The sequence below is a fragment of the Amblyomma americanum genome, chromosome 1 (assembly GCF_052857255.1).
Source record: "Amblyomma americanum isolate KBUSLIRL-KWMA chromosome 1, ASM5285725v1, whole genome shotgun sequence".
Classification (NCBI taxonomy): Eukaryota; Metazoa; Arthropoda; class Arachnida; order Ixodida; family Ixodidae; genus Amblyomma; species Amblyomma americanum.
In genome coordinates, this window is record NC_135497.1 from 265,893,067 (window position 1) to 266,037,245 (window position 144,179).

General features: G+C 46.3%; 1 protein-coding gene, 3 long non-coding RNA genes and 1 pseudogene across 4 annotated transcripts; all 5 read left to right on the top strand.

The window, feature by feature from the left end:
• Positions 1–35,275: 35,275 nt before the first annotated feature.
• Positions 35,276–36,368, top strand: LOC144096896 (innexin shaking-B pseudogene; annotated as a pseudogene).
• Positions 36,369–50,697: 14,329 nt separating this feature from the next.
• Positions 50,698–58,476, top strand: LOC144096906 (uncharacterized). Its single transcript, XR_013306863.1, has 3 exons — positions 50,698–51,109; positions 51,967–52,071; positions 58,378–58,476. It is a non-coding gene; the product is annotated as an uncharacterized LOC144096906 (long non-coding RNA).
• Positions 58,477–63,420: 4,944 nt separating this feature from the next.
• Positions 63,421–75,381, top strand: LOC144096915 (uncharacterized). Its single transcript, XM_077629730.1, has 10 exons — positions 63,421–63,521; positions 66,577–66,710; positions 66,967–67,040; positions 70,241–70,290; positions 70,871–70,930; positions 71,176–71,250; positions 71,740–71,836; positions 72,363–72,457; positions 73,559–73,713; positions 75,335–75,381. The coding sequence occupies exons 1-6, from the start codon at positions 63,504–63,506 to the stop codon at positions 71,179–71,181; spliced, it is 342 nt and encodes a 113-aa protein (XP_077485856.1). The 5' UTR covers positions 63,421–63,503; the 3' UTR covers positions 71,182–71,250; positions 71,740–71,836; positions 72,363–72,457; positions 73,559–73,713; positions 75,335–75,381.
• A 4,703-nt stretch (positions 75,382–80,084) lies between these two features.
• On the top strand, positions 80,085–87,640 carry LOC144096924 (uncharacterized). The gene is made up of 5 exons (XR_013306872.1): positions 80,085–80,200; positions 80,472–80,575; positions 80,934–81,037; positions 84,428–84,500; positions 87,578–87,640. It is a non-coding gene; the product is annotated as an uncharacterized LOC144096924 (long non-coding RNA).
• A 4,853-nt stretch (positions 87,641–92,493) lies between these two features.
• LOC144096935 (uncharacterized) lies at positions 92,494–114,279 on the top strand. Its single transcript, XR_013306875.1, has 4 exons — positions 92,494–92,584; positions 102,598–102,639; positions 109,332–109,434; positions 112,892–114,279. It is a non-coding gene; the product is annotated as an uncharacterized LOC144096935 (long non-coding RNA).
• The last annotated feature ends 29,900 nt before the right edge of the window (positions 114,280–144,179 follow it).

A 144,179-nucleotide genomic window follows, 5' to 3' on the forward strand; every position in this document is an offset into this window, starting at 1 on the left:
AAAAGAGTGCTGACACAGATGATTCGTGTCACGGTGGTTTTGATAAGGCAGCGCGGCAAGCGAAACGCGCAGTGTTTGATACAGGGCCGGCGCCGGTGAGACGCCAGCTTTCGACGGCCCTCTTTTTCCCTTGGTCGCAAAACGCACCCTTCCAAATTATTCAAAAGGAAGTGGTCTGGGGCTAAATGGTGGTGTTGACAGAGCGAAAAATGCTCGACAAAACCATGTATACATTACCAAAGACCGGCCTAAGGTGCGCAATCATCAAAGCAGTACAGACATCATTCCTCGCTGCGCCTGGACAACCCCCAATGACCTCTTCGTTGTTAGAAGCTCTCACAAGTTCGCCGAAGAACTGAAGCAAGTGCTCAGCATGACTTCACCAGCCACTTTCGAGTTCTCCATTGACATAGAAGATCTGTACTACTCCATACCCCACAAAGAACTGTTTAAGGCAGTTAGATTGGTAATTGAGGATTCGGGAGAAGTGCCTTTTCAAAACAGGGCGGGTGTGAACAGTGACCGTTTCTTAGACCTTTTTGAGTTTTATCTACAGTCAACTGCCATTAATTTTAACAACCGGTTTTACACACAAAAAGCAGGAATATGCATCGGGTCGTGCGTTGCTCCCGTTCTTTCTGACATTTTTCTTTCCTGCATTGACAAAAGCTTGCATAGCTTACTACCTAACCTACGCATTTTTAGATATGTTGACGATTATTTGGGGGTAATGGACAAGCCGCATGTTTTATCTATTGACGAAGCTGTTGATGATGTTCCCGCATCGTTCAAAACGGTTTGTTTGAACTCCCTAGTGGAAACTGTATACAGTTCCTTGACCTGAGAATTCATTTCTTGGACGGGCATATATGCTGGATGTACAATCCTAAGTCACAAAAGGCACTCCTCCCTTACAGTAGTGCTCATTCAAAAATAATCAAAAGAGCAATAGCCATGAATTGCCTCAATTCCGCTTTAGAAAAATAATGTCTGCGTCAAATGTTTGAAAGTGTCTAAATGAAAACTGAGCGATTGCGCATGTCCGGCTTTCCTCCAGATTTATTGTCAGCTGTTGCAGAGACGCTGCTATAAAAGAAAAAAGTGCATCAAAAAGACGAATAAGCAAGACCAGAGGCTGCCAACTCAAGTAATTCCATATCTTCACAGATTTTCTCATAATCTTAAGAGAGTTGGAAGCAGATACGGTGTTAACGTGCTCTTCTCCGCCCCAAGCAAGCTATCAAAAGTTTGCCCAATGATGATTAGTAAGAAAAGGCCGATTTGCACTATAAACCACCAACTCGTTTTCACCCCTTGCACTACTAAGGTGCTGTGCAGCATTCCGCTCACTTGCAATAGAGTGTACATTGGTCAAACGGGACGCTGTTTTAATGAGAGAGCTAGGGAGCATTACAATCTGGTGAAAGAAGGGAAGAGTGGTCATCTTGCTATCCACTGCCGGGATTGTAAGTATAAACCCATATTCGGAAAGCTAAAATTCTTGGGCGTGGAAGAGATCGTATGGAAAGAGAGATTACTGAAGCATATCACATCAGAAAAGCAGGTGGTCAGTGTGTGAGCACCGCTTCCTTGTATCTTCTTGATAATGAAATTGCGTTTTTGAATCATTGCGGTTGATTGCCACGAGACGATAGTAGCGCTGTACTTAGGCTTTGGTATTCTCAATGAAAATCAGTTGGAAGTGGAGCATTCGTCCTGTCGTATGTGTGTCTTTTTCATCCCCGTTTTTTCGTTGCTGCTTCGTTTCGTGCTGCTTCGTTTTCTCAAGATGTATACAACTTCAACGTTTTTGAACTTAATTTAAAAAAGAACGCCAAATAAACAGTGAAATAACATGTCGTTTCGGAACCCACTCGGTTCCTTCATCAGGTGTGACTGCGGGCGAGTTTCAGCTGGCCTTTTGGTGTGAAAGCACTCCTTCAATAACAAAAGTTAAAAACCAGATGTATGTGCGGAGATTCAACATTTGCCCTTTGGCGGAGCGCCAGTTGCGGAGGCCTTGCGCAGCTGCTCCCTCAAGGCGCGGAACTGGCATTCCTCCCGATCTTGCTTGCGGTTGTGTTTGAGGTGTTGCTGCCTCAAGTGCTTCCGCACTTCCTAGTCGGTTTAACGACGTTAAAGTCCTACCATTTTTTCTCTAACAGCATTTCTCGGGGGCTCAAATTTTACATCTACTGAATTGACAGGACTTTAATCGTCCATCTTTTCCCAAGAGGAAGACACAGTTTCGCAGCTTTGCTCGTTTTAACTTACGCTGCTCTCGAAATGCTGCTATGATTACTTCCTCTTTCCAAGCATCATAAAAGACCTTGAAGGGTTAAAAACAAAGCGGTGGCTGGCATGGCAGCAATTTTCGCTGACTTGCAGAAAACTGTGTGTTGCAGGGTTAAACAAAACTGCAGATGCGGTGTGCAAAGGGTGTGGAATGTCGTGCTAAATATGTTCAATAAAGAAAATATTCATTAGTTTTCGGCTTGGGATGATCGATAACTTTTCATCATCCTCTCGCAATTACAATCTGACTGCCTTCTTCCTAAAGCAGGTTGCAGGCTACACTATACTACTCGCAGCAACCATGCTAGTGCAGCGGTGTGGTCGGCTAACCTTGCTTTTTAGAGCTGTCCGGCAGAGCTTCCTCCCTCATGTACTGGCCCCTCAGGTCTAGGAGGAACTCTTCGATCAAAATTTCGTAACTTCCTATATCGTCCAGCTGGTCTGCTTCAGAACACGCTCCATTCCCAGACGCAGTGGCGGCCTCATGAGATCCAGGAGGGGACATCTGCGCATGGAAACGCAAGAGGATAGGCTCACGATGAGTGCAGGTAATGACACCAAGGATCAAGGTAGAGAACAGTTTCCACCAGCGCCTCTCCTGTCATGCCTGTGTATGTGCTCGTCTCAAATAAATAGCGCTGAATTACTTCTCTAGAAACAATCCATCACTAACTAGCTACGCGACGTGTTATATTGAATAATAATATTTCCATAACAGGTTATTTTATATAAAAGTAGCAGAGCTGGTGACGTTGATTTCGATGATATCGCTTTGGCAGCTCGGCCAAAGAGACAGAGATACCAAGCTTATTGGCCTGCACGAAGTGCGACCAACGACCGATTGTTCTATGCGCTTCACCGGAAAAAGTTTTTATGATCATCACAAGCTTGACTGCACCCACTGCGGGGAAAGGGCCGCTCCCATATATGCGGTCACCATATCCCAGCAAACCTTTAAAACTCATCCGCCACCTAACTTTATGCCAACGCCTAGCTTCTACGCTTGCATTCTCTTGCAATCCAGTCCGTTACGCTTAGGGCGTTAAGGCCACCTAGAATGACGGCATAGAGGTAGAGGATCCACATCACGTGCAAGAGGACCGGGATTCGAATCTCAGTGCCACGCAGTTTTTGACCGGATTAAAAAAGTTTGTACACTGGAAAACGCTGCATACACGTGGAATGCCGATCGTGTCCCGCATCTCGCACATACGAGGCGGATGATCAAATCGATATAGGCCACCGCCGGGGCAAATGAAAATTGACACTGAAAACCGGTTTTGGGGAAAGGAAATAGTGCAGTAATTGTCCTGGACATGAACCCCGTCGTCGTAAGGGAAGGTGGGAGTGGAAGAAGAATGAGAGATAGAGGTGCTGTAGTGGAGGGCCCTAGAATAATTTCGACCATCTGGTGTTCTTAACGTGCACTGACATCGCACAGCACATGGGCGCCTTTGAGCTTCGCCTCCATCGAAATGCGGCCACCGAAGTGCATTTCAAGATTAATGTCGCTTTAGTTTTGCATGTTTCTGAATGGTGACCACTGACAAGGCTGGCAGAGCGGAACCTTCTTCATCCCCGCCTGCGTGCATTCCAAACAAACGTGTATATATAGCTCAATAATGCGGTTTAGTTTCAGATCTAATACCTATCTATTTATCATCTGTAATACCTCGTCACTACGCACAACTTGCGTAATGACTTGGCCGGCTTCTGTGGCCACCTGGCTCATGGTACAGGAGTCGGTAGCAGCATGATCCCCACATCCGATCCGATTTCCTGCAAAGTTGAGCGACCAAATCGCTCTGCGGCGAAGACTCCGGCCGCCAGGTAACAGCAAGGCAAGGCATCGAGATATTTAACAGGCATAAAGGATGCTTGGGTTTGTCAGATTCCTTGTCCAAAGAACTTGTTGCTAGGCACCACCATGTGCATCCCATGCAGCTATCCTCCTAGCCAGGAAGGTTCCTTCCTCCCTCCTCTATTTTGTTTTCCTCTCCTCCCGATTCAACCAGACCACACCAAACATTCCGATTACACAGTGGCTAATTTATTCACATCTATTCACAATTTCGGTGACACCACTCGGCCGTCAGGATACGGCCTCTCGTCTCGGCATTCACCACCCGTCTATCCCGTTCTTCTCGGTAGTCTCTCCTCTCCTCCCGGTCCTCCTTTCCAGCTTGCTCTCTCTCGTCCTTGCTTCCCCGCTGCTCCCTTTAGTCGGCTCCTTCTGCAGGCATCTTCACTGGTTCCCGTAATCCGATGGCCATTACGGAGGCGGCGCCACCCCCAGGAGCAGACCTTCCTCTTATTGGACAAGACCCTTCTCCGGCGTATTTCGCAGGGGCCAGCATCTCGCCCCAGCCGTCAGCCGTCAGCCGCGTAACCGGCGCCAACTGCCGCATCCACGGCCAGTGCACGCGGCCGTTTCTTAGGCGCGCCGGATCGCCCGCGCGTACACGCACGTAACCGCGGCGTCCTTGTGGCTGCCGATCATCTTGGGGCCTTCGCCGTCCTCCCGGCGCCGCAGCCGGCCCCCCTTTACACCACTCGGGAGAGGGAGGGGGCGGTGTCTCCCATCCATTGTCGCCTGAGCCGCGCGAACGTCCACACAAACACACCGCTCGTTTCACTCGTCCGGAGCGAGCCAACGGACGCGCCCGACACTCCTCTTGAGACAAATTCACTGCTACTTGCAAAAAGCCCGAGACTTTCGTGGCATTTTTATCACTGGCCACTCGCACTCGAACTAAGGATATTCAATTTTTTTTTAATCACCACGATGGACCAGTGTCCACGGTGACGTCATAAGGACAGGCCGGACGAAAATTTTTTATTCCCTTTTGCTCCCTTTATCCTCCTCTTAAAGTGCAGGGGAACATATTGGGCACTATATCCATACATTCCCTATATTCACGCTGTCTTCCCCTTCCTTCGGAAACAGACTTTAGCTGCAGGTACCGTTGGCTCCAAAATTCGGCTAATTCCTCTAACTGCACTAGGGAAAATCTGAGGACGCCACACATGTGTTGTGTTCGGTGCTTAATGACCCCCGTAGGTTCCAGCCTTGAGAAGCATGGTAAACGAAATATTTGTTGCATAAAAGCTGGCGCTGTATTTAGGAAACTAAGGTCCATGCTTGCCGGCGTGTCCGAGAGCAAAATAAATGGGAGTACGTCATAAAAGTCGGGTTTTAACGTTGTTAAACCGAGCAAGACTAGCGAAAGCAGTTGAGGCAACACTGCCTCAAAGGCAACCACATGAAAGGTCAAGGTTAATGCTCAAGGTCAAGGCCAAAGGTTGAGGCTTCACAAATAGCCCGAGTTGTTCAGCTTTGCTAGCAGTGTTTTCGCACCGAAAGGCGACTTGCTGGAAACTAGAATGAGCTTGCCTGCTGAGCGGTATCGCACGGGAGATGCACTTGTGGGATGTCATTTCGGCCGAAGGACGAATCCCAACATAAAAACAAAACAAGGGTTTATTCAATTGCCGATGGCAGCGGACGATCATACCGACGCTAACAAAGAGAATTTATTTGTACACCAGACAATATTTAGACACGAATAGTACATAAAGTAATCTCGAAACCACAGGAGCAAACCGCTCGTCTCGGCAGCGGAAGGTAGACTGGCGCTCTTCCCAGCTGGGCAGCCTGTTTTTGTAGCCGCCGTCGGTGACGCATGCCTCGGGTGACGCAGCGGTGGTGCTGGGTTTTATCGGGAATGCGGTCCAGCTTGTGGCCGTGTTACTCTGGGCCGGATGATAACAAGGTAAAGGCTAAGCGGAAATGTGCGCAGAGAATGTCGCCACATCACCCGCCCCCGCGGAGAGGAGAGCCCTTAGGTCTTGTAAAAATCTGTGCAGCGTACCCGAATCCATAGCTTGTAGCGACAGAAGCAGGCTGCGATGTCGTGGGTCGTCGGTGACGCATGCCTTGGGTGGCGCAGTGTTTTATCGGGAACGCGCTCCAGCGTGTGGCCGCGTTACGCTGGGCCGGATGATAACAAGGTAAAGGCTGCGAGGAAATGTGCGCAGAGTGTGTAGCCAGACACTCATTGATAAGAATTCTCCGAAATTTCCAAAATCTCAGGCAAAGCTATCCTTAACCCACACAACCGGTCCATCACAGCTCTTGCAGACATCAATCAATGCTGGTAATCGGAACCATATCCCAGGAATCGAAAGCAGTGCTTCATTCCGAAACCAAGGAAGCCCCCCATCTCAAATCTTAGACCGACCTCCCTCACATGCGTCGGGAAAACCATAGAGCATGTAGTCCACAGCCGGCTACAGATGTACCTGGACAAAGAAGACCCCTACCCACGATCATGTACGGTTTTATCTCTCACCTATCCGCCAAAAAGGCCCTACTTGAACTCAAAGATGACATTCGAGAACAAATCAACCGAACAAGCACCAAGGCCATACACGCCTTTGACCACAAAGGTGCATTCGACTACTTACACCACACTGCCATTCTAAAAACCCGCAAGACGTCAAATGCGAAATGCGGACTCCGGCAGTAGAACTACCTTCGAGGCTTCCTCAGCGGAAACATAGCTGCCCTCGAGATAGGCTCGTTCACGATAGGGCACTGTAAGGCCGCTGCGGCTAGCGCCGAGCGCTTTCGGCGCGCCCGCCGCCGAAAGAGGAAGTGTGGAACTCTCTGGAAGGCCCTCGTGTGCTCGCGCGCTCCCGATCGCATTCCAGCGCACGGCCCAGGTCCTCCTCTCTCGAGACCTTGACCTAGGGGCGCGCGGATGGGGGATTCTAGAAGCCGCGAGCAGCGTCCCGAAGGTGGGCGGAGAGGGGAACAACAGTGTCAGTGCCGCGGCGCCTATTTCCTCTCCCAGTGCCCTCGCTCATCTCTCGAACATTCGGATGACGCTATAAGAGTGCGCGCTGCATGTTTTCACTCGGTATTTGCGTTGGGCTTCGAACGAGCGAAGTGGAAAGTCCCGGCTTCGATAAGCCGTGAGAAGAGAGCTTGGAGCTCATGTGTTTGTAGTGTCAAGCGTGCTGCTTCAGTTTTATTCTGTGTGTGTTCAAACGTTTGATAAAGCTGAACCTCCCTGTACCTTCCTCGTCTTCCGTGTGCCCATCATCTGCACTTCGCGCTACACGTCACCCGTCAAATCACCTGCACCTCGGAGAAGAGAGGTGTAGGATAAGAACCTTTGAACACCTTACTGGCACAGTCGACAAGGATTTGGCAACCACCGGCACTCCGCAAGAACCAGCCCGTATCGTGAGTCAGGTGCAACGTCTTCCTGCGCTCATCTAGACCACCGGTCATTCAACGAGGGAGCGGAGTGTCGGACGTGTGCAGGGGACCTAGGGACCACAAGCGACGGCGGTCCGAGGCACCGATGTCAAGTAGTGGCCCCTACAGAGAGGAGCGACGCGGCGGGGAGGAGCTACGGTTGCTTAGGTGAGCGAGATTTCTTTCGTCCGTTGGCGTGCGTAGCTCAGGCATTAGAGCTGGGAGGTGCGTGGTGTTGGCTGGAGAAGAGTGGGTAAGAAGAAAGCAGGGGGAAGTAGTCAGATTGACATTCCAGGGACAGGCACTAGTCAGACTGACACTCCAGGGACAGGCGCTAGTCAGATTGACGCTTCAGGGACAGGCGCAACAGACGCCACAGTCACAATGAACCAGTCGCAGCTCGAGTACGAACTGAAGCTACGAGGGGCAGAGGCTCGAATAGCGGAATCCTAAGCCCAGGCTAAAATAGCGGAAGCGCGAATAGTGGAAGCCCGAATAGCGGAAGCGGGAATTTGGAGACAGCAGATGGAGATAGAAGCGGCCCAGCGCACTGCGCTGCAAGATTCCCAGCAGGGACTGGCGAGTGGAAGGCAAACCGCGACGGGCTCAGACCCCGACGAGCATCCCTCGATCACGCTCAGACTCGGTCACTGAGTGCGCCAAAATCTTGAAGGGGTTCAAACTGCCGAATGATGCGGAGGTGCCTTTATGGTTCGACGAGGTAGAAAAAATGTTTGCTTCGTACGGTGTGCCGGAGGAGAGTAGCGTGCACCTCATCTTTGCCAGCACTGACAGAACGGGTACGGTACCTCCTGCATGGGCTAGAGGCAGACGAATGCAAGAGCTATGACGCGGTGAAGGCCGCAGTGCTCAACGAACTAAAGCTAACCCCGTCACAATACTTGGAGCGTTTCGAGAAGGCACTTAAGGGGAAGGCCGAGACTTGGATGCAGTTCGCCTCCCGTACGAGTACCTACTTTGATTATTAAATACAAGCCAGAAAGGCGGAAACAAAAGAAGAAATAGTTTCTCTAATGATAGCAGACCGCATAAAATGCGGCCTTAGCGCTGAAGGATTAGAGTATATCCGTCTGCGCGAGGACGAAAAGTAGCTTACACCTAAGGAGCTGGCGCGCGAGCTTGACACGTTCGAGGACGCTAAGGGCAAAGGAAGAGCGGTGCGGCCAACGTCGGCAGTGCCTGAGAGCCCCAAGGGGGAGCGAAGTAAGCACCAGAAAGCGGACGGGCTGCTTCGTATGTCACAAAGAGGGGCATATTGGTAGAAATTGTCCGGTCTCTGGGCAGATCGCCAATCGCAAGAAGGACGTCACCGCAAAGGGGGCGCGAACCAACAGGGTGGCAGTAGCAACCGAGGAAAGCAGAGAGGCTTGTGAGATAGTTCAAGGTGACGACGTATTGGTCGCCGAGATAAAAAACACAAGCAGAGAATGACGGCGTGCGGACTTCTAAGTTACAAGAAGTCGAGATAGAATGCGCCGGTGTGCCAACCACTGCCGTCGTCGACACGAGCGCGGAGATTACTGTGGTTAGGGATGACATTGTGCCGAACGAATATCGCAAGCCTGTACGCAGGATCAAACTGGTCTGCGCCTTTGACAAGAAGGTTGATGCAGCGCTAGTCACTATACCTATGAACTTGAGACGTCAAACACTAACTGTGAAGACCCCTCAGAGAGCACACATTGTGTGCGCCCTTACCAACGAGCTCTCGAAGCACCTGAATTACTTCATCACGCGGGAGGACTGGGAGCTATACAGCAACTTGACCACGGCAGTGAGACACGGGCCATAAACCAGCTGACTGCAACTGGGCCCACAAACAATACTCCGGAGACTACCCGCCGTATTCAAGAACGACACTTAAGCTGTAAGTACGACTTAAGTGACTCTACATCTAAAAGCGCTACTTTCATAAGTGCTGCTTAAGTGCCGTTTTTGAAACTTCCTTCGCCACTCATACTTTACTCAGAACTTAAGTCACGAACTTAAGTCACACCTTAAGTGTCGTTCTTGAATACGGCGGGTACGTCTCATGAGCACTCTGAGGCGACAGCGTGCGAGGAGAGCCCTGATATGACCTCCGATACGCTGATCGAACAAGACGCCGACGCACACGACGCGGCGAGCCAACGTGTAAAATTACGCGAGGCTCAAATTGGCGACGACAGCTTGAAAAAAGCGTGGGCCTCTGCCAAAGAAGGGAAGGGGGAATGTTAGTGTCTGACGGGCTACTCTTCCATCAGGACACAATCGCAGGCAAAAAGGTGAAGCAGCTGGTTTTGCCAACTGAAAGGCGGAAAGAAGTCCTGACGCTGGCACACGAGTCACTGTGGGGCGGCCACTTGGGCACGAAGAAGACCAAAGCCAGCATAAAATACAGCTTCTTCTGGGCTGGACTGGAAGCAGACGTGGCCGCGAGCATTGTAAAACGTGTCACGCGTGCCAGATTCGCTCGGATAGACGCGAAGCTGACAGAATTCCCATTACACCGCTCACCAGACCTGAACACCTCTTCCAGATCGTAAACGTCGACCTGATTGGACCTCTTGAGGTACTGACGGCCCGAGGACACCAGTATGCCCTTTGCTTAATTGACATCTGTACCCGCTGGCCAGAAGTTGTGTGCTTGCGATCGTTAACAGCGAAGTCAATGTGCAGTGCCTTGCTAGAGATCTTTAGCCGTACCGGAGTACCGGAAGTGATATGTTCGGACCAAGGGACGAACTTCAAATCACAACTGACACAGGAAATGGTGGCTAGGCTAGGCTGTTCACCTCGCTTTTCCATGCCAGAGCATCCAGAGAGCAATGGGACGGTGGAGAGAGGGAATCGCGTATTAAAAAAATATGCTGTACCACGTCATACAAAAGGACCTAAGAAACTGGGACAGGTTGGTCCCTTATGCTCTTTGGGCGTATAAAAAAGCCCCTCCCCCCCCCCCCCTCACGACACAACGGGTGTCGCACCATTCAGGTTGCTTTACGGTAGAAACCCGACAGGACCGCTCGCGATTCTACAACGAACCTGCACCGGTGAATTGCCATTCCCGGGGACCTTACGGGAGGAACCAGCGCGATATCTGAAGCAGTTACGCGAACAACTCGAGATCGCCACGGACGTGGCCGGGCTCACAGCGAGCGCTTGGCAGGGTAGCTACGTACAGGCTTACAACCAGGCGACACGACACAAAACGTTTTATGTCGGGGACCGTGTACTGCTCTTCTACACCGACCGTCCCACAAAACTAGCGCCAAAGTGGCGGGGCCCCTTTACAGCTATTGCGCGCGAAAGGGAGCGCTTACAAGCGCTCCCTTTCGAGCGCTTACGAGCGCTTACCGGAGGGCTTACAAGCTCCAGTGTACATGCAAATCGCCTTTGACCGTATTGCGCTAGAACCGGACATGTGGGTGTCGTTTTTGATGAAGACGCAGAGCTCGGGGAAGTTGAATACACACCCCGCGTCCCACATGGTAAAAGTATTGCTCCGCTGACTCAGGAACTAGCTCACTTAAGCGAGAAGCAGCGCGTGGAGGAATGAACTGTCTTCGCCAAATACTCGGACCTGTTTCGCGAGATGCCGGCTATTGTAAAGGTCGGACAGCATCGCATCGAGCTAGAAGATGGGCCCCAACCTAAACGGTCATTCCCTTATAGAGTCCCAGAGCTCCTAAAGACCGAAGTCAGCCGCCAAGTAAACGAACTCTTGGAAATGGGACTGATTTACCCAATCGAGAGAGAGTACGTAAACCCCGTCGTATTCGTCGGGAAGAAAGACGGATCAGTGCGCCTCTGCATAGATTATAGCAACTTTGAATGCGGCTGCACGCGCCGATGCATTTCCTATGGCGCACCCACAAGAGCTTGTACTGAAAGTCGGACATGCTAAGTTCATCACGCTAGTATACTTACGTCGTGGGTACTGGCAAGTACCTATGGCCCCAGAGAGTCAGCATATCTGCTTTTGTCATGCATGGCGGTCAATGTGCCTGGCACGTCGTGCCATTCGGCTTGAAGAATGCGGCGGCATCGTTTCAAAGGATCATGAACACCGTGCTGGCAAAACACCAAGATTACGCCACGGCATAGCTAGACGATATAGCCGTATTCTCCGCGACATGGCACGACCATTTGAAACACCTAGGTGCAGTTCTCCGCCTATTACGCGAGGCAGGGTTCCGGGTGAGTGCGGAGAAATGCCAAATTGCGCGAAGTCACACTAAATACCTCGGCCATGTTGTAGGTGGTGGAACGAGTTCGCCGGACCCGGAAAAGTTAGCGGCGATTAGAGATATCATGCCACCAAAAAACAGCTTCGCAGTTTCCTTGGGCTCTGCGGCTACTAGCGCGAGTACGTAAATAACTACGCACAGGTGCCACGAGTACGGCATGTGGCGCCAAACTCGCCAGGTGGGCACTGGCGTTGCAGCGGTATAATTTCACAGTCAGCCACAGAAAAGGGTCGTCTAATGGGAATGCCGACGCGCTTTCCCGGCTTCCGAATTCTACTTGGCAAGATTAGTCCATTATGTAAGCCTGAGTCGCGCACGCTGGTGGGCGTTCCCGCTCACCTGTATGCATATGTTTGCGATTGTGTGCGTGGATGATTTGCGAACCGCCCTGAGACATTGTTCGTCAGACTGTGAAAACTGCAAGATATTGGACTTGCCGCAAAAGCAGTGCACGTCGGAAATTGACAGTACATTAGAACTGTGCATGTGAACTTAAGATGTATAGCCGACGAGTCGCGGCCTTGAGTTTTTGTTCAGATTGGCTGGACAAAAAAGCCCAGCAATCTTCTTATGGTGGGGCGTGTAAAGCCGCTGCGGCTACCACTGAGCCACCGTGGCGGGTCAAGCAAAAAACCTGTGATGATCTCGCATTTTAAATTTAAACAGCTGTACTCTTCAATGTGCTTATGGCTTTTAGTGTGAAAGCACTACTTCACGGGGTCAAACCGAACCAAAAATCATGTGGCGGCTCTGAATTTGAGGGCGCAAAATAAAATAAATTTGCCACGACTGGGTTTCGAACTCGCGGCAGCGCGAACAGATCAGCTTCACTGGCCACTGCGCGACAGCACTATGGTATCGCCGCAGCCGATCATGCCTCGTGTTGAACTACAGCACACTTCCACTCTGAGCATTGCATATCGTAGTCTTCATCAACTTCTACCTGCGGAACGAACAGATCAGATCAGCTGAACCTGAGTCTAATACCATCGCCAGACGTGTCAACAACCCAGCAAAGCAAAACCATAAACAAACCAGACAAAACACATGCTTTCGCATGTCTACACGGTTTAGCTGCATTAAAAGCTTACTGCTTTTTATTTTGTACATGTTGCTCCGTCCTTCCTATCATTGCTTATTTTTTGTTTATTGCATGGCCGCTCAAAGCTTGTCTCTTATTTTGGTAGCGCGAAGCTAGCACATGAGCACTGAAGTAAAATTTCAAAATTTTCTTTGCACCCGCCACCGCCTCTGTCGTTAAATGGTGGCAAAATGCAAATAAACGGCTTGCGTAGAAAGAGTCTTCAGCAGCTGGCTATGCCACCTCCGAAAGTGTCAGCAAAAAAGAAAAAAAATGCAGGTAGCACCATCAAGCTGCGGGTGCATTCGTCATGTGATTGGTTCTGTAGCGCTCACTCCAGTTCTTAAAATTCTGGCATAACATCTTGTTTTCACCATTAGTGAGATTTCAGTATTTCTCCTAAGGTAAGCGCCAGCTGTAAGCAGTCTTATGAACATCGATGAAAGCAAGGACTCGGTAGACAGCCTCAACCCGAACACGTATGGTACTGACCGCTACGCTATATCTTCCAGAGTGAAAATGCTGGCAAGTTGCAGTGAAAATGAATGCGCAGGCTGGACCCATGCTGAAAAATCAGTTTCAAGAAAAGCAACGAGAGAAAGTAAACGTGTTAACTGTTGGTCAGAAAGCAGCCGTTAACATGGTTTACTAGCGGCCGCCATTGATTGCACAGGGTTTCTAGTGTCTCTATGCTTCAGGAAAGCTTTCAGGTGATAACCAGTAAAGTAGCATCGATGCTAAGCCTAAATACCAATCCCAGGAAGCACAAATGCCAAGCGAATATGAGCCTCATGGCCGGAAAACTTCCGCTGCGAACAGGACTCACGCATCCATTCGTGCACCCTCTCCGACAGCTGCACCACTAGCGGTGCACACTGTTCCTATGTGATACTCTGGTTGGTGTTTCGTGACCAGAAAAAAATATTGAAGGACTATGCCACCACTCTTAAGATTCCTGGAAAAGTGAGCTTTCATCCTGACAGACAGACAGAAAAACTTTATTGAGCAAGTGAGTTTTAGACCCAGCTGGGTCCCTGGGCCACTGCGCAGTCCCGCACTGCATCAAGTAGGTCATGCCGGGACATGACGTCGGCAGCCCGAGTCACCGCAGCAAGCTGCGATGTCGGGTCTGCAGACATAAGCAGGACCTCCCAGTCCTCCCAGCTCGAGATGGCGTGCTGTCCCCGCGGGGGAGGGTCGGCAGGGCAGCCGAAAAGGATATGGGAGAGTGTGGCGTGGGGGTCACCGCATAGGGAGCATGCAGGGGATGTGCCGCAATAGTAGGATAAAAGCTGAGGGGATGATAGAGAGCGGGTCTGGAGGCGTCTGAAGGGGATCTGTTGGGAGTGCGTAAGAGAGGGGTGGGGAGGAGGGTAAGTCCGACGGTCCAAACTGGGTATTTGCGTGAGCTCCGCAAAGGTGTGCGCCCGCTCCCTCGAGAATCCTGGATCGAGACTGCCCTGAGCCCGGCAAATCAGACCTCGGGCCAATTTATCGGCAGCCTTGTTTCCAGGGTTCCCAGAGTGAGCCGGCACCCACTGAAGCTCTACCCTGCGCGGTAAATTTTGGGTAGGAGTGTTCAACAATTGCCAGGCAGGGGCGTGAATCCTGCCCCTGGCAAAGTTGGACAGAGCCGTTTTGGAGTCGCTGAAGATGTATTGGGCGTCCGAATGTGCAAAGGCTAGGGCGATGGCGGTCTCCTCTGCCTCCTCAGGCGTAGAGCCCGAGGGAAGACGGTGAGTTAGGGGGTGAGGTAGGGTTGGATTGTAGGCAACTGCTACAGCTTCATGCGCTGTACATGCGGCGTCTACCCAAACGGCATCGTGGGCTTGCCCATAATACTTATGGAGGGCATTAGCGCGAGCTACGCGGCGAGGGATGTGATATTGGGGATGGACGTTTCGAGAAAGGGGTTTCACAACGAGAGGTGTATGGATGTGTCGAGGGATGGCTATAAGGGTTGGCTGGTTAGCGGGTACGTTGATGCGAAGGGAGGAGAGTATATGGCGGCCAGTGGCGCTCGTGGCAAGTCTAAGGTACTGTGTCTGAAGGTGCGCGTCAACTAGTTCCTGAATGGTGTTATGCATGCCTAGTGCAAGAAGTTTGGCTGTGCTAGTGCTACGAGGTAGGTTTAGGGCCGCCTTAGTCGCAAGGCGGATCATTGCGTTCACGAGTTCGGTTTCCGTGCGGTTCAATTTGAGATATGGGGCTGCGTATAGAATGCGGCTAAGCTTAAATGCGTGCACTACTTTCATGTTGTCCGCTTCGTTTAAATCCTTGTTAAGGGAGGACACTCTTCGTAGAAGGTGCAACACGGATTGCGTGGAGGCCTTGAGCCTTTTAAGGGTATGTTCATTTCGTCCAGAATCCTGCAAGTGGAGGCCAATGATGCGGAGGGCGGGTGTGATGGGGATAGGGGATCCTTTAAATTGATTTGGATGGGCGAGTTAGCGCTAGATTTTGGCCTAATTAGGAAGAGCGCGGACTTAGATGGGGAACATTCGAGCCCGATGGATGCCGCGTGAGAGGAGATGGTGTCTGCTGCTAACTGAAGAGTTTCCTCAATTTCCCCGTCAGAGCCATGAGTGGTCCATGTGGTAATATCATCAGCATACAGGGTATGCTTTAGGTGTGGGATTAGAGCCAGTTTGTGAGCTAGGGGGATGAGAGCAACGTTAAAGAAAAGGGGAGAAAGGACCGCCCCTTGAGGGGCTCCGAGCTCTCCGAGAGTATAAGGGGATGTGGTCATCTGATCTATGTGCAGGGAGGCAGTGCGGCCCGAGAGAAACGCGCGAGCGTAATTGTAGGTTTTAGGGCCTACCTGTAGAGCCTGCAGTTCCCGTAAGATGGCATCGTGTCGAATTCTGTCAAATGCCTTGGTGAGGTCAACTGCCAGGATAGCTTTAGTGTGGTGGGGGATGGTATCATCAAGCACGTCATGCGTAATTTGAAGTAGGGCGTCCTGCGCAGATAGATGCGAACGAAAGCCGAGCATACTGTGGGGGAAAAGGTGGTTGTCTTCCATGTACGTTGTTAGCCGAGCAAGAATTATGTGCTCGAAGACCTTACCTAGACAGGATGTAAGAGAAATGGGGCGGATGTTGTCTAGGGTGATAGGCTTGTGGGGTTTTGGAATAAAAATAATTTTTCCATGCTTCCACGAGGCAGGGAGAGTACCTGCCTCCCAACATTCGTTAAAGTAGTTGACTAAGTCATAGATGGAAGCATCGTCAAGATTTCTGATAGCTGCATTGGTAATTTGATCATCTCCGGGAGCGGTATTCCGTAATTTGAATAGGGTGGCGCGAAATTTTGATTCTGTAATAAGGGCGTCAAGCTCGGGCTGGGGTGGGCCTGCATAATCAGGATACTTGCAAGGGAGACCGGGGGTTGTATAGGTGCATTTCACCTGGGGAGGAAGGCGTCGGTGTCCTTTCGATGGTTGTGAGCGAGGCGGCGAATGCTAAGGCGCGTCTGAGATTTGGACTGCGAGGGGTCTAGCATGTGCCGTAACAGATGCCAACCGCGGGTTGTGGAGAGATTGCCGCGGAGACCGTCACAAACCTGAGCCCAGTTAGCTTTGCAAAGAGTGGCACTACATTCTACTATTTTGGATTGAATCTGGGCAAGTTTGAGTTTTAGTCTCCTATTGTGCTTCTGAGTCTTCCACCTTTGCGTTATGTTGTCCTGTGCTTGAAGGAGGTGGCCGAGCTTGCTGTCAATAACAGGGGTGTCTGGCGTAGAGTCGAGCGTTTGAGTGTGTTGTCGAATATCTTTTTGCAACTGAATAATCCAGGTGTCTAGGTCGAAGGGGGCCTGTGTTGGCTGCGCTTGTCTAAATTTGCGAAGCGCGTCCCAACTAGTGTGCTTAACGGTAAATTTGCGCTGAGATCGGCGATAGTTTCGCGTTATTCGAATTAGGTGATGATCGCTGCCAAGTGTGGAAAGCATTCTTTACCACTGCAGGTGGTCCAAGTTTCTACCAAGCGTGAGGTCTGGGCTAGTATCGGCAGCAACACTGTTACCAATCCGCGTAGGTAAGCTGAAATCATTAAAGGTGGTCAGGTGGAGCGCCAGCGTCTCATTGTATAAAACTGTGCCTCTATGGTTGGTGCGCCGATAGCCCCAGTCCACGTGAGCGCAATTAAAATCTCCGGCAATAAGTAGGGGGTTTGATCCGGCCAACTGGGTTGCGGATTTGAGAAGTGAGGGGAGTAAATTAATTGGCTGACGTGGGAGAAGGTAGCAGTTAAGAAAGAACAGGCTTGATTTTGAAGGGGTGGGCGGTAAGACTTCAATAAGGCTGTTAGCGATAGGGGAGGTAATTACGTGCTCCACGTAATGCAAGGATTTACTGACATATGTGACCACCCGAGGAAGATCAGTGGGGCATCTTGAGTATCACATGGCTTGACGTGGTTTCCTTTAGTTGTTCCACTTCCCAAAAGTAGGTGACTGTCGAGAGAAAGTTCTTTCCTTTATGTTCGAATATGTCACATATGACTTATTCTCTCGAATGGGACCAGGTTCAGGTTAACAGAATATTTCTTGCTGCTGCACATGTGCATGCTTTTGGCATGCTTCATATCTTGCAACATAGTCTTTCAGTTCTGCATTCCTCCTCGGCCAGAAAGCACTCTTGCGAGCATGTGGAAGACACTTCTCGATTCTCATATGCGATGAGTGAAGCTTGGCTTTGATTTCATGACGCGGAGACATTGGAATGAGAAGTCATAATTCCTTGTAGATGAGGTCATCCATCCTCTACTGTGAGTTCATCTCTAAATCAATGGGTGGTGGACGCTTGATGCTTGGGCACTTGCTGCTTTTCTTGGGGCCATCCTGACAAGATGATTGCCATTAGCTTTTGCAGGGAGTCATCTTTCTTCGCAGCATCACGAATTTTCTCCACAGCTTCCTTGCACACTGGAAGGTAGTTCACAACATTGGTGCTTTCGAGTTCATTTTCACTTCCTTGGCTGGGAAGGAATGCCTTTGACACAGTGACGGTTAGAGGATGTTCTTTCCCTGGTCTCTTTAAATGCTGATGTTGTACCTTTGAATTTGAAGTATCATCCCTTGCAGCCGCCTTAGCATTTCATCTGATATTTCATTCATGATCGGCTGTAGCAGTGTGTGGTCACAGATGATGTTGCTGTTTCAAAACTGCTCGTGAAATTTGTGTAGTGCAAAGAAAATCGCTAGAATTTCTTTTTCGAGTTTGGCGTAGCAGATCTTTGTCATAAGTGCTGTGCCAGCAAACAATGGTTTTCGGTTCTGAAGGAGAGCCGCTCCTTATCAGAGCTCACTAGCAGCACACTATATTTCAACTGGCTTTCGCATGCCAGGTTATGTGAGAAAAGGCATTCTTGTTACTGCACCTTTTTCACTTTGGAATACCTGCTCTTGCTCGTATCAACACTTTCTGCTTGATACCTTTCTGCTTTCGCACACTGCCACAAAGTGGTTCTGCTTTCTGCACTTCATGCTCATTTTCTGTCTAGCTGGGAAGGCTGTTCTTTTACATTGCTGGCTTCCTCTGCAGTACTTGCATTTTCGTGACATCTCCATCAAAGGAGTTTTCTCATTTGCTTTCGTGTTTTTGCTGTTAAATGTGTGACAGTTATACTTCTTTGCAGCGTGGACTTCGGTGACATTTTGTACTCTCGGCAGCAAGACACACTCTGAAGACTTCAGATCATTGACCTTTAGGATGTTCTCTTGCGGCGCCATGGAAGAGCAGCACACGACAAAACAGCATGCGACAATACAGCGCTCAACAAACAGCGCAGCGACAAAATAGCGCAGAGAAAAAACAGCGCAGCTACAAAATAGCGCAGGGAAAAACAGCATGGCGACAAAACAGCGGAGGGAAAAAACAGCACGCGTCAAAACGGAACGCCGGACAAAATGGCACAGCGACAAAGCACGACGACAGAAGAGCGCAGGGAAAAAACAGCACGACGACAGAACAGCACAGCGGCGTACGGTGCAGAGCTGCGGGACGGCTGAACTATATATCATAGCCATATCCGCAAACGGCAAATCACAACACATACGGCAATGACCTTTTGAGTTATCCATTGCTCGTATGACAGACTCAACTAGGAACAGGGTAGGGTAATACCTGCGATATGAAATATTTGGTGGGTGACAACGCTGAAGAAGTTGTGCTGGAAGAATCCATTCTGCGGGTTGACCAACGGGGCTCTGAATTCTGGCAAATACGGCTGACGTAGGGCTCTGGGTGTACAACGAGTTCTTGTTCTTCAAAACTCTCGCTGTCGGCAATTGAATCGTCAGCAAATATGTTTGGAGCAAGCTGCAGGGTTTTCATGCACTGAAAATATCCAATATGCGATGCTTGTAATGGTTGCAGGATTGCCCGAGCCGACATTTTCAGGTGGCTGGGTGTTTACCAGGACGCTGCACAATGGTTATCTGAGGCTGGCCGGTGGCTTCTTTACTTTGCGAAATGGGCTACCCCGCTGACCGGCGTTTGATGCGAGTAATGTTATACTGAAGCTCTTTTTTCTCTTCGAAGCAAATTATCTGGAAACGTCAATTTCGCAGCACTTCAACAAAGCTACTTTTTGTCGCTTGGAAGCCAATGCTATTACGAGATTCAATTTTCGGAAATTTGACCACTTTGCTCAGAAACCACAAGAAACGTTTACCTAACAAACACACATCTAATCTAACATGCACTAGCGGGTGTCTAATGCAATGGAGTTGTATACAGAAATGAATGCAGGGATTTCGTTTCACAGGATGTTTATTGCCAATTAGGGCTTGAAGTCTGGGAAAATCCAGTAAAAAAAATTAACACAAATAACGAATTGGTGATATACTATGTTTTGCTTCAGCAGAGACAGCAAGAAAAGCTGGACAAAATTATGCCAGTGGGATGGCTCTAGACCTGGTAGTTGTACTAGGCCGAGCATATCCTGCTTAGGTAGTCGTAAAATTGGCCGCCAACAGCAGCGCTTCCGTTCAAGGTGTTTGAAAACTGCCAATAAAAAAAGGGCCGCCCGAACTGAAACACTGACCTGAGGCGTTACGGACATCAGCGTATACACTACTTAGAAACGCAACGAGCGACGCGCACCGTCGCGGTGGCTCAGTGGTTATGGCGCTTAGCTGCTGACCCGGAAGACACGGGTTCGATCCTGGTTGTGGCAGTCGAATTTTGATAGTGGCGAAATTCTAGCGGCCCGTGTACTGGTTTGGTTTAGGCTTGGTTTATGGGGTGTAACGTCCCAAAGCTACTAAGGCTATGAGGGACGCTGTAGTGAAGGTCTCCGGAAATCTCGACCGCCTGGGGTTACTTAACGTGCACTGACATCGCACAATACACGGGCCTCTAGGATTTCGCCTCCATCGCAATTCGACCACTGCGGCCGGGTGAGGCCCGCGTACTGTGCGATGCCAGTGCACGTTAAGAACCCAAGGTGGTCGAAATGTCTACAGCCCTTCATTAAGGCGTCCCTTATAGCCCTAATCGTTCTGGGACGTTAAACACCCATGAACCATAAACGGTCGACGCCTTGCTGTAATGTTGCTGAGTGTTTAAATGGCAGCTACAATGTTGAATGTTCTTTCACCGAATGTGTGCGAACTTCTCCAAGCACATTGTGAGCGTTTTTGCTCACAGCGCAACAAGCACGGGACACGAGACGAAAGAGTACCAGAAACAAGAGCCTTGCTGAACATTGTCAGCAAGTGATGTGATGAATGAAAAAAAAAATTAAAACAAAGCAAAAAATAAAAACCAGCAGAAAAACGAGCACATCACCACATACCATTCCGTTTTCCTTAAGCTCATTTGTTTCCTTTATGTGCTTCTTTGAACTTCTTAATATCTGAAGATGATAAATATAAATATTATACCTTACTTTTGTTTGCGGCCACTGTTAAGGTGCGCGAAAAGTTAGACATCTCAGTTTAAGCATGAGTACGGCATCGGCATAAGGTAAAAAAAATTAAACGCCCACTCGAAAGTAGCCATCGACAAACTCAGAGTTTTTTCGAGTTTGTTCTCTAATTTATAGTTAGCATCAAATTTACATTTTGAACAGCATGTGCCTTTTCATGGCACTAATTGTCCACGCTAGGCACTCACGCACTTTGTTTTTTCTGATAACCATATTATTCGTTTTAATTTATGCAAGTGCCGCGGGATTGTGGGCATGGGGTCATATCTAGGCCTGAGCTGAAGCGTCCAAAACACGTTTACTTGAAAACTGGCCCCCGTGTAGGGTGGTTGCTCGCTTTTTGCCATCTGTGTTCGGTCGGAGCACTTTTCATGATGCATGCCAAAGCACTTACAGGTATATGAAAATCCTTTTGTGCCTTTTAGGTACTGGCTTTTCTTCAATCGGAGTTTTATGGGCATTTTTCTAACCTGCAAGTATGACAACAAACGATATGGAAGTGACGAACGCCAGACGTCAAAGGCAGTTTTCCAAGTCGAAAGCCGGGTGTACACAGGAACATTCGAGCACGAGCGCAATGGCAAGAGCAATTGCCGTCACCCCTCCGAAGATTCCAGGAATGCTACTAAAGAGTCCCACATGGGTCGGAATCGAACGTCGTAGGCTGTGCACAGCTTAAATCTGGGTAGCCACTTTCGTGGGAGCTAACACTGCAGATAAATAGGCGGAATTGCTGGCTATTCCTTGAAGAGGAGATTTCTGGAAGTGCCTTGAACCATGAACATCTGTTCTTTTTTTGTAAACTCACCTCTAGCACGCAAAAGGAGTGAGTAGACATAAGCCACAAGGCAGTCGCCATTTTGTTTTCTGCGGAGCATTGCGAAGACCACTGGCATGTCTAAAGGTATCACGCAGTGTTAGAAAATTGTTCTTTCGCACTGATTAAACTACAGTGCTGCATTGTTGGAGCTAAGCATTGGGCCAGAAAATGGCGCTCATGACGAATTGAGTTGTTTCTAAAAGGACGCGCATTCCCTTCTAGAAGTGTTCCTATCCACGTGGGAGCAGTCGGTCATACTTTCGTTTTCTATAGTTGCAGATTAAAAACTGTGCGGAATTTTTTTACATTTTTTTCTAAATTACTATTAGCATACTGTTCAATACGTCCTTAGGCTGACTCCGTAACTGCTATTAGCGCAAAATAAAAAAAATGTGTCAGCGGGGAGCTCTAGACAACGACAGCGACGAGCTCAAGCTGTTTTTCTAATGTATACGACACACTTTCAGCGACATCGAAACCAGATTGCTGTTGATTAGTTTTCTGTATGCAATTAATTGACGCCTCGTTAAAATGCTGCTGAGAATAGCCTCCCGCTTTCTGAAATCGGGAAACTTCGCAATGGTGATAATTAAAAACGCGTTTTCAACAGTTTGCACATTTTTCGCTGCAATAATTTTACGCCTAAATTAGACTTGTGACAGCGCCTATCGGTCAGTCAGTCTACTTGTAGCAGGGACGGAAAGTGTCCGCTCTCCGAAGACGACGCTAAAGACATATGCCATTATTTTTTCATTATTGACGCTATTGTTGTTGTTGTCCTCAAGAGGATAATGCTCCTCGAACGTTCTCGTCCAGACGACCCTGTAAACATAAAAAAGAAAACAAAAGACTGTAAGCGCAAAATTAATATGCGCGAAAGGTGATACTGCAACGGAAAAATGCATGCGTGCCACTAAACTGTCTGCCGTACGTGGTACTCGGCGGCTAAAAACTTAAATACGGCAGCGAGCTTTAATCCTGCAGACTAAAATCAATTCGCAACATGCCGGTGTGCTTGTTCTCAGACTGTAGAGGTAAAAAAGAATGTGCACGAAAGAGTTGAAGCAGCTAATATAGCAACAGAAAAACACATTTGTAAACCATTACGCCAGCCGTCTTAATGACGGCGAAGAACCCAACGACAGCGACGAATTTTAATTCATAAAATAAAGCGCTAAGAGCCGACATCGTCAGATTATAAACACACCATGTAAACAGACCTACCGCGTCCGATGCTGTAGCAAATCTCTCAACCGCACGATTCTCACCTGCGTCAATCACTGCTAGGAATCACACGTCTACGAAGACTGCATAATTTATCCCCAGGATTCTGGCCCATGCGCCTCTAAAAACCGGTCGCGCCATCTCGCGACAGCCGGCGGCGGGACGGCGCGTAACTCAAAGGCGACGAAAAATAAAAATTAGTACCTAGTCGTGCATGAAAGTTAGCGATTAGCTCTCTCGCCTATATGTTAAATGCTTCTTAAAGTTTCTTTTAAAAGAGTTTCATCAATGTAGCTTACATATTGCGCTTACCATGCGCAATGAGCTACGATAGCATGAAGCCTATGGCGATGTCCCGAAATATACCCCACTTGACTTCACTTTATCGCTCCCCAAAGCCCTAATTTAAAATACATCGACAAGCTCTCGGAGCTTAAGGTAGCGTAATTAACTACATTTAAAGAAATATGAAGTATATTACATTTAAGTGGAGCAAAAGATTTCCTGCGCTGTTTTTCTATTGATTATGAATCCCCCGCACCGGCAAGAAACGCGTGGAGCCCTCTCTCGGTGTGTTGGCAAGGCGCACGTCCCTGATACAGTGGCCCTGCTACAGTGTCCCTGCTAAAATGCCCCAGTTTTGGTAGGTTCCTCTGGGAGGTTGAGCCGTGCCGTACGAATGCGCACTTTTATCAAAAGTTCCCCCATCGGTGTGAGGCTACGACCATGGGCTGCTACATAAAGTTCTACAAAAAAGCGCGTGCCTACTATGAGATGTATACAAGAAATTATAAGGAGGCTCTTTTGCTTGAGAGTTAAATTTATTTAGGCGCATACAGTGACCCCACTACACGGGCATAGGTGATAGTGGAATTGCGTGCTCATTAACAGTGCAAAGCAATGAAACTTCCAGGCACTTTCGTTCAAGCAGTGAAATGCGCAATTCCAGGACGCTCACACTTAGAGTTCACTCACCCATACTTGTATATGGTTCTTGCCCTGTGCATTGAAAATTTTAAAATCGTGTATTAATGACTACATTTTAACACTCCAGTTTTTAGCCTCAATAGCAGACAGCTCTTCGAAAGTTTTGTCGATGTGGTGAAAGTGCAGCACGTACGCGTTGAAGTGACTGAGTACTGCACTATAAGAGGCAGCAAACCTCACGCTGTGTTTTATGGGAGTAGGTGATTTGTCCAATGTAAAAATTAGTGTGTGGTAGTTCACAACATTTTTTCTAGGTTGGTATAGTGCCTCTCACGATTCGATCGTTCACCGTCGATAAGGACTTTATCATCGCTGTAATCGATGCTAGTTTCGGCATTTATGTCAACGGTGTACGTAAACTATGAACCGCTAACGAAGAATTCATAGAATGGCATGCTGGGAACTATTCTGAAGAGTGGGTCATCAGTACGGCAATCTATTAACTACGCCGTTACCCAGAGCAGCAATCAAGAATCAAACCCCGTTAAATATTATGATTTAAATTTGCTGAGAAATGAACAGATGTTATTGTCCGATAACACGACGTTTCAAAGCTTATTGGTTATCTCCAGCGTGGCGGCTGGGCGCTCCGTCCAGCGCGCTTGTTCAATGTGCCGCTCGCACGAGCGATTAGCGACAGGACGCTACGTGCGCGCGGCCCTGAATATGCAGTGAATTTACCGTGTTGCGAATATGTGCAACAGTACTTATAAGCACTGTCGCAAGAGTGGCGCGAACATATTAGTTCCTACCCCCGTTTTTGATTATTTTTTTCTGTCACTCTTCTATGTACTTCTCGCTATCCTTTCTATTTGCCTTTATTTCCGCCGGTTGCAGTTCCGGTGCTTGAGAGATTAGATAGCAATCGCCGGGCCAGCCACAATTTTAGTTTCCTTTTTTTATTTTCGTCACTTGTTGCCTCTGAAGCGATTAGTAAACTACTACTTCTTCAAGGTGTGGCTCCGGGGAGTTGCAGGGGCTTTATAAGCACACAAACCGAGGGAGTAAGAGCAGGGAGCTGTTTCCAGGCAACGATTAACACTATCCGGCGACTTTTAAATGTGTCATAACTTGTTTCCACGGCCTACGACACCAAGCACTCGAAGAAAGGTATATATTGCATCATGACCACGCCTTAGGCATTTTCTTTAGGATGACTGCCTTTGAAGGGCCAGAGGAGGCGTCCCATAATTGTGGCCGGCTTGTGTGTAGTTTGGATCACACTCTTCCAGAGAATACTGACCAAGGTTTCGCTGACACCTAGCTTCTACTACGAGCTGCATACGCGATTTTGCCACCGGCATGTCCTCAGCGTTTAAGCATACACAGTTGTTTTCGTTGCATCCTCGGTTTTGGATGATACATAGAGTGAAGAATCTTGAGTGTCCATTTTTTACAAATGTTTTCTTTTGCTCCTGATGAGTTTTAATAGTGCAATGGCAACCTCGCACCAAGCGCAATGGGATGAAGTGTTTTCTTCAACACAAGGTTAGGTGAAAGACCATTTTCCGAGCGCTTCAGCTCAAAGAAACCAAGCGCCAGCCTTCGAGAGAACTTGTGCCCATTGGAAACCAGTGGGTAAACGGCGGCACTGGGGAACGAATCACACACCGTCCTTGAGCCGCATGCTTAAAGCGATATGCCCTTGCTGTTGTCGCTTGTTTTTAAAATAAACAAGCAAGAATTGGGAATCGTCTTAACCAAAACTTCCTTGAATTTCCCTCTACCCTTCGGGCACAATTTTTGGCAGTGTTCCTCCCACAAAGGCTACGTGAACAAGGCGCACTGCTCGCGGCATCAAACGGTGAAGAAGTGGGAGAGGCGGTAACGCGGAGGGTCGAGTAGGTGTTTAAGTAGGGCGAAATTATTTTTTAAGAGGTACACGGGCACCCAGTTGCAGATGGTAAGAGGGAGGGAGAAAAGGACAATGGGGAGGGGTTTCCCGCTGTGCCTTTGCCTGCCTTTCTTTTTTGTCTCCTTTTATTTTTCCTGGAATCGTGGAGCGCAGTTCGTGGTTGCTTATTGAATGCGCTGTGTTTCTGCCCCCTACGGTGTGAAGCATGACGTAGTCGGCGCGTCTGTGAAAACGGTCCGGAACGGTCATGGATGCACTTTTGTCTCCAGGCTGTCATAAAAAAACACAACCGCTAATGTCCCAGTCCTGGCAAAGGGTCTCTCCAGACGCTGACAACAATCTGCCAGAAAGGACATCAGAGTTTCTGCTGAAGATCAGTTACATTCTTTAATGCCTTCCACCAACCTAAGGAACTCCACCAGCATTGCTAAAAGCACAGCGCATGGCACAGGTAAAAAGTGGCACAAAAACAAATTTCGGATGATTTAGCAGTTGAAGAAGACGATGATATCCAAAGCACAGCGCAAGAGACTGGTATTTTAGGACGCAGAAATTTCGGCTGCGGCGATGTTGCAGTTGTCTAATGCAGTAACCAGCAAAACTGATGTGTTCTCGCCGCCCCGGGTTCGAAACTCACTCGCGGCAGTAAAACATTTCCGATTATTTTATTTCAGGTCAAGTAAATTTCAGACATACAGACAGACCACTTCGAAATCCAAAATTGAAGCCTCACTGCCACAATAAAAAATGCGACCCCGTTAGCCCGATGCTGTTCTACTAGCCTGTGGAGGCAGCGATTGGTATCAATGCGGCCGCTCGATGGAACCGCATCATCGAGTGGCCACTCACTGAAAAGACGGCACGCTGGAAGGCTTTTCCTTAGAGCCTTTAGTTCATTCCTTGTCATTCAACGTGAGTGCAATGTGTTGTTATGGCCTGTGTACAGTACAAAATAAAGCAGACCATTGTGAATGGGCGAGACCCTTCTGCGGCCAAGTAATTGGTGACAGCTTCAAAAAGCACGTGTTTTCGCTTTATGTGGCAAGAAATGAGTCGAATGGAGCTAACTGTGCATTTTACCAGAGATCATTTGGTGACGAAAGGGGTCGAGCATGGTGCATCGAGTCTCCAACGCCACTATATCAAAGACAAAAGAACACCGCTAAGAAGAACGCTAAGATCAGGAGACTCGGTTAAAAAAACTCAACATTCTGACAGATTTGCCCGTCTGGTTGGGTTTGAAGACATATAATAAACTGCACATCTCAGTTTCATCTGCACAACAAGCACAGAACTTGAAAGAAAAAAAGAATAACGCACGATATTCAAAGAACTCATCATGAACTGCTACCCAAAAAAACTTTATTCCAAAAAGCATTCGACGTCAAAAACATGACCACATGCGTCAAGAAATCAACGCACAAGGACCAACGCCACCACCAAAATACGCCACTCTACCTGATGTCGGAGGTGTCAGTGAAACCATCGCCCGATTCCCGAAAAAAGGGGGTCATCACGTTGCGCACAAGCCCACAAACACTGTTGCGCTTTGCCTACCTGTTCATAAAGACCGGCCGCGGAGAGGAGCCCAAGGCATTGTCTACAAAATTCCTTGCGTCGACTGCGACGCAGGCTACATCGGCGAAACCAAAAACCTCAAAGAAAGAATTCAGCAACATAAAAACGACATCCGCAACTTCGCAAGAGATTACAATCCTGTAGCCGAACATTCCGAGGACTCAGACCATAGAATCAACTTCGAAGATACCCGCATCCTCGGAACCGAAACAACTTACCACAAAAGGCTCCTTCTGGATTCCTGGCACATCCAAATCATTCCGAACAACATCAACCGCACAAAAGGAAACCTGTTCCCAGTGCATGCCCAGGGACTTCAACGAAAAAAAAGTCGCCATTGACAGCCTCCCCACAGTGCGAAAACGTGACTAATAACAGCCTTAACCCCCTCCACCTTCCTCCCCCTCCCCCACACCTTTCGCATCACAGCTTTCGTTCCTTTGACCCCTTCCTCCCCTCCGTACTTAGCGACGCTAGCTACTGCCCTCAGTCGCCCCTGATGAAGGAGCCGAGTCGGCTTTGAAACGTTCGGTTAAAATTAAAGATTTTTGTTTGGAGATGTGCAATTTATTATGAGACTCGCTTACCACTGAAGAACGGCAGATATCTTATTCTTTATTGCCATTTATTTTCATATTGCTTTGAGTACGCATGGCGTCACTATTCTTTTATTCTTTTAATCGTGATGTCACTGTGCTCGTACACCTCTCAGCGGAGAACGTGAGCGCGTGCACTGAGAATGCGGACAACGCTTTTTCAAAGACGCATGATCTCATCTGCCTCGCGTCACTGCACCCTAAGGCAACCGAACACAAAGATCGACAGGGTACTCTTGACGTGAAGAATTCATTTTCTCAGAAGTGAATGGACAACTTGTAGAATTGCCGACTTACAGGAAGGTTGCTTCCAACCAGCAACCCACGTTTGCAAACCGCGTTTTCGCTTCCTGCTCTGCTGACTGAAGGGGTTAGCATGAGGAGAGATGGTTTTCGGTTGGCAAACTGTAGAGGGCGCTCGATATTCTGCAAGTGTGCTCCAAGGGCCGTTTTTTTGGTGTACGCGCCCAAAGTCGGAGCTCTTAACATACGACAGAACCGGTCTACGCATGTCTACTGCAGGAGACGCCGCCGAACCTCGGCGAGGCGCCGATATCTGTCCGTTCTAGACATCGGTGCCATCTAACGGGCGCTCGCGCACGTGTTGGAAGTGGGGTCCAGTTTACGACAATAGGAGCACAGCGGCGCTCTCGGTGACTTTTATTCATGGCTTGAAGCTCTTCCAGGTTCCCAGAACTTTTCTTCTGGGTTTAAGTTGTCTTTCAGCGCCCCCCCCCCAACCTATTTTCTTCACGGCTCGAAATTCTTCCTGTCTGCAGAAAGAAGCACCGGAGTACAATGAAGTTTTTTCCTCCTCCTCCATCTGCTCGGGAGGGGAGCCAGCCAGCACCAAGAACATGGACTGCCAAACATGCATCTGACGCTGTTCTGGTCTGCTCAGTACTCGATCCACGTGGTCTCGGCCGGCATTCACAGGGTGTATTGGCGCCTGAAAGGCTAGGCAAGGACTGAATTCGCTTTAATAAAAATTGCTGTTGGGCAAACTAAGATAAGAGGCTTACAAAAAAAGCGAGGGACTTTTGTTGTTTTTGAGCAAGAACCTTAGGATGCGCGAGTATCAAATTTTTGCTTGCGAACTGAATATTTCGAACCATTTTGAATATAGGCAAACAAAAAATACATGTTGCTGGTAACGGCTGAAATGCGCTAACAGGCGGGACAGAAAAGAACACGTACACATGCGCTGGTGTCTGTGTTCTATTCCGTACCATTGGCGCTGTCCAGTCGTTTGCATCAACATCCACCAACCAGCCCGACTCCGCCCTCTTCATTGAACAAAATATCGACAGTCTTAAAAAGTTTTCTCACAACAGAACCACGAAAGAAAATATGCATCAGACCATAACTTTACTTCACTCGTTATTGTGGTGGGGGATACACTCGCTTGGTTTTACGAGGTTTAACGTCCCAAAGCGACTCAGGCTATGAGGGACGTCGCAGTGGAGATTCCGAATATTTTGGAGTATCTGGGATTATTTCACGTGCACTGACATTGCACAGTACACAGGCCTCTAGAATTTCGTGTCTATTGAAATGCGACCAACGCATCCAGGATCGAAGCCTCGTTTTTCGGGCCAGCTACCGAGAACCACAACTACTCAACTACCGCGGCGGATCTGGGATGGTTTGAGTAATGGCAGCAATAAACTTTAATTTGTATGGCAGTGCTATAAAAACAACTCGTTGGATAAAATTACTCGGTTCAGTTTAAAATTTGCACCGTCCCGTGCAAATAATGCCTACATCTCAAGACTCACGGAATGCTGGGCTACTATTATGGACTGAATGTTGAGAAAGCATTGTAAGGTGCTGAAATAATTTCTTACTGGCGGAGCGACGTCAAATGGTTCTACCTGAACAGCACGACAAAACGCAAAACCATGCCTCTGAAAACAAAGAGAACAAAACTGCGGTCGCAACGCGGACAGAACCATTCCCTCCACGCTCCCCTACGACCCCTATCTATAATAGACCACCCCCACGCCTACGACAAAAGTGAAAAAGCAAACCGCGCAACTACTATGCCCTATTTCTTTCTGGCTCACCTCCCAACTCCAATATCTATCACTTCCGGCATTCACTTTCTCTTGCCTGTTATCTATCCACTGACAGCGGCTCAATGTGCTGCCAGTTGTCATAGCCTCAGAGGGACGAAACATGTTTCCAAAACATCAGCTTTAAAGGTAGAATTTATTTGAAAAGATACTTCTTGCATAGCTAGAGCTATTTCTGGGAATCCTAGCATTGAATGAGTGCCGACCAATTCAGTCAGGCATGACTGCGCGCAGGTATGACACATAGCCGTGTGGCGGCACGTCGCATGCCACCTTACACATCAGGTGACAGGTGAGGTCCACCGAGACAACACATTTTGTACAGCGTCAAGTCTAAGTGGGATTTTCGAGACACACAACATAAACGGTGTTGTGCATATCGCCAGCCACTTCACCGACCCAAGCAGATTCTTTTAAAGAAACGAAAGCAAACGCCATGTCTCCAGGTTAAGTAACAAGCGGTCACGTATGCCTTGCAATCACGAAGCGCTATATATAAGCTATGGTTTAGGTAACGTTAAATTACTCTTTCTGTCTAAGGCAGGTGTGAATTCCAGTAGCCGGTTAGCTGTGAGAATGTAAATGTGGAACTCAGGCATAGAAGCTGTCGTGCTCGATAGAGAAAAGGATCAAATAAAGCTATCTCAGCATAGCAGATAACGCCGGATTAACGAAATTTATCGAACAAATACGCAGGAGATGAAGAAAGCCGCCAAACGATTTCTTTAATATTGACATGAAGATCCTTTCAAAAGTCAGCAAAACATAGCAAACGGTTGGAAACTATTTTATGCTAAGCAATAATTCGAAACGCCTGGCGATGTCCAGCCTACAGCTGACAAGAAAAATCCGTAGGGATTGTTTACATCCCCATCATTGCGAAAGCAAGGATTTTTGCTACGCAGAAGACGAGAATGAGCGGGCAGTGCCGCAGGACGGAGCGGATAGAAGTTGGCGAAGACGACGATCTGCAATGTACAGAGCAAGGGTGCGGTGGAGTTAAATACGAGGTGTGTTCGGCTGTGGCGATAGCCTCAGTTGTAGCATCACAGGCTACAACTTAGGACGTTTATGACAGAACAGACTTTCTACCGGACTGGTTTCAGCTCTTGAGGCCGCGTCTATCTTTGCCACCCTTTTAGTTGTGTTGCCTTTTATCAAACTAGTGCTGTGAAGCCACTAGCTGAGTGCTTAGTAAATAATCTGTATATATCCCCTTTTTATACATGCATAACCTCGTGCAGTATGTGCTGTGATGAAAAAAAAAGCGGTGATCGATATCCACGTAGTCTTGCGCAGCGGCCTTTGTTCGCGTCTCCGCGGGCTCTACTCCCATTCTTGGATATTTTTTCTTTCCTTTTCTTCCCATTATTTTTGTATGATTGGGACAGAGTGGACAAATATCGGCAAGAGACGGACTTTCTAGGCTCTGAACCTCCGGATTAGAGCTTTTGCACTTATACATGCCGACGGAATAATTTTAGACAGCCCAAAGGACAGCTCAAACTAAGCATGCATTTGTAACAAAGTACCTTAATTCCCTGCTCCTTATGGGCGATAGAGTTATATATGCTGCATTCCTTGTTGATAAAATCTAGTTTTAACGAGGCTGAAAATGAGGAACCTGTGGTTGACTGCAAGCGAAGTTCACTAGTTTCTTTTCGAGTTGATCGAATCACGAATAACTTCTCTTCACGTACGATGTAATCGAAACAAACTGCTGATGTAGACATAACATTTCTTTTTGTTTTGAAGTTCTATAATTTAGCTACTAATGAGCGTAGCTCATTACGACGCGGTTGCGTCTGAGCACTGCCAAACTGAATGTGTTCGGCGAAAAAAGGGACGACAAATTATTACAGGTTTCAGTATATTTCAGTTTCTTGCAGGATTGCTATGACTCCGAGTGTCAGAGAAAACTGTTACCAAGATGTGACATCCATTTAATCAAGAGCCGACCAAAATTGATAGTTGCAGATGAAATGATTTCATCTGTTAGAGTGAAGACACGGAGCGGGTTGTAGGCCCTCAGTGAAGGTCTACATCTCCAGTCAGCAGCAGCAAGCAAACCATTCAAAAATATTGAAATAATTCATAGCAACCGTTTTGATGGCTGGTGGTTACTGGAAAGGAAACCAGTAAAAAGAAACCGGTTTTCGCTTTTCAGATTTAGTAGGAATCTAAGCGCATGCTAAACCGTAAGCACAGACCTGAAATACATGTAACCAATAACGTTTTAATCTTCTCACGTTTTCCGCTTCGGTTCTATTTTATAAATTATATGGGCGTGGTATTTGTTTTCTCTTTTGTCAGTGTTATTGCGCGTTTCTCCTAGTTTTCTGGCATGGCTCTGCCATGAGGCTCCTACTTTATCACCACCCTTTTCTTTTCTTGACGCGTCGGGCATTCTTTCGGGCGTTTGCATGTAGCATGCCTTGGTTGCGTCGTTTATCGTTTGTAGCAATTTATTTTTGTCTTAATGTTTTATTTTCACCTCTTAAGTGCACTTGGCTGTGACGGTTAGGGGCCTTCTCATCTGTGCATATTTTTGAGCGAGAGTTTGTGCTCATGTTGATTCGTATGTGCTGAGCTGCTGTTTTTTGTTAATCGTCCCTTACTCTTACGTGTTTTATGTAAAAGCCTGTAGTCTATACGGCAGTCTTGCAATAGAGGAAGTTGGCGCTGCTTGTGTGTTGTCTATAGTCTTCACTGAAGCATGTCTCTCTTCGGTGACGAAGCTATAGCGCGAAGATAAATATCTAGCATGTGTTCTAGAACTCTTCAAGGACAAGTGGTAATTCAGGAAGAGTTCTGTTGGGGTTCAAACCACAGATTTAAAACTTGGACCTAAGTCTTACTTGGTTGTCTGGGGTAGTTTAGTGAACTCACAAAAAAAATTATTCGGTGATCCTAAACATCTTCCTGGAAATCAGCGTTGAAGGCGCAGCTACGGTGTCTGCATCGGTAGAAGGAAAGCAATTTTCCGATCTTTTTTCCATTCTAAGAAAACAAGAATCGTTGGCTGGGGCGCACGAACATGTACATGGAACTGTACTGAGAGAAGTGTTAACAACTTATAAAACCACGCTAACATGGCCAAGAGATGAGACCCCATCGCTTTGTTTCCCTGCGCTGACTGCGTCCCCGAGCTGACTTCTCGTGGAGGCAGGGACGTTTGGGACGTGTGGACAACGTACCGTCGAGATTGCTGGAATTCTTGCTCTGTGAATTCCGCATAGCAAAAGAAGAAAGGCTGCAATGCATAACGAGGCCCCTTTAAACGGGAGAACAGAGGTGGTGGAGGAGTGTTACCTAACCGCTCCGTGGAGAAAGCACTTTTGCACCTTCAGTTGCAATCCCTAGACGTCGCGTTGTTTAGACTGGTGGAATGTCTTCCTGAAAGCACATGTGCACTCGGAATCGCGTTGAGCAATGTTCGAACAAGGATACAGACTTGTTATCTTGTTACGTTAGGATTTATGCAAGAAAATGCGGCGTTTTAAAAAAAAAATAACGAAAAGGATTGGCCGCGTCATGTGTGTGTACACAGGTTGACTCATTCTCATGTGCATTCTCACGGCCAACGCCGCCTACGCCGACACCGGCTTTACTGCGACACGAGCTCCTTAACGCTGTCATGTTACCAATATAACAAACAAAAGGAAGGAAAAGATTTTTGCTAGCCTAGCTGGCATGTGGGCAGCGGAAATAAAGGATAGCAGGCAGAATTGAGAAATGAATTAAGAGACGTGAGGGGCCAGTAAGAAAGGATAGGGGGAGAGGTAACATACAAAAATACACTTACACATTAATAGATATATACAGGCTGCGCGCGTGTTGAGTCCATAAAAGAAGAGAAAGCACACGCGCACAACACTCTGTACACTGCAGCTGGAATGGGGCGTGCGAGTTCAGGAAAGTCGTTAACGTCGCTTGCAAGAGCAGCAAAGCGACTGCTTGTGGGAATATTCATGTTTGAAAACTGCTTGTTCAACATCTTAGCCCACTTTCTTGGGTCAAGCAGGAGGGCGACTGCCCTGGTCCATCGTATTTTCAGAGGGCACAAAGGGCTGCTGACTTATCCATGACGGGCAAAGATGCTGGGATTGTGGCAAATATTTCTATATGGACTTCTTTATAGCAATAAGAAAGAATATACGGCGAGGACTAAAGGGTTGTGGTTCGACTATCGCATCTTAGCAGGTAAGGTAGTCCTGCATAGTCAACGGGTCTTTGGTGGTTGTGAGCTAAGTGCCCCGGCAGCCCATAGGCAGGGTTAGGAGTATTACGTATACGTTGAACACCGGATGTTTGCACGCACCTCCTTAGGAAAACTATAGTGCTGTCCACATGACAGACGACGCACAGGAGGTTTTCAGGGCCAGACGTAAACTATACTTGCATCGGGACATGTTTACTCGGGTCCACAACGTGTTCCTCCGAAACGTGGCGGCCATCTTGACCTCGGCATTACTTCAGTCACCCCACTGAACACTGTCATCTTTCAGGCTACAAGAAGTAATCTTGGCTAGATGCCCAACCCGTCTTGAAGATGCCCTAAGTGAATCTTCAAACAGTTTGTGAACGTTTGAAAATTGTGTTGGGAAGACATCGAATAAATGGCTTGCAAGATATTTCCAGATACCTTTCAGACGTTCTGTAATTGTCTTCTAGCTCAGCTAATACTCCACCTATTTGAGCTACAAAATGTGTTTAGAGGATGTTTCGTAGCTGACCCAAAGATAACTTCTAGACCCCCAAAAAAGTTTGTCAGGCTTTTTGTAATCTTCAAGATGAACCGTCATGTAGACATATCAACTGGCCACTGATACGGTTATCAAACGTTTATAAATGTCTTGATAACTTTTGGCTGCTTGCAAGAAATTTTTAGACATCTTGATACATCTTCTAGCTATCTTCCAGGTCAGTAGTGCTCCCACAAGATATGTCATAACATCTTGCAAAGATTTTTATGTACTGCTTAATAAAGGCTTCCACAGTCATGCATGCAAGCACACGAAACATCAGAAAATCCAAACTCTGCACTTACCTTATACTACCAGGAAACCTTTGCTCATCCTTACATACCCTACTTCAGTGCCCTCTGCAATATTCAAGAGAAGAATTTCCGATCAAAAAAGATACTGAAGGTATTTTCGTGTCTGTTAATTTTTCTTGATGCATTAGAATTCATATGATTTAAATCCTACGTTCTGTTAGTTGAAAGTTTTGATTCATACCAGAGAAGAAAAATAAACTGAGATGGAAGCTCGTATTTTTGAGACCGTTAAGCAAAGTCTATATTGAACCAGTCATGCTCAACCTTTTGGGCCACTTGAGCAAGCTTTTCAAGCTGCGCATGGTGCACATCGATGGCAACGTCTTCGGTTTGCACAGTGGTATCATAGGGGCATTCCTGATGGCATTCTGTATGCTCCTCACTGCCATTGAATACGCTGGCACGCCCATTGAGTGCTACTGCCCGACGCTGCCCGAGAGCGTAGTGAACTCCTTCTGCTGGGTCGATTCTACGTTCAGCCTGCGCAGTCTGTTCAACGTCTCGTACAATGGCAGCGTCATCTATCCTGGAGCGGGACCCGGCAGGGGCGACCGCAAGTACCGCACTTACTACCAGTGGGTCTGCTTCCTGATGTTCGCCCAGGCGCTCTGCTTCAACGCGCCGCGCTGGCTTTGGAAGGCCTGGGAAGGCGGCAAGGTCCCCGCCATTATGGACGCCCTCAACATCCGCTCGGCGATCACGCACGACCGAGCAGACCCTCGGTCGCAGATGGTCGACTTCTTGGTGGTCAACATGAATAGCAATTAACCGTTGCTGCCTGGTGTAGTGCCCCATCTGCGAGGCGCTTAGCGTCTTCAACGTCGTAGCTCAGGTGGGCTTCACGGACTACGTGCTGGGAGGATCGCTCCTCACCTGGCTGGAGCCTTGTCCGCAGGCATCGCCGTGAGGACCGTGAGTTCGTTAGCCCAGCGGTGATGGCCTTCCCGCGGATCGCCATGTGCTCGTTCCTCAAGTACGACGACTCTGGCGCGCTCGAGAACCGCGAGGCCATCTGCGTCCTACCGCTGAACATCCTCAACGAGAAGCTGTTCGCCTTCCTCTGGTTCTGGTACGCGCTCCTGCTGATCGCCGGCGCCCTGGCGGTGATCTACCGCGTACTGCTACTGCTGAGCGCACCCCTCAGGCGTCAGCTGCTGGGCTGACGTTACCCAGACAACGCGCGCATCTCGGCAGCCGTGCCAGCCATATGTCGGCTGGCGACGTCTTCCTCCTCGGCCTTGTAGGCCAGAACGTGGACTCGATAGACTTCAGCCAGGTAGTGAACGAACTTTCGCGGAGGCTGATAGAGGCGCCGCTGGCTGTGCATTCAGCCCCACTGCCGATCTGAAAAAAATTAATGCTTTTATAAAGGAGTTTATTCGAAGCGCAGGTCGGTTGGCGTTGGTCGAACGGCGGCACGACGGACACACGCAAAGGCGTCACTCGAAATCCCAGCTGCACTTCGTCTACCTAGTTTAACTCTTCGCTGCGCTGCTTCAACTCCTGCCGGTCGGTTTCATTACAGTTACTTCCCCGCCGAAAAAGCAGCCATCCTTGCGACTTAGGAGAGGAAAGCATGGGCGCATCATAAGGCCTGAGGCGCTTGACGTGCATAGTTTCGCGCCCCCGGCGACGGTGGTCCGAAGGGGGAGCGAGCGGCTCAACGATGTAATTCACGAGAGAAGTTTGTTCACAACGCGGCAACGTCCGTGATATCGAGAAAGCAGTTTCGTGGCGAGGCCGGGAGTGGAGGAAGGCACCCAGAGCCAAACGAGGGCGCCAGATGAGTATGACGTGGGAGGGTCCGAGGAATCCAGACGGTGGTTCTGATGCCATTGGAGCTGTGTAGTGAAAGAGCTGGCAAGTTGCCGGCACTCTTCGGCATACAGGTGAGCTTCGGAAAGTGATGTGGTCTCGCAAGGCTCAGGGCGATAGGGAAGGAAAGCAGAAAACCCCGCCGTTGTCTGCGTAGCCGTATTCTACGCGTACGTGACGAAAGGGAGCACTTGGTCCCATTTGGAGTGGGCGGTGTCAACTTTCATGGCGAGCATGTCACTGTTGTTGTCGCTGCCAATTGTGAACTGTTGTTCCCTAGCCTAGCAAGGGAACAACAGTTCAAAATTGGCAGCGAAAGCCTAGAAGTTGACGGAATACGTCTACTTAGGGCAGGTAGTGACAGCTGATCTGGATCATGAGAGGGAGATAACTAGAAAGATAAGAATGGGGTGGAACGCATATGGCAAGTTCTCGCCGATCATGAGTGGCAGTTTACCAATTTCCCTCAAAAGAAAAGTGTACAACAGCTTTATCTTACCGGTACTCACCTACGGGGCAGAAACATGGAGGCTAACGAAAAGAGTTCAGCTTAAGGAAAACGCAGCGAGCCATGGAAAGAAAAATGATAGGTGTAACGTTAAGAGACCGGAAGTGGGCAGAGCGGGTGAGGGAACGAACTCGGGTTAATGACATCCTAGTCGAAATCAAGAGAAAGAAATGGGCTTGGGCAGGGCACGTAATGCGAAGGCAAGATAACCGCTGGTCCTTAAGGGTAACGGAGTGGATTCCAAGAGAAAGTAAGCGTAGCAGGGGGCGGCAGAAGGTTAGGTGGGCGGATGAGATTAAGAAATTTGCAGGCAAAGGGTGGAAGCAGCTGGCAAAGGATAGGATTAATTGGAGAGACATGGGAGAGGCTTTTGCCCTGCAGTGGGTGTAGTAAGGCTGATGATGATGATGATGTCACTGGATTCCAATGGCAGATCCGGTTCAAGTTTTTCTGCTCTGTTGGGGGTAATCGTAATCCAAAGGCAAAATCGGAGCGCGAGTTGTCTGTTCCAATGGCAGATCAGGATCAGACGTCGATCCCGGATCGATCCGGGGAGCAGCGATATTTGCTCCGCCGAAATCAGCAGATTTGACCGGAACCCCGCGTAACGCTTTACTTTCCCGCATCTGCTTCCGGTTATGACCGGCTACATCCTTCCTGTCGTCGCTACGCGGGGATCCGGGCAACATACAAGCAGTATTTTTGAACTTTTTTGGATTGAATTCTCCCAAATGTAATTATTCTTCGTTTTGTTCGTGTCCGCACAAATAAAAAAATTGTCTTATCAGGATGTCAATTCCACCATGGTCAATTCTTTATGAGCGCTTTTGAGACCAAAATCGTTGACCGTTTGAACCTCCTGCGCTTTCTGACGTCAACCGACGCGTACTCGCTAAGCCTCGCAGCTATGTAATTAAGGAAGGAATCTGAAAATTTGCCGCGTTTTATCACTAGAATTTTGTGGTGCGGGCATCATCATACAAAGCGAAAGCTTCGTGCTCCTTTTGTTTACCCTGAACGTGAGACACAGAGTGGCGATAAGGACGAATGGCTGGTGAAGCGAGAGGCCGTGGTTCGACGGGCGCCGCCTTGTTGCCTGAACGTGGAGAGCTGAAATGCCCCAGCTCCCGCTGGGGCACGCACGCATTCCGTTGGCAAAATGGGAGGGAGTGATCTCTGCCGGAACTACGCGCTTCGTTTGTGATCCGGCGGAGCGCTCCTGATCTCCCATTGGAATTCAACATCATGAGTGTGCGGTTGAACCGCTCAGTCATGCTGTTGGTCTGGGGTTGATAGACGCTGGTGCAGCGATGAACAGGTTGGCATTGCTTTAGCAGGGCCTCGACAGCGTCCGAGAGAAAAACACGGCCGCGGTCACATAGCAGTTCTTTCGGGGCGCTGTGACGAAGAACAAGACTGTGCGTAATGAAGCGAGCGACATCGTTTGGGGTAGCAGATTTGAGAGCCGACGTTTCGACATAACGTGTTAGGTGGTCAACGGCCACGATCACCCAGCGATTGTTAGCCGAAGTAGTTGGAAGCGGGCCATAAATATCAATGCCGACGCTGTCAAAGGGTTGGCCAGGGCAAGGTAATGGCTACAAAGGAGCGGCGGCGGGGCGGTTTCTTGGGACGTTGGGAGGCGGCGCATGACCGAATGTTCTGACTATGTAGCGGTACATACCTCGCCAGTAATATTGCAGGGATGAAGGCGAGCTTGTGTTTTCAGTACACCGGCGTGGCCGCATTGTGGATCTGCGTTGGAAGGTGGTGGTGGTGGTAGTGGTTTTATTAAAAATAGTAGCAAAAAGGAAGGAAAAGATTTTTGCTAGCCCCGGCATCTGCCATCGATAATGAAGCACCTGAGCTGGGGCAGCGGAAATAAAGGATAGCAGGCAGAATGGAGAAATGAAATGAAAGAGGTGAGGGGACAGCAAGAGAGGATAGGGGGAGAAGTAATATGTACAAACTATTTACACAATAAGAAATGTGTCCAGGTTGTGCGCGTGATTAGTTCATTTTAGAGAATTAAATCGCACATGCGCACAGCACTGCGTTGGTTACAACTGGAGTGGGGCGTCCAATTATTAATCGTTCAAGGTAGAACTCGCGGAGCGTTCGGTCACTGCGTGTAACTACCTGACGGAGAACAGACGGGACGACAAGCCCGTGTGTTCGAGGAATGCACAGAGGCTCACCAAAGTTCGCTCACGAGTGCGCGCACTGCCCTGCGGCCACAATAGCGTCTTGATGGAGTCTGGTAGTATGCCCTGCGCCCTATAGGCCGCGAGCATATCGCGACGAGCATCGGCGAACGCGGCACTGTGAAGGAGCAGGTGCTCTAGTGTTTCCACTGCACCGCATCCGTCACACACATCAATCGTCGCGATTCCGTGACGCACCCGTCGTTCCCCGGGCCACACGCAGCCAATGCGCGCGCGGAGGATCATTGCACGTTGTGACCGTGTAAGTGCGCGACAGCCGGTGACACTGTCGATGCGCTCACCTACCGCAATGCGTGGGTCGGGGTGCTGCTTTCGGAGATGGTCATGGATGGCTGCACGCACGTACTCCAGCGCAAAGGGCAGATCGCTGGCAGGTAGTTGGTGTGCAGCGGTCGCGAGGTCGTCAGCTTTTTCGTTGCCTGCGATACCGCAGTGACCGGGCACCCACTGTGCACGCACGGCACAACCTCTCTGCGCGAGGAGCTCGATGCGCGAGCGAATTTCCCGCACTAGTGGGGTACCGTGGCCGTTAGATTGCAGGCGGCTGAGGGCGGCGCGGGAGTCGCAAAGCAGAGCACTCATGGGCGGCGGAGGGCCGAGGGTGAGCAGCAGGTCCAGCCCGAGCCGGATCCCCATCAACTCCGCCGTGGTGGAGGAGCCCAGGAAGGCTGCGTGTTGCTGGCTGTGCAGTCGCAGGGCGGGGATGGTGGCCGCCGCAGCAAGGGAGCAGCTGTCGCGGGCCACTGAGCCGTCGGTGTACACGAGGAGATGGTCCTGGAGCTCCTCGTGTATGACGGCTCTGGCCAGCTGCTGCAAAGCACAGAGGGGTGTGCTCCGCTTTCCCGCAATGTCGACGATCTCTCGCTGTACCTCCGAGGCAGCAGGCCAGGGCGCGCAGGAGCCGTAGGGGGTGGGCCTTGTGTCAATTGCTCATACTCGAGCAGCGCCGCGCCCATTCGTGAGCGCGGGTGCGAGCGCATACGCTGCGGCAGCGAGCCACCGTCCGGTGCGCGGTGAAGCCGGTCGATGTGATTCAATGCCCTGAGCGCTGCTTGGACTCAAGTGGCCACGCTCCTGCCTCGGCCAACGTTGCGGCGCACTGCGAGTTTTTGGGCAGGCCTAGGCACACGTGCAGGGACTTGCGGTGCTGAAGCTCGAGTTTCTTCCAGCACGGCTTGCGCACCGTGACGAGCGGCACCGCATAGAGCACCGCCCCCAAAGCTGCGGCATTGTATAGACGCAGCGCGGCTTGCTGGGAGATGCCCTGGCCTCGAGCGGTGAGCTTGTGCACGGCGGCGGTGATCCTCTTCATCTGCAGACAGGCCTTGGTCGCCGCGGGGCGGAAGGAAAGGCGCCAGTCGATGTCCAGACCAAGGTACCGCACCTATTTACGCCAAGGAATCGGAGTCCCGTCCAGTGACAGTGGCGCAAGGTGCGCGCGCGAGCGCGATACGCAGGCCATGGCCACCGATTTGTCCACGCTCAGCGACAGACCAAGGCCGCGCAAGCTGGCATCGATTGCGGTCAGGGCACCCACGCACGCGGAACGCCTCGCCCGGGGGTCCCCGGCACCACAAAGCTATGTCGTATGCATATATGGGCATGTACACATGGTGTCGGCCGCTCGTGGGGAGGGAGGCCGGCACCACCGACATGGCCACATCAAACAGAAATGGTGATAGGACAGAGCCCTGTGGCACGCCCATGCCCACCGGGCGAGGCTTGGAGAGCTTACCCCCTACTCGTACGGGCATGGTGCGCCCGCTCAGGAAGCCATGAACGTATCGCAAAAGGCGCCGCTCACACCAGCCCCCTCAAGCACCGCGAGAATTGGTGCGCGGTGAACGTTGTCAAAACCGCCCGATACGCCCAGTAGTAGCAGCAGCGCAACCTGGCCTGCCTCTCTGGCATGCTCCAGCGCTGTAACAACGTCCGATATAGAATCAGCCGTGCACCGCATCCCACGGAAACCCGTCTGCCGCTCGTCAAACAAATCAGCCTCCGCAGCCCGCTCGTTCAGACGCTGCAACGCCATATGCTCCATGAGCTTACCTGCCGCCGATGTTAATGCCACTGGCCGGTATCCGCTCAGCTCCGTAGGTGAGCGCCCTGCCTTTCGGATGGGGCAAACGACCGCGGTTCGCCAATCCGGTAGCTCCCCGCGTTCCCACACCAGGTTGATCTGCTGCAGGAGGATGTCGTTGCTGCGCATCCACGTTTCGCAGTATCTGGTATGTCACCCCGTCCGGTCCGGGCGCCGAGCGGCGGCGACAGCGCTGCAGCGCATTGTTCAGTTCCGCCGCGGTGAACGGCGCATCACATGGACCTTCCGAGGTGACGGGAGAGGGACTGGCGTCGCTTCTGGGGCTCTCAGGAGCAGCTATGTTAGCGGCGATTGCGGAGCTGGGCGGCGCGAACCGATCGGCAAACCGCTCTGCCAATTCTACAAAGCTGAGCCCGCTGGAGATTGCGAGGGCGGCCAGCGGTTGACGGTTTGCCTGTGGTTCGGTGATGCGCCGCAGGTTGTCAAACAGCCTCCGCGAGCTGACATCTTCCTCCATCCTTTGGCATAGTGAAGCCCACTGCCAGCGGTATAGCTTGTTGGCGTGGCGGCGCGCTGCCGCGTCCAAGCGGTTGTAGATTGCCCAGTCGGCGGCTCCGTCAGTCTGTCGCCCCCGTCGCTCTGCGCGATCTCTTCTCGCGCAGATTGAGCAGCTTCATATCAGGTGTGGGCTGCCCTGCCCTTACCTCAGCTCGTTGGGTGGCTGCGAGAGCGCTTCGGACTAGATTTGAAAAGAAATCTGCGCCAGTGGCCACCGCCTCGTCGACCGCCCCCTTGAACGCACTCCAGTTGGTAATGGAGTAGGCACGCTTGGGGCGCGCCTCCAACGCAGTGGGTTCGATTAGGATGGAGTAATGATCCGAGCCCCAGAGAGATGGTGATCGGCGCCATTTCGCCTCGATGCCTCTGGATGCGAAGTTAACGTCGATGCAGGAGCCGGTTGTTCCGCGTCGTCGAAAGGTGGGCTCGCCGGTGTTCAAGGGAGTGAGTCCCAGCTGTGTTGCTGCGTCGTGCAGTTCATCTCCACGCGTGGAGTGGTGCGCACTGCCCCACGCACTATGGTGGGCGTTAAAATCACCACAGATGATTTGGCGCGGTGCACAGCACGAAGACACAGCACGAAAACACAGCGCTTTCCACGCGACAGCTGGACGCACATAAACACTGGCCACAGACGTGTCAACACCACCGACGCGCACTGTCACCACCACGCACTCCTGGGCGTCAGATGTCGCCGCCGCCGAGCCGACGAGGGTGTGCTGGACGTCCTGCCGCACGTATATCGCGCACCTTGATTTCCCGGGGCGATGAGATGTGACACAACAGGGCACTGCGGCACAGGTGGGTTCCCCGCACGTGGTGGCTGACTGGTAGCCAATGTAGCCAGGTAGCCGCATCTGGGGCTCCCCGTCATGTGAACGTACGTACGTCTCCTGCAGCGCGATAACTTCCGGCGAATCCTGTGCGATGCGAACTCGCATTTCGGCGTACCGCGCTGCAAGTGAGCGCACGTTCCACTGCAGGATGGATGGTATGCGGGAGGGAGTCCGGCGGCTAGCCAGCATGCTGGCTTATCTGTGCGGGAGCACCCGCTGCTTCTAAGCAAGCCCGGTGTCCATTGTGCCCTCCGGGAAAAGTGCGCTGAGGGCGCGCAATGCCAGCTTTATGCGCTCGATCTCCGCGTTCCGTGCGTCAGGGGGCTGGCCATGAGAAGCGGCCGCAGGATCGGGCTGCTGTACGGGACGCCGGGCAACCGGATCGCCGCTGCCAGCGCTGCCGTTGCTTCGGTGACTGCTGCTGCTAGGGTGTTCCCCTGACGGCCTGCGCATAAGAAAGCGCGCGCGGCGTCTGCTGATGTTGCTGGGCTGGGGCCGCTGTCTCAGCCTGGACGACGGCTTGGACAACCCGCCTGGACATCGGTGCCATGGATGTGGCCATTAAAGTGGCCACGTGACGCTCTCGCTGCCAGTGCTGGCACGCTGGGTCAATGGCTGCATGCCGCCCCCCGCAGTTAATGCAGCGGGGCTTGCTCGCGCAGGTACCAGGCTCGTGCGGCCCGCCGCAGCGCGTGCATCGGGCAGGAGCGCAACACACCTCAGTGGCATGCCCCAGGCTGGCGCACTTGACACACTGGAGCGGCCGGGGACGGCAGGGGCGGACTGCGAGCCTGCGCTTGAATATGGTGATGAACGCCGGGGGTGTCGGCGCCGCAAAACGGAGAGCGAGTGTGCTGCCCGACAGAGACGCCGACACCATCGGTACCGTTGACTCCGCCGCCGTCCTGCGCCCGTCCACAGCGAAGACCAGGCCGGAGCTTTGATTCCGAGGAGGAGGCTCCTTGGCGCAGACCGGCACGCCGCAGATGACGGCTGTGGCTAGCAGGGCCTGGAGAGCATCGCTGCTCCCCGCGTCCACTGCCACCACATTCCGCCGCATGTTCACCCGGACGGCGAGGACGCCCGGGCGGGATCCGATCTCCTCGGCCAACTCCCAGCCCTGTTCCCTGGTGAAGGCGGTGTCCCGGTTCGCCGGCCGAAACAGCACCGTCCCCACCAGGCTGGACGGGACCTCCACGGCAGCCGCGGCTCGCTCCAGGGCAGCTCTCCGACGCCGCTGCGCCTTGGTAGCGATAATGCGCCACGGGACCAGGCTGGCCCCAGCATCAGCGTCGCCGCTGTCTGCGGCGCATTGCGCGCCGCGCCGCGCTCGCTGCCAGCAGACGAAGCCCCAGCCGCAGCCTGGTCTCGTGCGGCGGGATTCGGTGAGGTCGCACCCGGTTTTCTTCCGGATGCCGTCGCCACAGCAGCAACAGCAGCAGCATCAGCAGCAGGCTGGAGGTGGGCTCCATGGGGCTCGTGTTGGGAAGGCCCTGCTCCTTCGAGTGTGGAGGGAGAGGGAACAGTGACGGTGGGGGGGGGGGGGGGCTTCGGGCTTCCCGCTTTGCCACCGCGATGTCCCTTTTATTGCGAAGCAATACTACTTTAGGTCGCACTTCAGCCCGTTCCGTGGCGAGGCGGTGGTAGGCACCATTGACCTTTAGCGTGACCTCGCTGCGTGACGTCACTCCACGTGACCTAGAGTGACGTCACATCAGCTGTGTAAAAACGGGGCCCCCATCTCACGCCGTCGCGAGGCGAGGCGGTAGCCACCAACGGCGGCCTAACTCCCGCTCCTCTCACCAGGGGCGCTACGGTCGGTGTGACGTCACACCAGCTGTGTAAAAACGGGGCCCCATCTCACGCCGTCGCGAGGCGAGCCGGTAGCCACCAACGGCGGCCTAACTCCCGCTCCTCTCACCAGGGGCGCTACGGTCAGAGTGACGTCACACCAGCTGTATAAAACAGCTCTGCTCCTCTCGCCAAGGCAGTCATACAGCCAGATGTTACGATGGTGCCTACGAACAAGGCAGCTCGGCAGAATGCAAAGAGGAAGCATCAGCGAGCTACGGAGACGGAAGAAGAACGACTTTCTAAGCGGCGTGCCCAGTATGCAGCTCGGCGACAACGTGCAACATCCTCTGTGGAAACAGCAGAAGCAAAAGAGGAAATTATGAGTTTGCCCGACAGTGAGTCTCCTTCTACTAGTTCAGAATGCTGGAACGCGACTAAACGGCAGAGGCGTGTCCAAGAAACCCCGGAACAGCGGCAGCAGCGGCTCGAGAAGGAACATGTGTTTCGAGAGAAGGAAAACGAAAAGCGAAGAAAACAGCGTGCAGAAGAAACACCCCAGCAGAGACAAGAGCGTTCGAAGAAAAGACAGGAGAAATCTCTCACCAAGGCTGGCCCTGCTTCGCAATCACCAGGCTTAACCAAGCTAAGCCACGGCCGTTTTTGGTTTCCGAGTCCCTCTCCTCCTCGGACCCCGTTGAGCGTCGCCGTTTCCGGAGAGCAGACTCGTCCATTGGGGTGCAGATGCTCTCCTCGGCTGCAGGCGTCCGCGGTGAGCCCGCAGCAGCAGCATCAGGGGGAGAGGACATTAGAACCGGTTCCCCAGGCGTAGCAATGGCGGCAGGAAGCGCAGGGGTGGCCAGAGGCGGGGAGGGAGCCGCCATGGAGTTCTGCGTCCGGTGAGCGAGCGCCATGGCGTCCCTCAAGGCTAGAACGCGTGGGTCCGCCGACTACACGTCCGATGTCCCGATGGCGGACTCGAGGTTCTCCGAGATGGTGATGAGCGCCGCCGTCAGGCACCTCACCGTGTCCCGCAGATCAGCGATCTCGGCCTGCATTCGCCGAATGGTGTTGGACGACCTTGTTCTGGATGGCGTTCGTCTCCGTGATCGTGAGCGTGAGCGGCCTGCCCTGCGTTGCTCATTGTCACCGCCGAACACAGGCCTTCGCTCGTTCACGGTGTCTGTGGCCTCCATGGGGAGACCCCGCAACGCCGCGAAGCCTTAGGCCCAGCGTCCGAAGGAGCACAGAGCTAAAAAAGCGTGAGAAGAGGCCAGATGGCAGCACGGAGGTGTTGGGGGATCACCAACAGCCACTTCCGCCCGTCGGAGAAGTACTTATATATACGTCGGTATAAGGTGCCATCGCGAACGGCGAAATGGTGAGCTTGGCGGCGAAGGGTCCGGGACGAAGAATGCGGCGAGGGATTGTTCAGGAAGGTGAGTAGCGAGGTGATCCAAGGATCCTTCAGTTGTTCGGAGAGCATATCAGGGACATCGAACGAGGAGAAATCGTAGGCACAGACGAGGGCAGATAGTGAATCGCACGGGAGCGGTGAGCGAGAAAGGGCGTCGGCGTCCGAGTGCTTCCTGCCAGAGCGATAAATGACGTGAATATCAAACTCCTGGAGACATAAAGTCCATCGGGCGAGTCGGCCAGAAGGATCTTTGAGGGAGAATAGCCAGCACAGGGCGTGATGGTCTGTGACGACATACAAGGGCCGTCCGTAAATGTAAGGTCTGAACTTGGCAATCGCCCAGATGATGGCGAGACATTCTTTTCCTGTGACAGAATAGTTCGATTCCGCCTTGATGAGGGTGCGGCTGGCGCAAACGACAACATATTCCGGATACCCAGACTTTCGCTGGGCAAGAACGGCGCCCAAGCCCACACCGCTCGCGTCAGTGTGAATTTCTGTCCGATAGGCGGGACCAAAATGGCGAAGGAATGAAGTGGGGGAAATGGGGGGGGGGAGAGACCAGCAGGCGACGTAAAGTGCTGAACGCGGTATCGCAGGCTGGGGACCAAGACGAGAGGTTCGGGCTGCCGGCAAGAAGCTGCGTTAAAGGGGTGATGATTGCGGATGAAGCGGCTAAAACATGAGCATAAGCCTATAAAACTGCGAAGTTCTTTTAAGGTTGTCGGTTTGGGGAAGTCAGCGACGGCGCGAAGTTTGGCAGGGTCAGGAAGAACGCCACCCTTAGAGACGACATGGCCTAATATTGTCAGCTGCGTAGGACCGAAGTAACATTTTTTTCTAGTTGAGTTGTAGCCCGGCGTCAGTAAGGCACGTGAGTACGCGGTGAAGGCGCTGCAGATGGGAAGGAAAATCTTTGGAAAAAATGACAATGTCATCCAGGTAAAATAGACAAGTTTCCCATTTGGGGCCGCTGAGAATATTATTCATCATTCTCACGAATGTTGCTGCATGGAGCATTGCAGAGGCCGAATGGCATCACATTGAATTCGTACAAGCCGTCTGGAGTGACAAAAGCGGTTTTGGGCCGGTCAGCGGCAGCCATCGGCACTTGCCAGTAGCCAGAGCGTAAGTCGAGAGATGAAAAATACTCCGCTCCTTGCAAGCAATTCAGTGCATCGTCGCTTCGGGGTAGAGGATAAACATCCTTGCGAGTGATCTTGTTGAGACGGCGGTAGTCCGCACAGAACCACCTGATTGAGCCATCTTCTTTCGTCACCAGGACAACAGGAGATGCCCAAGGGCTGTGAGAGGGCTGTATAATGCCGCGCTGAAGCATGTCGTCAACATTGTCGTGGATTAAGCAGCGCTCACTCGGCGAGACGCGGTACGGTCGCTGGCGCAAGGGGGCGTGCGTACCAGTGTAAACTGCGTGAGAGACGGCCAACGCGCGCCCCAAGGAGGGCTGGGGAAGGCCGAAAGATTTGCGGAAGCGCTGAAGTTCCAAGAGCTGCTCACGGTAAGCGGACGGAAGGTCGGGAGCGATGGTAGGATGAAAGTCGTCGAAGGGAAGCGGATCGGGCGCAGTCACACAACAGGCTAAGGCAGTAACTGGGGGACAGTTATGGGTATCGGAGGACTCGGAAGCAAGACAAACCTTTGTGTCTCATGTGGGCAAGTTGAAACATTAGATCACTTTCTCCTCTCTTGTCGGCGGTTCGCAGTTCAAGGAAATCAGTATTTGGAGGTCATTCTTTCGAGGTTAGGACTTCCTCTGTCTCTTCCAGTTCTTCTCTCGTTCGGTGCGAGTGCCAAAGAATTCCCGTTAAGCGGTGTTTGTGGCTACCTTCATGATTACATAATTGCGACTGATCGGTTACCTTGTTAGCTGTATACAAAATTCTGTCGCATGTCTAAAATGCTTGATTCTATTCCTGGTAATTATTATTCCTTAAATTTACTTTAATTTTCCTATTTTTATCTTGATTCAGTCTTCTACGCCGCCTCCTCACGTCCCCCCCCCCTCCCGTGCAAATACTTCATTGGCAATCTCCACTGTACCTTGGCCAATCCCCCCGCGTGGGTATGTGCCATATTTTCTGAGGTGAAGAAGCAGAAGAAGAGTGTGGACTACAAACACTATCTGTACTTGTGCTCTGCGTTTTTGGTCTGTTTGCATTGTAAGCCATTAATAGGTACAAAGGCATGCACGTAATGGGCATACCCTGTGCATGCATGAATGCGGAAAGCTGGTCATGGTTGTCCAAGCATTGCCAACAAAGCAACGGGACCTTCAAGAAACAGGATATGATTGTGACCCCTCACATGCAATGATTTTCAGACAATTTGAAAATGTGGCAAGTTACAGCAGTCCCGTGGTTATTTTGCTGCAAAACAAGCTAGCTCATTTATGCGGAAACATTTTTAGAGGCTGCCAAAAAGGAACATGTCAAAAAGTTACACATAGCATCCTGTTTCATTGATGTTGTTTATATGTGTGGTAAACGAGCGCTGCGCTGGGATAATGCTGTATTGAGGTCTAATATGCAAATTTTCACAACTGGCGTCGATTGCTACAAAGCGCGAGAAGTCGCTAAGGAAATAAACAAAGGCGCACTGGAGCTGGGTAAGTCTGTAGCTACAAGCACGAGTTTTTTGTCTCTACCGCTGATTTCCACACCGCGCGATCGTCATAACTTTTCTTGGATTTGCTGTTAAAGCTGATAGCGACCATAAAATTAAGGGCGGCAACTGTAGCGGCACAGACTTGCCATTGAAAGGAACAAAGCCGTGCACTTTGTCAACCCGGCAACGAGGCCTAGCGCGAGTTTTGGAGCCGACTTGGACAAAGCGCGAGACAGCGCGCGCTTCTAACGCTAGAGGTAATCTGGAGCTCTGCATTACAGTATCCATCATAGCCGATGTGTCGCTTTAGGATGTTTAACCCCTCATACCACTACCACCATGCCTTAAGTGTCTGAAAGGGAATCCCTGTTAAAAGCTGAGAATTTGGCTCTTCTGACTTGCTTTCTGACACTACAAGCATTGCAGTGCTGGGCTTTCCTCTTTGTGCTGAAGATGAGTTAATTGTAGAGCCAGGGCTGAGCGTAATAATGGCATGTCAGCCCTTGTGTGTCTTGCACTGCACTCTTTGGTGAAAACCTTGTCCGAAGGATCCGGTGCAAGGAAGGTTCAATGGAGCAAGTTGGTCTTGATCTTGTCTGTAAATGGCGTGCTGCATGATTTATTGCAGTGACAAACAGACATACAGCATGATTTCGTTGTCCACTGCCCACGCTGTGTTGGTGTCAGCGCTGTGATTCCGTAGCCATGCACTCCTCATCTACTGCTGCCACGTCGGACAGGTTGCGACGTCTCGCAAGCAGATTAGCCGCGCAGTTCCGTGCGTCGCGCTGTACAGCAGCAGTGGATTCTGCGGCTGAGTTCACAAACGAACAATCTGACACAATTTGCGGCAGCTGTTGTCAGGACCACGTGGAAATACCTTCCTTGTTCGCCGAGTACGCACGCCAAGAGGCCCAGACACCAAAATCTCTGTCACCACTCTTTGCATTCGCTTTGCGCAGAGCGAGAAAGCAATACTCTGTGAACTTTTAAATACATTTTTAACTTATTTCTTGCGAGTGGGAGTAGAGATTTTATTTTATACATTGTTTAATTGTAAATTGAAAGCATAAATATATTCAGAGGGCCTGTGTAGTGTAGATGATGACATGAATGTCTAAAATGCTGGGAGATCATCGTTATTAAAAAGGAAGAAATTTAAGCAAAATAAAAAAAATGCATAAAACGCTTTCAAAATGAACATTTACAGCTTAAACGTACGGTCCGTTGCAGAGCTAAACGTGCACTATCGCCAGTGCTGCAGACGACGCGGATTTATAATTGATTCTGATCAAGTCAGGTAAGTACATCATCCATAATTGGTGCTGAAAAAGCAAAACTGTCCTATGCCATTCCTGCGTCAAACTCCAGCGCGAATAATTGAGTGGCGTAACCAAGCGAAGCTTTATAAAGAATGGGAAGAACTAGAGATGAACTAAACGTTGAGGAAAAAATCTGCGAAATAGCTAGATGACGCTGTCACTGCAACTCGCTTCAGCAAAATTGTGCTATTCATCCCAATGATCTCTACTAGCTCAGTTAGTGGAGACAAGCGAGCCATCTTCCCATTAAAAGAAATCTATACTAACGCTGACAGTTAGCACCAGGACACTTCCTGTTTGAATGAAAGGTGGCGAGCCATGCTGGCGAGTCACCCGCACCGTCGCCTTATCAAACACTGCGCGGAATGCTTTGCTTGCCGCGCTGTCATATCAAAACCAGTGCGACACGCATCGTTCGCGTCGTCTGCCCCGGCGCAAACCTTTTCAAACGCCGCGCCGATGATACCGATGATGCCGCCGATGACACCGGGGCTGCGATCATCAGCGGCACCCATGACTCAATCCAATCCAATCCAATCCCATGTTTACAAACATTGAAGCGTCAAATGCGCGTGTCTGTTTCGTTAATGTGTGCTGGTGTTACGATGGGCGCTGTGGGCTTGTTTTCGACGCGTTGACAGTGCTGGATTTTTTCGAAGTGCCAAGATAAAGGAGTCAAGCTGTGCAGAAGCGAGCATGTTTCCGACGTGTCGAAAGGAAGCGGATACTTGCATTGCAGCCGTTGTGAAAGTACACTCTTTGTGGCAAACGAATGAGAATGTTGAAGCTTATTCTCCTGCGGTTTGTAAATCTTGTCGGGGTAGAGCTGATTGGAGTCAACGTAAGTGTGGTCAGTCGACGTATACTATGGATGTAATCGTGAAGGTTGGGCAGTGATTCCTATTGCGATGTGTGCAAACGGAAAACGGAATACATCGCACTGCCAAGGTGAGTCTAGCGTATAGGTACTGGAGAATAAGACGCTTCGCATGCGATGCATTTTATGTACCTGCGGAGATTTTAGTTCACAGCGCGCGAATAAACATCTTTCTCGTAAGCACCGTAGTGTTGTGGGGCGGTGCGATTGGCGGACAGTGACAAACATAAACGAACTGACGGTTTGTATGAAAAAGCATCTGCCTCTCCGGGACCTGCCATAGTAGAAATAATCTTAATAGCGTATTATGGTCATGCTCAGTGCGATTTTTAAATACTAACCTGATTTAAGGCAGTCCCTTCGTTCGATGTTATTCGGGATGTGCACTAATAATTAGCAGCCCCCTCAATCTGCTGTGTATTTTGACCCTGACGGTATAATAATTAAAAAAAAAAGCTGCAGGCTAAGATCAAATCGATTGAATCTTGGCCTAGTAGGATTACTAGGCGTGCATAGCATGCTGGTTAATGATTATGAGGTGTATGAAACCATGGTGGAAATAACGAGAAGCTTCACCTCATTCACGCTTAACCACTGTAATCATAACTGCTTACTTTACCTCCGCCACTTGGCACGAAACGAGCAGTCAAAACTCAAAACATTGACAGTGGTGGAAGCACAGCATTGATGAGAACTGAAGAACGTCATACCATTGTTGGAGTTTCTTTAATTCGAAGACTTACCATAATGCATAATTTGGGCAGTCTGCGTACCTAAAAAGTCGTGTAGGCTATTTTCATGCACTATCCTGAGCAGGCTCCAGCTCTTATTATTGTCCGTTAGCCACTTGGTGAACTCTTTCTCCTTTGTGGCTGTAAGTCGCACTTCCTTTAATGTATGCATCCTTGAAGCCCTTGTCCTTGCACAGGTGCACAGAATGTGGCTAATATCCACCTCTGCGGGTGGCGTGGAACACTTCGGGCAAGTGCCGAGTCCTGCGTCTTCAGGACCCGATCGGCATGTCACTGACAGGGTAAGCACCGCCCTAGCCGTTATCCTTCTAAGGGACACCTTGTCTGATCTTTCTAAGTTGTGAGGGAGGGAGGAAGTACACACGGAATCACGGCATATGTACCTTTCCTTAAAAGGGATGTTAGGATGGGAATAGCAGAGCACGCATAAAAAATTGCGCCTTAAGGGTATGATGCAATAGCGTTAATGTTTTAACGCTTGGGTGATTTAGTAAAATGCGCTTTTGGGCAAGTTGGTTGCTTAGCTTGGACGTAACTGCAGTGCAAAAAAAGACACTCACATAGGGAAGAAAACACTCAAGGCACGGACAAACAGCCCTGCGATGGCAGGTGCTACACCGGTAGGGCTTGTGCGACCTAGGTTGCTCTTCCCAAACAACCGATCATTAACTGCCACCTGCCATGTGGTCAGCTTGCTCACAATTCGCTGGGCCGGTTGTGATGACATTTCAAGGTCACATGAAGTAGGTGGCCCACCTAGGCTTCTTCTCCGGGGATTTTCCACTCACAGTGCCGCCACCTAATTTTCTGCAGAATGGGAGCCTCAATGCTCTCGCATTAAAAGGGAAGCTGGCAGGGGATCCATTAGTGTTCCGGACTTGGTGTGTGACTGTGCCTGCTGTCCTCTGGTCAACATTCTCAGTACCTTTTTTCCACTGTATCTGGATGCATTCCTTTGTTTGCTTATTGAGAGCATGTATCTTGTGAGTTATGCTTAGTGCCCTTGTCACTCTTTTCAGTTGTTTTAAGGCTGCTAAGGAATCTATGTAAATGGGGGCTTCTGTTATACACACTATGTTATTCATGGCCTCCATAGCATTAAACGCTGTGTAGAGGCTCGATAACAAGTGGGTCTGGGTGGCCCGATATCTTTTTGTGATGTATGTTCGGCTTTTTGTGTGTTGGGCTAATAGCTGCTGTTCTACCTCCTTCAGCCGCCGTGGTGGCTGAATGGTTATGGCACTCGGCTGCTGACCCGAAAGACGCGGGTTCGATCCCTGCCGCAGCGGTCGAATTTCGATGGAGGCGAAATCCTAGTGGCCCATGTACTGTGCGATGTCAGTGCATGCTAAAGAACACCAGGCGGTTGAAATTTCCGGAGCCCTTCACTATGGGGTCCCTCATAGCCTGAGCAGCTTTGGGATATTAGAGCCATGTAAAACAAACATCCACTGGAAGTCATCGAATGTGTGTATAACGTCAAGGAGTGGCCAGAAATTGCAGTGCCCATACTGTGACGAAATTATCATTGCAACGAACAAACCTATCTACCTCCTTCTTCTATGACCAGCACGTCCTTATATGCTATGCTTGTTCCCGGACATACACCAACCAGAGGTCGAGTTGTTGGCTTCTCTTTGTGACAACATTAACTTGTCTTGTCCGTCGTTATGGTCATGTATTCCCATGGAGGGGGATCTGCCGTCATCACTGTTTGAACTGTCACCTCACTATATGCGAACACTATCGGTATAACGTCCTTTCGCTTTAGATTTCTTGCTGCCTCTAGCTGTTCAGTTAGTTCAGCCAATATGTTAAGCTGTGCATGTTTCTGGAGAACTTGGATGGGCTAAGTTTTGGCACGGCCATGGTGGCTTGGATTGCGTTCCTGTTTATTGTTTCCAGCGCCACCCACTGTCCCCTTAGTCATTATAACTGAGCCTGATCCAGGGTTCAAGCACCGATCGTACAAAACATCTGGCCATCTCTGTTCAGGCTCCTGCTCCCCTAGGCAATATGTGTTTGAACAAGTGTACGGAAGTCGCTGTTTACATCTTATGGCACCATTGTGTTCCTTTGACATACTTATGACTGTCTAGCCCAAGGACTCTCAGCATGTCTGCCTCTTGTAATGCTTCATTTCAAAATCTTTTAGTTGCCGATTGCTTTCTTTCATTTTTGTTAGCCGCATGAATGTAGCTTGACTTTTCTGGTGGCTTCCAGGCTGCTTAGCGGACGTACTCTTCCTGTGTCTTTAAGGCCTCTTGTAGATGCAGGTTTTGTGTCTCAAGATGCTTATGGTTTAACTAAATTGTGACATTGTCTGCACAAATCATGAACTGCACCTGTGGCATTTCAACTCATTTTCATGCCAATGGTATAAACGTGATACTCAAAAGTAAGGTTTAGAACTGAACCTCGTGGCACTCCTCTATTTGAGGTATATTACCGATTTCTTGTCCATTGAGCCGGATAGAGGATGTCCTGTCCTTAAGCAGGTTATGCTACCTTGGTAACCTTTAAAGAAGACCCACATCTTCCATGGTCTCAAAGATCTTAGCATGTGACACGTTTTCATATGCCTTCACCACTTTCATAGCTGCCACAGTGCATAGAAGGTGGCTATAAGGCGACGCAAGATGACCTCTTCAACCAGTATAGCTTAACCAGTTTCTGTGCCTAGGCTTGATAGGAACCCAGTTTGTCGTGTATGGTATCTTTGCTCATTTTCCAACCACCATGATAAGTGCACAGCAATCATCTTTAAATGGATTTTGCATATTGTGTCAGCAAGATGGGCCGTAACTATAACATGCTTGTGAGATGTTTTGCAGCTTTTGGTATTGGGACCACGACTGATTGTTTCCAGTCTAGTGGAATTTCCTCTCCTTGCCAAACTTCATTTATTACACCCAGAAGGCCATCAATAATGTCTCCTTCTCAGTTTTTAAGGACTTCCTGAGGAAATTAGCCATGTCTTGCTGTAGTTCTCCCACTTGCATCTTCTCTAGGAGCCAGTAACTCCAGTTTCGTAAATTTTGATGCCGTCCCCATCTTGTCAACCATGTCCTTTGTCGGTGATAGTTCTGGAGACTGTGCAAGTTTAGGGAAGGAAAGGACAGCTGCGTGAGCTCTTTAACTCCTCTGGCCTGAGCTGTAAGGTGAACCAAGTACTCTCAACTTGATCTCTTTAATTTGTTGTCCCCTTTCCATGCCTCTGAAAGTCCTGTTGGTCGTTCTTTTTCCCAAATGATAGAAACCATTGTCCCACCTCTTATAAGCCAGTTGCGTTTTGCGACAGCATTGCCTGCAGTTCGTTGATGGCTGCCTTTCTTTGCATGTCCTCAGGATGCCGACGAGCCTGCTTTTCCGCCTGTTTTTATCGTGTCCAAAGTTGTTGAAGGTGAAGGTCACGAGGTCTGATCTCCGTTCAGTGTGGTTATGATGGTGTGATTCTTGAGAACCTTTTATAAGTTAGTTATGTTCAATCAGCGTCATCATCAGCTTGACTATGCCCACTGCTGGACAAGGGCCTTTCATATACCGTTCCAATTATCCCAGCTCGGTACCAGCTGCAGCCACCCTATCCAGACAAACTTCCTAATCTATCTGCCCACGTAACTTTCTGCCACTCCCTGCTACACTTGCCTTCTCTTGGAATCCACACCTTTACCTTTAACGACCATTGGTTACCTTTCCTTGAGATTACATGCCCGGCCCATACCCATTTCCTCTTGGTTTTGACTGGGATGTCATTCACTTCCATTGCTTCCTGACCCACTCTGCTCTCTTCCTATCTCTTAACGTTGCAACTGTCGTTTTTCCTTCCATAGCTCACTGCTTTGTCGTCAGTTTAAGTTGAACTCTTTTTGTTATCCTCCTTGTATAATTCCCCATAGGTGAGCACTGGTAAGATACAGCCGTTATATAAGTTTCTCTCAAGGGATATTGGTAAATTGTCATTCATGATTTGAGAATGCCTGCCAAATGTAATTGACATCATTCTTGTTCTCCTAGTTATTTCACTTTCATGATCCGGATATGCAGTCATATATCTGCCCTGAGTGGATGTATTTCCTTATCACTTCCAACCATAGCTCAGCAAAATCACGACTGCGCACTCAAGCTCACTGACAAGTGTTTTGCCACCCTTTTATGAGCGTACTCAGACACGGACTAGCATAGGCCCAGGCTCTCTCTAACTCGTAAACTCAAACTCATTTAGGCTCACAACTCTTCAACTTATGACTCATCCGGGCAGCCACTCATTACAACTTGTGATTCACTTTGACACATGACACATTTGGGCTCAGTCAGACTGGCGACTCATCTGAAATCACACACTCATTTCAATCCATGACTCTTCTGGACTCATTCATATGACTCATGACTCATTTGGGCTCGCTGATTTTGACTCACGACAAACCTGGGCTCACTAATGAGTGGCATGTCCCTGAGCCAACCAAGACGCACGAGAGGCTTCCACGTAGCGACATAGTGGAACTCGATGAAAGCTTCCGACACATCGTCACGTGGCTCATCGCCACACCCGCAGCCGGATAACTAGCTAGGGAGAAGAGACAAAATGCTCTCTGCCTCGCTTCCATGAAATCTTCTTCTTTGGTAGCCATCAGATGTCGCCAAGCCTCCTCACCCTCAAGTATCCTTGTTCGTAGCAGTAAATAAATATAAATTAGCAAATGAGGAGGAAAAAAAACTAGGAACATGATTTGAGCCTGTGCCCAGACTGATGACTCGGATCATGACCTGAATGTGAGTCCGCTAACCGATGCTTCTGACACCTCGCTGCCTATCGTAAACTGCTGTTCCCTTCCGAGGCTATTGAACACTACTTCCCTCGCAGGTATATGGCCTTTGCCAAAAATAACTAGACAGACAGCGAGGTTTGCTTCTCAGCCATATAGTGAAGCCCTTGTGGCACCCCTGAAGAGATGAAATGGTCTCGAAAGGTGAGCAACGCCACCCATAAGTGCTCCGCTACATGGCTAAGAAATAAAACTCATTGCTTGATTGCTTTTTCCAAAAACGGTACATCTTAACAGTGAAGAAATATGACAATGAAACATTTTAAAATGCAGGCTTGTGCCATGGCTTTACAAAAATCGTAACTTCACAGGCAACAGCAGTGGCAGCAATTGACAATGCACTAGGTCTTTCTTGCTAGTTCTATAGTGGCACTTGAAGTGCTCAAGACACCATAGATAAACACTTCAGCTCATGACATGAGTACAATTCATCTCTTCATGTAGACAGCGTTATTGAGTTGTGGGTATACATAGGATCCAGGAAAAGCGGACAGCATCAGCCATGCTGCTGCACGTGTGGCAGTGAACATACCCATAATAATAGTTCAGCTGCATTATGAAAATCTGCTCCTTCCCACAGATTAGGTAGTGCGCTGAAGACAGATCAGACCAGCTGCGGCAAGAGATAAGTACCCATTACTTGGGGGCAATCATGTGCTGCTCGGCTGCTGCAATCGTGCAACACAGTATATGCTCGCATCTTCTCAAAGTTGCTGTAGGCCATAGCCATTCGTTGTGCAGTTTGCACCCATGTGAAATTATCCACGATAGTAAGGCACACCAATGCTAGCACCATGGCACACATGTGATCTTTGAGCTTACTGAGCTGTGATGTGGACACGTACATGGGGAATAAATTCCTAGTCCATCACAATTAAACCTTTACTTCCACTAGCAGTAAACCTATAAAAGGTAACCTAAATGTCATAGCATATGCAATGCAGTGCTCTTTTTTTTTTCAATCTGCAGTGAAGTGCCCATTGAATTTTCCTGCTTTGTTTTTATCCACATCATGGAATTTTCTATTCCTTGTTCTCAATGACACTGTTAAAAGCAACCAAATTGTGTGCTTGTAACTATTGTGTATGCAGTGCACAATTGTCCATCCATTTGCTACCCTTAATTCTTTGTATTTTCAGGTCCTAAGTTTAGGGGAACCCCCAAGATGGAATATATTTGTAATATGGGAGCATATACACAAGCTTAGCCTTTGGTGACAAAGGAAAGCTACACAGTTTCCACAGAAACTTCGTAGTTCAAGAAAAATTCGTCCTGGTACAGGTTCGAACGCTGGACCACCGTCTCATCATGGGAGTCTCCCTACGAACTGAGCTAACTGGCATTTACTTTGGCATTTATCATAATGCTCTGTCTTATTTTGCGCATTTCCTAAATTCGTGTCAATTTTATACAAATGGCTTCCTTCATCATAACGTTACATCCAGTGTTTTCACTTGCAGATTTAGTTTACAAGTTGCAACTCTGAAAAGGGGCGAAGGAAAATTATGGTCTGATTGAAAAAACGAACCTGGGTTCTCAGAAACTACAACACTTGAAGCAAAAGCAGATGGCCTAACCAATTAGTTCTTCAACAACCTTCTTTCTTTTTTCATTGTTATGTCCTGTCCCTGCTCTGTTTCTTAGTTTTCTTGATAAAATGTGCATCTGGTGGTCATTCCTTTGGCAGGTGCGGAATGTTCCATGCATGCTCAAATAAATTTGGGGTGCTTGTTTTTCATTGCTGTTATGTTTTCCTTTCAGGCATGTAATGAAGGCTATGCTGTTTAGCACACAGTTAGCCATGCATTGGACTGGTTGCTAGTTTGCACTGCTTGCACAGAATGCTGGGAAGCTCAAAATGATAACAAGTCACTAACTACTCCACAAGGCTGTTCAGTGATGTGGCAACTCTGACAGAGCTTTTCAGCCAGCATAATAAATTCGAATTGACAACAGTTGTCCCTATAGCTATCTAAATAGCAGATGACCTTTGAGCTGCAGAAGTGTCCTAGCAGGTGCAGCAATAAGGCATAACAACTTCGAATGTCATACTCATGCATGGTGTGGATGCTACTGGCTGGAAACGTGACGCTATGTGACTCTATTGACTAACACAGTAACACATGTAGCAAGCATCATATTAGGCAGTTCTATACGGAACCCTGGTGCACATGTCAAACGTGGTGGAAAATATAACGGAAGAGTGTAAACGACATCATGTAAGTACAGTGTATGAATTATATCAGGAGAAATGGTGGGAGCGTTGTGCTGCCTTGAAGGACTTGGCACCCTGATGGGTGGACATACAAGCAGTGCGGTCCTGTGTGCTCTAAGGAAAGCCATACAGCTTTCATAAAAGCTTCATTCCTGAAGCTTCTGTGAAGCTTATGCGAAAATTGTACAGCTCTCCTTGGTAGATATACGACTGCACCAGCAATTTCTTGAGGCGCTAGGTGAAAGGAAGATCAATTTAAAAAGCAGAGTGATAAATACGCGAAAGCTTCCTAACTACGCCACGTCTGTAATACCCTGCAGCATAGATTGAATGCTTAGTGTGCTGTGCTGTATGACCATGCGAACACACCAAGCATTGTTAATAAACTCTTTTATTGGCTATCTTGAGGCTATCTTTTTGTCTAGCACGCCGTTCTTTTTATCATCCAGCCCCATGGTCGAACGGTGTTCGGCCGGTGTGTATGTTGGTGCATTGGTGCTCTTTACTGACATACAGGTAAAGAGTCCATCCACCGGACTAACATACGTGCACTGCGTAAGCGAAAATGTACGCGAATATAAATACGCACACTGTGTAAGCAAAAATGAAGGCGTTAAGCACTTTCCATGCATTTAAACCTAGCACAGTAGAGTCCTTGCTGACATGCAGCCAGTAGTGTCCTTGCTGACATGCAGGATGTCTTGCGGCAACATTAGGCCTGCAATTAATTATGTTCCCTTGGCACAATAACTCGACAGAATTTTCTCGTACTGTCATTCTTGCAAGCGCTCACCGCCTACGTCCCTGACCATCGCTGCTCCACTTCGCGAGGCGACAGTGGTGGCAGCAGCGGCAGTTCCGGGTTTTCAAATCTTGCTAGTAGCAAGAAAGAAACTAGTATCTTTTGTGACTTACGAAAAAAAATAGTAATATTTTTTATGTTATCACTTCATCTAACTACATGTCCGTAGCTGAACTTAGATTAATTTTAAAATTATAACGGAAATCGTCTGCAAGCCGTCTGGTATGCCCAGTGTACAGTTGGTTTGCGGCATATTTTATTGGCTGCTTCTGTGGCATTGAACGAGAGTGAAAACGAGGTGAAAACATTGCCGGACATCGCAGAGTGTCGTAAGTCACTGCGTCCTCGCCGCATTAATGACGGAAAGTCCTAGGCAACGTGTTATTATTCATGTAGTAATTCTCGCTGTAAACAATGTGTAGAACCGTGTATGCAGTTTCGCTCCGTTAGTAGTTCGTAAACTTTGTAACCTTTTTCATTTCGGTCTCAGTGTAGACGACAAAGGTGCAGAATATATATGCGATAGTCGTGTATATATAGTTGGCAACAGCTCGTGACTTAAAAGCATGTTTTTTTGGTCGAGTACATGCGTTGGAGCGACGGCGTACATTGCCTGTGCCAGACAGGTCAGTTTATTGAGCATCTCGATGTTGTGTTTATTTCTGATTTTCATGTGCTAGTGCGCCGTATTTATTGCTGATCGAGCTTTCTTCCCCCAGCAATATGTTAATTGCTTTTTTATGTTGTAATGACAAGTTGGATGCCCCACGTACTCACTTACGTATAAAACGCTGCACACGCACTGTAAAATGCTTCTCACGCTTAAACCGCTCGCTTATTCGCACAGAATTTGATGCAGAGATGGCATACGACAGTCTTGTTTTCTTAATATACCAATTTTAGATGAAGTTCTTTCCTGATGTGGTCAGAATTGTAATAGTTTAGCATTGGCGACCCATAAGAAGCAGCTTTCGCTCAGCTGGTGCGCGTTTAGCGTTTCAACACGGTACCTTGGGCATTCCAATGTCGATAAAAAAGGGGCAGGCGGTGAATGCACGGAAAATGTTAAATTTTTATTCGCTGTTATAAAAAAAAAATAGCTGTCGAGTGTGTGTCATATTTTATCATGCAACTTCTGAGGAGTGTCTGGCCCCACTAGGCCTACTCGCCATGCAGTCGCCATTTTTGTCACTGTGACACCCTCGGCTGACGGTGTGGCGGGGTGGCTATTCGCTGCCATCTTGAATCTTTTAGGAGCCCATCTAAAAACTGCAGCTGTGCAATGCGGCATGTATATAATTACGTGCATAGATCCGTAACCGAATCACCGTAATTATGATTCGCCCGCTGCTAACAATGTATATGTTCTGCTGGTAGGACATGCAGAGGGGGCGCATATATACTGACACCATTTCGCGCTGCCTTGTCGCTTTTTTGCCACTGCGGAATATCTGCAGCTTTGGCTCCCTGTTTTTCGACAACCGCAGAATGAGCTTTGTGAGCTTAGGGATTGTGCCTAACAGTTATGACTAAATTTTGTTCTTCTTGCAACTGTTCCAGTTAATAGGCATTTAATAGTCAAATTCCTAGCTTAGTTCCAAAATACTGCATTGGCTTATTCTTGCTCCTCCATTTTTGCAGTGGAAATTTAACATCACCATGTAATTAACTTGTTTACATATGCATGGTCATGAAGCAAATTTCATTTCTGTTCTCTAAGCATTTGTAATAAGCTTCTATAACGATACATATTACAACTCTGATGAGCATGCAGATTTGCATAGAGTAGGAGCTATAACATGTGGTCTTGTAGCTGGCTTAGCTGCAGAATTAAAATTACTTTAAAAAGTGCACCGAATCAAGTGTTGCTGCTGAATAGTTTAGTTTCTGTACGAGAGGAATGTACATGCTTCTGCTGCAATATACTGTCTGAGAAGTTTAAAAGTGCAGCTTTTCAGCTTCATTGCGCCAAGCACTGCAGTTAATTCACTGCGTTCTTTTCAGTTTGGCTTTTGGAAATACTTCAGGAAGGAGCTGGCTTTCGATAGCAACTGTTGGATTCGGTAGCTGTAATATATGGCATTTAGTCTTGGACTGCCTTACCTGAATCTACGGAACTGTACTGTGCAGCCGCGAAAATGCACACTGATGCCAAGATAAATAATATGTTTGATAGTGCTGCCTGCATGTCCATCAGAGTAAAATTGGCACTTCTGAAGCCCGATGTGTTTAACTGAGCTATGCTAGCTAAAAATGATAAAAATTTGATATTGGAAGGCACTCATGCAGTAGTGAATCATATGAATGATACAACAATGGGCAACAAAGCCTCAGCCTTCAGCTCACCTAACACTGAATTGGCTGATGCAGGTGCATTTGTCTGCACTCTTTTGTTTATCTTGTTATGGTTCATTTTCTTGTAGCTGCATGGCACCACAAGTAGTGAGTGGTCATTGCTCACTTATTCCAATACATAATACATTAGATATATGGGCAATTAAGTCTGCCGCTTTAAATCTAAAGTAATGCTTTATGATGTACGAAATGTTTTCGTTGTGCTGCTTCTTCTATCTGATGTCTCCTTGCTTTTTTTACCATCCTTAGCAGAAGCAAATTTTTCTTAGCATCTAGGTGGTACACCATGCTTTGTGGAACTTTGTTCCCCTTTTGAATTTTTGAATGCTTGTATTTATTTTTTGTAGAACACAACTAGCCCAATGCACAGGAAAGACAATGAGTGCAGGCCAAAGCCAACAAACGATTGCCAACAACGCAGGTTGCAACTGTTAGATCCGCCAATGCTGCTGAGGTGCAACCTGGTAAGACAGTAGGATTAGGCGTTGTTAGTGAGTTGAGCTGTAAGGTTTGAAGCTCTAGCTTCAGGACAGCTTAAATTATCTTGCAGATATTTTTGGCTCACTTGAGTCATCTAATTTACATATACTTAGTTCGTTTGCTTGGTTGGAAAATGTGAAGGTATTCCTGCTTTTTCAGTTTCTGGCTAAATGTGAAACTTCGGTTGTGGCACATTAGAAACTATGGAAATTGAAGAAATGGACATATCTTTTTGGGTGCTTTGCTATTTAAGGGACATTGTCCATGCAGGAGAGATGCACAGGTGTAGCGCACGGGTAGGTTGACCTTCAAGTCTCCGGTGCAGTTCCTGTGACCTCCCCATCTAGCATCACAACAACAGTCTAATACTGCTAACTTTGCCATGGCTTGTCTTACAATCGTGAATTTATTCTTTGCCTTTTGTGCTGCCTTTCTTTATGGTCATTTCTGTGCATAAATGTTGTGATCATACAGTCACTCTTCTTTTCTCAAGACAAGATGGGTGGCCCAAAGCAAGTTTGAGCTTGTACTAAAGCTTGTACCACCCTTGATTCTCATCTAGAAATTTTTTTCATAATATAGTTACTACGATGCTGTGACTGGCAACTTTAGTTCTAAAATATTTTTAAGGTATGGATGATTGTCTTGAATATGGGACTCATATCAATTTCTGAATAAATCTCATACTAGCTTACAAGTCTACTGGTGCAGAAACTGTACTATTGAATATTGGTGCTTTTTTTTTGCTTAATAATGTCGCTGTGACACTGATTTGAGTTCTTTATCCTGTCCTTTTTTTGCACTTATTCCAGTTAGCTCACCGCTACTGCCCACAATTATGGCTGTTAGCTGACCATTGATTGTTCAGCTACAGTCATAGTTTATGTAGGAAACCACTGCTTATGGAATTTTTGTATGCACATGGCATTGTTTTCTTACGCAGGTGCAGGCATTACCTCCAGTCAGCAAAGACCTTGTTACTCGGAAGGATTGGATTTCATAAGAGAGACACATGACAAGTTAATCGTATTGAGAATGGAGCTCAAATTTAAGGTAAAAACTGTGCTGTTTTGTGCATAAATTTTCTCATCACTAACAAAGGCAGATATGCATAAATAATATCTCAGTTGTTGTTGAGCTGCTGGCTGTATTTGCACTAAACTTTTGCACAAATTATTGGTATTATTCTTGCAGAATATGGTCTCACTGAGTGTCTGACACTCACATTCACAGTACACAGTAAATGCACTTTGATAAAGATTTCAGAAAGTATTAGCCAGGCTGTTGCCAGCACAATCATTCACAAGCAGCGTGAAGAGTACTCAGTTTTAAGGCGAAAGCCTTATATGACCCATTAGCAATGAAACATGACATTTTTGTTGTCCAGGAAAAGTGGTCCAGAAAATCGCCAATTAGAGTTGCTGTATAGTACCTAGAGTTGCACGTAGGTCTATCATATTGCTATCCAAAGTAACCATATTATGAGGGAAGCCGCAACTCCTGCATGCAGGAGGTGGACTTGATGTAGTGGTAAGAGTGAGTGGAGGCTCAATCCGCTTGATTCTAGCTGCCGAACTTGCTCTATTATAGGCAGATTACTGTCGCATTGAATGAAACAACTTGCTAGTAGTGCATCAGCTACACTAATTAGGCATATCTCAATGAGTTATCAACAAAATACTTGCCATGTGGTGGATGAGTGGCACTGTCTGTTCTAGCACCACAAATCACAAGTGATTTCTTTTTAACAATCTGCATACACTTGCGATAAAATTGCTTGTTATTGATAAAAAATCATCGATTTATACATGTCCACTCGGACAAAATTAAACGTCGCAAAGCACGAGAACAGTAGGCATACGAATGGACTTAGCAACCGTCTAGTGCTAGACGATATGCACCAGCTGGCTTCTCCACAATCCATAGATGCTTTTCAATCATGTAATCAGGTTTAGCCGATAGAGGTGCGAGCAGTGCAGGGAACACTGACGCACAACTCTAGGTACTTATACAGTAACTCTACCCCCTTTATAATGTCGTCAGCAAAGTAAAAGATTTCTTCCAAAGGTGTGTGGAATTGAACCCAGGAACTTCAGATTGCGAGGCGAGCATACAACCCATAGGACACAAAACCGCATTGCTTCTTGGCGAATAATGGTGAACCTAGTGAATGCATTGCTTTACGACTGTATGCTAATGAGTACGTGTGTCATTAGAAAGGAAGGAAAAATATAAATTAAAAATTAATGCTTTCACCTTCAAAGCATGTGTATTTGCTTCCTTAATTTTTTGTTGAAGGCACACACAAGTGAATTTTCTTCGATGGCTACGTTTAATAAATCAAGGTCTATAATTCTGACAAATGTTTAGCCAATAACTTAACACCCAACCTTTCCTGATCTCCACTTAGCACCTTTATATGTGCAAAAGCATCATGTTCACTTGGTTCCCTGCACCGAAATTTAAAATGTGCTCTTGCTCGTGTCTAGAAATCAGCCTAAATAATCCTGGTACACCCCCCCCCCCCAGCTGGAAATCCCTTCACCATACTTGCCTTGAGTTTCTGTAGAATTGCCTAAAAGTAATACTGAAAAGAATTGGGTAGCCGCATTTGTTTTCAGTAACTATATATGCACTAGTTCAATGCATTCAAACTTGATAAAAGTTACTGGCACCCGCCTTTGTAGAATAAGCTGTTCGGTTTGGATCTTCTGCTTATCGCATAAGTATGGTTGTCAATAGCAGCTCTTCACCTGTGCCACTTAGTACTCCTCGGTGCATGTCTGGGCGTGCATAACCATGTTATTTTTTTGCTTATGTTCAGACATGCATAGGACTGCAATTCATTGAGATTTATTCTTTATGCCATATATCACTTTGGAATTAGCTTCCTGATATTATTTCTTCTAGATGTAACCCATTTTCACTCAGAGTCCAGATATAGCTTGCATAGTGAGCACTATTTGCATTCTTTCACTACCTTGATATTCCTGTCTTTCTTATCACGAAATATTTATCATATACTTTACCTTAATGCCTGAATTTGTTTTTGAATTTGTTTTGAATTTGTTTTTTTGTGAATGGTAACCACAGGGCCATGGCTTGTTTGTTCATTCATTCATTAATTCAACAAAGGAATATTTGAAGACTTTATTCGGCCTTTGGCTGTACTGTTGAGTATTCACAATTTTTGTATAGAGAAGAAATGGTGGAAATGATAGTGATATTATTGGCACTTACATGGACTGGTATTCACATGACTTAGTTGAGGATTGTGAGAAAGTTTCATTTTGCGGAAGTGGCGCAGTGACTGTCTTGCATATCTTGGTGGACACCCAAACCATGCTGCAATGGAAAGGAGGAAGGTGGGAGTGAAAGAAGAAAGAGGTGCCATAGTGGAGGGCTGGGCGATAATTCCAACCACCTGGGGATTTTTTAACGGGCACTGACGTGCTGATTTAGTTTGTTGGTTTGACCAGTAGCGACCCATGCTGTTACCAGAACCTTTATTCCTTTGCAATGAAGTCTGTTCTAAACTCGGCATCCGTCAGTTTTATAGTGGCATTATGAATGACATGATTAGCATTAATAGCGTGAGAAATGAGGGCAGCCCCATCAGATGTGCTTTGATAGGTAGAAGAAATAAGCAAATTTGGCTCCAGGTACACAAGGCACAATGGTCTGTGCACTATTGTATGTCCTTTGCCAGACTTGTGGTGCCTTGAGCAGGAATGTGGAACTGGTGAATTTTTATTGGGACATAGCTTATTCAGGTGACTATCTGGCTTAGTCTGAATGCTTTATGAGCCCCAGCTGAAAAATTTCATTGGTTCCAAATGGAATCTAATTGAACCATTTGGAACTAATCAGGTTTTTTGGACTCTCAGCTGATTCCAAATGGCTCCATTTCATACATTCTTGTTGGATGTAATGGGAATTTTCAGCTGAATCCAATTGGAATTGGAACCAATTAGGCTCTTTTACAGTTCCAATTGGTTCAAGTTAGGGTATTGTAATTTTAGATTCAAATTGGAATTAATGGATTTTTTTTGTTGTGCAGCAAATTTCTGAACTTGCACCTGTTTTCTGTCTCTTTTATTTCTGCTAGGAGCGTGAAATAGCTGATTGCCACTCATTGCTTGAAAAGAGGGTATCTCGCGTGTCAAGTCTCCCAACCGAACTGTGTCTTGTCAAGAGTGCCATGGAAGAACAGGTGCGACATCATCAGGCAGCTGAAATGAGGTGAGTCACTGTGCATGTGCACTGCCTTTCTATCTTTTTTACTGAATGTGTTTTAGTATAGATGCCATTTCTTGTGTCATGGCTGCCAATGTGAATGAGTAATCCATATGTAGACAAAATTCAAACTGTGGGGTATATACACTAACATTACTTACTAGAAAACCCAATCCTAATTTTATTGTTCCTATTGGCTTATAAACAGTACCAAGCATACTTAGTTTTTGCTCTTTGTAAACAGGAAAACTTTTGCTTACAGAATCATGGACATCACTCTTAGGGAATACAGTAGCTATGAAGGGTTCCAAGGTTTCCTGAAAAAATTAGATGCATGTGAGTATTTAGTGCTTGCACCATTAAGCCCTTGTGTATTTACCTCTTACTAGCTTTCATTCAGTGTAGCTTGTAAAAAAGTCTAATAGTAGTGAATCTATTAGTGCCGAAGGCAAATGGCCGTGTTTTCGTGAATTTTTTGTTGCATAAACGGATTTGTAGCTGTCCCAGAGTGACAATAGGCCACTGCGACCCAGGTTGCTCTTCCCAGGCTACCAGTCATTAATTTAAATTCCGCCTGCCACCGCGGTCAGTTTGCTCACAATTCGGTGGGCAGGTTTTGATGGCTCCAGTAGGTCACGTGATCTATGTGGCGCACCTAGGTTGCTCCTCCAGAGATTTTTCACTCACAATGCCGACGACACTGACGATACCGACAGATTCGCTGCACAACGGAAGCTTTAATGTTGTCGCATTAATAAGCTCTTCATAGTGGTTCACTCAAAAGAGCACTGACAGCACCCCTATTTTTAAAAACCTTGCTGCTGGTCCGTTTCTTTGTTATTGCCATGATCAAAATGGCACAGATGACTGTAGTACATCGTAGAAAAGGCACAAAACATAGCGCTGAATAACAACTGAAACCTTTTGCTTTGGTAAAGAAGACACACACACACACACACACGCACGCACGCGCGCGCACACACACGCACGCACGCGCGCACGCGCGCACACACACAAACACACACGCACGCACGCACACACACACATGGAGGAGAACAAAGGGTTTAGAAAGGGAGTAGAAACAAAGCAACACATACAACATGGGCATTATGTGTCGAGAGCAATATGTTTGGTAAAGGGGTATGGATACCAAAATGAAGTTCTAGCTCTGTTTGCTCTTCATATTGATATGCAACACAGTAGTAAAGGCAAACCTTCACGTTGAATTCGCCTGTTGAATTCGCCTGTGCGTGCCAAATACGTAATAATTGGTTTTTGGGGAAAGGAAATGGCGCAGTATCTGTCTCATATATCGTTGGACACCCGAACCGCGCCGTATAAATTAATTTCTTCTCTGGTGCATTTTTAAGTTTCAGGAGTTGAACAAAGGCTACGGAGTGCAAGTAGACATCAGGTTATGGGAGGCATGAGAGAACTGTGGTGTAATTACTGCTTTATTGTCTCCACTCTGAGTGTTGTGTTAGTCAGTCCCAAGAGCTGGAATGAAAGTGAATGAACAAGCAGCTATATAATACAGCAATTTCGTTATGGCATCACGTGACCTTAAGTCAAGTTATGCATCATACAGTCACTGTTTAACTGTTGAAACTGGAACTGAAGCAGCATGAGAGAAACTTGGTCATAAATTATTTACCAGGCAAAGGCAAATTGCAAGTTCCGATCCACGTGTATAAGATCTTCCAAAGAGAAAACATGCAACAAAAAGTTTGGTGCAAGTACTCCATTGAAGGAGCTCTGAAAACACCTTCCGACGACAGCACATCAACTCACTGTATCACTGCCATTGTGTTGTCATGAACACCTGAGCCAAATAATACACTTCTACATGTAGCAGAGAACCCACAATGAAGCGCAAAAGTTGGCAAGCTTTTTCGATGACTTTTTCATGCTCGCACCCTCTTCTGTTCCAACGCTCCTGCCTATACCAAATCGGCAATGGCTAATGGTTAGATTCTTTGAGACATCAGGTAGCTGCCATGGCTACGGGCAGTATAGCGGCTTAGCTGCGACAGGTCTGGAAGCTCTGCCCCCTGCAATGGGGCCAGCGAACGAGTGCCGGCCTTTCAGCGTGCGAAAAGGAACGAGAGAAGTGGGAAAGGCGGGAAGATTCTGAAATTCAAATTTTAAATGCAGATTACTCGACTTCTATGAACTGCATCAAAAAAATTCTTGCTGGAGGATATTTGTGAAGTGGCTTCCTTTAACATCACAGCCATAATGCAACTTTTTGCAACCTCTTTCAGAACCCCTTTAATGATAGAACCTGTAAAGGGTTAACAGAAATATAGAGGAAGGAAAAAGAGGCGTCGAAAATTTTGCTAGAATGAGCACTGAGCAGTAGACGTGTAAAATTTGCCAGCACTGCATCTTGTGTCTTTTCTTCATCATCTCGTATTTGGCATTATTTTAACCGTGCCATTTTTCTCTTAGTCGCCAAGCCCCCGAGGGTGCCATCCACCAATGGTAATTGCTCCTGCAAGATTTGTTTTAACTTTGTAGGGAGGTGAGCCAAACAGACAAGTCTGCATCACACAGAAGTAACATAATCTCAATATACATCCACAGAACACGCTTTTGCCCCCACTTACTTATTACATACATGGGTGGCAGCCTGGTGCTGGGGTCAGCGGCGCTTATTTGTTGAGCTAAGTTATTTCACTTAATCAAGCCCACAGTAATGGTAGAAATGAAGAAAACAACTCAGCAGTTAAAGCTGCTAATATCTTTCTTTACAAAAACTTATTTAGTTCTCTGTTCCGTGTTAATAGATAGCAATATGTAAATACCTACCAGTCAAGGCAGTCATTGACTTCGAGTTGGATATCCAGTTGGAAAATTTCCAGTTGCGTATTTCGAACCACTTGGAATGCCCAGTCCCAGTAGGTTCAGTTCTACTACCACTTGGAGCTTGCAATTCCTAGCAAACACACTGTTGTGAATTTTCTAACTGGAAAGTCTCAAGACCCAATTGTAATGTGCAATTGGAATCTTAAGAACCTGTTGTATTCATCCAGCTGGTTTTGCAAATTCCAAACAGTTCCTAACATTCCAACTGGTGTTAGCTCTCCCAATTGGATTACCAAGTTGGGAGAGAATAATTGGAATAGACAGTTGGAAGCTGCAAAACCAGTTGTATAATCCATTGAGACCAACAAATTTGATTGCTGTGTTTATTGAATCTAGTTGGATACAGTTGGGTGCCAATCTGGTCGCGTTCGGATCCAGCTGGAACCAGATGGATCCATTCAGGATCCCCAGTTTGTCCTTATGGTATTTTCTCTTGGATGTGTAAAGTTGGTATGTGAGGAGTTTGCGAGAACCAAGTAAAACAGAGCAAGTCCAATTCAACGTATATTGTTGGCAATATGCAGATTCTGTGGTGAAAGCAGACCACCACCCTCTTGGGAGGTTGTTTGTTTTTAATACTAGCATTTTGCTTGAAGAGACAGCTAAGACCTGCTAAGTGGCGACATTCACTTAATTCTTCTTTTCACCCTTTTGTCAATGCTACGAAGTAAATACAGCACTCTCAGAAGAAATCAAGGCACTGAGAAAAATCAACACTGTACGTAGCCCTTGCACATTTCTAGTCGTTTGTTTATTCTTTGCTGGACGAATACTGTGCTTGTTTTTTTAATCTTGGCCTTCATTGGTGCTATCTGGATGATGGATAACTGGGTACACTACATGTATATAAACCAGTTTTACTAATAGATGAGATAGAGCAAAACCTTATTGGCATTTTTATTGAGTGCCCCTTGAAGACCTTTACTCACTGCTTACAAATGCTGTTCAGCCTCACGCCAGGAGTTGGAGTGGCAACATCTAATTCATATATCACTCTTTATTGGATGTACGGACCTGAGAAAATCAGCTCATCAGAAGGAATTACCTTTTAAAATTTATGCCTTTTATTTTTCTAGCTTCTCATATCCTTTGCTTTATTGCTTGATGGCCTTCTTCAAATAAAAATGATCTGCTTTAAATTTTTCATTTGTAACGGATGTCTGCTGTAATTTGGTGTTGCACGATTGTGCAAGGGGCACTTACAGACTTACTTATAGTGTGCAGGTGTCATAAACGATGTGGTTGCATTTTTAGTGCATGCGTTGTAGCTGAACATAAAGTTTACTGTTTCATTGCAGCTGCTTCCAAACTTCCTGGACTGCACTAAGAAGAAGCTGAAAGATGCACATGCTAACATGGTGTGTATCAGTGAGCTTCCGTTTGGACAACCTTCTTTATTTTTCACTAGTTCTGTGATTGAGAAGAAGGGCGGGAACAAAATGCAATCAATGAAAGGCAGTGTGGTTGAGATATGTCACTTGACTGACAGCTTTGCATGAATGAAGGAATGGGTCCACCTTGGTATGTCTGTGATGCCATCCAATTGCAGACTGTGTGTGGCATCTGCACTTGGTTTTAATGTGATCCTCCGCCATGTTTACAGGGATGACGTGGAGCAAGAAGAATAGACACTTGACTGCAGAGCTCGAGAGCTGCAAAAAAGGAATTGGACATCAAGGTATCATAGCTGGTTATGCCCTTCACTTACCAACTCTGTCTACGCATAGCATAAAAACATAAAAAGAGGACAGGTTAGGTTATATCTGAATCTTACATGCCATAAGCATAGAAGAGGATGAGGACGATCCTGAGGGAGGTTTCGCACTTAATCATTTAAGGTTGGTGCTGTGCTAATTGATTAAAACCACGCACTATTTAAATTTACTTTCACCAATTTTTTTTTTTACAATTTTGCCACTAGACCTATCATACCGAATGAAATTAGTTGTTTATTTTAGCTTCTGTACATCGAGTTTTAGGCAACAATGGGGTTACTATGACTACTTGTCATGTTCAGAAAACTAGGAGGGTATTCTGTGGACTACAAAAGTTATTTTGTAGGAATCATATTTTTGTTTCATCAAGATTACAAGGTGTTTTTTTGTGCACTGTGTACTCAATACACAAAGATTGTGAACTGAATGAAATGACCAGTTTCTACATGCAGTTGCAGGTTTGCGAGGATGCAGAGGCTTCGAACCAAGTTCTGAGAGGCTGCCTCAAGGATCTTCAGCTGCGGATTGTTGCACTAAGGGCTGACAATGGTGATGCTTGATTTCACTCGCACAATTAATTTTCTGGTTCCTACTATGAGGGCTTTAAGAGTCCTTTCATTGGTTTTGGGCTGAGTGCCATTGACAGAAGTAGACATTAACTTGCCTGCCTATGCACGACTAGACATTGCCATATCTGTCTGTTGCTGTTAATGTGCAACAGCTCTCTACTGACATATGTAATAGCATGGCCACCTATAATTGCCTGTTGGTATTGCACTTTGGGTGATGTCTCATCGCTCTGAATGACATGCACTATCCAGTCCAGACCCCAAAAACATGTTCTTGAGGAACCAGGTTCAGCACATCTGTCCCATGGCTGCATCGAGTTTTCTTGTCTTGCTGACCCCTGGGTGCTGATAAGGTTGAGAACTGTGTGGTACAATGTAATTTGGGTATGCAACAGCTTGAAGTGCCAGCATTCCTCGCCATCTGGACACTGCACGTACGGCAGCCTCGCTCATGCTGTTGCTCAATGAAGTGACTAACTGCTGTTCGTACTCTCTCACTCATACAGCTCAGTGCCGCCTGAATATGCAGCGCCTTGTTGAAGAGCATTAAAATGTGCTTGCAGACAACGAAAGTCTAGTACTCCAGCATAGAACTGAAAAGGTTTGTTCATCATGATTTCAGCTGAGTAATTAAACCTTACCTATTGAGACTGTATTCGTTCTCAGGTTTGGCAGGCGGCTGGAAGTTGGCGTGGGGCAACTCTGTGTACTTGCAGGCACACCGCTAGCAAGTTTTGAGCAAAAAAATTGTCAAGGTTTCAACTCGGTTAAACCTAGTGTAGTGCGAAAGCATTCCCAAATTGCCAAGGTCAAATTTTTGCAATGGCGTGGCCCAAATTTGGAGGTCCTCATCGTGTCAGGCTTGCTCAGTTATGTTTGGACATCAATTTTGGTCCAAATCGGTCAAGGTAAAGTGTTGGGGGTGGGCCAAATTTTGGTGGTGGCCCAGGCCATATTTGGAGGTCATCGTCGTGTTTGGTGCAGTCAGTTATGGCTAGACATCGATTTTTGTCCGAATATGCTAAGGTCAAATTTTGGGGGTGGGTGGGCCAAATTTTTGAGGTGGCCCAGGCTAAATTTGGAGGTCACCGTAGTGTTGTGTGTGGTCAGTTATGGCTGGACATCGATTTCGGTTCAAATTTGCCAAGGTCAAATTTCGGGGGTAGGTGGGCCAATTTTTGGGGGTGGACAGAGGTCAAGATCAAAGACCATGTCACCATAATGGACCAGAGTGGTCATGGTGAACCTTGTAGACATGGTACACCTTATGCAGCTTACACACTTTTCCTGTGGTAGGCATCACAAGGTTATTTCAAGGTCATCTGGAGACACTGAATCTGAGATAAAATTTTACATGGAGTAGAGTGTTCCCTCTAAAGGCTCCATCATAGAAGCCAGTATTTGAGCAGCAGGAGCAGGCTTTCTGCTTTTGCTCAGCAGTGCTGTAATATGCTTGCAGCCTACAGGGAGGTGGGCCTCCTGATCAGATTGTTCCAAAAATTGTTACACTCTTGAGGCTGCCATGCGATGATATGAGCTACGACTGGCTATGTGTTCGAATGCCATGTTTTACAGTCATAGTTGCCTGCATATAGGTTCTCTGTGCTACTGACATCATATGCATGAGTAATCTCTATACTGTTGTTCGCTCAGTTGTGGTTCCAATTGAAATACCTTTTGTTTTTGTCACACCTGACCCCAGGAGGAGAAGGACCAGCTCATTGCACAACTGCGAATGCTGGCCAGCAAGCTGTGCGACCTGTCTGACTTGGACGATGGGTCGGCCCTGAAACTTTTTGAGGCCTTAGGCAGTGCCGTGCAGCAGCTCAGTGATGAGCGCATCTCCTTGAATGATAGGTAAAAGTTGGGCAGGGTTCAGTGCAGCCACGAGCTTGTCATCCCACCCCTGATATGTTGTTGTTTTCACCTTCAGTGAGGACTCCACTGCAGGATAAAAATTGTTGCCAGTAACCTTCAGCATTTCTTGTTTTTCTGTGTGTGGCTGTCATCAGGGAAAACGAAGTGATGTGCTACCAATATGTCTGAGTTCTACTTTGCTTGCTGGTGGTATGTTTGAGCTTATTAATTTGTGAGGACAGGCATTATTTAAGGCACTTGCAAGTTTTTCAGCATGGGAGTTCAGCATGTAGTGTGGCCAAGATGTATACCAAAGTATGTTTGTTTATCTGTCTTAGCAGTTGTCTCCTGTACCCCTTTTTTCAGCCGTGATGTGGCCGTAGGCCGAGTCTACTGATTCAACAAAAGTTAATCCTTACTTATAAGGTTGTGATAGAAACCTACATTATGTTTACTTTTAATGGCTGTAACATATAAATGAGAGAGGGTTTTACCAAATTAGGATAAAGGCACTAGCTCAAGCACGACTGACAGAGTAGAATGGGCAGAAAAGGAGAACAATGGGAACGAGAACAACGGGCCAGCATTACTGAAAGTAGGAAGCATATGTGTTGGGTGCATTGCTCTGCTGTTTGAAGGGGCAACTTCTTTTTAGCCTTTTTTTTCTTGCACTCTGATGACAAGTGCCTCTGCAAAGATGATGTTTGTTCCCATGCATGCAAATTTCTGAATACCTGCAGTAAAATTCCGAGCAAGTGCCCCCACCCCCGCAAGTCGAAATTACTGGCAAAGTGGGGAGGGCGTTATCCCGGAACGGTGCCGAAATTCAAGATGGCGGCGACATTTTCCTGCCAGAAAAAAAAAGCGCAGTGCACATGGATCCTGCCTTTCTTCCTCATTCGAGGAGTGCATCTTCCACATATTCACTAAACAGCAACGGTCTTTACTCAACTTTCCTCGAAGTTTTGGTTTCCCGTAGCAAGTTCTCGAAAGTTTTGTCCCATTTCTATATCAATTTCCAGTCGTGCTCGAAGTCTTGAGCCGCTTGGGGCATGTTCGTTCCGTTTTCCCGATGCCATTGTATGACTTCATTTTCTTCGCCACTTATACGAATGCATTGCCGACCTGGCAGTGCCAAAACAAGTGGACAAATGGCGCGTGGCAAACGAGCATGTGAAATTGCGAACGGTTTGAAAAGCAGGATTGGATTGGATAGGGCAGGCCACTGTTGCCTGGGGGCGGTGAGTGATAAGGGCGCGGGGGGGGGGGGGGGCGTTTTCTCAGAAGAGCGTGCTAATGTGAAATTAACAGTGAAGTTAAGGGGGCTCTTACATGGTTGGGGGCACTTGTTCGAAATTTTACGGTATGTATATTTTGTTGTGCTTTTTATTTCTTGCTTTTTCATCATGGGTTTTACGGTATGTATATTTTGTTGTGCTTTTTATTTTCTTGCTTTTTCATCATGGGACTTTATCCCCCTGATTACCTTTTCATATGCAGCTTAGGATATATTCAGGTGGCTGGCTGTAGCTATGTTGAAGATCTATTCTTTTAATTATGGCTTTCATCTTTTCCCAACAAATTTATCGGGGCATCTGACAGCCTTGCTTCTGTTTTGCAGAGAAAGAGCGGCAAAGACCACTATAGAAGCTCTGACGGGAGAGAGAGGTATACTTATCAAATTTATCCTCTTTTTTTTAACATCTAATGTCTAAGTTTTGATTTCTCTGTTTCTGTCAATATGTTTTGAATTGTATGATATCCACATTCACATGGTTATATTGACTCATGCAAACTGTACTAAGAACAGTGCACTCTGAAACAAGGGAGCTCTTGGGAAGCATGCAGATATAACTGCATGCACGCTAAATAGAGATTTTTCATAAATATTCGCGTGTTGTTTAATGCCATGAAGTTATTTTGACTTGTGCATAGACTGGAATTGCTATTGGAGGGTATAGTCTTTAATGCCGTTGCAATGGAGCCGCAATGTGCTGCCATGCCATTTCCTTTTGCAGTGTCGCTGCATGACCTTTACTACTGTGTAATATAGTTCTGCATTTGCATCGTAATACGTTGACAAATAATGGTGTCCATTTTTCACTGTTTGCAGATGCTCTAATGGTTGAAAACAGAGTCTGCAGAAAAACAGGACTACAATGAGCTTCAGGTCAGTTAATTAATGCCATTTGCCAACAGCATGTGTGTTACATTTTTTTTTCTTTTTTGCCTGCTCAGAAAAGTTGCAGTCCAACTGCTTGTTGTTTTCATACACAAATTCTCACACTAGCTAGCATGGTTTGTCATGAAAATATAATAGCTGTTTTGAGCATGGCATCCACTTCTATTTCTATAGCAAGCAAAAGAAAGTCTTGAAGATCACCTCACAATTCATAAAGATGTTGCCAAAAACATAACACGGGAAGTACACCATCAACTGACCACTGTCAAGGATACCTTGAAGCAAGTGATACAGGAAAGCGGAATTGCTCAAGGTCCTTTTGAGGCCACTTTGCAGACGTAAGTTGTCATTGCAGTCTGATTTCCAGCTCACATGTGTGAATAGAGATTGCATATGTATTTGACTGCATTGCTTGCTGACCTTCCTCTTGGCTCCAGTGTTGTTAGGGAAGCGATGAAGCTGCGCACACAGATCTGTGAGTTCCACATTTCTATTTTCTTTTTGTGCATGTTGCAGGCAAAGACAGTGTTGCAACATTCTTGGATAACTGGCACATCTCAGTGTTAGTGTCTAGTTGCGCTCAGAATGATGTGCATGTGATGTGCATTTTGTGCTGGAGATCTGTCAGTCTTGGGGCTGCAGTTTTATAAGCAGGAAAACTTTCAAGTTTGTTCCGTGCATCACCTTATTTGGTTTTATCTTTTTTGGGGTAAATTTTTTGCACTATGGCAGAGTGGTTTTGTGTGGTTTCATTCACTTTAGAAACCAGGCATTAGTCATTGCACTAAATTTGCTCTCTGTATAAGCAGGTGCTAAGTATTTTTTTTAGGCAAGGTACCACCCACCATGGTGGTTTAGTGGTTAGGGCGCTTGGTTACTGATCCGGAGTACCTGGGTTCGAACCCGACTGCTGCGGCTGTATTTCGATGGAGGCGAAACTCTAAGGCGCCCCGTGTGCTGTGCAACGTGTAGTGCACATTAAAGATCCCCAAGTGGTTGGAGCATTCCACTATGGCACCTCTTCCTTTCTTCTCTTAGTCCCTCCTTTCAGGGTTTGCTGATATATGAGACAGATACTGCACCATTTCCTTTCCCCCAAAACCAGTTTTCAATTTCTAGGCAAGGTGCATTGATTTTCTTCGCTGCAGGAAGATGCCTGCACGTTTGAAAACACATGTGCTACACTTTATTTTTACTGCTATTTGGACTGCTGTTGGAGTTATAGGAAATGCTTACCTAAAAACTTGTTATTTTGTACATGGAGGTAGCTGAGAATGAGAATAGTCCATTGTGATATTTTTTTGCAGTTTGGCTCTCAGCGCTGCCAGCTTTTGGAAACATCACCACTTCTTGCTGGATGGCATTATTAAATGCACCTGTCAACAGGCTCTCGTATTCCATAATGGAAAATTTAAGTCAGCCGTGTCAGATTAGCTAAACTGATGCCGGAAGTCGAGGCTGTGTTACTTTTGGTAGTTGTAACACTTTGCAGAACTTTCTTCTTTGTCTTAGCCACCTAAAGATGACTCACATTATTCCCAGGTGAAAATTGGTAACGGGTTTCCAACTGTTTTCCAACTGGTCCCAGTCCATCTGGTTTAAGGAACAGATTTCCAGTTGCAACTGGGACCAGTTGCAACCCCAGATGCTTCTGGGACCCGTTGCAATCCCAGGTGCAACGGGGGCCTACTGCAACCCAGTCACAGACGTCTCTACGGGAGCGTCGAGACGTCCATGCACTAGCTAGCTCAAATACATTTGAGTAAGCGAGTATACATGGCCGTCATGGGAGCCCAAAACACTGAGGATGTTTTAAGTGTGTCAATGTTTATTACCCTCAATGTTTATTGCCCTTGGGTCCTTCACTGAATATTGAATCTTCTCGCTGGGTACGTTAATGTTTTAAACAGCTGCGGTAGCATTAAAACTCTTCTGCCGAGCCTAAACGGTCAGGGTTGCTGCAAAACAAAACATTGTAGTTCATTTTTGTAGGTGACAAACAAGAGCATAGCTCACAGCAACTACAAACAAGCCCAGTAATTTACGCTGTCTTTACCAAGGCAAGTCTATGAGGCGTCAAGAGGTGCTCTCTGCAGCATTAAAATGCAGTCGTGCTGAGCGGAGTTTGCTTCCGCATGCACTTTGGCACATGATCCGAATGCATGCCCACTTCTCGTATAGTAGAGGTCAGTTGCATACATCACCAGCCTTTGTTTCAGTGCACAGCGAGTTTGGCAAGACAGCCATACGAGTGAGCGCGAAAATATAACGTGCCGCTAAATGCGTTGGAATTTTTTCATTACAAATGCAAAAATAGCATAAAATACACCGAAATGAGCAAACTGAGTACGCACCTGGAAAGGGCAGGATTCCCACCGTTGAAAACGACTTGTAGTCCTAATTCGTATTGACGGGTCCACTTCGCTGAGTAGTAAAAGCAAGAAAACTGTCTTCCTTCAGCCCCATCATGGAAAGATCTGTTGAACAATCTCACCAACAATAGTATGCAAAAAATTAATTTTATGGCGAGGTTCTTAAACCACAATGTTCCTGCGGAACACGATGAGAAATTGCACACACAATCTGCGTGACCATTGCTCCTATGGCTACCCTAGGAAGGATGGTGTGCGTGAAACTGATGCCTGTTTTGTATCGGCAACCTTTTATACTTAGTACTCTGTTTTCTCTAGCATGAAAATTAAGTTAATTTAAAACTCTAACTTGTTATTTTTCTCATAGCTGTAATCGCCGTGCATTGTTTGCGCTATTGTTGATAAAATACGCTGCGAACTTCAACAATTGGGGTGTAGAGAATGACACCTGCACCTAGTTCCCTGGAGTTACGGTTGGTCACGGTAGTCACGGTCTCCAAAATGGAAGTTCGTTTGGGTGGTTGGGCAATTATAAATAAATAAATATTATGTTAGCCTGCCCGAAACGTCTATGTCACAACGGGTTGAAGGTACAAAGAGAACTGGGCTTAATAAAAACAAAGAAAAAATAAGCTATAACGTGGGCGCACGATACGTTCGCAGCATGTGCATGTTGACCCATGCTAACAGTGCAGAGTTTCGAGGGAAGTGTTGTGTTTCACCAGGAGAGCGTCGACGGGCATTTTCGCATGCAGTGCACACAGTACGATCGGAATGATGCTCGCCAATAAGCCAGCTTTCATCTAATTTCACAGTATGTTCACTTCTGCGCCTAATGACTGTATGATGTGCTGATCCGCAGCAGCATTTATTTTCTTCTCAGCATCCCTCCAAGCAGTAAAAAGCTTCCCATTTGGTTTTTACCCACGACCAATTCTGCCCAGTTGGCCTTCAATTGGGAATTTTCGCTTCCCACTTGACCCACAAATGGAACCACTTACTTCCCAGTTGGTCCCCAGTTCCTACTGTTTGGCTCTCAACTGGGAATTGATGGTTCTGAGTTCGTGGCAAACTTGACCATTTGCCTCCCATTTTGTCCCCAACTGGGTTTCAAAGTGGAACCAGTTGGCTTCCAACTGGGACCAGTTGGTTTCTGACTGGTATCAGTGACTCAAAGTTGAATTTCCAGTTAAAGATTTTCAACTGGGTTAGATTCTAGCAGCTTCCTCTCTGGACGATTGGAGCGACTGAAAATGACCAAGTGACTACTAGAATTCTCGGGCTTCGAGATGGCACTTGGACAATGACAAGGGATTTAAAAAAAACTTGTTCTTGAGTCTGCAGCCGACTGGTTCGGGTCATTCCTCCCAATGGCGCTCTCAGCGTTATTGTTTAGACAAATGTATTCTAATAGCCTTTTCTTGTGTCAAGTAGAGTAACAAATAATGGATGTCTGCGACCCCCAAATGTGCATTGGTGGGCCTCATTGCACTAATATCTTTGCCTTTGCTGTGTGACAAATCAGAATTCAAGTTGTGAGTAGTCGGAAAACATAGCAGCTGCATAGGGAAAGAAGTGAAAAATACACCAATCTTCTCTCGGGAAGATGACATCAAGGTGATGTAAACTTGAGCTCTGCGCAGAATATTATTTTCTTTGTTATTCGAATGGAACATCTCCAAAAGGAGAGAGATGCTGTTGCTGTTCTTGTGCAGGGGCTTGTTTATTTTAAGTCTGGAGCAGTTTTGTGCAGAAATATCCATTCTCAATGCAAGGTGGGGCATTTTTTGTTCCCAAACAATCTTATTCTATGATCACTGGAGCCACTCCCAGGGAGTGACCTCTAACATGAGTGACGAATTGGCCAGGAAGAAAAGTTCAGAGACTCTCTCCTGAGTGCGCAAGAATGGACTCTGTCATCAGGGAGCAGATGGTAGGCTGTTTCCCATGCTTTCTTAGGGCATGAGAGCTTAGGATTGACGGTTCTGTATGGTAAGTGAAGTTTCAACATCCCGAAGCTGCATGTGAGCTGTGAGGGATGCCGTAGTGCATGAACAGAAAATTATTTCCAGACACATGGAATTCTTTTATGTGCGCTGATCTCGCACAGCAAACTGGAGCCAATGTCACCACACCGCTTCTCAGAGGCGGGACGTTCACATGATGTGTGAATTCCACTGAATGTCTCTGGTTTCTACCTGCAGGCTGAAATTGAAGGCCTCCGCAGTGGTATCACCAACTTTGAGCAGCTTGCTGCCGATAGTGCTGATGACCTAGCACGAGTGCAGGCTGAAGCCGAGTCCCTCAAGTGAGCTTTTATTTGTGATCTTTTTCCACACTTAAAAGAATAGTCCCTTAATTGCAACTTGCACTTAGCTGCACATAACTGAGAGCGGCACAGTTGAAGCTTTTTGTTGTGTTTGGATCTCGCATACCCTGGCTATAGGAGCTTTTGCAAATATATCTCAGTCTGCCCAACTTTGATGATCCTTGGCCATAACCACAGGCACTCACTGTGGTGTGCTCGCATGTTAATTACTGGAAGGCATAACTTCACGAGGAGCCTGAAGCGTTTACTGCAACTCACTGCTCTCTGACTGAATGCTGTAGTTCTGCTAGCAGTGTGAATGATTTTTTAGTACATTGCACTGTGCTCATGCCACCAGGGAGTCCCTGGCTGCGGCCCAGATGGAGGCTGAAGAATGAGAGGAGGCTGCCCTGCTGCTTCTCGAAAAGGACACAGATTGCCGAGCTGGAAGCAGAGCTGCAGGTAGTCCAGGGGCTGACTGAATTGCTTGCATGCATTTGATGGCATGCAGTTGTGTAACAATGAGGCGCAGAACCTGCAGACTTGGCTTGCTCTCTGTGCCTATCAAGCAGGACTGGGTGAAGTTTTAACTCAAATAATTTAATAACCTTTAATACAACTCGTACATGCGGGGCACCAGGCAAAAATAAAGAAAACAGGTCTGGGACTGGCCCCCGCCCATGAATACGTCATCCGCTGGCGTTCCTTTTGCAACTTCCGGTTGTCGCTCCTAGCACCCCAGCAGCAGGGTCGGGTTTCTTTGCTTGTCATCTGTTGTAATTCGCAGTAATGGACCCGGACTTTGAGGCGCGACTGCTCGCTCTTACGGCCACGATGGGCATCGAGCCTTATGCGTTCGTGCCGTACCGGCTGAACGCCAGCGACGACAGTAGCGACTCGGCGAGCCACTGCGAGTGGCTCCGAAACTCCCAACAGAAGGAGGCGGCAGAGGAAATTGAAACCATATGCACGAAGGCATTGCCCCGGCTCGCGCTTGCCTAAGTGGGTCGCGCGGCGGCACAAGCAGATGATTTTCACGGCTACCGGAAGTGTGCCCGTGACGTCGTGGCTGCCATAGCTCCAGCGAATGACAGCGTGTGGTGGCCTGGTGATGTCATGGGTAGAGTGACGTCTTTTTTCATGATTGTAGTTTCAAAATCGGTCACTACGAGCACACCAATCAGGCCACGAATTTTTAAAAATACAGTTTTTAAAAATTCATAATAAATTGCCGGCTCAGTTCCGAAGACTCATACTTGGTGTTAACGCTTCTTAGCATCATTTCTAAGCATTGAAACCATTTGCAAGCGACTTTATTTTTTGCATGGTCCCTTTAATAACCGAGCATATTGTTGTGTGGGCAGAGATCGCACACACTTCTGTAGCAGAAAGTTCTTTTTTGGCTTGCTTCCTGGCATATCAAGCGTTCTGAATCATTCTCTGGAACTGCATGCTTACAACACCCACCTTCTTGTCTATCTTTGCTAGAAGTGCAAGCCTGCAGTCGCATTTTCTAAGCATGCTAAACACATCGCTAGGAAAGAGATTGTAACTGTGCCTGGCATATCCTTTTACAGTGAAAGGTAGACTACTTGAATGCATAAATTCACTTCAAGCATGTGCTTGTATAACTTTGAGAAGGCACACTGTGTGCGTTTTGGTCGTCCATTGTTTGACAAGATATTACCTCCAAACATCAACCAACATGCACATGTTGCATGTTGCAGCAACAGCTGCATGCACTGATCACAAAACATTCCGCGAGAAAATAAAAATTTACCTCACATAAATCTTGATCACTTCTGCGCTCTTTTGTAGCGAGTATTGCTTGACATATCTTTGTTAAATGATGTATCACTTGCTGGAAAACCCTGATATGACTACAACCCCTTTTATGTATGTTTGTTCTTTTTATTGTTATGCATGTTCCCATCATCGCCGTTGGAAACCAATATGCCCCCCCTTATGTAATGCCTTCGGGCCTTTAAGGGATCAATAAATGAAATGAAATGAAACATTCTGACTTGGTCAGCAAACAGTGCACTTTCTATTTGCCACTTTGGCTGACATAATTCCTGTAGAACAATTGGTTAGTAAGTTTGATCGTGGTGAAGCCTTACTCATTTGTGCAGTTAATTGATCAGTATCTCAGCCCTGATTTTAAATGAACGGCTCAATGTGTAGCCTTACTGTGGGAGTGGGCGGGTGTATCATTGTTAGGATCAGTGGGCAGACTTCGTGCTTCATATGGTTCAAAAATTCGGCAAGTTTGTGGTGTATACTTTGCTCATCATTTTGCTTGGTAAGAAAGCAAACAGTGTGTTTCGACCATTTCTTCTGAAGACTGTCTTGCAAAGCAGTTTGCTGCTAGTTCAGTGGTTGTTCCTGTTTGGTCTTATCAGTGAAATTACAGTAAATCTCCACTAACCCCAGCTTGCATATCTTTAAATATATCTGTGATCAAAGTTGAGCAAGTTTTTCTATGTCATGTAGTGGAGAGCATTAGGTACTGTAATAATTAGTATCTTGGAAGCTTTTCATGACAAAATTTGGATATCTTGGAATATGATTTGTGAGAACTTGGTAAAAGAAAGGAGGGTTGTTGGCGGGTGGTTCTTGCAGCCTACAGGTCATGCTACTGACGAACAGGTGGGTCTGCACTAGTGGGCTGGAGTGTGCGCCCATTACTGCCACTCTGTTTCCCTGCATGCTTTTGTGCGACTTTGACTTCACACGAGGCATGGACAGAATCTGCTTCCTAGGACAATGAGGGTGGGGCAGGCAGGGAGAGGGTACATGCGGGTGAATCTCTGAATCTTCTTTCCCATGAGCAGCAGTATCATTAGAGACATGGAAGGGATGGTGGTGGCCCTTACTGCCTCCACATTATGAGCACGACAATAGGTTCAAGCTAGCGCACTTTTCTTTGTCTGCTGGGTTTCCTGCGCTGCTGTGCCGCTTGTCAGACTCTTCTATTAAATGGTAAAGTGCTTATTCTTCAGAAGGGAATTAGCACTGCTAGATATAGATAGATTCAGGCTTACAGTTATAAAATGTATGATCAATACATTTGAAAGTTTTGCACTTTGTTGACCTCAAGGCTCTGTTTATTTCAACTTTTCTTTCGTTTTGTGACTTCGAGATATTGAGGTTTTAGTGTATGTCCACTGAACCTTCTGTCAGGCTACAATTATTTAACTGTGACCACCTTTGCATTTGCAGTTTTCACTGCTGAGTGGAGAGTCAAATCTTTTGCACCTGGGTTGTCACTTGTTGCATCACTCAAGTATGTAAAATGTGTGAGCATAATTGACAGCTTCACACGGGAAACCAATGTCGGTGTTGGACTGCAATATACCTAAACCATTAATTTTCTTTAACGGTGCTTCGAAATCACCAAAAGAGGCTTTCATAACAGTAATGCTTTCAGTTACCCTGAAGAATAATCTTGCAGGACATTCTTCTCAGTGTTTACCATTCGCATATGTACAGTGGTGGGGTATTGTTTTCATGTTTCTACAGGGTGTTTGCACCTTAGCATGGTTGTGGCTAGCTTACAGTAGCTCACTTTGTGTTAGCCGTTGAAGTATAAGAGGTTAACTCTTTAAGCTTTGTTTATGAAAGCAGTTATCACTTTTGTGCATGCTTCACTTGCCATGTTTTCCAGAGACCTGTCTTGCAGCCTTGTGAGTGTTTAGATTTCCGTTGCTGTATTGAGGAGTTGGTTCACTCTGAACTACTTTGTTTTTGTGAAGTTGAATGTTTTTCTTCATTTCACTGATGCTCAAAATTGTTGATTGTGATTGTGCATAGCACTAAATGCTTCCTTGTCTTTTCTTGAAAAACTATCAGGAAAAGAGAGAGGAGCTTGCCAGTCTTGTCCAGGAAAAGCTAGCAGCAGTGGATGAGTCAGAGAGGTTCAGGTGTGTGGCAGCAGTGGTTTTGTGCGTCTTGTTTGTTTACTCAGCCCTTTGTAGGTCACTCGGCTTCTTTGAAAATCTGTTTGCTCTACAAAGTTTGCAGACTCTGAAACTGAACAGGATTGTATGTTTATACATTTATATTGGTTGCCGTGATATTATGTGGCATTCTTTACTACTCAAAACATTTTGCTGTGCAAGTTTTGTTAGAACAGCTTCTGGCCTTTAGTAGAAAAGAAGGAGGAGGCACTCTCTAATGGTAACCCAGTATGCTTGCCTGATAACATAGTTTGCAGGCTACTCCAAAGGAAGTGGTGAAACATGAAGTGATGCACACCATCATATGCATTCTGTTCACAGAAAGCATGTGATAGAGTATATTAGATCTGAATTTAGCGAGTAAAAGTTAGCGGGCAAAAAATATCTTATACTTATGCTCAACTCACAAATCACAATGATACGGTGATGATAGGCAGTGCTGTGCACTTTGCTTGAAAAGGATTTATGGTATGCTTTTTAATGTGATAGTGTTAAGGAGCTCGGGTTGCAGAAAATCTGGTGTCGGCAGCGATGGTGTTGTTGATCGTGAGCAAAAATCCCCAGAGAAGCTAACTAGGATGCAAACAGGCCACCTAGGTAATGTGGTATTGTAGCGCCATCACTACCTACCCACCGGGTTGTGAGCAAACTGCCCACCATAGCAGGTGGTAGTTAATGATCGGCTGCTCAGGGAGAGCAGTCTGGGATGCACAAGACCCACCAGTAACAGCACCTGCTTCACAGAGCAGTGCCGCATCACTTAACCGCTACACCACTGTACCAGGAGTGGTATGAAGACTTCCAGGGATTTATGAATATAAAGTAGAGAATGACCAATTCGGCATATATGAGCCTATAAACCCCTAGAGCTATCATGTCAAACCCTTAACGTGGAGCTTAGGTGTTCTCTTCATTTTTTTAGCGATAGCTACCTTACGCTAGCATTTCGAGCCATCATCATGGCACCCTTGTGCTCTGTGGCGGCGCCGTGGCTGGTCATGTGGTGTGGAGCAGCTGCCGACGGCATGGCGCGCCAGTGAAACCGAGTCAGAGGGGGGTGGGGAGTGAATCCACATCCACGGACAAAGATGAAGAAGGAATGCCCAGCAAAACAGAGCGGCGAAAGACTGACTTTGCAATTTGACTGAACGAGTTCCACTCGGGCAGCTGCAGCCATTGCGTCACTCCAGGTTTAACCAGAGCTGAACCACTGCCATTTTTTTTTCCAGTGAAACTGCCGCAAATGAGTGACCATCAATGTCCTGTCCATAGATACTGCTGCAACTCTGATGGTGCAATTTTGGTTCTTGGTCACTGCAAAATGCACTAAGGGGCAAAGACTGGTGAAAAACATAGACATGGCTCTGGTAAACAACAAAAATGGCACCACACTGTGGAGTTGCCATTTCAACTTAAGGATTAAAAATGAATTTATGAAAGCAGTGTGTCCTTCAAAGAGTATCATCTGAAGCAGTAATTTTTTTTAAGTTATTGTGATTTCTGTTTTTACGCGTGGGCAATGCAAGTCTGCTCTCATAGTATATGGTCCTTAAGATTGTAATGATCATTTGCAAACCCGTTATGTGGCACCAGCTTATCCAAATTGAGGCAGTGAGTCAATAGGCACCGAGATATTTTTCATGTGATAGGAGCCTGTGAGAAACCCTGCAGATAGCAGAGACTACTGCGGACTTTTCTTGTAGAGCATTGCACACAGGTGCATGAAAGAGTCAATAGAGTATTGACATATGCCGCTGGAGGGTGCTTAAATGGTGAAAACATAGAAGTAAGAGTTTGCTGAATAAATCACGAGCATGTAGTGACCATGACAGATGCTTTTTATACTGTAATTTGGAATTTGTGGGTTTTCACTTGTGGTATGAAGCTGTTGGAAACTTTCAGTATGTAATACAAAATATTGCGCTTGGTGAATGTGATTGCAGCATGCATATTGGAAGGCACCACAAAGCCTTATTTGCTGTCAAATGCCTCTGACAGGTTGATCGCCTTCCATAGTTGCACATGAGCAAGTGGTGTGCGTCGTATTTCCAGAGCACTGAAGTAAATGTCATTGGCACATAGAAAAATCCCAAGTGAGGGTGGCATGTAAAAGATAAAAGAATAGACAAAGTTCTGCTGTAGGGACATGACTAGTTTAGGTCATTGTCCACTGGCAGCATGGCGTCTGTTCTACTTTGTGAAATCGTTTTCTACATAAAATGACTGCTCAGTTACGTTCCCTCTTTAACAGAAAAAAAAGGTGTACAGTAGAACCCTACAGTTATGTTTTTCATGGGACCGCATAAAAGAGTGTACCAGCTGGGACAATAACCGTGAAACATGCAGGAAAAAAATGATATATTGTTTTCTGCCGTGATTTTCTTGTTCAGTTCTAGCAAAAAAGGGCAGTGGCACATCACTTTACAGCTGCGTCACTCCCAGTGATCTATGAATGAAGTAGAGAATGACCAATTCCGCATACACCCTCAAGGTGGAGCTTAGTGCACTAGCACTAAGGATCCCACTCACCGATTTTGCCAATCTCTGAACCCTACTTGAGCTTGAAATCCAAGCCTCAGCTTCAGACTAAAGTGCTAGCACACCTAATTGGCATTTGGCCTAACCACACTAAATCATCAGTCATTTTTTGTATAGCAAGCGTAGGTCAGTTTTGTTGCCTGTACACAACTGCCAAATGACACCGAGGCTATGTCTGTGCATTGGTTATGACCTCAGTAATGTGTGCCAGCAGTGTACTGCACTATTTGAATAAAAGTAGTCTATGCTTACAGTAGCCTGCTCATAACAAAAGACATGATGGGTGTCATCATAGGGAATCTCCAATGAGTGAAATAGACATTGTAACCATTTCATTGTCTGTGTGATATAAACTGCGACACATGTTGAATACGCTGCAGGCTGGTCTTTTTGCCAGGTCATTTGTTAAAACTAAAGAAAAGTCTGATTGATGCTATGCAACTATATCAAACCCTCAAGGAAAGATTGCAGCATTAAAATTAAACATCTTCATCACATTGCAAAGAGGCCAATCAAAACTTGAAAGAAATTGTATTCAGCCTTTCCAAACAGCTTGAGCAAGAACAGAACTGGCTGGCGAGCATGGTATGTTGCATTTTTATCTGTGCATGCCTTCTGCAGTGGTGGTTCTTAGAAGTGAGATCTTTGTGGTCCTGTGCAGGACATATACCTCTGCGTTCTTGAAATCAGATAAAAACTGAAAATCATTCAGAGGAAAAATAATTGCTAATTTATATTAATAAAGAAGTCTGAATGCCAAGGACATCTTGGTCTTCAGCCCGAAATGTTTGGACATGAAAAGTGCCACATTCGCTAAGGTATATCTGACCTTTGTGATGTTAAATTAGTGTTGGAAAACATAATACAGTAAAAGCTCGTTAATTCAAACGGACGGTTAATTCGAACTGATGCCCGTGTCCCGGCATAGCCCTGTGTATTTCAGTGGGGGGAAAACTCTTGGTAATTCGATCAAGTCGGCGTTTGCTACGCTTAATTCGAATAGGAGCCACTGGCTGACTCCGCTCCTCTTATATAGAAGTTGACCCAGAGCGAGCACAATGCAGTGCAAGTTACTAGAGATGTAAAAAATGGAAAGTAAAAAAGCCGAGTGCACGAGGCTGGCGGAGCCCGCGCCGCCGATGCTTCGGCGCAAGCCGTTCCCGGTTTTCGTTGCGCCGCAGTGGCTGGGTCGTGATCGTATGGCGCACACAACATAGTATGGCAGTTAGGGCGCAGGCGACATGCTTTTTGTTGGTGCCGCGAGCTATGTCGACAGCAGTGTGGAGATGTTGGAGCCCTCGAGTGGCGCCAATATAATTGAGGCAGCATGTTATCACCAAACTCGACAGTGTTCACGGGCAGTGAGCACAGCCGACAGTGATGAGTCCGACTGCGGCGATGAGCCTATGCTATAGCCAAGTGCATGAGTGCATGTGAAGTAGCATCGGCGCTCGATGTTGGAGCACGCTACTTCTCTGCCAGTGAAAACTCTGACGTTGTGCTGGAGCTCTTGGGCAAGCTGCAAATGATGCTGATGGAGTCTCGGCAGAAGAAACACAAGCAAATTGACATCACTGATTCCTTCTAATTTTGACAACCCTTCCCCATAAATAAACATGTTTTGAAGCATAAAGAGCGTCCTATATTCCACCACTAAAGCTCGCTGCTCACGCGAATGCATTCCAGTACTTAATTCTGGCGCATAACTGGCCGATCAATTTATTTCATTTGCCATTAGGACTGCATGACTTTAACTCTCAGAATCTCCTGCCACTAACTTGTAGTAGCGCTTAGCTCGCAGTAACGAGTCTAGATGTGACTACTTTGAATTCTGTAATGCTACTCATTCCAGTGGCCGTTCGATAATTAGAACTTCACTTAATTCAAACAATTATCCCGTCCCCATCGAGTCCGAATTAACAAGCTTTTACTGTATCAGGTTATCAGGTGTACTTGCTGCAAAGCTTATTCACCCATGGGACTAGCTCATCTTTGTCTGATGTACTACATTTAATACATTTTTCCATGTGCAGCACAGGCGGCAAAAGGAACTACAACGTTTTATGTCACTAGTTGGATGAGATGCACTGTAACAAGTGACTGCAACATAGAGGCATGTATGCGAGTGGTGATGAATCCACTTAACTTTATGAATACCAGCTACTATGGTTTCGTCAATCCAGATCTGAAGTAATGCTTTATGAAAATCCGAAAGCTATATTGGGTTCCTGTACACTGTAAATCAGGTATTCTAAGAAACAAGAAGCTGAATTTTCTGTAAAAAAAATGCTTTCTGAAAATGCTGAGCATTAATTGCATCCTAAGACACAGTTACAGTTTAGCCCACATATATCGAAGTTGCAAAAAAAGCCTAAAAGTTCGATATAACATGTAATTCGATGTAAAACTTGCAGTAAATTTAACACAAAATCTCATTGAGATGGAAAAAAATGTATCTCTATGGTAAGCATTTACTGTGTGCAGATTATCAAGTGAAATAGTTGTGAATTTATTATGTTTCTTCATCCTCATTGCCTAGAAAAAAACTCATTTTTCATTGTTACTAATGGACTTTAAACAGCTGAGACCTCAGCCTGCTATTGACGTGCAATATGTCGACGAACCATGTTGAGCGCACAAAGCATGTGGGCACATGTTCTCTCAATTCCACATCACAATTCGCATTAGTGCGGTTCTGGTTACTCTCAACATCGGCAATGATGTGTTCGCCTGCAAGCTCTTCCACAGTCTTAACATCATCATCCGCAGAGACGAATTCATCTACAGCTGCCCCATCGTAAATAGCACCAGAAAATTCGGACAACTGGTTACGCAAATCATCATAACCCACGAGCTCTGACAAAGCAGAAACCAGAATGTCGGAAGCAGTTTTCTATAGTTTTGGTTTTGGAATCATTCCACAATTCAACCAGTATAGACAGGGTGCCTATGAGGTCGATTTTAGGTCTGTTCCAGTCCTGGTTCTGCAGAAGCCATTCAGTCAGCTGTTTCCTACAACTAACTTTCACTGCGCGGATTACCCCCTGGTCCAAGGGTTTTAGCACCAGTGTAGCTTTCGGTGGTAGGAAGCCAAGTGCGATGTTGCTTAAACTTGCACTGAAGCGCTAGGCACAGCCATTGTCTATAGTGAGGCAGACATCGAGGAACCATTTGTACGCAGCTGCCCGAACATGTTCTTATGGTGCTGTATGTACACATCTGCCGCGAGTGCCAGGTCTCTTCTCCACTTTGGCCCGAACGTCATCCTTGTTCTTTAGAATGTTGCTCAGCGTGCCTCTAGGAATCCTATGCACTGCGGCGACTTAGGATTTCTTCTCATCTCGTTCAACTCGCGTGATAATTTCCAGCTTCGTAGAAAAGGGGAGTTTCTGCCGTCCGTTTCGCGGCTATCATCGTGTGCATGTGGAGGCTAACGAAAACCATGCGAAACTGCCAGTGGCAGCACGATGCACCGGGCGAACTGTGGGACGTGGGCACAACTGCCCAATGCACGATTTGTACGCATCCGCTGCTTGTCATGGAAAATCCACTTCATCATTGGTCTGAGCATGCCAGTGGGAAACTGAACCCCCGGTGTGTTGAGGAAAACCAAGCTTCTTGAGTCGCCTGTTGTTTCCCAAAGTTCGATCTATCGGATGTGGCTAATTTTTGTATGATGAAGCCATATATTTTCCTATGCATTCAGGTTATAGCTTTATGGTGCACAGAAATTATTCTATATAAATGATAATTCGATCTAACCGAGTTCGATATAATTGAGTTCGAGTTAATTGGGTTCGACTGTAGTTGCTTAAAAGTAGTGAATGCCAAATGTGCTTTAATTTTGAAGCATCGACTGTAGTATATTGTTTCTTAGTGCTGGGGACACCATTGTTTTAAAGAAACAAGATTTGCTGGAGCTGATTGTGATATGTACAGACTCTCTGTGGAGCTTTATGCCATTGTTTTTCTTTTACTTTGAAATTTGGAGAACGTGTACAGATTTGCTTTTTATGTGTGTGTTTGCACACAGGTGGATACAAATGCTACTCTTGACGTGCAGACAAATGATTTTTTGTTATTTTTCCTTCTATTTTGCTTTCTGTATTGAATTGTTTGGTTATGCCAGAATCCTTTATCATGATTTGTGGTTTGCTTTTCTGGATATTTATGGTAAGATATATCGTATTTACACGATTGTAAGTCGACCTATTTTTAAATTTCGAAAATCCAAAGCGTTGGGGTCGACTTACAATCGAAACGCAAACATCACGCGATAAGTAAATGCGAGACAAACGAGATATCAGGCATGCTACAGCAGGGTTGCATTTTTGCTGTATGACTCCACCGCATCGCTCTTGGTGCTGGCTTTGAGCAGCTGCTATGTCAACGCGCAAAACTGGCATCCCCTCCGCCGATGGATGCTATTGATAAGCAGCACACTGGCACCCCACACGTGGCTGCTGACTGCGGTTCCTGATATGCGGCGGCGGCCCGATAACGCAACTATGGGAAGCTCAAGTGTCCAACAAGTTTCCTTTTTACTTTCAAATGCGCGCTCGGTGCTTAAGGGAGCGTTGATAGTTGATGGAAGGGCCGCTGTTCTAATCGAGGTGGCACCCCCACTCGGAACGGCAGCGGTGTTGGTAGCCGACGGAAGAGCCGATGTCATTCACGAATAGTTTCTCTTTGGCTATGACGCATTTGAATACTGCCGGCCGCGTTTCACAAGTTTTTGTTGTAGTGCTTCGTTAGTCATCATTTGTGCTCCAGGTACGACATGCGACCGGCGCTTGTTCACGGCTACCTTCAAGATGGCTGCCATTTTTTATGCTGAAGAAACAAACAGCCGCGCGCTGGGCCGCAAGTTCGACGTTCACAACGGGTGATACAGGTGTGGCAGCTGCAGCGAGGAAAATTTTCAGCTGTTCCACGCGATATCGTGATCTGGCTGTTTGCGAAGTGCGAGATTTCGCTAATGGACAATGATAGAACGACGTACTGTGGGACCGCAGCAACAATCACGACAGCAGTGCTAGTGATGACGATGGCGCAAGTGTGGACGAGTAGTCCAGTGACTAATACATTTTCATTTTGGAATGTGCCCGCGCGCTGCAGCCGATAGCACAGCGGCCACTGGATATTGCTATCGTGTTCAACTATTCAAGGCCAAACTTAAACAACCTCAGAAGTTTTTTTATTTTTCGGAAATGTGATTTGGGGGAGGTCAACTTACAATTGTGTAAATACGGTGTATAGCTTTATTTTGTATTGTAAAGCTTTCTTCAGCTGTTAAGTTTATGTGATAACAGGCTTCTCTTGCAGTTTTATTGCAATATGAAGACTAGAGATACGGTTAAGACAGAGTTAATATACCTTGGATCTAGTTTTGAATTGACACCCTAAGTGTCGTTTCTCAGGAGTCTCTATGTTAGGCTCCTTAACTCATTTGAGATGAATTTTTCTTTTGCAGGATGATTTTGGCATGCAGACTGAAGAAGAGGTTGTGAAGGTGCTATTTACTTTGTTGCATTTCTTACTCAGATCTAATCGTTTGCTCTTTTACTTAATTTTCTTATTGTATTTCAGTACCCTCTCACATGCTTCCTAGTTAAATTTTGAGCAAAGTAATGTCAGTGAATGAGAACTGTATAGAGATATTATGTACATTTTATGCACAAGCAGCATGTCGTGAACAATTTAATTGTGCTGTTGTTGATGCACATAACAAACTGGCATGGAAATGAAAATTGAGAATGCTGTAAAGACAAGGGGTGTGTGAAAATTTGATAATATTGAATATTCGGTAGAATTGTAAAATATTCTATAGTATGGTATTCGAAATCTCTGAAGTATTTTTCTCGACCGAATAATGCTTCTGGAACACTTGCTTCATATGGTTTCGGTTCAGTCTACTCAATCCTTTGGGATGGCTTTGCAGCATATGCGCTGCCAAAGCCATGACACCGTGAACACCTGCCAGGTTTACGTGCTGCATGCCTGTATGCCCGTGTGTACATCGAAACCAGCCTACGTATGTGTGTGGCAACAGATGTGAGGGGAAGAAAGTGTGGCACCCAGATCTGCACCTGTAGTGTGTCTGTGCCCGTGTTATTCGCAATGCACATGTGCCAGAACCAGTATGGCGGCATGCACAGTTGAAAGACACATGGCTCCCATGACTTTCCTGGGACAAGTCTGAGCTGACTGCAGCTGCTGCAGCCATTCTTCTCTGCATGAAATTTATAATCAAGTGGACCATGCGAGCAGCAAGGGAAGCTAACATGAGACACATGGGATGGGTGCCCCTTTCCGACGCTTCATGCAAGATAGCACTGGGCACTGAGGCGCGTGATGTGTGTGGGCCTAGCAGCTAGGTGCTCGTGGAGGCACCGCTGAAAAAGCAACAGCTGCGCAGCGACGCATTTGCAATTGAGAGCACCTCTCAGAGGTCCCACACCCTGGAATACATTGGCACCGCATGTAGGATGACCCCCCAAATTTCCAACGGCTATTTTTTTCAGAAAGGCAACACAGCTTTAGTGATTTTGGCAAAGCTTCAATGCCCACTCTTCTTTTTTCACGTAATGACTGTGTGTTGAAAAAAATATGTGATTTTGAGAATGCTTATTATTGTGCCGTGCAACCTTTTTGTGCGCCAGAAGTATTTGAAATATTCTCTGCGAAATTGTTCAGCGGAAATTACTGTTCATTTAGAATCGGCTTCAAACCAGAAAAACCACTATTCGCAGTGTTAGCTGACACTCAATGGATATTGGAAAACTAATTTATTGAGGTCGCTGTAAGAAAATTTAGAAATATCTCAGTCCACGCTTTCGATGAAGATCGCGCCTGTGCGAACTGAGCTGTTGCTGATGCGTCCACTCGACGTGAATTTCCCCTCGCTGTCTGTGTAGTCTGTCCTTTTTCTCCCTTCGGTCACGTGTCTACTCCTCTCCCTTTGAAGCGGGGGGGGGAGAGTCGGCGGGGTCTCTCTGGCATGTCCAGGTGCGGTGAGCTCTCGTGGGAGTCTGCATTCCTCTGGCTACCAATTCGGAGAAACTGCGGTTTGTCCGAGGGTCGACGCTGTCACTGCGACGAATCGAAGGAATGTGTTTCTTCGGCATGTATTTCGTCAGCAACATGCTGACACGGCCCTCCCAAATGTTGCGCCTGTCCTCAGGTGCAAGCGTTTCGGGGAGATGACGCCAACTCATCTCTGAGCCCTCCCTCATGATGTCGTCGATGACGTCCTCCATGATCGGCATCGGGAATGAAGGGTTAATTGTCTTCTCGTTGAGTTTGCGATAGTCGTGCACCATCTTTCGTGGGGTCGTCGGGTGGAGCGGTTGGTCTACCACGATCGTTGGAGCGCTGTATTCGCTCTCGCTTTGTCGGATTACACCCTTGGTAAGGTAGTCGTCCACCTGTTCTCTAATAAACTGGCGGTCAGCAGGAGAACACCTGTACGGTCTAGATGTGACCGGCACGCTGTCCCGCAGTTCGATGCTGTGTTCGGCGTGTGGACACATACCCAGTGCATCTGCTTTCGACGTGAAAGCTTGATGGTGCGTATGTAAGATAGATCTTAGCACATCTTTTTGGCTTTTGCTTGCTTGCGAAGTCATTTTTGACACCGCCTCTTCTACAAGTGTCGTGAAGTTGTCATTGGGGCAAAGGTCCTTCGCACTCAACTGCACAAAGCTACTGTTGTCAGGAGCAGGATCATTAGCCTGACGGCAAAACGAAGCCACTAAAGCCTCTCCCGTGTGTTTTATAGAGTTTGAAGTCTTCCCCCGCGAGCTAGATGGTGCGTTGACGATACTGGTGACATGCACGAGAGTCACGTCGTTAGTCGGGTGACAAGTCACATCGACGTTAGCAGCGCGGCGCCAATCTGATCCGAGAATAAGATCGATCGATTCCGATAGCGGCGTTACGATGACGTCTTGGAGGCACACTTTCGTCGCTCCAACTTCAACATGCAGCATTGCCGCGCGCGTGGTTCTTATGCAGTGGTTCAAGACCTGAATTTCCTCCGAAGGCAATCGAGAGTGCGTGCGAATGTCTGGGCTCAGGGCATCTTCGCTTCATATTGACACGGCTCCACTGTCGATACAGATCTTGAGTGGTCTGTTATTTACTTGGCCGGTAACGATTGGCAGCGTGCCGCCGGTAGAGTGCAGAAAGCAATTCACTTGCCTGATGGGTGGCCCGTCTCGGTTGGCATTGTTGCCGCTGCCGGATCGTCATTGCTCCGCCCTGATGGTGGCTGCGGTCTTTGGCTTGCTGCACTCGCGGGACAGGTGGCCAGTGTCGCCGTAGTTGAAGCACGCCCCTGCTGTGCCGTATCTTTGCTGCAAAGGTCGTGAGTACTCATGCCCTCTGTTGTTCTGAGGAGCGTTGACCATCTCGACCCATCTAGCTTGGCCTCGTCTCGTCGAAGGTTCATCCTTGGCGTCGCAGGTGTCCAGGGTTATGCAGCGTCGCGAGTCAAGTTGGGCCGCGCGGTCGATCAGCTCTGTCACCAACCATGGTGCGACACTGCACCGCAAGTGGATTCGCCCAGGTGTCGTCTATACCACTCAGGATGAGGGAGATCCTTTTCCTCTGTAGCCAGTGGGTACGGCACCTTGTGAAGTACTGCGTTCTTTGAGTACAGGTACTCCATGATCGACTCGGAAGCTTCAAGGCGTCGTTTCGCTTGGAGGTCAAGAAAATCTTGCATCGAGAGCTTTCGTTTGAAACGGGAGGCGAGGGCTTCTTTCCACTCGGGCCAGGTGTCGCACCTCGCTCCATAGGAGCTGTTCCAGTCCCTTGCGACTCCTGTCAGACGTGTCGCTGCACTGGCCAGCGTTAACGACTCCGTCCAGTGCGCCAGTGCTGCGATGCATTCAACCTGGGAGATCCAGCCGTGCACACTCTGCTGCGGAGTTCTGTCATAAAGCGGTATGGCGGATGACGTGTTGCTCATTGAGTGGATCTACACTGGTGCTGTGGCTGCGGGGTTTCTCGTCAACGCAGTGGCTAGCTGCGCCTGAGTGGTGACGATCATTCCCAGTATTGCTGCCATGCTCGGTGTCCTGTCACTGGCGGCGCAAGGCGGCGGTATGTGGGCACTCCCGTTCAGCCCCGAGTCGTAGCGTGCGCGACTGTCACTTGCCGTTGGCGAGCCATCCGTCGTTCCAGCTATCGTTCCATCAGCAGTAGCTGAAAATTGCGTGGGGCTTCGTCCGGAACTTGTGATGTTTTCCGTCGGCGTTGGGACAACTGGGCTGGCGTTGCCGTACACTCCGGGTGCGATGGACGTGGTAGCCTGAGCGAGGTGCGCTTGGACGATCTTTACCTCGGCACGGTGCTCCTTGATTGTGGACAGCGCCTCCAGGTACGCCTGCCTGTCGTCTTCGTTGGCATCCTGGCTTATCGTTGGCGGGTCCATCTCATCGGAGGCTTGTTGACGAATGTTGTCTTCGAGGATTCGTGAGATCAGATCGTCCTTTCCTCCGGAGCATGGTAGTCCACGGCATTTCAGTTCGTCCACAAGCTGTTTCTTCGTAACGGTGCCCTGGAGATTGCGGTCTACCGAGGACAGCGGCGAGTAGACGATTCTTGAGTCGGAGTCCGTCGACGGGGTTATTGCATCTTCAGAGATTGTGTATGACTGAGATCCTATCGACAGCACCATCCCAACAAACACAAAACCTCCCAGAAATATTCGATCAGGACATCTGGAATGTCCTCAGGAGGTTCTCATTTTTCCCGAAGATGTCCAAAAAACGTCCCCACAGCTAGCAGTGTCCAAAAAGTTGTGAATTCCAGGGACATTCCCAAAAGGTTAATGCTAGTTTTCTCGGCTCTGGTTCAATAAAATTATTTCTTCTTTTTCATGCAGTCTTCAGGCATCTAAGTGCACATATGTGCCAAATTTCAGGCACATGCTTACGTTACAGGTGGTGTAATACATCTGTCAACTCGTGTGAATGCTTGCTGGCTAGGCCATTCACACTTACCTGTTTACATGAAATGTGCTTTAACAAGGTGAGAATTTGGGCTGGTTGGTGCATGATCTTGTGACGGGAGCAGCGCAGCACGAGACGAAGAGAGAGGCGGCACACGACGCTGAATAACAACCAGATTTTTAGTGCACGTTCGTCGAATATATACATCTCGCTCGTATAAGAAGGAAAAGAAAGAAGCATGAAAAACGCATAAGATGTACACGTGGTGAAATATTAAGACATCGCACGCAGATAAACAATTTCTCTGTCACGAAGCATTATTGAAGGTATGCAGATGCATATGTCGCTCTTTAGTAGGATGTTGAAGGCTTCTTCAATCTCCCTGGTCCGTTGATCAAAATACGACGGCATGACCATTGTGTTGATAAGCTGCGGTGCGCATTCATGCTCTCTGCAATATTTTGCTAATTCACTGCTGATGGCGTCCTTTGGGGATCTTTTGTGCTCTCGAAGCCGTTTATTCAAACAGCTCCTTGTTTGACCAATGTATGTGCGTCCCCATGACTGAGGTATTTCATAAACCCCGCTTTTCACACATTTCACGTTTTTTTTGTGTTTTTTCTTGCATTGATTTTTTTCTTTGCTCGCTGTTGACTTTGGCGCACAGGCTTTTTAACTTGTTGGGTGCTGACATGAGCACTTTTACACCAGCTCTTGCTCTTACTCTTTGAAACTGTGTGAAATGCCATTAATGCAAGGAATGACCGCGTACAGCTTCCTTTATTCTGATGTGGTTGTGACATATTTTCTGTCTCTAGGTGCTTGAAGAATCCCTTCTGCGACACTGGATAGCAGTCTCATCGGGCAAACTGCTGCATTCAGTCAATGGTTCTGGGTGTCAAAACTGCCTTGAACCTCATGATGACAGGATCTCGTCAATGCAGCTCTCATTGCTGTTTTTTCTACCCCCGCTTGATGATCTTGGAGTGCGCAGATGTGTAGGGGAGCAGTCCCTTCTAGCTTCGTGGTCCGTACCGACAGCATATGTGAGCGCCTAGAAAGGCTAGCGTCAAGTCAAGAAATCGCATAACGTTGTTTTCTTAGATTTCACTTGTTATTTCTAGTGCTAGTTCTTCTAGTCCTTAGCAAAAGTAGCAATGAGAGCCGCTTTGACGAGATCCTGTCATCAGGAAGTTCGAGGAAGTTTTGGCGCCCAGAACAGTCGGCTGAAAGCAGCAGTTTACCCAACGAGACTGCTATTCAGTGTCGCAGAAGGGATTTTGCAAGCACTTAGAGGCAAAAAATATGTCACAACCACATCAGAAGAAAGGAAGCCGTACGCGGTCATTCCTTACATTATTGGCATTTCCCACAGTCTCAAAAAGGTAGGCGCAAGAGCTGGTGTAAAAGTGCTCATGTCAGCACCCAACAAATTAAGAAGCCTGTGCGCCAAAGTCAACAGCGATCAAAGAAAAATATAAATGCAAGAAAAAGCACCGAAAATAAAACATGTGAAATATGTGAAAAGCGGGGTTTAGGAAATACCTCTGTCTTGCGGAAAAAACAGCGCACCTTTAAACACGGACAGAGGCAGATATAACGACACAGCGCTGTGTCGTTATATCTGCCCCTGTCCGTGTCTAAAGATGCGCTGTTTTTTCCAAATATGAGCTACCAACTAGCCCGTTTGACCACCCTTGCTCTGTCATGCGGACGCATGTATATTGGTCAAACAGGGCACTGTTTGAATGAATGGCTTCGAGAGCACAAAATATCCCTAAATGGCGCCATCAGCAGTGAATTAGCAAAACATTGCAGAGAGCATGAATGCGCTCCGCAGCTTATCAACATAATGGTCATCCAGTCGTATTTTAACGGACCGCCTTCAACATCGGGCAAAAGAGTGACGTATATGTGTCAGCATACTTTCAATAGCGTTTCGTGACAGTGAAATTGATTATCTGCGTGCGTTGTCCTAATCTTTTACCATGTGTACATCTTATGCGTTTGTCATGCTTCTGTCCTTTCCTTATTGCACGAGCGAGATGTATATATTCGACCGAACATGGATTAAAAATCTGGTTGTTAGCGTTGATTCCCACCTCTCTCTTCTTTGTTTCATGCTGCGCTGCTCCCGCCACAAGAACATGAAATGTGCTAAAATTTTACACACAAAGAAAATATTAATTCAAAAAGTCGCCCAATCCTGCCCATATAACAGGAAATAGCAGCGCAATGCAGATGTAATTTCAGTTTATTAGATGTGCTCTTTGCATTTAAATGAACACAAATGGGAGACGCATATGTATGCACCATTTAAGACAATGTACGGAGCACTACGATACCAGCAAATAATAATAATTGCCAAGATTTCCTCTAGCTTTGAGAAATCGGAAAAAAAAATGGAGCAATAAAAACATAATACAGGCTGAAAATTGATGCACCTTAAGCAAACATTCTAAATGGTAAAAAAGCATATATGCACACGCAAAAGCAAACGCATGTAGAGAGCAACATGGGTGCCAAAAGGAAAGACGATATGGGCGTACGATACAGATACGCGGTTTCAGGTTACGGACATTCTCCAGGGTGAAACCTCCCTCTCGCTTTGCCTCTCACACGAGCCTCGGGATAATCTTGAGCGTGTTATCAGAACAGGAAAAAAACTACTTCTACGAGGCGAATATAAAAAACGAGCATAAACCACATACCTTGACGACGTTGCAAACAGAAACCCGGGGAGAAATAGAATGCTGCAACTATATATATGAGTACAACGCAGCCTTCTGTCCTGCGCCTTCTCACGGCACAGCGAACGCTCAAACACACGCGTTACATCCTCGTTACACCACCGTTTTATTTTTTTGTGACTAAGTGTGGAGATAAGACTGCTTGGAGTCGGATGGAAAGGGGGGATGTCTTAAGGTAGGAGCCCTGGCTCGCCGCACCCATGGTACATCAGACCACGCGTGTGACACAATACGGCGTGGGAGGCGAGATCAAGGTGATCAAGGCACAAGTAATCCGGTGGGGGTGGGTTGGGAGTCAGCGAAGCGAACACAACACAAACTATACTGCTGCGACAGGACGGCAATGTAGGTAGAGCAGGTTAATCCATGGGCACACGCAGCAAGAGTCTGGTGGGCTTCCGAAGATCTCTCCCGCCTATGACCACAGTGGACGGCCACGCTGCCACCAACAACACGCCACAGTCGTCGGAGTCGCTGAGGGATGCAGAGTGCGCGCTAGGAGTCTCCCATTGCCTTGAAATCCGCTGCCGCGAACGACGCCTGTAAGAGTGCCATTATGGTGTAGGGCCGTGAAGCTGTGCAAAAGACGCAATGCGCCACGCGCCGCTGCACCAGTTCCAAAAGGCATTATGTGGGCACGCCGAGGTACGCGGGAAAGCTGCCATGAATCCGCAGCTGTGAAGTTCACGACAGCCCAGCGATGAGAGCAAGAGCTGCTGCGCGCTGGGGCTTGCACGCGAGCAGCTTGGGGCTGCGCGAATACATGTGCGCAAGATGGCTTCTGTCCAGCGAAGAAGCCGGGCGAGTGACGGGAGGCCCATTACTGCATCTCTGCTAGACAGCGGCGCAGGGAGGACTGCTGGTAGTTGGAGATGCCTGCAGGGACCGCCACACCGTGCTGAATTTGGAAACACTATTGAAGATGGGCACGTTGGTGACCGCCGCTCCTGGCGATGCGATGAAAAGGCAGACCGCCATCGCCTGCCTGCCTGCAGCGTGGAGCCGACGGCCCACGAGAGAGACGCGAGGTGAACTGCGCTTCCTTCGGCCGTTCGAACAAAACTGTCTGATCTCTCAAAACGGCGAGTGCAAGCGCAAAACCTTCTCTCCCCGTAGCATTTGGCGCAATGGAGAGAGAAAAGGGAACGAGGAATCAATTTGTATTTTTTGTTGAAAAACATTGGTCCCAAAAACGTTCTCCCAGTTACCTTTCTGGGACCAAAATGCTGATTTGTTTTTGTTTTTGCTTAACACCCTCCAAAAAATGTTTCTAATACATTAGTGGCCGCACTTCTCTTTTGCTTGTGTTTCTATGTCCTGCCTCTACGGCCTGGAAATGTTCGATAAATGTTGTACTGGGACAGGGACATTCCATCCTGGGCACTCCTGGGGAGGTACGTTGTTTGCTGGGATGTTAGCTGACACTCAATGGATATTGGAGAACTAATTTATTGAGGTCGCTGTAAGAAAATTTATAAAGATCTTAGTCCACGCTTTTGATGAAGATTGCGACTGTGCGAACAGAGCTGTTGCTGATGCGTCCACTCGGTGTCGATTCCCCCTCGCTGTCTGTGTAGTCTCCTTTTTCTCCCTTTGGTCACGTGTCTTCTCCTCTCCCTTCGAAGCGGGGGGGAGAGTCGGCGGGGTCTCTTTGGCATGTCCAGGTGCGGTGAGCTCTCGTGGGAGTATGCATTCCTCTGGCTACCAATTCGGAGAAAGTGCGTTTTGTCCGAGTGTCGACGCTGTCACCGCGACGAATCGAAGGAATGTGTTTTTTCGGCATGTATTTCGTCAGCAACATGCTGACAGCAGCAAGTAAAAACTCTGGAAGGCCTTAAAATTCATTTGAATTGATCTCTTTATTTATCAAATAATATGCCACTTATGAAGCGACAAATGTCCCTCAAAGGAGACTCTTCAGCCAATGGCATCGACTGTTTTTCATAACATTGTGGTTAATCTCATTGGACCTGCTGGCAGGGGGTTGCAGATGAAAAGATAGCCAAAGCCTGAAAACCGGTCAATGCTATTGGCTGAGGGGCATCTGCTGCTTCGTTCATTAGTTCTATCCAACTATAGTTTTTTTTCGTGAGCTGTCAAAATTGTGAAATTTTGTTCTTTCAAAATTTATCCACTTTTTCCACTTTTTGCGACTAGTAAACTTCTTCAGACAAACTCTTTGGTCTTGTGGAAAAGTAAAGGTTACTTCTTTTTTAGTAGTGGGGCTCCTTTAACTTTTTGCATAGTTTCATTAAAAACAATTATATTCATTAGATCATATTTCCATCATTAATTTAAAACAACCTTGGTACACCTTTGACTGTATCTGGTTTAACTCAGTCTTGAATTAGCCGGCATGGCAAGACTGCCTCTTGCATAAAGATTGTGATGTTCATTTTAAGTTAAAGTTTTAATTTACTTTCTGGTGTGGAGATTTTATTCATGAGGCTGTAGACTCATGTGCAATTTGGCTGCTCATGTTCGAGCTAAGGAAGTATAACAAACAAGTCGTGAGAAAGAAGGTTGCAAAGAGGGCAGGTACCTGCCCGACTTGCTAGTTGTGGCAATAGAAACGTGTTTCTATTGCCACTGAAGTTGATTTGAAGCACCTGCCAGTGGTGAACAGTGCATACCCTGTTGTCACAACTGAGAAATAATCACAGGATAAAAATGGCACACACAACAAAGAAAATGAAATTATGTTTATTATAGAATATTAAATTGCATTTCTTTAGCTTGAATTCACAAAGCTTTTGCTGTGGGCTCATTTTGTCAGTGTGCTCAACTGTAATCACACACTTGGGTTATATTTTCAGGTCACTGATGCAGTGCAGACTGATGGATGCCTGGTGCCCAAGGTAAGACTCTCTCTTGCTTGTTGCTAGCATTACACAACAATTGAGGTCAAGACCACAGATGTTCTGTGCCACTTGTGTAGGTAGGTTGGCAGACTTGGACATGTATTGCCCTGAGATTGCATGCACCGTACTCCATTTCACCAACTCCGTGCAATGCTGTAGAAGCTGGAAGCTGTGTGGAGTGTCTGAGCACTAGAACATGTGCAGTAAGTTGTAGTGATCTGGTAGCGAGGTGCTGGAAGTGGTAAGGGAATACGTCTACTTAGGGCATGTAGTGTCGGCTGATCTAGATCATGAGAGGGATATAACCAGAAGAATAAGAATGGGGTGGAGCACATGTGGCAGGATTCCTCAGATCATGAATGGAAATTTACCAATATCCCTCAAGAGAAAAGTATACAACACCTGTATCTTACTGGTAGTCACCTATGGGGCAGAAACGTGGAGGCTAACGAAAAGGGTTCAGCTTAAGTTAAGGACAGTGCAGCGCACTAATGAAAGGAAAATGATAGGGGTAACATTGAGACAGGAAGAGGGTAGGGTGGATGAGGGAACAAATGCAGGTTAACGGCATCCTAGTCTAATTCAATTAAGAGGAGGAAATGAACTTGGGCAGGGCATGTAATGCAAAGGAAAGATAACTGCTGGTCCTTAAGAGTAACAGAATGGATTCCAAGAGAAGGCAAACGTAGCAGGGGACAGCAGAAGGTTGGTGGGCGGATGAGATTAAGAAGTTTGCAGGTATAAGGGGGCCACGGCTGGCAAAGGACACGGTTAATTGGAGAGATATGGAAGTGGCCTTTGTCCTGCAGTAGGCATAGTCAGGCTGATGATGATTTTGTGAAAATGTATAATGTGTTTTTGCCCAAGAAAATGAGGTTACTTGAGAGTTATCGCTAGTTCCACTCTGTTCATGTTTTTGCTTCTTATTCTTGCTGGGTTGTTTTTATGCATGCATGACCTGACCCACTCCTATATGATCCTGAACAAGGCTCACATTACTACTATATAAATAAAATAAATAATGGAGAGAGAGAGAGGAGGGCTTATTGACGACAAAGGCAGATAGGCTGGCCTGAAAAATAATTATCTGACCTGCTACTTTGCAGTTGGGAACAGGAAGAGGGGAATAAAGAGGGTTACGATGGGGTATGATGATGATGGCAGGAGGCAGATGATAAAATACATAAAACAAAACAAGGCACACTTTCTAACATCAGAAACGCGAGGCAAGGTCCGTGTCGCTTAAAAAGCATGAGAGCTAGCGCTCGCGTTGCCCGTACAGTTTTCAAACTATCTGGCCAAGCTCCGAAGATCAAATCCTCCGGTAGGGGCCTTGTGTCCATAGACCTCAAAGCAGATGCGAGCATGAGTCTTTCATGTGCATATGCTGGACACGCCATTAAAACATGTTCTATAGTCTCTAGCACGCCACATCTGGTACAGTCCGGGGGGTCCGCTTGTCCAATTAAGCGCAAGTATTTGCGCATGAAGGCGACGTTTAAACGTAATATATGGATTAGGCATGCAATAGGGAGTGGTATTCCGCGATGAACAGAAAAGGTCATCGTTGGAGTTAGCCGTTTAAGGCGGATGTGTCGAGTATCTGGCAGGGCCCAGTACTTAGCTGTACCCCATCTACTTACGGGGGTTCAAGAGACGCACAGAAGCAGCAGCAAAGCACAGCTTTATTCGGGGCTTACAGAACATCTCTCAAAACTATACAAATATAGCAGTGGCAGAAAGCGTACAATCCTGACTTCGCACTAGTACAGTGCCGCGCCAAGTGGAGTCCATAAGCAAACGTGTCAGCTCTGCGGGGAAAACCATGGTTATTAAAAAAAGCGACGCTAATTTTAACCTAACATGTTCAAAGACACAATGGAAATGCGATTAACTTATAAGTGAAGTGTACAACTGCTGCTGTCATAACGCAGATTTCTTCCATCGCGTCGTATGGTAGCTAGCAAGCTTTTGCTTTATTTCGATTTTCTTTTTGCAGCGGTGTCACGCATTCCAGACGAGGCCCACCAGAGAGGCAAAGGGAGCGAGGATACTAGCGTTGGCACCAGCACAGACATTTTATGCATGCGGCGAGGCAACCAAACAGAAATAACTAACATACACAAAGAGAAAAAATGCGGGCACTACAAGCGCGTGCGCGCATACAAAAGCACTATAGGGAGGGAGGTCACAAATACCATGCTTGGCTACAATCGGGAATTGATAACAATCAAAGACACTAGGCTCGTGCGTCTAAATTTAAAGCACAATTTAAAATCCCCGGGATCTGATCGCCAAGTCAGAGCAAACATACTTAGTACGAATGTCGCTTTGCTTACGGTGCATGGTCGGCCTGGTCGGTTGGTGCCGTTAACAGTCAGAGCACTGGGGGCCGTCGGAGGAGCGGAACTAGTGGATGTAAATCCTGTAGGTGAAAGATCTTTCCGTGTAAAGGTCGCTGCCACTGCTGGGGTCAACTGTTCGGTGCTGCCGACAGGACGAGGACCGTGGGACAGAAAGCCGTGGTACCGATGCAAAGACGTCAAAGCCTCTTCCCAGGCGAGTGGCGCTGCCTTAGCTCCGGGTGAATACATTCTCCACAGAACGGGCAGCAGCGTCGCCGTCCTCACTCTGTTAGATCTATTTCGTCCTCCGGCACACCAGTCTTCTGTCGCGTAATTCTCCTATCACTGCATTAGCATCATAGTCCTCTTTATTCGGCGAAAACGCCGTGGTCTGTGTGTCCAAAGCCTGCACCCACACGAACTTCCCCTCCGGAAGCGTTCGCCCACCTGAAATGTCTACGCAGCTGCGGAACGGAAAAGCGACGGCGTGATCTAATTCCAAGACGCAATTTGAAGGCGATCACTGTAAAAGTGAAATGCAAAACTACTGCTGCTAAAGAATGCTTGTCACGTTACATCGTATGACAACCTGCCCATATCCCACCTACTCCCTTCTATATTTCATGTTTTTTCTTTGCTTCTCGTCGTATCCGTACAAATTTTTCTCTTCTTGAATTGTGAAAGCTGGCTGCAATTAGAACCTCCGCTAAGTCACCAATAGTTTATGTAGATAAAAATACCAGGTAGAAACGGCACCAGCATCCATGCAGAGAAAAAGAAAACTTGGGCGACGCTTAAGTTCTCCTTAGGAGTACTATGCGATAGCATTAGGTATCCCTCCCGCGCAAGTACTCAGTCTCTTTCTAAGATTCATACATTTCACTTCTGACGCAGTAGTGCAGAGTTTAAGCGATACGCCACTGCCCCGGCAGGTGGCTGTTTGAAACACAGCTACAGGTGTGGCTTGTGAGCCCCAGGTTTTTCATCCCGTGCTGCAGTAAGGCTTGTTTTTGCTCAAATAGTGCTTCGCGACGCTGTCTGTTCCTAGAACAATGGACTGGTGCGCAATGCCAGGATGGGCAAGTGGCAATTGCATTTTTTAAAAAAATCCCGCTATCGCACCTCGCGGCGACCAGCGCTGTCGGGATTGAGCAAATCCTGGCAGACTGCGTCATATCACGCATGTGAAGTCAGCAGCTGGGTGTGATCATTGGTTCGCCATGCCAACGTGACCAAACGCATCGGCCCGTAATTACCGAAATAAAAGCGCTAGATGCTTTAAATTTTTGCTTTTTTCTGAAACGTTTCTCAGCTTAGCGATTAAAATAATCGTTTATGTGCATGCTTACCCGGTTATTGTGTGTGCAGCAATAAAAATTAGTACTCCACTTCCAGTTTTCGACACTGTAGTGTGCTCGTACCAATTCAAGGGACCGGAAAAACACAGCGGTACACAAAAGAAACACACAACCACACATAGCTGCGCGCACACGTGCAGTGGCTCTTTCCAAACACCGGAGAGTTCTTGGGTCCGCACTTCGGCCGTTGAAACCATATGGTTGTGGCTGTGGGGATGAAAAACCGCAAGAACAAAAGGAGACACACTACGGTCGCCTCTTTCACAGGCACGAAAAGGACGCTCGCTAACATATGCAAAGATTCGGAATTTTAGAAGCGGTGCTTCCAGCGATTTCGCTCGCGACCTCTGTCGCATGCGCTATCAGAATGAATGGGCCGTGCTGTGTTGTTGGCCAGGGACCATGATGTTACCATTCGGCACGGTCTGCCAAAAGATGAAGGCACTATCTGACCCAAGCGCATCGGACTCTAGCTGCCAGTAGGACAAGCTCCCCTATGTCTGTGGCCGGTATTTCTCGTCTATTAGTGCGGCGGTCAGGTGCGGATATGAAGAAGCTAAGGGTGAAGCCGAGAGCTCTGTCGATGTTATTTCTTCAAACTACGAAAGTAAGTATTACTGCATGCAATACCGCAATGCAGCGATCGAATAACGTATGCAACTGCGATGACTGGTCACAACACCAGCCCCGTCTATATTTTTTTATCTCGTTAGCTAACGGATGAAATGCACACGGAACTATAGCGACTATAATAAATATATGTATGCTCGTCGTGCGAATGCCGTGGAGAATCACCTATGCCGTACGTGTACCTACGTGATTTGGCCGCAAGCTGCAGTCTCCGCGACATCAAACAGAGGCATTTCAGTCATTCCCAAGGAAGTAGCTATACCGCAAAAAAAATTGCGATAGTGGCCCTCAAAGTCTGCGTCGTCATCCATTTTGTTGCGAAGGAAAATGCGTGCATAGAAAAGCGTCATGTTTGTAAACAAAGGTGGCGCTGCGGTCGGGAGCTATGCGGTGTGTAGGCAAAAACACAGAATGCCTACACTGCACCAAGCGACGTTCTTTGAAACCAACTCACATATGTGAATATTTCAAAGCGTACGCGTTTCTTGTGGTTAGAAACATGTTTGTTGATGCTCGGCTCGGAGAGTAGTTTTGCAGTCTTTCAACCTGTTCGCCAGACGGAATTAGATGGACAGACTATCCGATTGCTAGTCCAAGGTGGCGACGCGATGCACAACGCGAAGTAGCTTTTTCACATGACAAACATTGTGATGTGCTTTCTATTTTCGCCGAGCAAATTCACTCCGGAGACAGTAACAGTAAAAATTACTGAACATTTAAGTCCTATCGCTGCTTTGAATAAGGCAATGCGATCCGAGAGCTGCACAATCGCATACGTAGATGTTTTCCTCGAGCTCCACACGATATTTGCGCTCACTTTGCTAAGCTATATACGTAAATAATTTTGCTTCCTAATTAAGAACTTGCGTTAATGTGCGCGTATTGTGCTTGATCGTAATGGCTTAGTCTGTGGTATTTGTTGTGTTCGCCAAGTTCTGATTGACCTGCAATGGGGAAATTCAAATAATCTCGGAACTAACAATGCGTCACTTTGCCTAGATCCCAGCGACACTGGACCACTGTTGAAACGATACACTTGTCGAAGGTCGCGAAAATGAAAATAGAGAAAAAAACAAACTACGCGTAGTGCGTGCTAATACCCGAGTCCGCTGCTACTTGAAACGTCGCACGCCTCGCGGCATGCTGCACACTGGAGGCGACTTGCTGCAGCCTTTTTTTTTTTTGCGCGCGCGTGCGAAGCGAAGCTCGGGACATTGTCCGGGTGATTAGCATCTCAAAATGGCCTCCTCCGTTCAACTTACCATCACAAGGACACGGAATATCGCGCCTGGATATATGTTGAGAGCACAACAATGTGAAGGATTTGCAGGCGTTACTTGATTCTTGCACTCTTCGTCATGCTACCAGAGAGCAACCATGCGGATTAAGAGACACGAACTAACTGATTATTTTTGAGTGCAGAAACGCAAAGGTAGCCGTGAAGCCGATCTGTCGATGTACTTGTTCTGCTCCTTGTCCCCTGCCCGTTGCTTTCGCCGCGCCTATCTGACTGCAATAAACTTGCGGAAACTTATGACGCTTCCTTCCTTCTGCATTGCAGCTCGACCAACAGCACTACAATTTATCGGCGCACTATAAATTATGCCAAAAAACATGCAAGTGTGGCGCACTGAATACGGACGGTCCCGCTTTTTGCCTACACAATGAAACTCACTGCTAATGCCAGTGCCGTCGCACCTCCTTGGCGTCACGGTCTGACGCTTGTATACAAGCTGCCAGTTATGGGAGAGTTTTTATTCGGAAAAATTTCATGACTGTAATGGCATACGATTGTTAGTGTGGTTGGGAAAAGTAACGTTATATAGGCAGGTCGCCATTCAAAAGCATTAAAACAATTAGGAAGATATTGAAAGCAGCTGGGCTACTACTTTTTCTTTGTTTACTTTTTTTAACTATCAGCTCACTGGGCAGAACTTTCTAATGAAACTGATTTCTCTTCTCTGGCAGCAGTTGATAACATAATTTTAAGTACTCAGTGAACTGAAAAGGCATCTTGATATAGCAGTGTGCAAAAATTTAGAGCATGTTACTCACTTATGCAACAATTAAATTTCCATCAGTTCTTCATAATATAAAAAAAATGAACACTATATCACAAAAAACATTTTGCTTGCATTTCAGTGCTGGTTTATCTTGAGTGTTCTTGGTCTTTTATTTTACCATGCCCTGCAGTTTTTTTACTGCTTCAGCAAAATGAGGTAGCTGTCTTGTTTCATATACAAATCACAGAGTATAAAAATTATGTGCTTCCTTATGATGCTCCAAGAGCCCCAATTGTAAGAAATGGAAGTTGCTCAAGGAGTCAGTATGTTGTAATTTTTTGTTCCTTTCACAGTCACATCCAGTGCCAAACAGTGTAGCGATGGAGAAGCAAGGACTCGGGAAGTACCTGGAGACCATTGATAATGCAGGTGTCACCACATGCTCTCTGGCCACAGGTAACACCCCAGGGTTCTGCACATTGCTAAGACATGAAAAGGCTTTGTGTTATGTTTTGCTAATACCCCTTTCACACGGGCATTTTCAACTGGTCAGTGAGTCAAAGGCCTTCGAATGTAATAATAATGCGTTTATTTATCAGAGTTACATATGATTAAGTCAGGTCTGCCTAACCCAATACATCTGTACCCGGCAGTACAGGAGGGACGGGGAGGCAACTTGTAGGCATGGAATTAAAAAGAAGAGGTACAAACAGGCGTGACAATATGAACATAAACAGTGTTCAAACATGACATATTTTTAAGTATAATTTCAAACAAAAAACATGTTAGCTCTTAAATAACTCTTTAAAGGGGGCACTGACGAAATGAAAAACGTAGTAACAGGCAATGAGCTAAAAACTGAGGGTACTGTTACGGACGGCAACAGCCCGTCTGGATTGGCAACCGCGACAGAAGGTCTCGCCTTCTCGCAGCCAACACGTACGCTCCTTCAGGATGGTTCCGAGCCACGCGATAGTGATCGCTCCTACCCTTCCCACCAAGGACCTTGTGGAGTGTCGTCTGGTTGGATTCTGGGAACCAAGGGAGCAGAGGCCTGAAAGACGCCACCTCAGCGAACGAGCGGCAGTTACCTTCCCCAATTGTCGTGGCTATGTGGGGGGAACAATGGGGCCTCGTTTCCACTGGAAGACGGACAGCGTGCCTAGTACCGCGAAAGGGCTAGCGGTCATTGTCCGCAATCTTCGCAGGCATCTCAAAGGACGAAACAGCCCCTTGCGATCTAGCCTGGCGCGGCGGCTGACATCTAATGGTGTGTTCAACTGGTCACTTTAGATCGCTCTAAAGTGCTCCGAGAGGCGACCGCACATTCGGCTGGTCGCAACCGGCCGCTCTGATACATTCTTTCTGAGCGCTCGCCTCCAGTTCACAGCGCTCTGACGCGCTCCGAGAAAAAAGTCGGAGCGGCTCCGAAATCAGTTCGTGTGACAGAGCCACTTCCACCATTTCGCGAAAGCGGTGCGAGGCCTCGGCGTCCACTACGCGTATAGGCAGAAGCAAGTGCAGGCTTTTGATGCAGTCACGCTTGCTGCGTTGTGTTTTGCGGGTGCCGTGCTGTGTGAGGCAAAATGTTCAAGAATTGCCGGATAAGCATACGCTAGGAACGCAGTCTGTATTGCTGTCGCATGACAATAGTGACTCCAGCAGCAGCTCAGACGAGGACAGAAGTGCTATCCACAAGGCGATGTTAGAAAAATGAACGTCCCGTGGGATGGAAAGCCGGGGTAGCGATCGATACAGGCTAAGTTGTGACCGCGATGCAAACTATGTGCGACCACGTGCGGCTGAAGGTAATCAAGGGACCTTACGTGCGGCTACTGTTGACAGCAGCGGTGCCGCGTCGTGATTCCGGAAGTTACGTGCTCCTTCTGCCCCTTGCACTTCCGCTCTAAAAACTCGCTGACCATTCGGCTTGACTAGTCTCGCTATGCGCTCAGAGCAAGAGCGGCTCCCACTCTGCCAGATCCTAACCGGATAGCGGGAGCGACCAGTCGAAGGCACCATAAGGAAGAACAGCTGTCAGCAGCGCCTGGGAACCTTCGGCTCGCCAGATAAAGCATCACCCTCCGCAGTCGACGTGGACCTGACGGTATCCTCTCTCCCAGGCTCGACATGTGACGGGGGCATGTCTCTATGTGCGGTGGAGTGAGTTTGTGCACGTGAATGAAAGTTTCAGGCCACTCCCAGCCCGGCGAGGGCGTCAACCTAGGGAATTTAGGGACGAAGAACGGTATAAAACTCGACAGCGAGTCCAGTGAAGATTCCTCCAATCTGATCCTGCCTTATGATCCTCCCTTAAGATCCTTCATTCAGAGATATCCCACTTTTGATGCTGTGAAATGTAAATTAACCCTACTGTACTGTTTCCTTCCTTAACGGAGTCCGACAACGTCATTCAGAGACGGGACTTGCAGTGCTGGAGGAGTCAGCCTACTCAAGGGCTCTGAGTCTCCAACTCTGGTGGCACCAGTGAGATTGAAGCGCAATCATTAACACTGGTGGCGTGCGATGGACTTGGAACCCAATCCCCAACAGTACATAGTGCATTTTTATTGATTTCAAAGTGGATTTTTTTATTGATTTTTTATTTATTGATTTTTATTGATTGATTGATACATTTCAGAAATGTATATGTTTGTAGCAGGAGGGGCACAGTCATTCATTTCACAAATTACAAGCATATACAGATAATACCAGAGAAAAACAAGAGCTATAGAGCCACAATGGGTGTAGCAGCGAGGGACAGCATATCTTGACTGATGGCGAAAGGAACATACAGGTACATCAGTAGTAAGAAAATGACTTTGCCAAAAATGAGTGCAAACAACGCTGTGAAGGAACAGAGCATCAGATGGGGGAAGTTGCAAAACAGAAAAGAAATTACTATTTGGCAGAATATCTGCAACAGATCTATGCTATAGATCAGAGAATGTGCTTAAGGATTGAGTTTAAAAGTACGGAATGGTGGGCAAGTTGGTTACTACTATCCATGGTAAAACAGCACGGAAAAACACAAGGACGGAACAAACACGACGACACGAGCGCTGACTTTCAACTGGTGATTTATTACGCACATGTGTACATATACTATTCCCGCCGAACACTAAAAAGTACAAAAAATATTGAAGCACTGCGTCATCACTGAACATCTTAAAACTACATTACTACAAATGCATGCTCCAAAAAAGCGATTTCGCAGTTAGCCAGTGATAATGAGGGCTTGCTAATGCATGCTGAACCCCCTTGTCAATGTTATATGCCTATACTAGTTCCCTTACTATCTGATCCTTATGTTTGAAGATGACGGATGTCTGCTGAAGCAATGGGGCGCACATGTGCTTAGGTTGCCTGCAGTGCAGCGCTAAATTCGAACGGACTGCCCTGGCCAAAGAATTATGATGCTCCCTCAGGCGTTCGTTGAGACAACGTCCAGTCTGGCCGACATACCATCCACCGCATGAAAGGGGGATCTTGTATACAACACCTTCGACGCACTCAGCCCTCCTCTTCACGTGTGCTGTGGTACAACTACCACCGATCCTCCTTCCTAGTAGGGCCTCTCGCTTCCGCTGCACAGCTCGGCAAATGTTGCTTAAGTTTAATTTCGATTGCCACAGAGAGGAGCAACGAAAAAATAGATCAACTCCATATATTATAGCATAATAAATGACCAAATTTGTGATTTATTTAAGTTGAGGGGAACAAGATTTTAATATTATATAATACACATGATGAATCACGCAGTTTGTTGCGTAGAAAGGTTAAATGGCATTTCCAAGAAATACCACTGTTGAACAGAATTCCTAGTTATTTCACATTATCAGAAAATATAAGTGGACACGGCGGACCCAGGACCAACAAGTCACTAACGAGGACTCTGTTCTATGTTGCGCAGGTTATCCTGGCGATCACGAGCGGAACACATGTGGCCTGATGACATCTGTTGCTGCGACAGAACCTGGCAGTTCATAAAGCATCAGTGGTGAAGACGTCAAGAAGAGTTGAGACACACTGCAGCACAGAACTTGACAGAAAGAAAGAACAATGCACGATATTCAAAGTCATCATGAACGGCTAACCAAACGACTTTATTCAAAAAATCATTCGACGTCAAAAACACGACATTCGTCAAGAAATCAACGCACAAAGACCAACGCCACTGCCAAAATACGTCATTTTACCTTATGTCGGAGGTGTCAGCGAAACCATCGCCCGAATCCTGAAAAAAGGGGGTCTCCAGGTTGCGCACAAGTCCACAAACACTGCTGCGCTTTGCCTACCTGTTTCCAAAGACCGGCCGCGGAGAGAAAGAGCCCAAGGCAGTCTCTACAAAATTCCTTCCGCTTACTATGACGCAAGCTACATCGGCGAAACCAAAAATTTCAAAGAAAGAATTCGGCAACATAAAAACGACTTCCAGCAACTTTGCAAGAGAGCGCAATCCTGTAGCCGAACATTCCGAGGACTCCGACCATAGAATCAACTTCAAACATAACCCGCACCTTCGGAACCAAATTACCACAAAAAGCTCCTTCTGGAATCTTGTCACATTCAAGCTAGAGTCATTAAATAAAACTAAATAAATAAAAGATAGCCGCTGGTCTTTGTGGGTAACAGAGTGGATTCCAAGAGAAGGCAAGCGTAGCATAGGGCGGCAGAAGGTTAGGTGGCCGGATGAGATTACGAAGTTTGCAGGCATAGGGTCGGCGCAGCTGGCAAAGGACAGGGTCAATTGGAGAGAGATGAGGCCTTTGCCCTGCAGTGGGCGTAGTCAGGCTGATGATGATGAAACATTTATTGCCATATTTTGCACACAACCACTCTGGTATTACGGCCGCTGGTCTTTCATACTATGGCAGGTACCTCACCTTACTCATCAGGCATGGTCCAAGCATTCATGTGCTGTTTTTCCGGGACAAGTGCACCTGCCAGAAGAGTGCTGTCAGAGTTCCTATTTCTAAGATATAGAAAATCAGTAAACTCTATAGCGTAATACTTACTTGTTTCGACCTCTACTTCCATTCCCAGTGGAGATGACTCTCAGGTAACCAACCACTTCAGTAGCGCATGGCAGTGCTAAAAAGCAGAAATACATCTTTATCGCAACTGTTTACATTAGTATCACTCAGCAAAGCAGCTTTGGTTCGATTGATTTCATTAACATTATTTGACAGTTGCACTTAAACACACTGAGTCACTCTGACGTCACGCTAACAGCGACCTAGCATCGTGACCTATTACAGTCACCCTCCTGTCTCTTCATAAACCAGTTTCCTATCGGCAATAAAGGCTGTTTTTCGCTGACTGCCGGCCTGCTTACACGCACCTGAAATGTAAACATCACGTGGTCGATTAAGGAAATGATTCCTATACAATCAAGAAGTCACACTAATAGAATGACAGGTTCGACGACAAATACAACGTAATTATTTTGTTATACGGGCTTCTGGAAAGTTGAAACGCTTTCATATTTTTGATATTTAATATCTTTAACACAACTCCCGGCCAAATTATGTCTACAACTATATACTTCAAGTTCACTGCACAAAAAAGATGAACAGAGTAAAACGCATGACACAATGCGTCACGTACCCTATTCTGTTACTCCTTGTCTTTTTCTTTCGTGCCATGAGCTTGAATTATAGATTACCAACTCACCCATACACACCTATGCCTCATTGAACTATATCCACTTTCACACACAGATATGCTTACCTGTCTCATTAGGCTGAGCTTCTATTTCTGGTGTAGGAAGCTACACTTCACAGCCATGCACATTGCCGGAAAATGCGGTAGAGGCAGCAAGCACTTCGGTGGTAGCCAATGTGTCTGAAGTTTCAAGAAAATCAGAAACCTTACACACCATTGAAGTCATGCATAATAAGATATATAGCAGTTTATAAGCTAAATGCCATACCATGCACTTGGTCACTGTCTGGCCTCCTGGAAACCTTTCGCTTAGCCTGTTTTTGCCGGTTGTCAGATGCTGGGATTGTTGGAACAGCAGTCCACTTGAGGAGCTTTCGGCCCTCAGACCTGCCTGTTACAAACTGGCTCTCTCAAAAGTGGGCGTAACAAAAATAGAAAACAATTGGCAAACAAGGAAAATTTTAGTGAATGCAAAATATTATTTTAATGCTTTAAATTTGCTTCAATGCCTCCCTCTCAAGTTTACTACAAGATTATTGAAATTCGTGCAGAGGTACAGCTATTCACCAGCATCACATTAGAGCTTCTGAGTTTATCCCACAGGGAAAGAAATTGCAAATGTGACAGCCTAGGTTAGTGACAATTAAGGTACAAGAGCTATCGAAGTGGGCTGTTTTTAAACTATATTTGTTAAGGCATTTTAAAACACGCTAGCGCCTAAACGCTCAGTTACATCGTATAGGCTGTGAAAATGCTTTGGAACTCTTTAGTGGATTCGTTACTCAGTTTGCAAAGAATGCATTCAGTTTACTTGCTATTGGTGTCAAGTTTCATGTCATTCAAGGATGAAAAACCTTGTAGCAACATGGGCGAATATTCGCCAAATGGAACACGGAAATTTACGTAACGTGAACAGGCCAATCACTGTAACCGAACAGGCACCAAAAGAATAGGCGAAAGGAGTTTGTGACCGGCCATCGCAGTGAAAAGCACGCACTTGAACAACGAGGTGCATGCCGAAAATATTAAAAAAAAACCTACGAAGTGACAATTCTTTGGCACTTCGGCGAAAGCTAAATTGCCATCATGAAATCCGTCAAGCAATTTCAAATTCCCATAAATAAGGGGGCAAAGGTCCACACTGAATGCACCAGCGTTAATCAGAATTCCTTGTGAGTTTAGACGGCCGCACAACGGCATGCAAACGCTGAGACAAACTTAAACAGCGTGCGGTAATTAAATTTTAAACAATGCGATTATTTAAATCAAATGCACTACAAACAGCCTGACCTCACAAATCCTGGAGTACGGAGTGGGCTCGAAATCATCGCGGCTCACGAGTTGCAGCCATGCGCGTAGTCGAGCACCGTCCTTTTTCCCCAACGGAAAGAGCATGAAGCGTTTTTCGTCATTTTGCGAGTTTAAACAGCCAACAACGCAGCAAAACGGCATCCTCGTATGCTCTTGTGCAGCTGAAATGCTGCGAAGCGGGGCATTTCGTGGTCAATGCATCGGCCACTGACAGCACTTGCAGCGTCGCAGCACTAGGACTACCACAGTTGGCCTACTGAGAACGCGTAAGCCACAAAATGGCAGCCCTCATGAACCATCGCAGTGTAAACAAATATCACGTGATGCAAACTGATCAATGATCGTGGTGGCGGCACATAACAAATAAGAGAAACGAGTGCCGGTACTCTAAATTTTTGTTTAGTGACTCTAATCCAAGCCTCCCCGAACATCAACCGCACCAAAGGAAACCTGCCCCAAGTGTATGCCCAGGGACTTCGCTCTTCAACTCAACGAAAAAAAGTGGCCATTGACCGCCTCCCCGCAGTGCGACAATGTGACTAACAGCCTTAACCCCCCTCCCCCTTCCCCACGCCTTTCACATCACAGCTGTCGTTCCTTTGACCCCCTCTGCCCCTCCATACTTAAAAGATGCTAGCTACTGCCCTCTGTCACCCCTGATGAAGGAGCCGAGTCGGCTTCGAAACGTTGGGTTAAAATAAAAATTTTTGGTTGGAGATGTGCAGACAATTATAAGAACTCAACTACATATTGACAACGCATCGGACTGGGTGTCATCATTTGAGGACACTTTTCTTCCAGCAGTGACATTCTTACATCGCACCGTGACGTTATCAGAGCCTCCGGGTATAAAAGTAGCGACGCAGGAATTCACCTTCAGTGGACACGGCGGATCCGGGACCGACATGTCGCTAACCAGGACGCTGTTGTACGTTCTGCAGGTTATCCTGTGTTCCGCCACATTACGAGCAGGACATACGTGGCCTGATGACATCTGTTGCTGCGACAGAATTCAACTTCATATTGACAACGCATCGGACTGGGTGTCCTCATTTGATGACACTGTTCTTCCAGCACTGAAATTCGTCCATTGCACCGTGACATCATCAGAGCCTTCGGGTATAAAAGAAGTGATGCAGGAATTCACCTTCAGTGGGCACGGCGGACCCAGGATCAGCATCTCGCTAATGAGGATGCTGTTATACGTTCTGCAAGTTGGTAGCTATTAGAGCACCATTCATAGCAATTGCCGAGGTATCGTGGTCCTGCCGTGACCCGGCCTTTGTCTTTGGCATATTGTCACGTAGTGGTGACGGCAGTCGAAGCAGCGATGAAAACGAACAAAAGGTATTCTAAAAGAAAACTGTTTATTTGGCTGACTTGCACCCAAAATGGACTGAATCACTCGGCAACAGCGAAGCGACAAGCGTGCTCGACGGTTTATTGCTTGGAAGTTGCTCCTTTGTGGCGATATCGAAACGAATCCTGGCCCGACACAATGAAATTCCTGAACAAATATTAGCCGGCCAGGTGTCTCTTCAAACCGAAATCAGTGAAGTGAAAGCAGAGCTCATTACGGCTGTAAATCTGCAGATCTGCAGTCTAATACAACCAATGGAGAAAAAGCTGAACGAAACAACCTTCACCAAGCAGCCACAGGAAGTACACACAACTTTGAAGTCAATAGAGAATATAATGGATTTTCAAGACAAGAACTTACCGATCTTGGAGATCGAAGCAGACAGTCCAACCTAATCATTCACGGTATTACTCGGGAACCTGAAGAAACAGAAGCTATGCTAAAAGTTAAAAAATCAAAAATTTTCGAGGACAAGCTTCAAGTCAGTTGGCAATCTATCTGGCGCATTCAGAGGTTTTAGCGTAAGAACAACAAATGCCCTGTTATTCTCTATTTACAGGATTTCGTAGAAAAAATAAAATTATAGAAAATGTTAGAGCTAAAATGCTCAGGAATATAAACTTACAATGACTGTTCCCAATTTACGCTGAAGAAACAAAAACTGCTTTGGGACAGCGCGAAAGAAGAGACGGATAAAAAAAAAAGACCACCCTTTTCCATGACAAGCTAAAAGTGGATAAAAGTATGTTTTTCTGGGATGAATCAAAATAAACGCGTAAAGGCAGTCTACTCGGATAAGAGCAGCAGGACATGGGATGACGATATTTGCAAGAGAGCAAACATCTGTGCTTAATAAACGCGCAAAGTTTAGTTAATAAGACAGACATGCTCGAAATAACACTATTACACCATGATTCGCACATTTCAGTGATCACCGAGACAGGGCTTTACACTGATGTGAATGATGAGGACGTTTTCCCTCCACCGTACACTGTATTTCGAAAAGACTGGGAATCTAGGGGTGGTGGAGTGACTGTCCTAATTAAGGGACAAATTCAGGCCATTTTGCAAAATGACATAGTGGATGATACTGAATGCCTATGCGTGCAACTGTCCTGTTGGGGACAAAACTTTGTTTTATATGCTATTTGTAGGCCTCCTAATTCTGGAACCGACTACATAACTAAACCTGAAAATCATATGTCACAGTACCAAACCTGTACAAATTTTAGTGATGGGTGATTTCAACTTTCTAGGTGCGGATTGGGAACTTCTTGAGTGCCTTGGACGCATTGTTTAAAATAATGCTTACCCACAGCCTGACATAAATAGATCAGGAACCAACCCGTAGAGTCCGTTCCCTGAATTCGACGTTAGATTTGCTGTTCGTCCCTCGCGATATTGTTAATTTTACTGTTTCTGTGGAACAAGGGCTGTCTGATAACCAGTTGGTTAGTGCTTCATTTCCTCTTGTACGGCAAACAAAAAGAAGCACTCATCACCAATGATGCATTTCTCATTGAGCATCTGGGGACTGCGGTGTCATTCTGACTTGTGCGCACATGGTCATGCGCAACAGTGATAAGGCGGCGCATATTGGAAGCTGATCACCACATGCCGGCATATAAGGAAGCAGGAAATAAAGACGGGGGTTCTTTCCCCTCATCTGTCAACTGGCTTGTCTGTGTGTGCGCCTGAGTCGCGCCGTTCGCTTGACTTGACAGGAACCTGTCTTGTAAATTTTGATGCTGCCGACGTCTGGGCACTCTGGGAGAGGTTTAAAGAAATCTGTTCTTATTGTACTGAAACATCTGTAACAAGCAGGCACAAAAAGGAAAGAAAAAAACCCCATCTATGATACGTAATTCAAATGAGGCGAAGGGTAAAACGGCACAAGAAACGCCCAGTTCCTAAAGCGTTCAAGGATTTACCGGAATATCTAGCACGTTCCTTACGTGATTCAAAATATTATTTCTTCACATTCCTTCCAAACTTTACAAAAACCGAGCCAAGGAAGTTTTGGAATTATCGTGAAAAAAAGAAAGCAGTGACACAAATGTTGAACAACACTACGGTATGTGATCCAAAGGCTATTGTTCAGCATTTTAATAGTTACTTTAGAAGTGTATTTTCTGCCCCGAGCACATGTACCGGCAGCAGTCTACTGTATTATCCTGGTGAGGTGAATTTTATTTCTTACCCTGGTGTCTTTTCCATGTTACTAAAACCTGAAAACCAAAAGGTCACGTGGCCCTGACAACATTAAAACGCATTTCTGCACCCAAACCTGCCCAAAGTAGGCGCATTCTCTTACCACTTCTAGCACCTCGCAACCAAATGTGAACGGCTGCTCTATTGAGAGACTGCTGAACATTACTTTGGTTTTCTGCATGCTAATTTTAAGACCTACCATTCTGCTCTGCCTGTCTAACTTATTTATCATGCTTTGCAGTTCATCTCCTGAGTAACTTATCAAGGCAGTGCCATTTGCGAATCGCAAATTACTTAGGTATTAACTCTTATCCCGAAATGTTCCCAATCCAGGCCTCGGAACACCTCCTATAAGCAGGCGGTGAATAGCATTGACGAGATCGTGTCTCCTTGCCTGACAACCTTCCTTATTGAAATTTTATTGTTGACTTTATGAAGGACTATGGTAGCTGTGCAGTCGTTATAGATATCTTCCCGTATTTTTAGATAAGGCTCTTCTACACCCTGAATCCGCAATGCCTGCATGACTGCTGAGGTTTGCACTGACTCAAATGCTTTCTCATAAACAGTGAATGCTATATATAACTATAGCAAGCTTTAATTTGGAATAAAACAACCATCTAAAACTATTGAGCCTGTAAAGAAGTACTGGCGGCAAAACCGGCACATTACGCTGGAGGTACCCCATTTTGATGTCCATTCCTGCGGCTTTCTTTAAATCAAAACTGGAGACAATGGCACGAAGGTCTTGGAGTGTAATGAAAGGGAGGTAAGTCGATGAAGCTGTGGAGTATAGTGTACTAGTGTACAAGGGACATCGTAAGTGGACACTTGAGGGTTTCGGGAGGTTTGATAAAAATACGCATTGAATTCAGACACGATTTCGCTTATTGATTGCCTAGGATTTCTTGTTTGAGAAAGTTTTACGCGGAGAGTGTTTCTTATTATGAAAAGATTAAGCCACAGAATTCATCAATTTGGGTGCACCGAGTAAAGGAAGTTTTCGTAATTAAATGAGTTTATCCATATCAGTAGAATTGCTGATTCGAGTAATGTAGGAGCCTTCTGTCTTCCTAGGAAAGATCTTTCCATGCCTCACCCAAATAAATTGAAATTGCTTTTCTTTCGCCCTCTGATGAGGTTCCAAGAACAATTTTCTGTTAAGAACAGTGAGGTTTTCATTGAAGAAGATATTCGGCAACTCATCGCTTTCCACCAGAGGCATACATCGGGAACTCGTCCATTTTTCCTTCACAGCGACAGTAACAAACCTCACTAACAAAGTTGGTCTGCTGCCTTTTTTCTCTCGGAGACGGTGAGCTGCTTTAATGTCAGATTCATGAAATTCGATTTTTAGTTTTCTGCTGTTTTTAGGTTCACAGGTGTAGCCTTTGTCAGACGTTTATAGCCTAGGGAGTTGCCTTCTAAGTTCAACTGCCGTAAATTTTCATCACTTTTACTACTATGATTTCATTCATCTGAGCAAGGCTGCGGGTTCCCGCATGCAGCTCATAGGCTTTTGAATTCTCACCACAGTTCTCCGCTACTGTCTTCATTCGATGAACATTACAGCTGTCTATGTAGAAGCGTACGTCCAATTGGCCTTTGCATTGATTGACAATCGGTTAAGGAGGTTTGAAATGGCACTCTGTCAAAGATACGTGTAAGTCTTGATGTTCCGCTGCTTCTGCAGACAAATATTTTTATCAGCAATTGCAGTTTCTTGCTTGGTATTGTCCATTTTCAGACAGACATCCTGGTATCAGGCGTTTCTAACGAGGGGAGAAACCAGGCATCAAGCATTGGTTTGATATATGGCATGTTGCCAAAGGTAATTAAGGCACTGTGTTGTTGGTGTGAGAGGCCCAGCATATGCTTTGCAAGCATGGTAATTTTCTCTTTGTTCTAGGCCTCAAGAAAAAGCTCTGGGCATGCAGCCACACACACACTATTCTTGAATGATGGATTGAGAGCATCACAGATTATCTCTACTGGGTGGCTGCTATGGGCCCTGGAGATGAGGACCTTGTGGTCCGCATGTGAAACAGCTTGCTAAAATATGTTTGCAACAAGCACAACAGCCACAAGAGACCCTACCAAGAATGCATACATGACACTCTTGAATAACGCCAGTGGATGAAGCAAAGCAAGTGCTGGTGCCGAATGCTGTTGTTCTAATACTTAGTCAATGTTTAGTTTTATGCTCCAGTAATGATATTAGAATACGAGCACTTCACCAAATGCCTTTTCTTTCAAACTCAAAGGCCTGCCAAGAGTTACAGAAAATTGTGAGCTCCCCTTTGTTGCTGCGTGACATCCATCAGCTGTCGCCTGGTGTCCAAACGTTTTCGTTAGAGTCGTTCCACAACCTGCTTATACACTTCACTTCCAAGGCAAATGCCTTTTTGGAGGAAGGCTTGCAAGCAAAGTACATGTGCAATTTGACCTGTGGCATGCAAGCAGATGAGATGATCATTTCTATTAGTTCAGAACTAAGCTGGCTGTGATGTACTACAACGAGAACTCTACGAAAGTGCAAGCAAAGACAGATAACGATGAACATCAGCGGAAGGTGAAAACATACAAGGCGAGAAAAGGGCACTTCACTGTCTGTCCGGTAAAAGAGGGGACAACATACAGTAATCAAACAATGAACACCTTGCACATTTATAATATTATGGTTATGAAATCGTTGTGCTGGAATTATAGCCTTTTCACATGGGCCATTAGACTTGCAGTACTAAAAGGCTTACTAGTTTATCATTTAGTGGAAACAGACATGCAGAATTATAAGCAACTTGATGACAATTACTCAAACTTGTACTAATATTTCGTCTAATACCGCTATCGTGTACTCAAACAACATCTAATTTGGTGTTTTTCTCTACAAGGTATGTTGACAACCTCTTGCTTATTGTTGTCCAAAGTTTTGAAGGCTCCTCCTACAAGGAAAGTTTTCTGAGTAGTGAGGCACCAACTCTACACTCTAAGAGATTTCTGATCTTTTTTGGACATAAAGTTAGTCCTTTGGGGACGAACTACATTGCCACAACCATTACTCCTTTTTAAGACTAACGGTGGAGAGATCAACTGCTAGTCTTGCTGCAGTTGCTCCAGAAAGACAAACTTTTAGCCATCGTGCATGCTCCCCAGGGAAGAACTGTTTATCCAAAGGGATAAACTGTGTGTCCTGCAGTTGCTCCTTCAGAGACTAACAGTTAGCCTCAACACATGCTCCTCCAAGGGCTAACTGTTTATCCCAAGGGATAAAGTGTGTGTCCTGCACTTGCTCCTTCAGAGACTAACAGTTAGCCTCAACAGATGCTCCTTCAAGGGCTAACTGTTTATCCCAAGGGATAAACTGTGTGTCCTGCAGTTGCTCCTCCAAGGACCAACTGTTAATCTGGAAAGATAAATGGTTTGGCCTTACCAGTGCTCCCAAAGGATTGACAGGTTTTCCTGCAGGGCAGGAACAGGGCATGCACTATATAGGCTGTGCTGAGCATTCTTTTATCTGTGGTTGCATACAGCTTCATGGCTTTCGCATGACGTGCAACATTTCGGATGCACTCATCCAGTAATAGAAAAGAAAAAGTTGAAATTCTTTTATTATTTCAGTTTATTTGTTTCATTCTGATTTACAGAAACCGGAGCAAAGGCAAAAGGCAAGAAGCGTGACAAAGGCCTCTGCTTCGTATGCAGTCAGCAGGCAGGCATCAGAAACATAATTGACCATTTGCAGAAAAGCGAGCGCCGCCTGTCGTGCAAACAAAGCTCCGCCGGCACTTTTGGTTGGAAAGGGGCTCTCAAGCAAGCATGCGCAAAGCAGCGTTCAGCAGTTCATGTGTACTTGTTTTGTTGTTTTAGTGTCATCTATTTTCCGAAAACGTGTGTCTGTTAATAAAACAGTATGATTAAAGTGGAAATCATCCTATTTTCATTTTTAGAAACGGGTTGGGGTGAAGAGTTTGCGCGTTGTAGCCTGAAAAACGACCATGTGTGGCAATAACTGCACTCTGCTACCTCAACGGAACGCCGAATGAAAGTGAAAATGTGCTTGAATGTGCACCTATGCGCAGGCGAGTGTGACGGTATAATGGGATGCACTTTCCTAATGCGCACAGAGGTTACGTTTGCACTTCCTTGATAGGGCAGGAGTTTCTGCTAACTTAACACAACACCTTTTGCCTCACGGCACACTTAGCTGATTATTAAATGACGCACTGTACTATCTAAATCCCGGCTCATGCTGATATGGCAAAGCGTTGCTTTGTATGCTAACGGGCTGCGGGAGCGCTCGAATACGCGAAGTTGGGCTCGGCCGTGCTGCCGCTGTTCAGGCAGCACATTGTAGCATTTATGGTGAATGTTAATACTAGTATATACCATTCGGTTTTCCTGCGTCGGTGGCAAGACTCTTCTAAAACGACCGAGCAGTGTGTACTTGGCAGTAAGCACGAAATAAAGCAGCAACACTCGTTTCGAAACGTGCTGGACGTGCGCATTACTAGCCCCATCAACGGGTTCATCTTTTGCGCCTTGTATCACGCCGCGGCCTCTATTAAATACACGTCTCGCTGTTGCATAACGTGCGGTTAGCTTAGATAAAATGCGTTGCAATTACATGTCAGTTACGTGGCAGTTACAGCTCACATCAGCCGTCGCACTACAGCGCAGGAACGCACGGCCTGCTCATGTTTTGCAACCGAAAACCAAACTTCCTATAAAGGGCGCTGCCTGCGCCTTCAACACGTATGCGCAGAAACTTTTCTGCAAATGGTCAATTGATTTCCTTTTTAGAGGACAAAAGGGATAAAACAACCACTGAAAAGCCATAAATGCTAGCAAAAAACTACAAATAGAACAAGAACTACATATACAACTACAATTGCGAACAATTGATACCCTCTTTAAGAGACAAAAGGGATAAAACAAGCAACGCTGAAAGGCCATAAATGTTAGCAAAAAACAATAAAAATAAATCAAATGAATTCAATGTTTTCTTTCAATATTACGTTCTTAAGGAACTTTTTGGGAATTGGCTTGATGAAATCAAGTAGTTTTTAAGTGCGATTTAGTAGAGATAGTATTTGGAACTGTGCGTATAAAAAAAACATTCATTTCAAGATTGTCTTGGCCACTGTTACCAAAGGTGTTGGCTTAACACCACTGGCGATACCAAGAAGTGACGACAAAACATTGAATGTTTTCTGGACTTTTGGCACAAACATTATATCAAAAGCCCAGTAAAGGCACAGCAGAGTGCTGAGGGCATCTGCGGGAGTGTTTTCAGTAATGCTTACTTCTTCTAAGCATACATAAAATTTTGTACCTTCCAGGACGTGTTCTCTCTCGTACATTACTGCAGGGTAGGAAGCTGTGGCAGCCGTGTCCTGCGGTAGGAAAATTTTCCCCATTAGTCAGTACACTTTCAAAACAATCATTTCATCAAAAAAGAACACTTTGCAACCTGGTATTAAAAGCCATGTTAAAACATTATGCACTTATGCTAGTTTGTCAAGTGTTTTGCAAGCCTTTCTGCAGGCGAATGCAGATTCTGCATTTCACTTTGACAAAGCATGTCACGCAACACTAATGCACTGAATCTGTGCATTCTTGGAGAGCTCGCCTAACTTCAAACACATAGAGCTGTTTCATGTGCACTGTTGCAAATCATACTCAACTAAAATGTGGCCGCTGTGCCTCGGTCTTAAATTTGTAGCCCCAAAACTATTGCTGCACCTTAGCCGCTTGCACCTGTATGTGTGAGACAGAACACACCTGTTTTGTGTTGTTTCTGCCTGTCTGTGCTCTTTTAGTTCTTATGATGTTGAAATTATAGTTTGATACAACTAAGAATGTGGCAGTGACTGCCCCCTCAGAAAAGGCCCCCCAGCAATGGCTTTGACTAGCTCTCATTGCATCAGTGTTAATCCACTAGTGTTAAATCGCAGGTGAATGGGAGGTGCATCCGTAAAATGGAATTAACCCCAACATCATGACAATCAGTTGACACCATTGGAACTTCCTTTTAGGGGATATGCAGCTGCATTCTTGAGTTGTGTCTGACTAAAGCCGAATTCTTTGAATCAGGTTAATGTGGTACATCAGGTGTCCCAGCTAACTTGAGCCAAGGGTTAAAAAATAAATTATTTGAGACGGGTGAGTGAAACCAGTTATGCAGCATATTGGTGACAGCCATCTTGCGCACCACAGGCAATTTATTATTTTGCAATTAATTAATAGGTTATTTATATAACTTAATAAATATTTATTTTAGACAGCAAATTGCATTTGAAGAGTTGTCAAGCACTTTCACAAACCCCCATTCCATCATTTACGGTTTAGGGTTTGGTTTATGATTTATGGGGTTTAACGTTCCAAAGCAACTCAGGCTATAAGAGACGCCGTAGTGAAGGGTTCCAGAAATTTCGACCACCTGGAGTTCTTTAACGTGCAGTGACATAGCACAGTACACAGGCCTCTAGAATTTCGCCTCCATCGAAATTCGACCACCACAGCCGGGATCGAACCCACGTCTTTCGAGCCAGCAGCCGAGTGCCATAACCACTGAGCCACCACGGTGGTTGCCATCATTTACGATAAGGAAACCCCCACAGGTGTCTTTTTTTTCCAGTTCCAAAGAAAGCCTGCTAAATACAAAAATAAACCCCGTGACTAGCGCATTCGCACACCATGATCGTGCAGCTCTCAAGCATGATTTCAACAAACAAAATCACCTGCAGTCTTGACTCGACAGCCCCGCACCAGCGGCAGGCCAATGTTGGCGGTGGTTTCTCGTCTGTGTCAGCCAGTTTGCACATATTACTTTGCGAGTTGGCGCCGCCAACATATCGGCCTGCCGCTGGGGCTGGGCTGTCGAGTCAAGGCTGCACGTGATTCGTTTGTTCAAACTACGCTTGAGAGCAGCACAATCATGGCGTGCGAATACGCTAGTCATGCGGTTTATTTTTCTGTTTCGCGGGCTTCCTTTGGAGCCGGGAAGAAAAGATGCACGTGAGGGTTTCTTTGTCATAAATGATTTAATGGGGGTTTTTGAAGGTGCTCGACAACTCTTCAAATGCAATTTGTTGTCTACAATCAATATTTATTAATTTAGATAATTAAATTATTAATTGTGAAACCTAAAATTGCCTGTGGTCCACAAGATGTCTGCCACCAATATGAAACTGGTTTTACTCGCCTGTCTCTAATAATATATTTTTAACGTGTGGCTCCAGCTAGCAGGGACACCCGGTATATCACTGCATATGGTGGAATTTGACTCTGAGTGCAAGAAGTGTTTGTGTCGACACAGGTTTTGATTCGTCTCGATTTCTCAGGGTCAATTCAAACAGGATTTGCTCGTGAAAAGGGTGCAGTAGAATTTGAACAGCCTCATCCCAGTGCATACCCCCGTCAGATAATAGGCACAATAAAGGCTTGACTATGACTGCATAAATTTTTCTTGATCAATGAAACGATGTAGGAAAGCACAAATAAAGTAGCACAGGAAAATACAAGTGCTGACTTTGAGCCGTCCTGTAGTAATTATGTCTAATTTCAACTTCACTGACCACCACTGTGCAAAAATCATGTTTTTTTTCTGAATATTTTTTTGCGATTCATTATTACGGACCACTCGCCTTATAATAAGCTCTGCTTGGGAACAAATGTGTCCGTATTAAGAGGCATGACTACACTGACTTTTATTGGTCTGCGGAAATAACCCCAAAGCTGGGACACAAATTCTGCCAATGAACAATTTTCGAAAAAAGATTATTTTTCAAAAAAAGGAGAGGTTGAGGTATCATGTCGGCACTTATTGGCCAACATGATACCACCGAATCCTTGCCAACACATAAAATATCTTGGAAACTCGTAATCTGAGTGTTCTCTCAGAACAGCGGAATAGTTTTTTGACAATACGTCCACACCAGTCATAGCCCAGCTTGCTGGACTATTGCAACATAATATGCTCCAATTCACTGCAGTAGTGCAGCTGCTGCTAATAGATCACCTCAGCAAAGCAAAGGCTAGATTGACGCCTCATGTGCAAAGAAAACCACTCTGCAGCATCTTGCTATTGTGACATTCGCCTTGTTACCCCTTTCTTATGAGGGCCATCGTGGGGCCATGCCCGAGAATGTAAGACATATATCTTATACATTCTCGGAGATGGCCCCACGACCGGCACACAAAAGTCTTATGTCATGAATAGCTGCAGTGCTTCTGTGTTAGCAACCGTGCACTTTCATGACTAACAAGCAAGAAAAAGACATGCGGTCTTAGTCACTTCACAAACTGTGGGAATTTGTCGGACCATTTTTTTAATAAACAGAGGTTTTTGCCAATTGCGGAAAGCAATTCACTGAGTCCAGATAACTCCTTTCAAGATGCTGGTCATTATTAATGTTTAAAAATTATTTATGCACCTAAGTAACATATCCTAATTTTAAGAAAGCAATTTTCGAATATTAAACGTCAACGGTTAACTTTTTGAGCGCATGCACAAAATTCCCACAAAATTTCACTACCGTTGTAAATTGTAACATAAAAGTACCAGGATTACGAAATAAATGCACAACGGATTGTGGAATCAGTTTTTGTTTCGAAAACGAACATGCTAAAAGAAGAGATATTTGTGGCAAAATGCAACGGATGAAAATCGTGGAGGTCGTGGTGCCAAGCCCACTGTTTTGAAATACTATTAAAACTGTGTTCATTAGTTGGAAAAAGAAAGCATCACATTTACAACAAGAAGAGTGCTCAGTTCACAAAAACAAAGGAATTACTGCAATACATAGCACATTCTTAGAATAAGCTTCTATGATGCTGCATATGCAGTTGAGTTGATAGCTCCTTAAGTGGTTAATATCAGGTTAAGAGAGCCCCTAGTTAATCCATTTTAGTCAGCTGCTTTTTGCCTATTTTTTAAATAATTTCTGCATGGCATGCCACCTGATCATGTTATGCCAGGTGACCATAAATGAAATCTTTTCTTGCAGAACCATCTGCTAAGTCTAAAAATATTAAGTGGTAATCAATAGATGATCAAGCAGCATTTTTTGATAACTGTGCATCATGTACACAGAAAACTGTTCTACTGGAGCTATGCCACACCACACTGCTTTCAAAACAACCATGATAGGCTGCCTTCCATTGAGCAGTGTAGGCAGAATTCACACCATTGCCATGACCACATTACGAAAGTGAACCAGATGGCAATTATACATACTTTCATAGCAAGATATGTTTCAGTTATGTGAAATCAGAACTACAAACAAGCAGGATATCCCAAGTTTTGTGATTCATCAGTAATTAAAGCAGGTAGGAGCAAAAAATTTGGTACGTCTCTGAAAAATGGTGTGAACATGTGACAGCAGCAGTTTGGCACCAGCTGTAAGGCCCATTGGCACCATGCATTTGACCACCTGTCTAAGCACTAAGTTCTTCCCTGTGTCCTCGATGTGTATTGTGAGAGCATACAAGACCTCTGTATGCTGGCTCATCACTTAACAGTCATAAATGACAGACACAAGTGGGAAGAGAAATGACTCCGCCCTCTCCTTCACAAGGCAGGGCAGGAAAAACACTGATGACATGATCATTTCTGAAATGAGAAAAACCCAGACTTGCAGCTTCAGAACATTGCCATAATGAGCAATGACAATATAAGGTCGAAAACTCAAATTCTATACTTATTTCAAATTGCAATGCAACAAACACTAAAAGGGTTAATTGACTAAGACGCATGTAGCTAAGTCCTAAAGGGCTTGAGGAGCTTCCTGTGATCTGTTAACAAATCAGTGGCTAATAAATGCAAACACATCATTTTGGCACTATGCACAGTGCTTTGACCTTTCAGTTTATTTTTGTTACCTTTTTGTTCAAGCTCTGAAGGGGATCCGAGTCTCTCTTCAACAGTTCGAACCATTTCTTCAAGGTGCCGTTTTTTCCTAGCAACTTCTAGCATTTTTTCTGAAATGCATGATAGATAGCTCGCTTTTAAGCTTCTCAGGCAGTAAGATGTTCGTGATCATATGGAATTCCATGTGAACCTGAAAAGCGGGACAGAGGGAAACATCATGCGTGTATGTTTTTTTTAAACGCTGATGTAGCACACAAAGCAAATGAACAAGGTTTGAAGAGAAGCCTCAGCGTGCTAGCCATCCATAAGAGTTGAAAGGAAGCTTTAGGGTACAAACTAATGTTTTCACAAAAGGACTTGTCTTCGCAGTTAGTTCAAAATGGCACGCTAATGCCACAAGTCAGCATATTAGCAAGTAATTAAAAAAACACATGCAAAGCAACTTGAACGCCCACTAAGCAGGCAGTGCTGAGAAGGTAGCGAGCTCTTTTGTTCAGCTGCGGGCCTTTTAAGATAAAGCAGCATGTGCATTTGCATGAGCCCCACAATAGTACTCAGGATTTACTATATTAAAACATTGATACTCGCTTTCAATACAACAAAGCGTTGCTTTTCACCATAAACCATGTTGCTATATTGCTAACTTGCCAGCTAGGCAGCACTATTCTCTTTCTGAAAAAGATGCTCTGCCACTACTTTGATGCTTACAAAGTACTGTGGTGCATCAGGAATGTTAACTATGAATCTTCCGAGGCTATGTTGTGCAACTGCGACACTGACAGTCCAGCTCTGATATTGTGCATGTTATACACATTAAACCATACTATGTGGTTGAGTCGTCACGCTCTTCAGTTGTGACTATTTGCTCCTTTTTCTATCTCTCTTTGCTTTCTCTTTGACCCTCAACATGATTGTGAAGTCGTTGGCATCACAACAATGCTTTTGTCTTTTCGATGGGGGAATAACACCACCAAGCATTGCCACGTGGTATATAGGTAAATTGGAAGATGGTGTAGTGCTTGCTCTATATCTTATCCTCTTGCGTGGCTGCTTGTAATAAAGCAACCTATCAAATACGTGAAAATGTCATTCATGAACTTAGCCTAGGATCAATAGTATCTCGTCAAGTTTTGTCTTTGATCTCTAAGCACCTTCAGGTACCATAGCAAGCTTTGGTGTTGTACACTACTTGGGACTACCGCACAGTAGCAACATGGACGAGACGAGAAAAAATTAGCTGAGTTTTAACTATTGCTGAACCTAGTTAGAGAGCGAAAGCTGTGGTGTATCGGGCAAGTAGATGCGGCTTGGCGTCTGTAACTTCGAGTGCGTTCCGCACAATGGATGGGCAGCGCCCACCCTACCACTTTGTCAGGTGGCAGTTAAGTTAATGGTTGATCATGAGAGGTTGGTCACCTAACGAATGCTGCGGCCTATTCCACTGCCCTCAATCAGCAAATTGAAAGGTTAAGCGGTGCGACACCATGGTGGACCATATATGGGCCCACCATGGTGGGCCTATAGCCACACTTGACCTCTGGCTCACTTGAAGGTTAAACGGCAGCCACACGGCAAAATCGGCTTTATCTAGGATAGAGAAGCTTTCACTTCAAAAGAGTGTAAACACGCCACCGCCTGTGTTTGCGTCCTTTTCTCGTCTCGTCCATGCTACTACTGCGTTGTAGTCCCAAGTTACAGAACCAACTAGCCAACCACTATGCTTTATGCACAATGCAGTTTTGCAACACCATTAATTTTTTGTATAGGAGCTTTTCACTATTAACTGGATCAGTCACAAAACAATCTCAGGCACCCATTGGCTATATGGCCCTAATAGTACATAACAGGCATATCTCATCACCTATGTTCAAATTTGGAGCGCAGCAGGCATTTCACACTTGACTTGAAAATGCTAATATTCCTTAAACAGGAACAGATCTTGATGGTAAGCAATATGTTATTTCTTTTTATTTGAAACATCCCTGGATGCTCCTGTTCCAATCAGCTTTTAGTCAAATGTTTGGGGGGGAAGTAGTTTTGTTGATGATTATGGATTTTTATGGCGCAAGGGCAGCTATGGCCAAAGAGCGCCATGTCACAAGGTATTTTCTCTTTTTCTCAAGGTGGGGTCAGAGACCCATTTCCCAAGCATTTCACCCTAAATAAGCCGAGCACCAGACCAGGGGAAAGCTTGTACCCATTGTATCACCGGTGGGTACCCGGCGGCACTGGGGATCGAACCCCGCACCTCCCGCATACGAGGCGGATGCTCAACCACTTGGCCACCGCTGCGGTTGGGAAGTAGTTTTGTAATAAGGGAGCAGTTACTCATTAGCATCTACCCAAATGTAGTCATATGGCCACAAAGGAAAGCTATACAGCCTTCTCAGACACTTCGCAGTTGAAAAAAAAAATTCGTCCCGGTCTGGGGTTCGAACCTGAGACTACCGCGTATCAGGGGCAGTCGCTCTACCAACTGAGCTAAACAGGACAGCCAGCAGATCAGCAGGTAGGGAGATGGCTGATTGATCAACAACTCCACACCCCCTTTGAGCTGTTGATCAATTTGCTGCCGCCCTACCATCTGACCTGTGGGCCACTGTGGTTAGCTCAGTTGGTACAGAAACTACCCAGGATAGGTGGTGCCCCGAGGCTTGAACCTTGGACCAGGACGAATTTTTCTTCAACTACAAAGTTCCTGAGAAAATTTTCTTTTGTAGCCATATGGCTGCCTTTGGGTGGATGTTTTCGAAGATTACTTGTTATTACAACCAGTTTTTAGCTCTGGCCGGTGTCAGAAGGAAATTATTTCTTGCACACATCTTTGTTAACTGCCTTTTTTTACATAATAAATGCACCATATATTGCATTGTTCTGCTCCCTTTTACAGCCGCATGCTGTCTCCTTGTCCATTTTCATCTTCAAGTCAAGTGTGAAATGGCTGCTGTGCTCCAAATTTGAACATAAGTGATGAGATATGCCAGCTATGTACTATTAGGGCCATATAACCATTTTAGTCACAGTAACACAAGACACATTAATACAGACCAGTAAGTACTAAAATAAAATTGGCAGCCCATGGGCATCATCTATAAGAAGTGCTATCAAAGCAACTTGTGATGTTAACTTTTCAGGTGTAGCTTTGAGGCAACATGCTAGGTGGGCAAGGGAACAAATAAGCCTGTAAGTCCTAAATAATAGCAATGGATAAGTATTTACCATCTCACTCACGGGAAGGCCCGGGTATTTACTGACTATCACCATGATGGGTGGAGCGCTATTAGCAATCCACTTTCTGCGGTCTTGACATGTCCTCGCCATGCAGTCGGAAATTAGAGTAAAATCTGGCTTTGATCTGGCCAGCTCTCTCTTCATGGCCTCAATGTAGCTGGCAATAGAATCTTCGCCTTTGCCATCATCAAGATTACAAATCTAAACAAATTAAGACAAAATATATCACGAGAGATAAAATTCACATCCATTACTTAAATTGAATTGCCAATTAATACATACAGCAGAAGGCCGTGAAGCTCTGTGAATGGTAGGAGGAATGTCGGGTGCCGTACTCCGCCTTTTTAGAGCATTACTTTCTCCAGATGCCAGCCTGAGTTTCCTCCTCTCAAACTTCGCTTTGAAACGAAGACCTTCATGCCGTAAGTCCTGAAAATTGCCTCATTGTCATATTGTCCAAGCATCATATCTTAGGTTTTATAGAACAAGGCATGTATCATACATGCCTTCTACACTTCTGCTAACACACTAGTGTTATCCCTTACAGTATGAGATAACACTAGAGTTTTAGCGCAAGGGTAAATACATATATAGCAGAAAACTTGAAAAGAAAGCTGTTATGGCAATAAACTTGCAATTGTTTATTTTAGACAGCAATTCACATCAGAGTGCACTGATTGTGGTAGGCATTTGTTGGATGCATCTGAGCTTTGCAGATAAGTGTACCAATCAAGATCGATTGTGTTTCTTTTTGTAAAAGCACCCCATAAACAACTGATGGACGTTGCTCACATATCCTCTCCCAGTAGCGTCTGCCAAAACGGGGAATTTCGCAACAAGTGCCTTGGCCGCCTCTTCGTAAAGCTTCCCAGGGCATCTAATGCAAAATGAAACAAAAAAAAGAACCCATAGTCACACACAAAGCAGCAATAAAAAAAGTTGTACAGTCACATTTTGCAAAATCTGAGATAGTGCTTTTCGTAAGATGCCACCTGTAATCTCAAATTATTTATCATAGGCAACATCTGTGCATAGTTAACACAATTCTACACTTTACTCATATAAATTCAATATATATACCAAGTACAGTAGTGCACCCTTTATTACTGCCCTATTAAAATGAATCACTCAAATTATAGACAGCTCTTCAGGAAAGCAACATTTTTCAGTGTATTTATCCCTCAATAACATGAAAACTTGCTGTTTAGAAAACAGGGTGAAAATATACATAGCCCACTATATATGCCCATGAAATTTTGTTGCACTCGTATGAACAGCAGTGGAAGCAAGATATTGACTCCCCTAACCAGGTATCTGCTTTCCTGAACCAAGAGTGCCAGATACAGCTGTCAAATTCATTGTGAAAGCTCAAATTCCATAGTGAGGACAGCATTTTTCATGCCTTCATGCTGTACAGTTCAAAGCAGTTGGCTAATGTTCCTTTCGTATTCTGCAACGTACTGAATAAACACCTGTGAAAAAAGCTCCCTTAGCAGCTCCAACTAGTTTGATATGTTCAGCATTATCAGCTGTTTAGGTGCAGATATGTACGAGAGAATCATGACGTGTGAACAGGTGTACTAGGGCGCTCTATTGGTCATTCAAAGCTGGTTCCACAAGAAGCTTGAAAATAATGGCATAATGCACTTCCATCTGCCGAAATTTTAACTCACTGCATGCCAGCTATGCTAAAGCTAACCCTTAGAATAATTAAAAGAACACTGAGGACAAACTGAAGTTGGCCTGCATCAATAGATTACCACATTCTAAAGAAAAAGGCACTACCTGCACTGAAAACAACTAGAAAAAGGCAAAAAATAAAATATGTACAGGTGTGGCCATCATTGCAGAGTTAAGTAAATTGTGTGGCATTGATAGTTTTCTTTTCTTTTTCAGCATAAATACCCATGGCTTGGCTATACCACCATTCACTCCTAAGCACTAATCACAGAGTCGTTTCAGATGTAGGTGATATCAGTTTGGATCGAGTGGTCGGAAGATTTGAAATGTAACTTTCTCAACAATACATGCATCTTTTGCTGCCAGAAAAACATCAGAATATCCAGAAAGAGCTGTAAAATCAATTTTTACTAAGAACAAAAATTATATAGCGCTGTCCTCAGTGTCTCTTTGGGCTTTTATGAATAGATATTCTTTTCTTCATTCATTATAGTGTAAGACTTGCTTTATGAGTAGTCTTGATTAAGAAATGAAGTGTACACAATAGCGAGGCACGACTACATCTTTATGCTTCCTTGACAACATAAATCACCTAGGCTTATATAACTATTGAGTTCTTTACTCTATAGTAGTAGGCAAGATACTGTAAGTTCTCACAATGGGCAAAAGAAGAGTTAGCTTAACCCTTGCTCCTGCTTCTTTACCCTTGATAATAAGTTGCCTTTCACAGTGCTCTGTAAAACTATTTGAGCTATATTCATTCCATCAAGTTTTGTCTGTAGTGGACCATTCTCACAGCACGAATCTAAATTCAGGCTTTGGGACAGCATATCATAACCAGTGCAAATGACAACACATGGTGATGAGAATGAAGTGACTCCTAGACTAACAACTGAAGTTTTAGTGAAACATGCATGACAAACTACCCACAGGAACCAAACAGAGCCAACAGCTGTACTATCCCAAGTCATGGCCAAGTAAAGCCAACTCTTTTATCTAGCAGAGCTCGACTGGCTTACGCATGGGCTGCCCTGGAAGGAAATTTAGAGTGAGTCCATATTGAAAGACAAATTTCTTCCCTGCACCTGAATATCACATTAGAGTGACCGAGACAAATTTCACAAGCAATTCTCACCAAAACACAAGCAGATGAAACAAATACTCATTTTCTTACATACAAGGGATGCTTACTGTATTGCATGGTCATGCACACATTCATCTGGGTGCCTCGTCTCTCAGGCCACATGGTAGTGACATTCTACAAAAACGGCCCCTTTTGCTCATGGCTGATGCTGGTAGGAATGCCAAATGCAGTGGCCCAACTCTGTACCTTGGCTCATAATTCAGGCACTGGTCCATATGCAATTTATTTGCAGAAATGCGTTTGCATCCCATACGTGAAAGGCGTGAGTGAGACGCTGGCTCGCATTCTCGGTAAAGAAGGGGTACATACGTACGTAGGGGAAACGAAGAACTTCGTGGCAAGAATGAGGCAACACAAAGCGGACGTCCGATAAATGAACTGTTAGCGCAGCGCTGTGGCTGAACACTGCGAGGCATGAGACCACCGAATTGACTTTGACTGGCAATATTGTACTGGAAACCAAAGCTAACAAACAGACTACCACCATCAGATGCCTTCTCCCCTGCCTGAAAGACCATTACCTTAAAGAAAGGGCCCAAGGCGTTGCATACAAAATCCCCTGCTCGGTACGCCTAGCCTCGTACTTAGGGGAAACGAAGAACTTCGCGGCAAGAATGCGGCAACACAAAGCGGACATCCAACAAATGAACTGTCAGCACAGCTCTGTGGCCGAACACTGCGAGGCATGCGACCACCGAATTGACTTTGACGGCAATATTGTTCTGGAAACCGAAGCTAACCCGCGCAAGGAGGCTTCTACTCGAGTCGTGGCTCATCCAACAGACACAGAAGAATGTTAATCGCTCCTTGGGGACACTCCCCTCTTCTTACATCCAGGGTTTGCGGCCACTGACCCGGAAGTCTTCAACACGAGGGCTTAAACAGCCAGGCTGCGCCTCGCCCATAATCACGCCATGTAGAAGGGACCGAGCCATTCCCGAAAAGTCGTGTTTTTCAAAAACTAACTTGTTTGGCGTCAGTCATCTTCCTACTAAATTAAGATCAGCTTAATTGCTAAACATTTTTGTAGTACTTACATTGTGTATGAGCACAATTCATGGAAGAGCCACTGAATTACTCTTTGCCGTTTTGCAAAATATTGACCAGGATGATGTTGCGCTATACTCCCAACAATGTCAAGAGGCACAGCTGGCAGCTGATAGAATGTTGGCATTGGTAACTGCTGAGCTTGCACAGGTGGTGTTTCAACATCAATGACATCAACAATCCTGCACCAAGAAAGACATATATATGAAATGATGAAATATATGGTCCTTTTGAATGCCTGAGTAGTTTAAAAGAGCAGTAGTTTTGTGTTTATGCTGCAGATTTATTTGCCAACATTACTGCAAAATATTGATCACTATTAAGCAATAGCATTGTACATACCTGTACTCCAAAGTCTCAGTGATTTTTAATTTCGCCTTGCGCTCAATTGCAAACTCATTTGGCATGTCAACGTACACTCCAAAGTCTTCATCAAAGACCTGTAGAATGAATGAATAAAATAATGAATAAGTTTATTTGTCAAAGGCGAGGACAAAAAAATAGTGGCAGTAAGTGCAAATGTTAAATGTACTGCACGTGTGTGCCAAATTGCACATTAATGGCCTTGCAAAACACAAATAAAAGCTACTTTTTAGATGACACACACACACAAACACATTTCCCATCACTTTACATTACTCTCTAAATTTGACTAACATTGTTATCGCTTCAAGTTTATTAATTAATAGAGCCTCGTTATGCCATCCACTAGTTATACTAGTGAGCTTAGCTTGTAGGGCAACTGCACCGAATAAGCTGAGGACGAATGTTTTGTAGCAGTTGGCTACATTCAGGTGGATGTTTATTGGCATAGTGTGCGCATATACGTAGTCTCATAACACCAGTAGTTAGTTTACCTGAATACCATGCACTAGCCCATTGCTACAAAGAGTTGTGAGGTCTATGCTTAATGAATAAACATGATTATCTGCAGGGGCAGATATCCCGTTCAGGCACCAATTAAATCTGCTGAAAGGAAAATTCTGTTTTTGCATAAATGACGATCAGTTGACTAAGCAGGAGATATTTTATTCGCATCCACATTTGCGAACATGGCGCGCCTTAAAGCTGATACATGAACTTAAGCACTGCTACATTTGCTTGCCTTTTTTACTGATCATTAGACATGAATAAATGTTTAGCGGTGAGAACGCTTCAGGGAATTATTCTGTAGTCCATGAATTATAAAATAGATAAAAGCAGTCATTCTATAATGGAAGGCAGATGAAAATTCAGTATTTCGAGCACCGAACGTGGCATTAGATGTGCAGCCTTCATGTCGTCGCCGTTGCATAATTAACGTGTTCAGAAGTTGGGGCCAATGTTTGCTTCCATCATAACTAATGCTTCAAATCCCGCTGCATTGAAGGGGTCTCGGGCAATCTGAGCACAGGTGGAAAGGGAGAGAGATAGCATCTTGCAGGCTGTTTTTTGCAAAAATGAAAAATCATTTTTAAAGGTCACTGCTCAATTTATGTCAGACCTGAAACAAACTGTTCCCTCGATCTACCAATGTGCTGATTGTTGTTTTGTTGCCTTAAAGCTGGGCGGCCAGCTCTGAACTGGCCATGGTGTGAGTGCGCGGGTTCCCATTTTTCATCCCTCCTTGTGTAGAGCTGCCAAGTTATATTATTCTCTGTATCGGGTTTCATACACAATGTAATGATTCTTGCCAAAAACCGCAGCGAAATTTTCAAAACTATGGAGAAAAAATGTTCTGACTGACCATCACTGAAAATGGTTGCTTCATTCGAATTGATGCATTCCACAATCTTACACAGGTGGTCTCGGACCCCTTTTTGAATATTGGTGGGGGCCTAAAAACCTCCTAGACCTTCAAAGTTTAACCACTGGCCATAGCGCACTGTATTTGTCAGCAGCGGCTCAGGTAAGAGGCGGTTCTCTACGACCACCTGCGGATGTTCATTGCTCGGTCGGCCGCACTTCTTTGGAGGTGCTTCTGCATCGTCTATTTTCATAAAAAATGCTTCAGCGTTGGAGTCGCCTAATGTTCTCTTTGTACAAGTATAGTTTTCAACGCCCGTAAGCAGTAAGCCCATTTCCTATCATATGTGCACAAAAAATGGCGTGTTGCGGGGAGAAAATGCCACTTTGATATTTTCAGCATTCAGGTGTCACATCTACATTTGCGGACGTGCCACTGAGATTGTCCACCGCGGCACGATTTCTTCATCTGTGACAATGAAAATTTGTGTGCTGTTTCTACATTAACCTATCGACACATTCCATGCCCTAAATTGCATCATGCACAATCATTTGTAAAGAGAGAATGCAAAAAGGAAAGCTATTTACTCGTCCCTTAAAAAAAAAATGACGTGATTTTTTTTTACAAACGCACTTCGGTGTAGATGCATGAGATGGCGTCACATACTTGACAGGGAGGGTCAAAATGGTAACAGTGCGGTATTCAAATATGGAAACTTTCCTTGCATGCGAAAATATGGGGAGGCTTAGGTTGCGACCACATATGTGGCCACAGGGCCTGAAGGGGATATATGGGCATGTCTCGGAGGGGGAAATGTGAGGGGTGGGGGGGAACCTGAAAAAGTGGGGTTTCAATGGTTTCATCACAAAAAATTTCTTTATTGAGGAGGAGAATTCTCCCTTAAATTGGCCATTGTTGATAATGGGTGCGCACTGTTTCACATCTTGTTTTAAAGGACTATAGACACCTAATATATTTGAATGCTTTCTTATTTCAAACGAATTATTAGACATTGGACTGTATGCATGACGTTTGCTTATGACTGCAAAATTATTTACAATTGGAATTCTTCCTTGGTGCTCTTGTGATTTGTTCAGCCAAGCGATGGCTGTGCCATGTAGTTCGTGTTAAGGCCTGTGAGGCACAAAAAAAAGAATATAATCGCTGATGTTTAGTTTTCGTCCACTATAACACGTAAGCCAGCCTGCTTAAGTGCTTGATTGTCAACAAATGATATATCAGTTATATTTTTGTTTTTCTCGTGCCTCACGTGACCTAAACATCACCTAATCAGAGCTATCATTTGGTCGACGAAACCAAAATAGAAACAGCATCATGATGAAATTCAGTAATGAATTTGGCAGTTGTAGGTGAATATCGTGAGGTTGTTCATGTATACTAATGTCTAACACATCAGTTTAAAGAAGAAAACATGCAAGCAAAAATTAGGTGTCTACAGTCATTTAAACCATGGTGGAGTGAAAGGTTTGCTGGCATGCTATCACACAGAAGACCACTTGTTAGTGTGACATTTCATTTGTTGGCAATGGCATTGGGTTCTCAACAAGTAATCCTAAATTGAAGGGGCTACTGCAAAACTTTCACCACCATATGAGTACATTAGCATTTCTTAGAACAATCCCTTTTGCATGCAGCTCACTTCAGGCGCTACCCAAGTCAGCACTGTAGTGCACCTAAGTACATATGTGCAAAGGCAACATGGCACTTTTGGCTGTGAAGATTCTAGAGTTCATGAAGTTGCGGAATGCTGAGAAATAAATTTTACTTCATTGTTTTGGGTATGTGGCTTGCGGCAGCTGCAGAAAAATGAAAACAACCGTATGAAAATAACTTAAGTGGCTTACAGGTGAATAACCTTTGAAACATTTGGCTAAAAAGCTAACAGTGCCTACAGGCTACCGCAAAAATGTCAATAATAAACTTCTTTCAGTTGTAACTTTTTGCGAGGATATCGTTTCCCTAAAGTTATAGGAATTATTGTTTTCAGGAGGGGGACCCAATTTATGTCGTGAGGCGCTCACGTGGTGCTAAAGAAATAATCTTACGCCAATAAGCTGGCTACTGCGTACCCTGCGCGAGCTCGTGCCAAGCACAACTGCATTGCATTATGCGCGTGCTAGTCGCAATACCAACAGTCAAACTTTAGGCAAGCTGGTAAAAAGAACGGGCGATAACTATACATGTCACGCAAAGCCCGCCAAAAAAAAATAGAAATGGACGTTACAATTACTCACCGTAATATTGAGTGTGGCAACGGCAATACCAGTGAAGGCGTCATGGTACTCGGTATATTCCATGAGCTCTTGCCGTGTCCACGGTGCCTTGAAAGACAGAACTATGCTCCGGTCGCGGAAGGAGAGCAGGCATTTTGATGTCATCCCGTTCGCTGACTCCGGAACTATGCCCGCGCGCTGTTTCCCGCGCTTCTCGGCTCATGCTGTTCCCGCTATTCCCGGCTCACGCTCTCCCCCCCCCCTTTTTTATGCTTCGCGGTTAGATTCACCGGCGCTTAACGACGCCAATTTCGCCGTGCTACTTCTTTGAAATGCTTCGAACGTGCTCTAAACAGAAGTTATGTAGCATTTCCACTTATTTGGTCGCAAAACATGAAAATAAATTATAACTTTTCGTTTCGTGGACAAAACTCACAAGTGCGGAAACGAAACCAGAAGTATACTTCCCGGTAAATTTCCCCGCCGTGGTCCCGCGTTACCTGCCGTGCCTGCGGTACCTTCGTTCTTGCTGCGTACGCTTTCTCGCTATTTTATCATTGTGTAAAAAGGTGGCCTGCTCGTTTCTCTCCGAACAAGCTTTCACCGTGGTAATACACTCCCGCTGCGCGGCGGTGGTTCGACGTTGCAATATCTTCCGAACACCCTGCAGCGCAAGCCTGATCGGTACGAGACCCGCGTGTGTGTCGTGCGTGTCATGCGAGTGGATGCAACAATGGAGGTTAAATATTGCCCACGGTGCCCTTTTTTTTCCGGCCATCTGACGAAAGTTGTGACTCATGTAGGTTCAGTGCACAGTGCAGAGCCCAACTTCAGTGTGTACTGCGGTATTAATGGTTGTGCTAGCAGTTACACGAACTTTTCTTCGTACCGATCATATTTTTATCGCTATCACAGAAGCGTGCTGGAAGAGAATGGTAGCAGTCAGCTATGCTCAGCGGCTCGCCAGCCTACTAACAATTCAGAATTGCCAAATGGAGCAAATTTCGAGGTTTTACTGCCAGGCAGTGAATGTGTTGAGGGCGAAGAAAGCAGCACTGAACGCGGGAACGGCTCTCAGCATGGGAACAGCTCTCACCCCCAAGACGAAAAAGGTGCTGTTGTCAATTCCATGGATCAAAAAGAAGTAACAACTGCTCATGGTTTCCAATGCTTTCTGGCAGAAGCAAAGAGTGCCATCTGGAAATTTTTGTTCAATGTTTCAGAGCAGCATTGTCTTCCTCATACTGCTGTTCGCAGGGTTTTTGCCGAGTTGCAGCTGCTCTTTGAGTGTGTGCTTAAGGCATATGCAGATAGCGTTTCACATGTCATGCAAATGCCATCAGCATCTCCCGACATGGAGTCTCTTTTGAAGTGCAGGTTTATACCCGAGCTCTTCAGTGGAAATCACAGCAAGGACACTATGGAGCGTTATGCCAAAGAAATTTTTCCATATGTTCCACCACAAGAGGTGCTCCTCAGTCAAAATGTCAAATACCACTATATTCCGTTGCCTGATCTGCTGTCGACACTTTGTGCAATCCCTGACATTGTGGCCCATTTAGTCATGTCAAATGTCGAATCTGATGCTCCCACTGTTTATAAAGATTACACAGATGGTCTTCTTTACAGGAAGCACCTATTACCACTAATTAAGGAAGACGTCACGCATAGTATAATCCTGTTACTGTACTCTGATGAGATAGAAATTGCAAATCCATTAGGAGCGAAACGAGGCATTCACAAACTCCTGGCTGTCTACTGCTCCCTATTAAACCTGCATGTGCCTTACAGGTCACAGCTCCAAAGCATATATTTGGTTATGCTGGTGCGTTACAGTTATGTAAAGTCCTATGGTCTTGGTGTTGTACTGCATCCATTACTAAATGACCTGAAGGACCTACATGAGCGAGGCCTGCAATTTGACCTGGGGGATTGCAAGCACGTGCACAGGCGCTGGTTTTTTGCACCTGTGGAAATAACCTGTCGCTGAACCACTTAGGGGGCTTTTCAACATGTTTCAGCAGTGGACGCGTTTGTAGTTTTGCATGGTCTTGTCACAACACTTGGCAAGCAAAACAAGTGATTCACAGTGCACAGCACACACAGCAAGCAGCCACCAATGCCATGTTGAAGCCCTCACAGTCAGTGATACAAACAAGCGCCTGTATGGCGTTACTGAAGCATCTCCACTGTTAGAAGTGCCTTATTTTGATGTGACACACCAGCTGCCCCCAGACATAATGCATGACATTCTGGAAGGAGGGGCAGAATGTGTTCTGTGCTAGGTGCTCAGGGCACTTCTTTCATCTACGCTGTTGTGCAGACAAGACCTGGATGAGATCACTACTTTCTGCTATGGGCCTAATGATGCCAAAAACAAGCCCCTTGAAATAAATATGTCATTAATCACAAGCAATGCTGTGCTGAAAGGAACAGCATCAAGCAAGTGGTGTGTAATGAGGTTTTTCCCTCTGATATTTTGCGCAAAAGTACCAGAAGGAAATGAAGACTGGGAACTATTCTTGCAGTTCCGTGAAATAATGGACATTACATTTTCGTGGGACATACCATCTGAGCGTTTGGCCTACCTTGATGTCCTTGTTCAAACATTTCTGACTGAGTTTTCCGAGCGGTATGGCTCTGCTGCTGTAACTCCTAAGCTCCATTACATGACTCACTATGCAAGGTATGTGCGTGAGGTGGGGCCACTGAGGACCTTCTGATCAATGCGCGTTGAGGCAAAGCACCAGGAGTTCAAGAAATTAGCAACACAAGTCAACAATTACAGGAACATAACACTGACCCTTGCCCAGTGCCACCAACTGAAGCAGAGTTACCAGCTTCACACCTTCCAGTTGTACGAAGGTCTTGTAACAATGCAGAGCAAACCTATTGGTCAAAACATCCTCCCGGCATGTGCTAAGGAAGTGTTGCCTGAAAATGCTTGTGAAGTGAAATCTGCAACTATTGATCATTGCCACTATCGGTCTGGGAATGTTGTAGTGGTGCCGAATCGGGACAACCCAGAGTTTTACGAGGTTGAGTCCCTGTTTGTTGCTAAGGGCAAGTTGTACCTTTTGACAAGGACTTTAGTGCTTGAACACTTTGACAGGCACCGATTCTGTTACTGTGTCAAGTGGTCAGATGAGCAGCAAATGCAAGAGCCTACAGAAAAGTTTCACCACCAGCTGCTCGACATGTATGGAGAAGGCGACATTGTTCCGAAGTGGGAGATTTGGTGAACTTGCTGTCATAGTTTCTACATATTTCAAGCTGAAGCTCAGCAGTCATACAGCAGTTTGTGCTGAAATATTTCTCCGATTTCTGCTGTACCGTTGCTTGCTCCTTTCAGTAAAATTGCTGACCTTTGACTTGAGATCTCTCGCTGCCTCATTTTTAAACCTAAAACGGGGGGTGGAATGAACAAATGCACTATGTTCTTGCAGTTGGTTTACTCTTGAAAAATCTTTCCTCTTTGAACCTGAGGATTTGGAAAATTTTCATTTGGATGTGCAGCTCATGCACTGCTAATGCGAGCATAGAAGAGCATCATGTAGTTTATTGCAGCACCACAGTGTCCGCCCACGTGAGCAAATTGCAAATTGTGGAGTTTTTGTTCTGAGGCGACTCGTCAGCTATGAGGAACGCCACAGTGGAGAGCTCCGCATTAGTGTAGACCCGTAGGAAAATTACATGCCACAATGGCTAAGCATGGTCTA

Excerpts from the sequence above, each read along its gene's own strand:
- LOC144096915 (XM_077629730.1), top strand. Across the intron at positions 67,041-70,240 it reads CCTGAAAAAATTAGATGCAT|TAAATACAGCACTCTCAGAA; the intron begins GTGAGTATTTAG and ends AATGCTACGAAG. Across the intron at positions 70,291-70,870 it reads CACTGAGAAAAATCAACACT|CTGCTTCCAAACTTCCTGGA; the intron begins GTACGTAGCCCT and ends GTTTCATTGCAG.